The sequence below is a fragment of the Artibeus jamaicensis genome, unplaced genomic scaffold, assembly GCF_021234435.1.
Source record: "Artibeus jamaicensis isolate MK-2021 breed Jamaican fruit bat unplaced genomic scaffold, CSHL_Jam_final contig_490, whole genome shotgun sequence".
In the NCBI taxonomy this organism is placed as follows: domain Eukaryota; kingdom Metazoa; phylum Chordata; class Mammalia; order Chiroptera; family Phyllostomidae; genus Artibeus; species Artibeus jamaicensis.
The window spans coordinates 17,761,889-17,903,458 of record NW_026521861.1 but is presented as its reverse complement, the minus strand read 5'-3'; the positions used below and the strand labels follow the sequence as shown (position 1 = coordinate 17,903,458).

Here is a 141,570-nt window from a genome sequence, read left to right as displayed (position 1 = left end):
CTCGCATAGGTAAACGAGAGCACCCTGTGCAGGCGTCCTCGGCCAGTGTCTGTGGGCCAGCCTCGTCCCTGGTCAGCTGTGGGAGAGGATGCTGGGCCGGTAGCTGAGACAGGGCTCTGCATTTCACTTCGGGGGCATTGACCTGCACGGCCAGGCCCCTGAAGGTGCCTCCCCTGTTCCCCGTAGCTGTGGACTTCTACAGACCACGGAGGAACGTCAGTGCTGGTCTGACCCAGCTCCTGGGAGGCAGGGGGACACTTGGGTTACAGGCCCTGAGGTCATTTCAAATGCACCTGAAATAGCTCCCCAGAGGGACTCTCTGCAGGATGGGGTGGCGGCATCGAAGGCCTCTCTTCGTGGGTTCAGGTTGTCACACAGGTGGCGCACTGTTGACCTGGCCTGGGTGTCAGCTCCGCCAGCCTGAAGGCCTACTCTTAGCAGAGAACATGACCTCCCCTTGCATTCTTGGAATAGATGTCAAGGGGGAATGTGTCCCCCAAACATGTGGCTTTTGGAGGAGAGGGGAAGAAGTCTCCCTCCTGGGTCTTTCTCGGAGTGGACGGGGCTCCTGGGAGTGCTGGGTGAGGCACTCCGGGAGGTGCAGCCTGGAGGGTCACTGAAGGACACATTTGTCCCCCACCCTCTGGTCCCTTTGATTCCCAGAACTGTTTTTCACTCAACACTATAATGGTTTGGCAGAAACCAGGAGGCTCAGACACGGAGAGTTTTCCAGGCCAGATAATCCCATCGCCTTGCACAATGGACTGTCTGCCCGTGTGGACCTGCATCTGGCCGGCTGCTCAGGACAGCTGGGGCCCTGCACCTGCTCGTGGAGCCCACACTCTGGCCTCAGAGGCCTGAGGACACTGAGCATCGCAGTGAGGGACGGAAGGGAGGGAGGCAGGAAGCTGCAGGTGTGCCAAAGATGCTACCTATTTGCTGGAGAGCAGCGGGGATAGAAACTACCACGGGGAAGGAGGAGGAGCCGAACTCAGGTTTGCTCCTCCCTGCACAGGAAGTCTTGTCCGGCTGAGAAGCCTCCACCCGGGGAGGGCCCTGAGGGGTGGAGAGTAGGAGCAGCGTTTGGGGAAAATGTTGCTGCCATTTCTCAGGGAAGCGACTCAGTTTCCCAGGTCCTAAAAATGGCCATGGCGATGGCTTGACTTCCATACCTGGTGCAGGTCCCCTTATTTTAAAGACCCAGAGAGTGGAAATGAATGCGTCTGTCTCAGAGCCAGAATCAAATCATGTAGAATTGTGTCTGGTTCTTTGAGAGCCGGCAGAAGACCTTCTGTGTCCACTGTCCAAGGGGCAGGTGGGGAGCCTGTGTGTGGGCGGAGTCTGCAGGTTCTGTTTTCAGCACGTTTCATGCGTCCTCAGTGATCCTACAACCCGCCAGCTGCGCACTGTCGTGGTGCTCCTTGGATGGTCCGAGGAAACTGGGCTGGGCCCCTCCGTCAAGGTCACGCAGCAGGCAGGCACGGAAGAGAGTTGGAAGTCAGCCCTGGGTCAGCCTCACTTCACAGGGACACAGGCAAGACATGCCCCAAGCCCCAGCCTGGGTTCTCTGTGCAGCCTTGGGACAAAGGGTCCCTGACACCAACCTTGCAGGTGGGCACAGCCTGTCCCAAGCTGCAGGACGGCCCCAAGTGGAAGCAGCAGCAGCTGGTGACCCAGACCATGGGCTTCTTTAACTGGGTTTCCACAGAGGACCTGTGCAGCCCCAGCTCTGGAGACGGCGGTGCCTTGCTGAGCCACCGTTCGCACAGGCTGTCCTCAGGGGCTCTGCCCCCTGTATCTGGGAAGAGGATCCAGGACGCGGGACGTCTCCAGGCCTGAGGCGAACTCTGTCTGTCTGCAGAGGTGGAATCACGTGCTGGACAGCCCAGCAGAGTCCCAGCCCTGTGCTCCACCCTCCGGGGACCGTTAGCCGCGTCTTGGCAACCAGACTCAGGCCTGCTGGCACACACGTGGCCCAGCCATCCCGCCAGTGGTGACGCTTTTATGGTCCTGTTTGTTCTTTTTCAGACCTAACCTCATCACTTCGTACTTTGTAGAGCTGAAATGCAGCCCTGTGTCTGGCCTCCTGCAGCCTGCTCCCCACCCCCAGCCCCCGAGGATTCGGCTCTCATGGGTCGTGTCCTGGACAGCGAGCAAACCCCTTCTGAGACTGCGTTTTGTGATCGAGATCCCTGGAGGTGGCACATCCTGGTATTGATTTCATCATCATCACTGCTGCTGCCATTTGCGACCATAAATTTCCCAACTTTCCAGGAATTGGTACCTTCAAATGCTTCCTCCTTTTGCCCCTGGTAGAAAGATAATTTTATAAAGGTTACAGTCGTGACTCTCGGGTGATATGAGATGAACATATGTCAGTTTATTTAACTCATTATTTAGTGAGGAAACCAATGGCATGTGACAGCCCATTCAGAGGAAATTCAAAGAGCACGCGCTCAGAGGCAGTCGGGAATGGCGAAAAGAATTTACAAACAGGCCAAAGGGGTCGAGAGCCACAGGGCAGCCGCCAGGAACGGTCCACTGGACAAAAGTCACCTGTGCTTCCATGGGCAAGCTTCACTGGCATTGCCCCGGGCTGTGCTGTGACTTAGAACTGAAATAGCTCAAAGGCAGCGAGGGGTGCAGGACCCTGGGAAATCCGACCCCCTGGAGGGTGTGACAGACGGGACACCAGGGATCCTGTTGGCCAGTGTCAAGTTCTCTCACATCGCCCGCCCCCTCACGCCCACAAGGGTCTGAGCACACCGGAGCTTGCGAGCCAGCCGGCCCGCAGACTCCGGGTTTCCCTGTTTGTGCTGCTTCTGCCCTCGTCTCAGATGAGGTTCATGGAGGGGGGTGGCCTGCTGATGAGAACGGGTGAAATGAGGTCTGCGGGCCCCAGACTCCGGCTCTGAGCTCCTTCCCCAGCCCCCCTCTGCATCCAGCCTGCTGCAGGTGGGGTAGGGGGAGACTCTTCTTTTCAGCCCAAGGGAATTTTAGGTATAGTCCCTCACTGACCCATGTTGGTTTAAACACACAAACACGGTTTTAAAATGACTGTTATGGGTTGAATTGTGTCCTCCAGAAAGATATGTTGAGTGTTTAACCGCTCCCCCACCCAGCACCTTAGACTGTGGCCTCAGATGTAAATTCTCACGAGGTCGTACACGCGTAGGAAGGGCCCTTCATCCAATAGGACTGGTGTCCTCTTTAGAAGAGGGGAGGAGACACAGAGACATGCACACGTGGGGAAGGGGGCCACGTGCAGATGGACGCAGGCATGGGAGCGCTACAGCGGTGGCCGAGGACACCAAGGTGTCCCCCGCTGTCGGGTGCTGCAGGGGGCGAGGAAGGGCCCTCCCTTCCGGGGGAGCGCATCCTGCCAACCCCCGATTCCGGACTTCCACCCTCCAGAGCCGGAGACCGTGCATTTCTGCTGTTTTAGTCCACCCAGTTTGCAGCACTTTATTCTGGCAGCACCAGGGCATGGAGCCTGGGTTCTCAGCATGGAGCAATGGGCCCTCCAGGAAGAAGCCCCAGCTGGTCCTGCAGCTTTGAGGACCCCACCCCACCCGCACTGCACCCACCAGGGAGGGGGTTCCGTCTAATCCATGCCCCGCACCGCTGCATCCCCTCGGCTCCTCCGAGAATTCAGGGTGGGCTTTAAATGCTGAAGCAGGGAGAGAGAAGCTGCTGGTACACAAATGCTTGTGAAGGGGACGTTGAGGTTTCCCCCAGAACTTGGAAATGAGGGCACAAGCGTGTTCACTGGGCCCTGCTGTTAAAACGAACACCCCCACCTTTAGACCAGAGGTGAGCAAACCTGCAGAGAAGTGACTCCCCGGCTCAGGCGCCCCCTTGGCAGGCTGGCTTGCAAAGCGGAACCCCTCCACTTCTCCTCCCCAAGAGCCTCCATGGGCCCCGAAGTTCCCAACCCAGCAGGACACCAAGAGCAGGGACTTCCTGAACCTGCCTGCTCTCTCCTTATGCCCCCCCCCCCCCGCTTGCCTGGCTGGGCTGAAATACCTGGGTCCTGTTTCCAACCTCCCCCGAGGCAGGCCCAGGTAGAAAACATCACCATGGTAACCCTTGTTCCCAAGGGGCAGCCAGTTGCTTCTGGAAACAATGACACCATGGCTCCCAGCACTCAGAGCTCTCCAGGGCCATGGGGCCAGTTTCACCCGCACTGCTCCCAGCTGGCTGGGCGGATACACCTCTTGGCTTTACGTCCCTGGTGTGGTCTCCAGGACACAGGAGACAGGGTGTGTTTGCTCCTGCAGAAGAGGGAGAAGGGGAGCCCCGGTGTGTCACTGGCATTGACTCCAGGTGGATGACAGGGGCTGGCAGGCTGGTGCTATGGCTGGGATATGGGGCCACCTGCACTGTGACCCACCTGAGCCCCCAGATGAGTGTCACCTGAACTGTGTACCCCCCCAGTTGGGGCCACCCGAGGCATGTCTTACCTGTGTCCCTCAGTTTGGGTCACCTGGATGGTGTCCCTCTTGGAAAACCTGGTGTGACCCTTGTCTGTTTCCATGGTCCCCGGGAGACAGAGCGGAGGGGCGGCCTTAGGCACAGGTGAGGCAGCTGCAGCAGACACCGCCCGCCGGCCGGCCAGTCGGCAGCCGCTCCCTTTTCCCATTTGCTGGGAGTGTCGGCCATGGTCGCCCCATTCCTGCTGACCATCTGCTCACTCTCCCAGGCTCCCTTGCAGACCAGGTGGCCCCAAGACAGAGGGCTGGCCAGTGAGATATTAGGGCACCTCTCTTAGGTGGCTTCTGGGGAAAGTGTCCCATCCTAGGAGAAGGAAGAGGCGTAAGAGAGAGCCCCCTCTGCCTCCTGTCCCCTCACGGGAGAACCTGCTACCTGCAGCCATCCTTCCTCCTTCCGAGGCTTCTTTCTCCCCCGTTGGCTCCTCCCCCATGCGTCTGAGTTATTGGGGTAGGAAGGTGGGGGGCACCTGGGCTCCCCCTCATTTTTATTTCCACCAAATTCAGGAAAATCGCAGACACTGAGTATGCATGCTGACAGGACTGAGCTGCGGACCACCCACCCGGTGCCTGTCCCCTCCCGCCCACCTGCTTTGCGATGTGAGGACGTGACGAAATGCAAATGCCTTCTACTGCCTGAGTCCTTGCTACTCAAAGTTGACCCCAGCTTTCAGGGTCACCTAGGAGTGTGTTAGAAAAGCACACTTGTGGGCCTCTCAGACCTCCTGCCTGGGATACACCTTGAAGGATCTCCAGGTGCTTCGTGGGCGCATAAAGAATGAGAACCAGAGAGAGAAAATTATAAACCCCTGCGGGAAATGGAGACATTCGCGAGGTTCATTTCCTGGTGGCATTTGTGTGTCTGTGCCTCTTTGATCTGGGAACAATCAAATCTTACTTCTGTGTAGAAGGAAGGTAAAGCTCCACCCCTTACCCCCCACCCCACAGCCCCCTCTTCCCCATCCAGCTACAGAACAATGGGGTGCATGTCGGGGGGCAGCTCTAGTGGGTCCACCGCACCTATCACGGCAGGACGTGGGGACCGTGGCACTTGGCTCGCTGCTCTTAGGGCTGGACCCCCCTCATCTTCTCCGAATTCCGGGCTTTAGGTTAAGAAAGATTAAAACCTGCTGCTCAAAACAGAGCCCTGAAAAATAAAATACGTTGCCCGAGGCTTTCTCTTTCAAAAAGCTTGTTTCCTTCTTTGACAAGCAGGGAGGAGAAAATTCTAAGTGAATTTCAGCTTCCAGGAACTGTCAGGAGACTTAGCGGGACCAAGTTCTTTCTGGAGGAAGGGCGTTAGGTCTCTGGAAGTTCACAGGGGCTCACAGGCCAGAACCTTTTCTCTCCACCATGCGGGGATTTTCGTGTTTTGCTTTTTTCCTTCTCTCAGGGTGGAGAAGCACGTTAGATAACAGGGTGGAGGGGCCTCAGAGCCATGGGACCAGAAAGGTTTCTCGGCATTAGATCAGGAAGGCACCCCAGCACCCAGTTCAAATCTTCTGCCCAAGTATCCCCAGCAGGGAAGGGAAGTCCGAGCTTCCGAGGGGCACCCTGGTTCTCCTGAAATGCCCAGCTGGTAAATGGTAGAGTCAGAACCCAACTTTAGGTTTCTTTCTCCACAGGTTAGCACCCCCCACCCCCGCATTTCTGAGTTATCAGGGGAGGAATATTGGGGTCACCTGAGCTCCCCCTCATTTTTTCAGGGAGGCTGAGGTCCACAGAGGGGAATTGCTGGGTGCTCAGAATCTGGAAAAGTTCCCCGCACTGCCTCCTCCTAGCTGATGTTAACCCTCCTTCTAGCTGACGTTGACCTCTCTGAGCCTCAGTTTCCCACCCAACTGAGATGGAGGTAACACAGGATTATTTGGTCTTGTCCGTGATGAGTGAGATGAAGTGTCCAGAAGCCGAAGGGACAAAGCCAAGGACAGGGAGTTGATTGCCACACGGAGGGAGAGAGAAGATCAGGTGGGCAGGAAGCCATGGACCTGGGCACAGGGTAGGGGGAGAGAAGGACTGGAGGGGAGGGTGGAGTAGAAATGCCACTGGTGGTGACAGAGGGAGAATAGAGAAAGTTTTAGAGAAACCTTCAGTGTTCTCTCACTGTAAGTCCCTCTTCACTCGAGACCTTCATTCTTCTGAAGGCTTATTGGAGGTGTGTCTCCATTTCGTTTGGCTCCTCTCGGCACTGTGATGGGGCTCGAAGCACCTTCATTTAACATGGGAAGCATGTAACACGTGGGTGAATCTCTTCTGCATGGCTGCTGCCCAGAGAGAGAAACCCTGCACCAGCCCGACCCACCTACACTGCAGGAAGTTGGCATGCAGCCAAGAAGAGACTTCCAGAACTTTCTGAGTGATCACTCCGCTTCTGACTCATCTGCTTCCATAGTTACTGATGGGTCTTGAGGTGTCAGTGGGGCGTAATGGTCCCAACCATGTGCTCTAGCGTCAGGCAGTTCTGGGTTTGAGTCCTGTCTGATTTACACTCCTTGAGCCCTGGCTGCTTCACCTGTAAAATGGGGACAGTAATGCTGACCTCAAGGGGTAGTTTTGAGATTAAATTAAACAATGACTATAAAGCACAGTGCCTCATCCCTGGTAAAAACTAAAAATTCAATGCTCATATATGATGATGATGATGATGATGGTGGTGATGATGGTGGTGGTGAGGATGACTGTGGTGATGCTAATGCTGCTTGTTTCTCTGCTGGATCTTGGCTGCCCTGACTCCCTCCCTCACCTTGGCTCTTTTTTCCCCAACTGCTTTGGGTGGTTCAAGGTAAGGGCTCTGACCCCCGACACCAGCATATAAGTCTCTGGCCCCAAACTCACCAGCCGCAGTGGGAAGAGCGGTTAGGCCACGGGGTGGGGAGAGGAGGCCCGATAGCTCCCGGCCGGGGCTGCGGAGCACCCCCTGTGGACTTTCTCCCCAGTTTCTGGGCCTTGCTGGTGAGGCCAGAATTTGTATCCGAGGCCACACACCATCAGAAGAGGGTCTTTAAGGGACAGATGCGGTCACGCCCTGCGCTCTGAGTGCGGAGCAACCGCACAGGCCCCGCCCGGTCCCCGAGGCCCAGCCTGCCGGTCTCTTCCCAGGACGGCTTTGCTGGGATATGGCCCCGAGTCCCCTGTTCCCAACCACGCAGCTGCTGCCTCTGCTCAAGCCCCCCTGGGAATATCACCAGTTTAAGACTTTATTCATTTAAAATGCAACCCTCCCTGAGGTGGGTCACGTTTTAAACCAGCCATCGACACCCCATTGTGAGTTACAGATACATTCTGTGCTCTGTCTCCGGGGGACCCAGAACAGGTCACAGTTCAGAGGACTGAGTATGTGCTAGGCTCTGTGGCTGGACCTTCCCCCCGCCGTCTCCCACTGTGCACACCTGTCCCCTCTGCAGAGGGGGAGGCAGAGAGTGTGAAGGTAGATACCTTGCTGCTGACTTGCCGGGTTGGGGGGGACGGCCTGTGCAGACAAAGAGACCGGGAACTTCCCGCTGGCCGGCGCCCGCTCACACTTCTGCTTCTTCTCCTCGGTGGTGAGGCGCTCACATCGCGGCCGCCTGATCTCGTGAAGGCTGAGCACTGGACTGGAGGGGAACTTGAGACAGAGCCTGAGGGACATGTAGCCGCCAGGATGCCCAGTCAGGGTTTAAGCAGTGGGCCGTGCATGGCGAAACCAGAAATGGGGGGAGGGGGGAAAGGATCCGACAGCCCTCTCCCTCCACACGGTGGGGGCAGGCATGGAGTGGGGCCCGCCCGGTCTGCTCCTCGGAGGGGCCTCCACCGGAGAGCACAGGGCTATGCCTGCCTTTTGTTTCCCTGAGACGGGCGGACTAGAAACCAGCCTGCTCTCCGAGTGCGGTTCCCAGGGTCCGTTCTTTTACTTGGGGTTTGTAGTGGATTGAAGGAATAGTGAACCCCGCCCACTGCCCGGACCAAACTCATGTTCACCTAGAACCTGTGGTTGTGACCTTGTTTCAAAACAGGGTCTTTGCAGGTGTGATCAAGTCGAGATGAAGTTACACTGATGAGCCTGGGCCCTGAGTCCAGTGTGACCAATGTGCTTCTAAGAGGAGGGAAGTTTGGGCAGAGTCACCCAGACACACAGGGCAGGGTGCCGGGGGAAGGTGGAGGCAGAGACCGGAGCGATACAGCTGCAAGCCCTGGACTGCCACCCCCCCAGAAGCTGAAAGAGGCACGAAAGGATTCTCCCCAGGGCTGCCTGAGGGACCATGGCCCTGCTGACCCTGAGTATGGACTCCTGGCCTCCAGGACTGTGAGAGAATACAGCTCTGTTGCTTCAAGACACCAGTGTGGGGTCCCTGGTTACGGCGCCCTAGGAAACCAGCTCCTCTCCCGTGTCTTGCCAAGTCCAGTGGACGCTGCTGTGAACCTGCCGGCATATCCCCCCTTCTCTCCTAACTGAGCCTGACATCTGCTCAGGTGTTACCCCCACCCCCCGCCCCAACACGACTAAGGAGGAAGAGACTTGCCCTGACCCCAGGAACAGCCGTAACCATCATTCTCCAGGTCCAGGGCAGCTGTCCTCTGCCCCTGCTTGGGACTGGTTACGGGGCAGGCGTGACCCCATCTGGCCGACAAGAGATGAGGGAGCTGGGGCGGGGGGTTCCTGGTTAGAACGGTTTCCTCTCTCTCAACAAGGAGGCTCCAGAGGAGAGATGGCCCCCTTCTCCCACGCGCACAGTGCCTGTGAAGCGTGCAAGGCCCTCCCTCGGCCTGGCTGGGCTTCCAATCTGCGGAGACGATGAAGCGCCATCATGTAAGCCGGTCTGAGTTTCTGGTTTTGAAACCGGCAGCATCCTTCCCGATAGGCGAGGCCTGGGTGTAGAGGCAGGCAGGTGGGGGCAGCCCCACCCGACGGCCTAACAGGGGAGAGCGTAAGTGGCCGTCGGCCCACTCGCCCGAACAGCTGGGTCCCAGATCCTGGTGTGCTTCCTTCTTTGAGTTTTGGCATCCCAATATGGTGACGTCAGTGCTGCTTTTCTGCTGGATCCCTGTGATAGCTCATCTATCTTGAGGCGACCCCTCCCTGCACAGGATCCAAACACCTGGGACTTATTCAATCCAATGGCAGCTGGCCCTGGGCCAAAACGCTAGACCAGGAGACCTGGACATCACGTGGTCAGTGTGGGACTGGGCTGTCTCTGGCTGTCATGTGGTGTTGCTGCGGGACACTGTCTGTCTTGTCCATACCTGTAATGTCTTCATTGTTTATTCCCTGTCCCGGTCACAGAGCCACCCAGTGCTTGGTCCCAAGGTCACATCCAAGGGGTTACCTGTGGCCAGGTTGTCCCCCTGGATATGGCTGGATTCTCAGAAGCCTGGGCCGTTGCTGGGGCTATGAAGGCAAACCCAGCGTGAATGAGTGCCTCATCTGCTCTCTGACCTGCCACCGATCTGGGGATGAGATTCACGAGCTCAGCACCAAGTTCTGAGGACTTCACGGGCCCCCCACTTTCTATAACTGTAAGAGGGCTGGGCTGTGATAATCGAACATTAAGCTGCCCAATTAAATTAACGCCAGGAAAATGCCACTGTGAACTGTTTGGGGAGCATTCTTGGAGTGACTCATTGAATCCATGCTGCGGATGGCCTTTTCCCCTGCTTTTACCGTAACAGGGAAATTGAAAGCACATGACCGCTCTCGGGCATGGTTTGAAATTTCAAATCCCGGCTCCCCCACCCGAGGTCCGAGTGGCTCGTCAACCTGTTTCTGGGCTCCTTACCTTTCACTTGAGTGCACTTTGAGGCCCCAGTGGCAGTGCAGGGCCAGGCCTGCTGGGGAGAAAGGAGCTTTCCCAGCCAGAGTGGCTCCAGGAATCCTGTATGGGTCCCAGCAGGAAGCGCATCTCGGCGGCGCTCCTCCAGGCAGATCCCTGGCAAAGGGGACTGCGTTCCTTTGCCATCGTTCGGGCCCAAGATAAACTGAGCCTGAGCCACAGGGCTGCTGGAAGCAGCAGGCCCCAGTTGGGTTTTATTTTGCTGACAGCACCTCTGTCTCAAGTTCAGATGTGCTGGGGAGAGCAAATTGCCTGTGGGATGATTGAAAGGCTTAGGGGAAGAGTCTGGGGTTGCCTTATGGCGTGTACATTTGGGCACGGGGTTTTCCCAGGAATCGTAATAAAGCCATCAAGGTGTTGAGTTGTGAGCTGGCCTTTTGGGCAGGTGTGTTTTATTTATCTGGGCGAGAAGGGGCAGAGGGCAGCTGGGCTGGAAGAAGCAGGTCCTGCCAAGGAGCTGGGCTTCCCAAGAGAGACAGCCTCTGGCAGTGCGTGTGCCGGGTGCAAGGTGGGTGTTGAGTCGGCGTTGGCAGGGGCCCCAGGGGCTCCAGGCAAACAGGGAAGCCCTGGCCACAGGAAGCAGGACCAGGTGGCCAGGAATGCATGCCCCTGCTGACTTGCCCCTTTCTGGCGATTACAGATGGGGTCTTCGGACGTGAGTGAGATCTGGTTAGGGGCAGGTAGTGTGTGCATGTGTGTGTGGGGTGCACACTCGCCCCAGGAACATCTGCTTGTCTCTCTGGGTTGTCACCAAAGCAGGATTGCTGGGCAGCGGATCGCCTGGAGGCAGCTGATTTGAGACAGGGCTTGTGGGAAAAACATTTCTGAGCAGGCACAGAGGTGAGAGGAGGAGGAGTGATAGCCAGAAAGATCCTGCAACAGAAGATCCACAGGAAAGTGAAGCAGCTGGTCCAGGAGCAATACAGGCTCCTCTGGGGTGGCCTCGAAGCTCTCTTCCTCTTAAATCTCTTGTCTGCTAGATCCTCTATTTACCTGGTCTCTGCTCAGATGCCGTTGCTCTTGTGAAATTTCCCTGTTGGCAGGAACCCAGGGATGCCAACCCATAAAGCTACCAATGGGTCAACCAGGAAGCCTGGAACATGAATGGGATGTCTGGAGGTGCAGCAACCATAATGCAACCATGAGCACCAATGCCTCATGGACTAAAACCATGAGGCATAGCAGAGAGAGAGGAACAGGATGGCGTTCCCGGTGGCTTCCACGCTGCTGCATCGGCACTGCACTACCCGGCTCTAGATTTATGACACGAGGGAAATCCCTTACTTCCTTAACTCATTGCTGTTCAGGTTTCCTGAGTCCCAGCCCAATGCATGCCAACTGCTAGAGTCTCTCATGGAAGGAACAGAGTTGTCACTCACTGCTATAGTCTCAGACACAGTCCAGGCCCTAGAACACTCGAGGAACCCCATAAATGCTCGTTTGGGGCTGGGCTGACCGTGCTCTGCCAACTCCCTCACCAGGCTCCCCACGACCCCCTTGTGGTTTCTGGGCTCAGCCCCACTCTGCAGGTGGTGCCTTCCGTGCGCCCCGCTCTGGCTCACCTTCGGGCCTTTGCGAAGGTCACCCCCTCTACAGGAGGGACTGCTCTGCTCTTTCCTCTCTCCCTCGGCCCTCCTTGAGGGACCTTCTCTGGAAGCCCCATTGATTCCAGAGCAGCAGAAGGCCCCCGAGACTCAGCGGCCTTACCCACAAAGCAAGGCAGTGCCTGCCTCGGGGGGCTGTTGTGATGGCTGGATTAGCTAAGTCTGACCACCGTCAGGAGAGCAAAGGTTGTGCCGGCCAGGCGTAATTCTAAACCCCCGCACACACCGTGCGTTCATTTCCTCTTCCCCGTGACCCTGTGAGGGCTTACGTCGCCCTCACTTTATAGGTGAGGAAGTGGAGGTGCGGAGGGGTGCAGTGCCGCTCCCCAGGCAACCCAGCCCCTGAGCCTTCCCAGGCACAGGAAGCTCAGGGAGGAGCCACCCCACCGACCCCTCCTTGGCTTGCTGGCCCCCAGAATCTGCGTGCATAAAACGGTAGTTGTCTTACATCATTCAGTCTGGGGTAGTTTGACCTGGTGTTACAGTAGTCACTGGGATGTGGGCTTGTCACGGGGGTGCCTGGGAAGCCACCTATGGTCCCAAGAGGAGCGGGAGCATCCCACAGGCAGCCTGCAGCTGGTCCCCCTGCTGGGCAGGAGGCTGGGTCTCCCCCTCGAGGCACGAGCAGGCTTGGAGCCAGAAGACATATGGAGGTGCTTGTCAGGGGACCTGAGAAAGGGGGCCGGCACAGGTGATGGGCAGGCAGTGCCAGGCAGTGATGGCTCAGAACTCCAGCTGGGCTGGCTGTGGGATGGCCTCAGAGAAGGGTCTGAGTGACCAGCAGGCTGGGGCACCGGCAGGGAGATGCACACGGGAATGTGGTTGGTGCCACAGCCGAGCCGAGGAGAGGATTCTGGGGTGGGAGTGGGCAGTGAGCAGTCAGGGAGGTGCTCCTGACCACTGAGGGCTCCTCTGGGAAGGCAGTGTCCGGGGTGCATCTCAGGGAGAGTAGGAGTGAGCAGAGGAAGAAGAGTAGAGGCGGAGGGAGCGCTACCCCCACAACAAGGCTGGTCGTGGGGGGTGGGACTTGCGTCTCCAGTTCCTCACTGCCCCTCTGTTTGGGGGGTGGCTGGCAACTTGCTCTGGCCAGTGGAACTTCAGAAACTCGGCACTGCGACCTTGCCCTCTGGCCCCATTATGATCTACTGTGAGAAGGATATGTCGTGGATTGCTTCTCGAAAAGGGGGGGCCTGGGACAGATGAGCTCCAGGGCCCCTCTGGCCCTGAAAGCCTGCTACGCTCTCCAAGCGTTGCCTGCTGCCACAGGCTACAGGGAGTTCATGGGAATCAGTGCAGATAAGGCGCCTCTGCAGAGATCTCAGAGCCTATTCTGACTGTGTTGTTGTCGCTGTTCGTTAGGGTTACATCTCTAAGGCCATGAACTTGTTCGCGGCTCTCTCTCTAGTTTCTAGATCAGAGACTTCACACTTGCAGACTGTCAATACGTACAGGGTGGACAAAGGGGGTTTGCAGTCATCTGTGTAAGTAACACAATGCAAATAAGTGATACAGTAAATAATCAATAATAACACAAGAATAAACTCTGTCTCATCCTCCCAACAGTAAACCTACTTTTGACCACTGTTGTGTTTGATGAGTGACTGAGTGAGTGACTCTGAGTCCAGAGGAGGGGCAGATGGGTAACCCGATGGTGAAAACCCGGTGTGGTGGGTGTCGTGGGTGGGGAAGGGCTCGGGGTCATGGTAGGAGCTGCACGTTCCACCTCAAAACACATGTGAGGACTTGGGGGTGCCAGTTTCGTTGGATATGTACAACTTACAAATATTTTGGCACACATGTAAGTTTTCCAAGAGGATGTTTGCAAATTAGAGTGTTTTTAAAAATTTATGCATTGCGATTACGTTTACTCTATCATGTGGAATTGTTGTTGAAGCCGCTGTCTTTCTCTGTACACTAATTAGAGATCAAAATGCTGATGTGTTTTGCAGATTTAGCAAAGGCTGGCAAAGATGGTCTTTGATTCACTGGAAAACAAAATTAATCAGTGTGCGAGAGTCTTTCTAATAATTTCCACTGCCTAATGAGCTCTGGAAACTTGCCCAAGAACTAGGCAAGCATTCAAGCCTGACATCTCTGAGTTTCTTAAGCAGTGCAGTTTTACACTGAATTGAGAAAAATGGCCAACAGAGTACACCCCAAGCATCCCCCTGCTAAAGCCAGATACATGAAGCGGAGGCAAAGCCCTGGATTTGCGGGTTTAATTGGCTCCAGGGGCGTGCTATCCCTTACCTCTCTCTGGATGGCTGGCTTCTCAAGGTCAGGGCTGTGCCCAGCTGGGCTTGGGGTCACCAGCTCAAGCACAGTGTTCAGCTGCCTACAGCAAGGGTTCATGTGTTGAATGGATACATTAATGAGTTGCTATGGGAACTGGAACCACTAACCTTTCCTAAAATTTGTCAGACTTACAGAAAAGCTGAACACTTGTATCCTTGACCACGATTCAGTTTAACATTTGGCCTATTTGAATTCTCCCTCTGTGTGATTGTGTCTATATGTATCTATCTATTATATACACACACAGACATGTATCATGTGAAAACCAGTTCTGGCCGATATGACATTTCTTGTAGCAATGCAATGGTTTTGTTGCATTTTCAAAATAACAATGATTTTAACGATATAATATCCGGTCATTACTCATGGTCCCTCAGCTGTGCTAATGATGCGCGTCACAGCTATTTTGTTAAAACCAGACCCACTTCAGGCATGAGCACTGCATTTGGTTGTTTATGTCTCCAGTTTGTTTGAATCTAGAACAGTCTGTCTGCTTTTGTTTTCTTTTCCATGATGCTTTGACACCTGCAGGTCACTGTCTTGTAGAATGCCCCCATTCTGGACTTGTCTTACTGGGTCCTTGCAGGTTTTATCTATTCTTCTAACCCCTGCATTTTCTTTAAACTGGGCTTCATTCAATATCTCTGGCAAAATGCTACTTTATAGGTGAGGTTGATGGCTTTGCGTCTATGGAGTGATAATGTTGACATCATGTGACTCTCCTGCTCCCCAACAACTTGTCACTTGCTGGATCTGGCCTGAGTCTGTGACCATATTGAAGATGCAAAATGAGCTCTTCCATGCGGATTCCACAAGGCGGAGCTTCCCCACGGCCAATGCCGCCCACTTGGGAATGTCCCCTCACCCCTCAGAGCCTCCTTTTCTTCAGGGAGATTAATCTCAGCCTTCAAAAATGTTGTGAGGCCAAGTAGAGTTTATAAACTCTAAAGAATTGCATTTGTTTCTCCAAACTGGAGAGACTTGTTCCAGATGCCAGCTGATCCGGCTGGTTACTGCCAAGGGAGGAGCATCAGAAACCCAGCATGCAATGGGGCATCGTTTGAATAAATGAATGAATGAGTACCTGAGACCCAGGTATCTGAGAAGAATAGCAATAAACCGACACAAGGAAAACCGCCTTCTCTCCAGGCAAAGTGTAGCCTTGTCAGCCAAAAAGAAAAAGGATTCCTCTTGGAACTTCACCCGTCTGTAGTGGCTGTGACCTTACAGGATTCGGTGCCCTGACATCTAAGCTGGAGAATTTGGGGGGACTTCATACCCTCACTGCTGTATCTGCATGTCTTCAAGTTCGTGTTCTCTCTCCACTCTGCTTGTTAGCACTTATGTTGAGGACTCTGATCGTTATTCCATAGAGTCTACCCAGGTTTTTATTTGTAGTCATTTGGAAGGATGGGGTCGGATGCACCTGTCAGGCAGAATCAAAACCTTTAAAATTACTTTTCATGACTGTGCAATAGTTCACCAAGCGCATACGTTATGATTCTTTGAACTTTCCTCCTATTGGATTTCGATCATTTCTGTTACTTCTCATTATTATACTAGTCTGCAGTGAACATCTTTTTCTACATTAAAAATGGCTTAATACAACTACTCAGGAGTGGAACTACTGAGCTAAACAATGGACCGTTTTAGATGCGTGAGCTTCCCTCTGTCTGGAGTGCTCTGCCCTGTATTGTTCTGAAAATAAGTCCCGCTTGTCATCCCGTGTGACATTTAAATGCCACCACTCCCTCCTCCACCACCTGCCATACACCCTTGTTCACATCGCCCTGTTTTAATTTCTTTCCCACTTGTATCTCTGGGTGTGAAGTAGTCATGTTCTTCCGCTGTTAGCTGTGAGCGCCTGTTCCAATGTCATCCCTTTCGCACGGGGGCCTGCCTCCCTCGTTCACCGCTGTATCCGCGGCACCTGGCTGGGTGTCTGGCACACAGTAGATGCTCGACAAACCTCTGTGAACAAAGGAGGTAGCATCGTAGTTAAGCACCTTTGTTCTTAGTCACAGGCCCGGGTGCGAGTCCTGGCTCAGACCTCCAGCGATAGTTGAGGGGGGTGAAGGCTAATGCCTGGGGTGGTCCGTGTCTGGGGGAGGGGACACTCAGTGACCATAAGCACTTACTCTGCCATCATCAAATTGCTGCCTCTGTGACGCGGAGCCAGGAACCCTCGTCCCCTCCCGTGTACGACAAGGGAATGTGCTAGGGAGCGCACAAGGGGTTGTTGGGTGGGAAGAGCCACTGACCTCTGGGGCCATGTCTGGCAGGTGCAGAGACAGCAAGGCCCGTGACAACCCTCTGGTGGAAGTGAAGGTCTGTCGCCGGCTCTCCCCGGCTCCCCGACGCCTTTGCAATGTTCCATTTGGAAGGAAAGGGTTGGGGAAAAAGTCCCGGCTGGGTGTGAGAAACGACTGTGTAAATCAATTATTTTAATGACATTAAAATGTTAGTCACTGTGACTCTAACAGTGACTCAGCACATCAAAGAGGACCCTGAATTAGAAATGGAGTGAAGTCCCTTTCTGCCGGCTTCTCTGGGGACAGGTTCCAGGGAGGCTCAGGGAGGTCTGAATATTTTGGAACCTGGTGATTGAATCACGGGTTCCATCTCCCGCTCTCCTCTGTGCCTCAAGTCCCCCCCAACCTCTGCGCCTCCGCCCACCGCACCCAGTTTCCGGAGAGCCAGGCCCAGCCTCCCTCCCTCCTCTGCCTTCCGTCTGCCCTTCTCCCCTCGCCCCCTCCCCTCCCCTGCTGCCCACACCCCCTAGCAAAGCACGGGCAGAAGGCAGCTTCAGCCAGAGCTGGAAGGAGCCCCTGAGATCATTCACCCAGATCAAACCAACAAACATTACATTGATGCCTGCTGTATGCCAGGCTCTGAGCTGAGGGAGGAGGGGGACCCAAGCTCCTTGTCTCTGAGAAGAGTCTGAATTAATGAGATCACACACACACACACACACACACACAGGCATGCCTGCCACACTGAGTGGGGGCGTGTGTGCACACTGAACTGGGTAACTCGGTGGCTGGATGTCTCAGTCTTACAGACCAGGACATAGACACCAAGAGGAGTCCAGAGTCTGATCCAGTTTATGGCTTGTGCTGCTTCTCTACCTGGGGGGCCTGTCCCTGGTCCCTGGGTCACACCGCCTCCCCCCCCTTCACTCAGCCACCCAAGGCACAAATACTGACACTTTGCCCCTACCTGTGCTGCCAGGGCTGGAAAGGCGGTGACTGAGACAGCTCCCGTCCTACAGCCATTTGGATTGGCTCAGCATTTACTCCTCCAAAAGCATAAAGTGTGGCCTTGACCTCCATGCCGGGCATCAGAGGGAGCCTTATGCCAAGAGCTGTGGACTCCACGAGCTTCCAGGGCTGGCACCAGTTCCCCAGAGGGCAGGGAGCGATAGGACCCTGCTTCCAGGAGCAGAAGCCTGCTGAAGGCTGGGGATGGGGGGCTTTGCTGGAAGACTCTGCAAGTCTTCGGTGAAATCGAAGCCCGGGTGCCCACCAGCTTCCAGAGAGACCAGGACCGGGACATCTGGAGGCCACGTTCCCCGTCTCCTGCTGTCTTGTCTCTGCTTAGCTTTCAGGACAATACTCACTGGATGTCCACTATGGACAGGCTCTGAGACACAGTGACAGTAAACTAGATACAGTCTGTCCTCAAGGAGCTGCACACCCGTGGGGAAAGTTGACAGGACTCGAGGGGGGAAGCTGACTAAACGTTACCAGGTGTGTGACGTTTCAGGGAGGAAGCAGGGACGCGGCTGAGATGGAGAGCAGTAGGTGGGGCTTATTTTGGACAGAGAGGTGGGAGGGGGTCTCCCTGGGGGAGGGTGGTGTGCAGAGAGATGGATGAGGGAGAAGCAGGTGTGCGAAGAGGAGGGCAAGGGAGATTTGGGCAGAGGACAGGTGGGAACAGAGGCCCTGAGGCAGGGAAGACGCCAGCTCTCTGAGAGGCTGAAGGAAGCTGGTTGGGGGCGGGGTGAGGAGGGGGCCGGAGAGGCTGTCTGAAGAGGCAGGACCAGAGCAGGTCCAGTCTCAAGTGCCTGAGACAGGAGTTTGCACACCAGCCTCAGCGTGATTTGAGTCACCGAAAGAGGAAAGGAGGAGAGTGCCATGACCCTGTTTTTGTTATAAACCAACCCCCCTGGCTGTCACATGGAGAGCAGAGTGTGGGGAGCGAGAGTGGACTGGTTAGGAGGCTGCTGAGCGAGCTCAGGCTGGGGATGGTGGGGGCCTGGCTGGGAATGGCGGGGTTCGAGAGTGAGAGGACTCGCGGTTCACAACGAGAGCAGAATCAACCAGGCGTGCGATGGAGGCTATGCTGTGGGTGCAGGCATAAGGCGAGGACCAGGTTTCTGGCTTAAGTCACCCTCCAGGATAAGACAGTGTCTTTTACTGAGGAGGGGACAGGTTTGGGGGAGCCGGCCAAGTATTTACTTTGCACGTAAGTTGGGGTGTAGAGGCGGCATCTCAGTGGAGAGGTCCAGGAATCTGTGGGTGCACAGATCTGGGGCTCATGGAGCTGCCCAGGCCTGGCGCCTGCCTGGGACCCGTCAGCAGGTGTGGCATTTAACCCCCCGGGGAAGGAAGTGATCCCCTAGAGAGAGGCCAGGTGAAGGCTGGAAGACGGGGTGAAGGGGGTTGATCGTTCAGGGTCTAGGTTCTTTGTTTAGGGATGAGGAGCAGGGACAGCCGGGTCAGGGTGCGGGAGAAAAGCCAAGGAAGGGTGGCACTCTGGAGTCTGCGATGGTAGAGTGTTCGGGAAGCCAGCTTCCGTCCTCAGTGGCCGGTGTTGCCGAGAGAATGACCAGGAAGAGACAGGCAGGCAAGGGCACGTGGAATCCACCGCTGACCTTGGCAAAAGCTGCTTTGACCTTCAATTTGACCTCACTTACTCTCCCTGTTCCTCAGCCCACAGGGCAGTGGATAGCCCCTCCCAGCTTGCAGGCTCCACGCACAGGACCAGCTGCCCACAGACACTGACTGCATGTCCCTCAGCTGACCTCCAACCCCCCCAGGGAGGGGACGTGTGGTGGCCACCCCAGGTGTGTCAGGTGTGGCCTGGGGTGGGGAGCTCGTGTGGGAAGTGCATGTGCTGAGGCTGCCCCCAGCTGCCCCCTGGGCTGGCCGGTCACTCGTCACTCGGAAGGATGCCCGCTGCCTCCCATTGAATGATTGGCTCACAGCACCTTCCGGAGCTTTATCTCTGTGGACCGGGAGCAGCTGATCACCATGGAAACAGAAGCTTTGCCCACCACGTCCCTTCTCCTTTCCTCGCTCCTTCCCCTCCCACCCTCCTTTCTTTCTGGTCCTCACACCCACTCTCTGCTCCCTCCCTCTGCTTCCCTGCCTCTGTTTTTAGTCTTCATTCGCTACACTGCTTGCCCCGATTTCCTCATCTGTTTGACTTTTATCCTATAATGCGTAGCTTTGTTACTCACTTTTAATTCTCACTGTGGGAATAAGGTGGTGCAAACGCACCTCTCTTCACTTAGACAGGCACACACCCGCCTACACACGTAAACACATTCCTAATGCTGTAACCCTGGTGCTCTGTTCCACACCACTGTGGCCCACACGGCGATTAGGAAGCGAGCAGAGGAGAAATGCTGCTGCCTCGCAGCTCCCCAGACACTGCCTGGACCCCAGGATTGTCCCTTAGCCCGCCCGGAGACCCCGCATTTCCACCAGGCAGAACTTCTTTGGCCTGTTGGCATGTAACGTGAGCAGCCAGGGGTTGACGGCTCCTATCTCAACACACAGAGCTGTCCATCATGCATGGCTAAGAAATCCCACAGTGCCTCTTTTATTTTATGTAGACACCCGATCAATCGGGGTTCTTCCCAGATCGCCTCTGCCAAGCTCTCTGCTCGTTAATTGAATCAAGGCACAGAGCCCACAGCCAGCTGGGGTGAGAGCGGATTTGTAGCTGGTCTTCCTTCAGAGCTGGGCCTGGGGAGCCCCTCCCTCACGAGGCCATCTTCCAGCACCCTGGGCTCTGGCGGAACTCACCCTGCAGACCAGCCTGCCGGTGCAGTTCCTGGTGATCCTGCAGAGAGAGCTGATAAATGAAAATAGCAGCAACAAAAGGACAGACACTTTGTGGGACTCCAGAGAGACAAAAATAACTGGATGGTTGACCGGATCGAGGATATTTTTAAAAATAAATTACTAAGTCATGAAAGTCAAAAGGGTGAGAGCAGGGTGTTTACGAGGGCGCAGTGTGAAACAATGTAACTGTCTTTACGGCTTCTCCAGGTGGGGTGGGGGCATAGATGTGTGTGAGGTCGTGCTCCCTAAAGTGGCGAGCCCTGAGGTGAGTCCCCCAAGCAAGCCCTGGCCCCCACCCCCTCCCAGCCACCAGCCCCACCCCTCCCACATCCTTGGGGACTCTCTTAGGACGGCCTGCCTGCGGATGCAGGACTCTGTCCTGGGCTTGGGAGCAGAGTCCCGGAGTCCAGCCACTGATGCTCCTTAGCTGGCCTCGGCAGATGGGCCTCGGTTTCCTTGGTGGTGCCACAGACATGAGGGTCCCCCCCCACCGCCAGGGTTACTGTGAGGCTACAGGAGAGGTGTGGTGGGGGGGGCAATTTGCGCACAGTGGGTGTGCAGTAATGGCACCTGCTATCCGAGGCCCCTGGCTGTTGTGGGGGTGACTCTGCCTTCATAGCGACCTGAGGGCCTTCGGGGGACCTCTGGACATGCTCCTCTGCTCCTCCAGCCTCCCCCCTCTCCACTGCTCTGTGTCAGTTCTCTGCCAACAGCACAGGAACCCCGCTCCTTGCTTCTCCTTGCCCTGGCCTGTGTGGGCTTGGGACCTGCCCGGGGCTGCACTCACAGGGAGCAGGCGGGTGGCTGCAACCCCAGCAGGACTGACATGTGGGAGTAGGGACACCTCTCCTGGAAGCACCTTCATTTTCACCTGAAGTGCTCAATCAAGGTCATCGCTGTAGAGGGGCTGCATGTCAGTGGGTGACAGTGGTGGGGGTACCATCCATGGACATCGGGGGATCCCCAGATCTTCCCCTCCATTGTCTAGGATGAGACAGAGAGGGCAGCAGAGTTGGGCAGTTCACTCACCCCTCGTCTTCTTTGGCTGATTTTAAATGGAGTCGGAAGGACTCATGGAAAGCTCGTCTGCAGGGAGCTTTCACCGGCTTCCCATTTGAGACCTACTTTAGACACAGAAGACGGACCATCAGCCTCTGGGACTGGGGGACGTGTCTACAGAGAGCTGGTCACGGGTGATGGAAAGCAAACTCTTCTGGAGGCTTGAATAACCCCAGCAATTAGGCATCATTGGATTGGAGCAGCCCTGGGCAAAGGCATTTAGGAGGGGATGAGTGGATGTGGAGAGGTAACGCATGTCACTTGCTGTGGCCTTTGCATTGTCTCCAGAAGCTTGCTCCTCAGTCAAGTGCACGGTTGGCTTCACGTCATCCTAGGAGGTCTCAGCTGGGGCTTCATCAGGGGGGGCCTCCCTGCCCCACCTCATCCCGACTTGGACCCTCCCTCTCTCACAGGGCAGCCGCTCCTTCCCTTCCTCCATCCTCACCCCTCCCGACCTTCTTCTCTCATGGTCCCACCCCTTTTTTTCTTCTTAAGTATGTATCAAAGCTCTACGTGCTTTGCGGATGTTCTGGTGTATTTATTTAACCTCCACCCCACGTCCCCAGAATATAAGCTCTATAAGTGCGACTCCATCTGGACAAACCCATGTGCCCCAGGCCTCTCGGGGGCCCATTCCTCTTGGGGCACCAGCCATGCTCTTGGCTGTCTCCAAGTTCATGGATGACCCTGTGAAAGAAAGCCCGTCTGTGATGGGAACAATGAAAGAAACTTTTAAAAAAACCATTCTCCAGGGATGTCCACACTCCTGGGCATGCGTAGCGAGTTCCTAAGAGGAAAGTGCCCAGGGCTCTGTGTCACCCAGTGGCCCGCAGCAGGGTCAGGGTGGGCTGGGGGGTCCCTCTACACCAACCCTGCAGTGCTGCTGGTTCTTTGTATTTTCCGTCCCAAGGAAACTCATTTTCATGCTAACATTGTATAAAGCACGGGCATTTGAGAAAAAAAAAAAAGATCTGACTTGAATAATGATCTCTCTTCTAATTACAGAAAGGGTGTCATTTGGAAGGAGAAGCATTTTCCACAAGGAAGCCTCTAAAATCAGTCCTTGGGATTTGAGCCACCTTTTGCGCGGAGTGTCAACTACGCTGGCAAATCATTATGGCTGTGGCAAGGCGTCCCCACACCCCTGGGGCCCAGCCTGCCTCGTAAAGGCCCCCTGTTGACTGGCAGAAGCCCTCCTGGCAATGCAGGGATTTAGAAAACACAGGCGCACTCACCTTTCTGGTGCTTGACAGGGGCCTCGCAGCACGAAGTTCACTGCACCCAACCTGTCGGGGCAGAAACCCACGAATCCCTTCCCAGGTGAACTGCAGGTGGCAGGCGGGCGGCTGGCACCCAGCGGGCGACTGCGGGGCAGCTGGAAATCAGCCCTCAGAAGACAGAGGGGGGGTGATGGGGACGGCAGCGCTGCCGTTCCCCCCCCCCCCGTTGTCTCCCTTGCACCAGGTGGGGGCTGCTTTGCCTCACCCTGGCCTTGGGTGGTCTGAGACCCTGCGTCTCTTTCCTCTGGAAAACGCATGGGAGTGGCCTGAGTACTGAAGCAATGTGAGGGGTTTCCAGCCCAGATTCTTTAACGTTGGAGGGTCCCCAAATTTTGTGGAGCCAACTTGGGGGGAATTTAGGGCCCATGGGGCAAAACCTAGAATTTACTTACTATTTTTTCAGTTTGGCATTCCAGGACAGAGGATTTACAGTGTGATTTGTATGAAGCATTGAAGGATTCAATTTGAACTTTATTCTGATATTGTGTGCACCTGCCCGGGGGCTTGGAGGCAGCTGAGGGAGGCTGGCGTGATTGACAGCAGGGCTGTTGGGGAGCAGCCGTCTGGCAGACCCCTCCAGGTCCTGGAGCTGCGGGCAGGCGAGGTGCCCCATGGCTGGGCGTGGGAGCCCTGGCTCAGCGTGGGCTTGACATTCGGGGGGGCATCTGCAGTTTGCGAAGCATCTCTTCCACCTCCCCTCTGAGCTGGGGAGGTGTTACTATTGCATTTTATAGATGAGGAAACTGAGGCTCCGTAGGGTTCAGGGATGAGGTTGGCACATGTTCGGCCCACAGGCCCCTTTCTCTCATGTTTCTGGTATGAAATGCGGAGCTCTGGGAAGGGGAGTTGAAGCAGATGGAGGTAGCTGGGGTGGGGGTGGGGCCCTTCGGGCGGGGCCCTCCCTGGAGTAGGTGAGGCCGTTCCTGGCAGTGGCATGTGGATGAGTGAGAGAGTTTGGGGCTTTGTGGATGGTGTGACCTCACTGCCATACCTGGGCTCCCCTGGTGGAGTGAAGTGGGGAGCAGAGTGTCGGAGGTGAGGGCGGGAGATCACATGGACCCCGGGGTTTGGTCGTCCTCTGGGTAGGGAGGAAGCACGGATGGAGGGTGGGGGCGGAGGCGGGGAGGCGCTGGGATGAGAGAAACTGCTGGCTGGAGGGGCTGTGGCTGTGCTGGGATCTGATACCGGGGTTCGCAGAGGTGGGGAACAAGGGGTCCAGGGGAAGGACAAGGCACCCGAATGTGAAGGGCATCCTCTGCCCTGGACTGAAAGCGTCAGGGGTCACAGCATCGGAAGATCTGGGACTGGAGAAGGGGGAGGGGCCTCCAGGGTCACCGCTCAACTGCTTAGTTTGCAGATGAGCAACCCAGGCTCTGAAAGGCTAAGGCACGGAATGACGTCCCTGGAACCAAAGTGATTTGGGTCCATGGCTCCCTGCTCACCCTGGAATCACAGCTTCATCATCAAGGTCACCCTGTCCTTAAGCTGCGAACAGCTTGGCTGCAGAAGGTCCAGTGGCACGCCTGTGCCCCCAGTCCCTCCTCTCGCCCCTCTTTGCTGCACCCTGGAAGTGGCCCCGGCGGGGGAGCCCAGTGCATTTGGAAGGGGGCATCTAACAGGAGCCGAAAGCCTTTTCTGTCCTTGTCTCAGGTTGAGTGGCCGCACCCCTGCCACCTGCCTGGCTCAGAGGGCGGTCACTGGCGTCACTCTCAGGAACTGGCTCAGAGTGCGGTCACTGGCGTCACTCTCAGGGACTCCAGCCTCCCGGTGCAGGGGGGACCATGTGCCCACTAGGAAAGATGCTTCGGTGGGTGGGTGACACACCGGAAGGAAGGGGTGGGTGGGTGGTGGCAGAGGGGACCACGCCCTGGTGAGTGAATGCAGAAGAGGAAGACACTCGGTCTGGCCAGAGAAGGGTCCATCGTTGGGGGCGTTGTGGGTGGGCCAGGCAGAGCCTGGGCCAGCCTTTCCCGCACACTTGCCCCTGCCCCGCCCACCAGGAGTGGGGCTGGGTGTGGTCACTCCTCCGTGAATAAGACATGTGACACCCATCCCATGGTGAGGCCCTGTCTGAGCACGTTACGTGTATTAACACATTTACCCTCACAAGCCTGGGACATAGAAATGACTGCCCCCAATTTTCATATGAGGACACTGAGGCACAGAGAAGTGAGGGGACCTGTCCAAGGATGGAGCCGAGAAGTGACAGAGCCTGAATCTGGACCCAGTCTCGTTGCTCGGGACCCCTCACAGCCACCACACAGGCACAGTTGGGAGAGGGACAGAGTGCAGTGGGTGGCAGGGAGGAGAAGGGCAGGGGGCAGAGCCAGGAGAGGGGGGCAGAGCGTGAGTCTTGCTTAAAATAGAGTCTTCCGGAGAAAGCTCTCTGAGGAAGTGACATTTAAACTGAGATCTGGAGGCCGAACAGAATGGTACTGATGTGCCGAGTACCTGGGAAGCTTTCACTTAAAAAAGAAAACATTGCATATTGTTTCTGATTATTGTGATGCTATTTTTATTCCAGGTCCTAAGTCTCACTTGTTCTTTCTCCAAAGACGGAGCGAAGTGCTGAGGGTAGGATCTAACGGGAGAGGCTCGGGCCCTGGCCAGCTGACCCCCCATGGAGGCTGAGCTGACCCCCCAGAAAGTCTCCCTTTGTGTCAGGATACAGCTATGCCTGGCAAACCTTGTTTAACTTGGATCTCCGGGGCTTTAAACATTAATTGGTCTGGCTTCAGCTTTTCCTTCTTTGAAATGAAATCCACTGTAAGACCTCAAGTGTCTGTGACAACAGGGGACCACTCTGTGCACGTGGCAGAGACCCCTCCCCCAGCGGGGGGCTCCCTCCCAGGGAGCCAGGGAGGAGAATGCACCTGGGCTTGTGGGAGTGGCAAGTTCTCTTGACATTGTGCACTTGGAGAGGGGCTCCTCGACGTCAGGGAGGGACCTGGGGACCAGGTGGTGGTCAAGGCAGCAGGACAGGGCAGGGGGATGCCCCAGATCACAGGCTTTGCTGGGAGGCCAGGAGGGACCAAATGCAGTCCAGGCAGCGTGGACTTTGAAAGCCCATTTCAGTGCATGGCTGTTTATTAAGCACCTACTATGTGCCAGGCACTGGGATAGGCCCTGCAATAGGTGCCAAGAGAAATCAGACTTTAGACTCTGCTCTCAAGGTCCTTTCATGCAGCCATTCAGCATTTATTGAGTACCTTCTGCATATAGGAAAGATGCCAGCTGCTCTTCAGTGTTCTCTCTCTGGGAGGAGTCTGCTGTGCAGTCAGTAAATCACTGCTGCGCCTACTCAGGATGTCCCGAGGGCCCAGGAGACATGTGCAGGATGCTGCAGGAGTCCGGGGGCGAGGAGAGAGGACCTCGCCCAGCTGAAGAGGCATTAGAGTTGGACCTCAAAGAGCAAGCAGGGGGTTGCCAGGACAGGCAGGGCTGGAGAGCATCTAGGATCGGCAGCAATGTTTACAGGGCAGAGGTGGGGATGGCCTCTGTGGAGGCTGCCTCTCTCCGTTAGGAAGTGCCTGCAGTGAGCGCGTACCCCTCTCGGAGACACAACACTAATAGCAGCAGCTGCCTTTTCCCGGGTGCGCCCCGTGAACCTAGCTTCCTGCTAGGCAGTTGGTTATGTGCACAGTTTTATTCTGTCCTTGCCACAATCCTCTCTCAGGTCAGAGTGGGATTCCCCTGCTTTACAGATAGGTAAACTGAGGCTGGGATGGTGCAGGCAGTCCCTGCTCCAGGCTGACAGCTAGTGAGCGGCAGGGTCGGGATGAGAGGCCCTCAGGCCCACGCTGGTCTGACTTCAGCGGGTAACCTGCCGCTTTGTCAGGTGGGCCGCTCCTGGTCGGGTGACTATGCTTGGTGGCTGTTTATATGCAGGAGGGGGTGAAAGTGTCCAGTTGTTCATAGGGAAAATAATACAATAGTTAATAAATAATAATACGAGTGTAAACTCTGTGAACTCAGAACAGCAAACCTACTTTGCCCCTCCCTGTATATTAAAATATATAATTTAAATATTTAACACCCCTCCACCCCACTTCCAGGATAGAGAATGGAAACAATATGAATAAATACACTTTTTGTTTTATCCACTGGAGTTGGGAAGCTTAGGTCTAGAAGAGACCGATGCATTTTATCCAGGTAGTTACAGCGCTTGCCAATTTTGGTTGGCTAGACAACGCATCGGCTCTCCGGGCCTGAATGTTAGCCTGCTTAGGAATGGAAATAGGTTCTTAGCTCCAGCGTCCACAATCAGATAAGCTTGCCCTCCTTTGCACATGGAGGGCAAGGCGTGCTTGGCGGGTGGGAAATGCTGTTCCCCAGGGGCTCCCACCTTTTATTCCCAAGCCCCTTGAAGCACTTTGCATTTCGGCTCCTGATTTAACAACTCGGAGGTCACCTTTGGTGGCACCCCGGTGGGAGGGAAGGGTCCCAAAACTTTAAAAAAGTGCATTCCCTAACTGTGCCCCTAGATGTGTCATGAAATTCAGTTTTAAAGACCTCCCTGCCTCAGCTTCAAACCCATGCTCAGAGTACATGACCTTGATCAGGTAACCGTATCTGGAGGACAGGGGCCTAGTTTTCCTCCTGTCCAGGGAGTTTGTGTCACAGCGCCCCTAGAGGGCATAAGGGCATGCTGCAGATGCTTTTCGTGCACTGCCGCTGCTCACCTGTTCCTACGGTGGCCACTCCCTAAGTAATCTGCATGTCACAGAAGACCAAAAAAGGTTACTCTGAGTCACTCAGTAGTTGGGCTGAACTTAGAAGGTGGTCCCTTAACATTCACTGTCTTCTTCAGTCCAGTGGAAACAAAAAGGATTAGTTACTCTGGTTGACCAGAGCCTTCTGCTTTCCAATGGCAACTTGCAGAACTTGCTTCAGTGATCTGTGGCCGAGTCCAGGTGACGTTCTCTGTCGGCACAAGCATTTCAGCAGGAAAAGAGGCTTCCCAGCTAGAGTTTTCTTTTTCACGGGGTTCATGATCTTTCACGTTTTCTCTGAAACAAATGTCGAGTGTCGAGGTGGGCCCGACATGTGGCTCCTTGGGAATGTGTCAGGAAACACAAGTCTGCTGTCCACACCGGTGTCCCCGGGCCCGTGTCCCCAGTCGTGTTGAGGGCTCCTGTCACCCCACATCGTCATCAACACTTGGCCCCCTTCAGCCTTCTCCTCTATGCCCAATTAACAGGACCTCATCATTTAACTCTTCATCTCTGATTACTATGTGATTATATGCTTGTACTTTCTCTCTGTAAGTAGCGCATTCCTGGCCTTTGCCCAGTTTTCTGTTGTTTTTTTTCTTTCTTATGTCTCGTGGGTGTTACATTTTTTGGCCGATGCACTGTTTTCCAGTGTGTTACCTGCCTGTTCGTTTTGTCCAGGCTGTGTTTGTGGAGCATCATTCTTTATCTCGATGTAGGAGATGTCACCGACCTTGATTCTTATTTTTGCTTTATGGTTTGTACTTTTGAGCACAAAGCTTTTCCCCATCTGTGGGTCACAGAGACAGTTTCCTACATTTTCTTCCATTACCTTCAGGGTTTCACTTTTCACATTTGGTTCTTTAATCCACTTGGAGTCCACCTTTGTGAGCGGGGCTAGGTAAGGATGCAGTCACAGCTTTGCCCAAAAGACAGCCAGGGTTCCCAGAGTCATATATCAGCCCTTGAAGATTGAAGAATGAGGATTCTCAGTTCATAACATTTCATGCTGTGTATTGTTCTCAATACAATAAGCTCCCTCTTTTGTTACATTAGTCTCTGGTCTATTTTTGTGTCAATAATATGATTTTTGTTTCCTCTTTCTTATTTTCCAACTGTGAGTTCACCATATGTCTTAATACCTGGTTGGTTAAGTCAAGGCGATTTTAGCCATTAGGGTGTTTTTCCTGTCATGCGGATTTTAGAATAAGTTTATTGAATGTGTCAAAATCCAAATAAAGTTTAATGGTATATAATTCACTTATATGTATAATTAATCCATTTATAGATAAATTTGTGGGGGGAGAATTGAATCTTCCTGACTCTGTGGTGTCCATGAAAGAGCAGGAAATACCTTGCCGTTTGTCTGGGACATCTTCCACGTCTTCTATTTTGGAATGTTCTTGGTGAGATGAAGTCCAGACTAATTCCAGCCATAGTTCCTATTATCGTGAAGTCACCTTATCCTGTATTATATTCTCATGTTTGTTATTAGGGCTGTAGAGAAATGTTATGGACTTCTAAAAAGTTCCTCTTTCATTATGCAACCTTGTAAAACAATGTTTTCTTTTGTTTGAGGATTCTGCTGCTCTTTGCTGGGTAAATGGTCAGATTATTAATCTCTAATCATAATGATCAAAATTTTTTTCCTTTGAAATGTATGCCTTTCCTGCCCTTTTATTCCCCTAGAGCATTGGCCACAGCTTCCAGGACCATGCGAAACAATTACAGTGATAGCAGATGTCTGGCCGGGAATGCAGTCTTACAGAGGATGCCTCTAAATCGACTCCATTAATTATAGTGTTTGCTGTGGATTTCGGTGTATAACCTTTGTTAAGATCAGAAAATTCCCTTTTATTTGTAGTTTTCTAAGAGTTTTTATTCTAAATAGGTGTTGAATATTAAGAAATGCTTCTCTGCCCTGGTTGGTGTGGCTCAGTGGATTGAGTACCAGCCTGCTAACCAAAGCATTGCTGGTTCAATTCCCAGTCAGGACATGTGCCTGGGTTGCGGGCCAGGTCCCCAGTAGAGGGCGCATGAGAGGCAACCTCACCCTCTCTATCTCCCTTCCTTCTCCTCCCTAAAAATAAATACAATCTTTAAAAAAAGAAAAAAGAAATGCTTCTCTGATTCGGATAATTTATTAACAGTTCATTGATTCACATAGTTACATGATGTTTGTATTTTGGTCTATTGCTGTAATGAGCTACGTAGGGAGATTTTCTGCTGTTGAACCATCCTTTGGGTTCCTAAAACAAGGCTGCCTTTGTCATACTGTATTAAAAAATAAGCTGTCAGATTCAGTTAGCTACTATTTGACCAAATTTTTTTTTGCATCTATGTTCCTAATGAAATGAGCTCATTATGTCCTTTAAAATAATATATTGTCATTCTCTGGTTTTAGGACCAACATTACACTAACTGCATAAAATGATCTAAAAAGGTTTTACTCTTTTTAAAAAAAAAATTTCCTGGAATAAAACTTTGATAAGATGGGAATGTTGGCATTTTTTATAAGTAAATTCACCTGTAAAACCATTGGGAACTTGTCACAAAGACTGGCTGGCTCCCACTTTAGCTTCTTCAGCACCAGTGGTCCGTTCCTGCTTTCTGCTGTGTCCACTGTGCCCGAAGGTTCGATGCGATCCTGCCTGGAAACCGTTCTGCACATGGGGGACCTGGAATGCCGGGTCTCCAGGGGTGCAGCGCAGTCTCTGGCCACTGGGTGCGCTGTCTCCCCAGGAGGGCATTGGTGGGGTTTCATTATTTATTTATTTATATTGATTATGACTTTACAGTTGTTCTATTTCCCCCCTTCACTCCCCTCCACCCTGCACACCCCCTTTAGTTTATGACCATGTGTCTCAAGTTCTTTAGATTCTATATTTCCCATACTATTCTTGCCCTCCCCCCTATCTATTTTCTACCTACTGTCTATGCTACTTATTCTCTGTACCTTCTCCCCCCTTCTCCTCCTCCCACTCCCCTGTTGCTAACCCTCCATGAGATCTTCATTTCTATGGTTCTGCTTCTGATCTAGCTGCCCTCTTAGTTTGCTTTTGTTTTAGGAGTGATTGTTAGTTTGCTGTCCTTTCACTGTTCATCTTTTTTATCTTCTTTTTCTTAGATAAGTCCCTTTAACATTTCATATAATAAGGGCTTAGTAATAATGAACTGCTTTAACTTGACCTTATCTGAGAAGCACTTTATCTGCCCTTCCATTCTCAGTGAAAGCTTTGCTGGATAGAGCAATCTTGGTTGTAGGTGTTTGGATTTCATGACTTGGAATACCTCTTTCCAGCCCCTTCTTGCCTGTAAGGTCTCTTTTGAGAAATCCGCTGACAGTCTGGTGGGGTTTCTTCACAGCTTCACAATGGCGCCTTCTTATTCACAAATGCAGTACCTCGAGCCAAAGCCAGTTTCTCCGGGTCAATCTGAAAATGAAATCACAGCAATGAGGCAACAGTGAGGGGAAGAGCTGAGTTTGGGGGTGGGGGTGGGGCACAAACTAAGAATGAGGCTCATCAAAGCGGTGCTGGATCTACAGAGCATCAGAGGAAGAACAAACATGTTGAAAATTAAATGCGAAATGGTAATTATGCAGTAATGAGATTGAGGACATTACAAAGGACGTTGCCATTTAAACCGCCACATCTCAACAGAGCCATGACGGGAAAAACCCTCCAGCTTTGCAGTTATAATCAGAGTTGCCATAACAACTTAGCATCTCTTTCCAGGGGCGTCTATCTCGAGACTGTATTTTTAGCAATGACTGTGTCAGGGCAGGTTTTTATATATAGTAGCTAATCTTTCAAATGACTGATCTTAAAAAACAAAACAATTCCATTTTCATTCTCTCTGGGTGTAAAAGCCTCCGGGGTAATTAGGGAAATGAGCAGGTGTGAGAGGTGGTTATGAAAAACGCGGTGAAAGTATTGATGTCGTGACATTTGTTTCAACAGAACGCTCTCTGGACCCGTAACACTGTAGCACTCCTCGACAAGCAACTTCACATAAATCTCCTCCGTGGGGCTCATAAATATTTAAAAAGGTGTTAGCTATGTACGGTGTTTGAGGATTATTTGACAAGTACAGATTTAAGTCATGTAATAGAAATTAGCCGAACAGAATCCTGAGTGTCAGAAATGGGTGAGTGAATAAACACCAGCCTACCTTGCTTAACCGAAATGCATGCAACCTTCCCGAGAGAGGCCAGCAGTGGGTAGACGGGGAAGAGCACCACTGGTGGGACTCAGAACCCAGGAGGGGCTCTGAGCCGCCGTTTTGGTTCCCAGATTTGCACCGGCTACTTTACTCAGCTGGAGGCTGGGCTCTGTGGTATGATGCCCTACCCGGACGAGTCAGCACCTTACCAAGCTCCATGCGCACTGCCAGAAAAGGCTCCTTGTCCTTGCAGGGTCCCCAATTTCAGCTCAACGCATTATTAAGTTGAGAAGGAAGAGGTCCCAGGACAAAGCACTCTTTGCCCACACTATGAAAGACCCCTAGCCAGGGCCAGTTGTGCCACAGGATTGATTGGGCATTGTTTTGTCTTTCTTGTATTCTATCGCTTCCATGGGGGATGTGAAATGATCAGATCACAATAATCACTAGTTAATGAAGAGCCCATGGACACCAGACAAGGGGCAGAGTGTCGTCCCCACACGGTCAGGGGTTGGATCCCCAGTCTGGGCACATGCAAGGCTCAACCAGTGGATACAGCAATAAGTGGTAAGCCAATCGATGTCTTCTCTCTCTCTTTCAAAAAAATCAATAATAAGGAAAAGTGTGCTTTATCATACTTGCCTGTTGGTAAGCTGGGAGAAACAAGTTTGGGTGTGTACCTGAGCCCCCAAGTCCTACACAGGGGGGCTGGATTTATGTGGGATCAATAGGCACTTGGGGTTTGTCAGCAAGAAAGCTGCACTACACACGGGTGTGGTCAGGGAGAGAGCTGGTAGCTTCCTGTGCAGGGTGGACGGCAAGCCCTCGAGGGAGGCCTGCTGGGTAAGTGCTCCGATCATCGGGCATGAGACTCTGAACAGTGGAGTAGGGTACCGGACATGGAAACGGAGGAAGAGGTGAATTAAAGGATGCAGGGCACAAGAAGCCATGTTATAGACACATGTTAATAAGTCCTACATACATAGGGATGGCCAAAGGCGATTTATAGTTGGGAGTACACAAGACACAGAGTTTATCCTTTTATTGTTATTTATTAATCATGTCTTTCCATACAAACAACTGTAAACCTACTCTGGCCCGCCCCTCTAAGGATTAGATGTTAAGGAGAGAGGGGACCATCTTCACCTGGGAAGCTGAAGAATGAGGAAACCTGCCCGAGCAGACAGGCAGGGTTGAGGAGCAGGATGAGGCACGGGGACAGGAAGACGAGGCCAGCTTCGCCACCCCACCCTCCTACCCTCCCCAAACTGTGCCCTGCAGGGTTCCAGGCGAGCAGCCCCAGGGAGAGGGACCGCGGTGGGCAAGGCAGCCCAGGGACGTGCCGTGGGCGGCTGCGTGCTGGGGGACTTGGCTTCTGTGCAGTCAATTCTTGTTCTGTTTGTTCCACTTGCTTTAATTACATGTCTCTGCATGGAAAACAAACAAGCAACGATGCAGGGAGCAGGGAGCAGCGGGACACGGTTCCTGACTCCAGGGAGGAGCTGAACATCCCCTGGCAGGGGGGCAGTCTCTGAACGCGGACTCGATGCTGCGGAGCAGATGCACGTTGACTGCTTTGCTAAGAGGTGCCAGAAAAGTAACGTGTTTTCAGAACTTACGGGTTCGGGGCCACACAGATTCACACTGTCTGACATGAAGGCACAAATGCAGGGTGTCGTCCTGGCTGTTGCTAGTTTGCTCTGTGTCTGTGGGTGAGCCTGGGCCTCAGTCTCCCCCTCTAAGAAATGGGAGAGGAGGCTGGTCTCAAGTTCTCACTGCATCAGAATGACTTGAGGAGCTCCGTGGACATTCCAGAGGCCTGTCCTACCTTGCAGGAGGTTCCTGCAGGTCCGGGCCTGGTGCCTGCATGTTTTGCAAACTCTGACATCTTTGATGGGTGTGGTGCAGGCTGTGACTCTGGCCTGGGTGGTCTCTGAAGCCCCTTCTGGGTGCCAGGACACCAGGGGACCACCTTCTTGTGCTTTACACAGCTACCTGCGATGTCTCGGCAGATTGCTTGCTGCTGGAGTCATGTTCTGTTTTGCCCCTGAAGTCCCACGCTGGCCTGTTTTGTTGTCTGGAGTGCCCTGCTTAAGATAAAAGCTACATGTGAGTAGCCTCTGGGAGTATGCATCCAGGGGGGTCACGGAGCAGCCCAGCTGGGCCTGCTGGGAGGGTGGTTGAGGGGGACAAGGGGACCCGCCTCCTCTCTCACTCTGGAGACCTCCGCTAGCTCTGGTCCTGGTATGTCCTGGGGACCCGGTCCAAGGCCTCTTGGTGGGGAGGCAAGGTAGGGCCCTGCCTGGGCCCAAGCTGCCTCTTCTCATCATGGCCATGCTGCTTTGTCTGTGGCTGGGGAGACTGGAAGACCTGCCCAAAGGATGGCCCAGCTCCGTGGCTGTTGGGGTGGGGGCAGCAAAGGGAAAAAACAAGGTGGCCAGTGGGGGAACCTAGAGGCAGATGACAGCAGCTGTCCTGGTCTGCACCCTGCCCGCCCACTGTGTGGGCTCAGAAACATGACAGCAGGTAAACTGGGGACTTTCTGGGAGGCCCAGATTCAGCTCCCTGGCATCCTGGAATGGCAGGGTCCATAGGGACTGGGAAGGTGACAGTCCATTCAGAAAGGAGGGTCAGCGGTCCCTTGGGACGCAGAATGGCCCTCCAAAGACATCCCTACCCGAATCCCGGGGCCCTGCGAATATGTCAGTTTCACAGCAAGCTGGATTTTGGACAGTAGGTGTGGTTGGGTCACCACCCTAAGAGAGGAACTGTCCTGGATTGTCCGGGCCCATCGAAGTGCAGGAGCCCATCAGAGTAGAGACCTCACCCCCAGGGCCAGGAGGAAACCTGCCCCAGAGGCGGAAGTCAGAGAGAGCAGACGCCATGGAGGGAGTCGGTGGACCAGCGCTGGCTCTGGGGTGGGAGCCCACAGCCAGGACCGGAGAGAACACTAGGCACTCCTCATGGAAATCCAGGGAAGGAGCACAGGCAGCCAGCAGGAGAAAACCAACAGGGCCGGGCTGACAGTCAGCTTGTCCTCGGGGCCTCAGGGACACCACCTGGGGAACTGGGTTCAACCACCACCCGCTGTGAGCCTGGAAGGGACTCCCCCAGGGGCTCCTGCCGATGCCGATTTTGCCTGATGGCACCTGCTCAGACCCCTAACCTGCGGGGCCATAAGGCAATAAATACCTGTTGTTTTAAAGCATGAGGTTTATGGTCCTCTGTTATAGCAGCAACAGAGAACCAATGCAGAAAACAAAGAAAAAAAACTCCACGAAAAACAGTGGAGGCCAGCACCCCCAACATCCAGCCTGAAGGACCAGCGCGAAGGTATCCAAGGGCAGCAGGTACCCTCTCAAAAGGTGGTGAGCTCCCTCCCTGCCTCACTTGGGCTGCTCTGGGCAGGGGAGGTTCTGTGGATGAACCAGTCACCTGCCCAGGCCAGCCGAGGATAACTCTACTTTTTCACTTTTCAGTCGCACAGAGTCACCGTCTGGGATGGGAGCAGGGACCTTGCAGAGTCACTAGGCCTTGGCCTGGGGATGCTTTGCTCCTCTGAACCCTGGTGACCACGTGTCTGAGGACTTCCTTCCATCCCAGTGCCTGCAATAGGATCAGGGTCAAGTTGAGTGGAAGAGTGTAGACCAGTGGAAAATGCATGTCTGGTCTAGGTTTCCAGCTTCAATTTGCTTAAGGACCTGGGTGAATCCTTTCTCATCTCTGGTCACAGTTCTGCAGCCCCTAAAACAAAAGGGTGGAACACATTTACTTCCAGAGGGGAATTCCTTTGCCTCTCTGGGAAGCTGTGCCCAGCAGGGCAGCTAATGACGTGTGCGGGTGCCAGTCAGGAGAAGTTTGGAGAGAGTTATTGGGATGGACGTGGCTCCGATACCTGCCTCCCAGGGCCAGCCACTGCAGAGTTGGCGCAGTTGGCCGGGATAGGGAGGGAAGAAGGAAGGGCGGGGCCGGCCCCCCTGCACCCGCCCTTGGCCCAGCCCAGCCCAGCGGGCCGGTCACACGCACGAGGCCAGCCTGCTGCCTCCTGCGCTTAGTGCGTTGCTCTGCAGGGTCTAAGCCACAGCCCGCCCGCTGCTCCCAGCCACAGCGACCCTGCCCAGGGCGCAGGGCGGATTGGGCATGGCCCGCCGGGGGGCCGCCGCACTGGCGCTGGCCCTCCTGCTCCTGGAGGTGGCGCTGGCCGGAGTGGGGGCTCAGGGAGCAGCCCTAGAGAACCCTGACTACTACGTGCAGGAGATCTGGAGCCAGGAGCACTACTACGCGCGCCCGGAGCCGGAGCCCGAGTCTGAGTCCTTCTCGCCGCTGCTGCCGGCGGGGGCGGAGGAGGGGGCGCGGGAGCGGCGCCTGCCGGAGCCCAGGCCGCCCAAGAAGGCGACCAAGCCCAAGAAAGCTTCTAAGAGGGAGAAGTTGGTTCCGGAGACGCCTCCAGCAGGTAAGTAACTTTCCGCGCTAGGGCGGTCGGAGGGGACGCCCGTGGCTCTCCCGGCGCGGCCAGCTGAGTCTGGGGGATCAGCTGGCTTCCTTGTCCGTGAGTCTAAGACAAGAGACCCCCATCACCCTCCTCATGGCTTCCCCCGCCCCCGCCTTTCTAGAGAGTGTCCTGTGCACCCCGCCGGCCCCTTGGAGCTCCCCGGAACCTCAACCCGGGGGCACCCCATCAGGCAGAAACAGAGCTGTGCAGGGGGAAGCTGCCTGGGCACCACTTGTGCCAAGTTTGAACTGCGCTGAGCAAAGGATCCCTCTGCCAGACACTCCTCCTCCTCTGCCTAGTTCTCAGTCTTCCTGCGGGTGTTTTCTGGAGAGTGAGTTTTGGGTTTGGGGATGTGAAGGGTTGGTGTGCTTTGGCACAGTGGCCTTCCGGAGGTGGCTCAACAGTGGGCCTTGACCCAGCCAGGGTCCCCTCAGCCTCCTCCCCATCTCCTGCTTTCTCTGGGCCCCTTAAATCTTCTGCCCACTTCCGGCAGCCTCAGGCTGCAGCCGGACCCTGATGCCCCCCCAACCCTGGGTGTAGAGGGCAAGTTGAGGACGCAGGGAAAGGCCTGCTGCCCTGGCAGCCTGGGTTGCTGTGTGTTCCATCCTTCTCTCCACCCTCCTGGAACCCACCCCCAGTTTCTGCCTGCCTTGTCTCAGGGAAGTGACTTCCCCTATGTTTCTCACACTCCCTGGGAAGGGGACTTTCTCTTAGTCGGTCCAAATGTTCTTTGCTCAGATCGCAAAGGGCTTCTGTCCTAGTATTTCAGGATTGTGGAGCCGCGTGGTGACAGCCTTCCCTGAAAGGAGACCCCTGCCCGTGGCACCTTACACGGCTCCTGGCATGGGAGGAATCGCGGTCATTTGGTTAAATTGTTCGTGAAAGTCTGCAGTGAAGCAGGGGGAAGGGGTGGAGCTGGGGGGTGGGCAGCCCCTTGGCGGGTGCTCTAGGCTGGGGGGGCGCTGCCTGCCATATCTCAGTTTTAGGCAGCTCTGTGAATCAGCAGGCAGTTCGGTGAGCTGTGCAACCCTGGACAGAACCATCGGGAACTCCCAACGTTTTCTGCAGAATTATAAAAATTAAGGATTAGAAACGCCACAGTGGACTAGAACTGGGAAGAGACGCTCGTGTCCACAGAACACCTGCCAGGACTCTGTCAGGAGCTGCATGTATCACTGTCTCATTTGATTCTTCAGTGGCCCATCGGGGCGGACACTCTCGCTGTTGTTACAGAGCAGGATGCTAAGGCTCCGACTGTGTGGAAAGTTGCTCAGCGTCACTCGCTTGCTTGGGAAATTCGAAAGCCCTTCTCTTGCGGTTTTCAACTCAAGGCCTTTGTTGTTGTTGTTGTTGTTTGGTGGTCTAAACCAAATTTGAACGTGTTTTTATTTATTTATATTTAGAGAGAGGGGAATGGACGGAGAAAGAGAGGGAGAGGAACATCGATGTATGAGAGGTACATTAATTGGTTGCCTCTTTCATGCCCCCAACTGGTGTCCTGGCCCACAACCCAGGCATGTGCCCTGACTGGGAATTGAATTGGTGACTTTTTGGTTCACAGGCCAGTGTTTCAATCCACTGAAGCCACACCAGCCAGGCCGTGTGTCTTTTTTTTGAGTATTTATTTTAGTGGAAGACACATGTATTAGGTGCTGGTATTTACTGGGGATGGCGGGGGTGAGGGGGTGGGAAGAAGCCCCAGACTGAGGGTCTGAGGACGGTACTTAACACCCGGGCCTGGGGCTGGGCCTCGGCTGAGGCCTCTCAGCCTCTTCGTCTGCAAGTGGGAAGACTAGGCCTGCTACCTCACTACTTTGCTAATCGTTCTAGCAGCTTTTCAACAAAACCTCCCAGTGGGCCAAGGCATGACTGTGCTAGTCTTCTGTGAGCCGTCTGTTTATTCCAAGGTCTTTACCCAGAACCTGCTCTACACGGGGCACCGGGTGAGGCCCCAGGGGTAGGAAGCAAGCCGGCCCTGCCCCCGCCCTCCTGGAACACAAGTTGGGGGACTGAGACAGGTATTGGCGGGTGCGCTGAGAGCCGGGTCGCTGATCCCCAAACTGTCAGCAGGCCCTTGAGAATTCCAGGCTCGGCTCAGAGACTGAGCTTGGGCCTCCCGGGAGGGCTGCCTCCAGGCCTGGCACATTCCCAGTGGGCTGCGTGGGGCTGGTTAAAGCCCCCCCAACTCTGCCAAGCAAAGTGTGACATGGATCACAGACTGTCAACTTCTGTCCTTTGTTGGGGGGTGGTGTGCTTGGCCAGCACAGTCCTTCACCCTGGACCCCAAGTGGGAGAGACCGGTTTGAGAATGACCTTGACTGAGGGGGTCAGTGACAGTTCTGTGCCATGCGACTGTGGTGAGAGAAATCATTTTCTTCCCACTCTACGTGGTGGCTCGATGCACGTCCTGTTCACGATGTAAGAGCCGCAGTCACCTCGGCATCGGACCATTTCAGAAGCAGCTGTCACAGTGTCTTGGGGAGGCACTTATTCATGGAGGAAGAAGACACAGCGGGGTGCTCAGTGTGAAGGAGCCTCAGGCCCCGCCCCGCTGGGCGGGCGGCGCACGCCAGTGTCAGGAGCCATCGAGGCACCGAGGCAGACGCGGGAGGTCAGACTCGGAGGTGAATGAGTGGAACACGCATCACTAATTCAAAAGCCTATCGTGTGCTTTGTCTTTGCAGATGATATTTTCCAGATACTCCTTGTCTTTTTTTTCTTTAAGATTTTATTCACTTATTTTTAGAGAGAGGGGAAGGGAGGGAAAAGATAGGGAGAGAAACATCGATTGGCTGCCTCTTGCGTGCCCCCAACTAGAGACCTGGCCTGCCACCCAGGCAGGTCCCCTGACCTAGAACCGAACCTGGGACCTTTCAGTTTTTGGGACGATGCTCAACCTGCCGAACCACACCAGTTGGGGCCGGGTAGTCCTTGTCTTGCGTGAAGGTGGGGCTCAAGGGAAGGTGGAAGGCAAGTGTTCTGCGTGTCAGGGGTTTTCCTTCGTTTCGCAGGAAGTTTGACCTAAGGAGCCAGGGCCTGCGGATCTGACTGCGGGGTGAGCTTTGGCTGCTCTCTCGCGCCCCAGCGGAGATTTGCTGTGGGTGTCGGCACCGGCCTGGAACAGCTGAATCTCTGGTTAGTGGAGAGCGGTGCCTTTTCCAGGAGCGGCTGGTGGACCACCAGAGAAGTAGCGCTGTGATATCCTGAGAAGTCTTGAATCTTTAAAAACTTCTCTCTTTATTTTGAAATAATTATAGACTCACAGGAAACTGTGGAAACAGTGCTGTGAGTCCTGTGTACCTGTCACCCAGCTGCCCCCAGTGACAATGCTTGAGCACAGGGTCCCTCCGCCTGGGCAGCGATAACGTTTTGGGCTGTGGGTGCTGAGGGGCTGTCCCACGCATTGTAGGATGTTTAGCAGCATGCCTGTCCTTGACTTGCTAGACGCCAGCAGTACACACCCCCCGATGTGACACTGTCTCTAGACAGAAGTCCCCAGCGGGTTGAGAATCACTGCTGCATACAGTATCAGAACCAGGATGTTCACATGGCTTCAATATCATTAACCGGATCACGTGCCCCATATTCCACCAGTCTTTACGCATGCTTGTGTGTGTGCACGTGTGTGTGCGAGTGTTCGTGTGGTTCTCTGCAGTCTTACTGCACAGACAGATGTGTGGAACCCCCTGCCTCTGTCAGGACCCAGAGCCATGAGGTCCTTTTCTGGGACCGAGTGGGACTCAGTGTCACATGGTGTCTCAGGTCCTCATTGTGAACACCACTTCCATCCCAGAATTTTAGAGGTTGTAGGGAACCCAGAGGTCAGCGAATCTTGTTGTCTGCGAGATTCGAGCAGCGGTTTACTCGGTTTCCGATGACACCCTTCTCCCCACGGGCTCTGCTCACGCCCGGGGAATGGCACCGATGGCCAGAACTCACAGGGGCCCGACTTCCTGCTTCTCTCTGATCCCAGGTGGCCAGCTGTTCCTCAAAGAATCCAGTACTTTCTGGACACCCAGGGCTGGAATACTCTGGGACCCAGCGAGTGAGGCTTAGGTCCCCACTTTTCATCAGCCAGGGGTGAAGAGTAGGTAAGGGACCACATTTCGGGCATGCCCGTGGGCTTGGGTGTACTTACTTTGCATGTCATCTCCAAGTTGGTGACCTTGGTTTGCGGCCATACTATTTTTAGAGAATAAAATGGAATGGCGAAGCACATCGTGGCTACATATCTCACCATTTCTTTCTCAAGCGGCCGTAGAAACAGGTTAATAAGTCCCTGAAGAGGCGATTTGAAGATCGTCTTTTTTGTCCCTCCTCCTTGAGCCTTGAGTTGGAAGTAGACTAAGTTACAGAGCCTTTACCTTTTGGGTTTTTACCTGTCAGTTGCTCTCCTTGAGGATGGGGCAGTGGCTAATGCACTCCTTTGAGTGCATGCATTTCCGCAGCTCATCTGTGGTCCTGGTCTTGAGTTCCCAGGGGTGGGATCTGCGGACGTGGGCAGCCGGCCACATCTGTTTGTATGTCTGTGCCCAGGATTTGCCAGTTTGCATTTTGTGCTGTGCTGTGCCCCAGCCCTCGGGGCAATCACTGAAGACTTGCTGTCTGAGCATGCTCGGTTGTAAACAAAGCCCTTTCTGTGTGTGTGTGCCCCGAGCCAGTTTCTGGAAAGAACTTTCCTCCTCAGCCTTTCTCTGCGCTCTCAGGGTGTCTCGCTTCCCCAGGCCTTTGATGGACACCTCTCTCTATGGGCCAAGGGCTAGGAGAGTGTGCTGGTGAGCATCCCTGTGTGTATTCTAACAGCAATCTCAGTGCGCTCAGCGCACGCAAACAAGGAGCAAGAAATCTCTGTATCACGATACTGCATGCTCGCTTGAAGAAAGTCTAAAGTGTTTTGTTCAGATAAACTCCCTACAACATTTCCAGGGAAAGGATGTTTTATAAACAAGGTTATTTCATGTCCATCAGCAAATAGCTTTCAAGAGAACACCTCTCCTTCTAAAATGTTCTCCAAAGTCAGCTGTTCATGCTGGCAGACCCCCCTGCCTGTGCCTGAGGGTCCGGAATCCGGGCTTGCTGGCTAATGGAGGGGGGACCCTCGGTGTTTGGGAAAGCTGGGTTGGAGGCTGAAGTTCTTAGAAGTAGTTTCCCATGCGCCTCGAGCATCCGTGGCTGTCAGGTCTCACTGTGAGCGATGCCTTCAGTGCCTGGACAAGGGCAGCCTGGGCCCTTGTACTTTTGAGGTGAGGTCTCTGCTACATGTCCGCAGGGGCCAGGGAACCTCGCTGTCAGGCTTGGAGTTTCCAGCCCTGGCTCTGCCCTCGGTGACCTTCCCAGATCCTTGCCACCAGAGCTTCCCCTCTGGGATTGTGAAACCCATGAAACCGGTGTGTCTTTGGATGACCTCCGGAAGGGCTGGTGTCTGTAACTGGATGGCATCCAGTCCGCTGCGCATCCAGGCACCTGTCTCGGCCCCGGGCACTAGGATGGCTGCAGTGTTACCAAACACCTTCGAATGTTAATTGAGACTTGAATGCCACAGGTGTTTGTGGGCTAGTCAGTCTGTGCATGGCAGGTGCAGGTGTTTGGCAGAGTTTGTTCGGGATTCAGAGAGAGCGGGGGTCAGATTTGGCTCTGCCGCCTACGGGCACATGTGACTTCTCCAAGTGTCAGGCTCCTCACCGGGACACGGGAATGGTAATAAGCCAGGCTTCCCGGTGCGAGCTTAGCTGGGGCACCAAGCAGACTCCCAGCCTTTGGAGGGACAGTTCACGGGCACTTTCTGTTCAGTTTCCAAGAGTCCCAGAGGGTCCTGCTCGACACGCGGCCTGGGTCATTGGCGTTTCCTCCTGTGCACCCCTGTCCCTTCCCTTCTTCTTGAAGGTCACATCCCACAGATCCTCCTGGACCAAGGCCTTGTCTCGGGCTCTTTCCCAGCTGAACCCAAACTGAGACAGGCAAAATACCAACCGTGCCCTACACCGTCCCCAGCACACCCCATCTGCTGCTGTTACGGTCGTGAGTATTTCTTTAAAGAGTTCCTTACTTGGCTGCAAGTTAGGAAGATGGCTATGGCTGCATAGAGGCTGGGAGTGACTATCCCTCACGTCCTGGGACCCTGATGGAGACCAAGCCTTCTGCACAAAAGCTGGCCCAGAGGAGGGCAGAGGCTGATGGGGAAGACACAGGTGAAGAGGCAGGAAGGGCTTTTGATTGACTGGTGGTTGGTTGGCTGGTTGGTTGATTGGTTGGTTGGTTGAGTTTGTCTAGCCCTAGGGAAAGACTTAGAAAATTGCACTGGTCCCCCCATCTCCACCCCAGACTATCCACGGCACTGAGTAGCAGAAGTGAGTGCCTCCTTTAGACACTTAGACTCCCTTCGGAATGCACCTAGTCCCCGGGGAGCCTGTTTCTGAGGGAGCTGGACAGTCTGAGAAGGGACAAGGACACAGGCCGTTCCCTCCCCACACCCTGGCCCCTCGCCTGACACCCAGCGGAGCTCGCGTGTGTAGCCACCACTGTGTGGGGTTTTCACATCCATCTGCAGCGACCTGCAGGGTCTCCTGGGCAAGGCTCTCTGCAGGTGTGCGTGGGTGGCGGCACTTTAGAAAGCTGTCATCATTGTCTGTTTCGATGCCCTGAGGCTGCATTTCTGGGGTGCTCCCGAGAACCCCTTTGCGTGGGGCAAGGCCTCCCTCCTATGTGGGAGCTCAGGGCTCTGGACTGGGCCCTTCAGAAGAGGGAATGCAGAAGCCGTCGGGCTGGAATTTCCTGGGGAAAATGAAAATATGCAGGAAAGAATTTTTCAATTTCTGGGGTTTGCTACTGTAAGCTCCTTGTATAGAGAGGGAAAAAATTATTTCCTATCAATCAAGAAGCATTCTGTTTATCACCGCAGACCAAAATAGAACCTGGGGCCCACATGGGCAATTCCGTTTTGCTGCTTTTAAGGAATTCAGTTCTGTCATGCAGCCCAGATGGAGACGTCGATTTAATTCTGGCTCCTTCTCTGTGTGCTATTTCCACTTTACTCTCGTCTTTCATCTGGACAGACCATCTGTAGCTTTTCTTGCGGTGAGAGAGGAAGGGGCCTGGACGCGGAGTCAGGCTCCAGCTGTGCCTGGCTCTGTCAGCGACCTGGGGTGGGTCTCTTCCCCCTCCGAGCCTCAGCGTCCCTGCCTGTAAAATAACATTCAGAGTAAGCTTCCCACCCTCAGTGGGCGCTTGCCAAGATCGAATGTTATAATTGATGGGAACGTGCCCGGCGAATTGGGAAGCACCCTGCACGTGTCGGCTGATGTTTCTCAGCAGCTGCACGGTGCTCTGGGCTGTGAGAGGCCCCACAGTAGCGTCGCCGATGAAAGGACGGAAGCCGTCTTCTGTTCACGGCACTCGGGCCCTGCCCGAAGCGTTGGCACGTGCTGTGTGTTGTTTGTTTCCTCCCTGTCACTGTCGCCGAGGCAGGTGTTTCATGTCCTCGTTTCCTGATGTGGGGACGGGGCATGGAGAGGTGGAGGGTCCCTGAGGACACATTGTGGTCCGTGCAGTGGCAGACCCTCGTGTAGACCCTGAGGCCTGTGCGGCACCTGGAGCTTGGGAAGGTGGCTAGGCCCTGCCTGGTGTCGCTGCCCCTTGGCCACAACCTTCAGTGCTCCTGTCCCCCTGGCCCCACATGGTGTCCCCTGGAGAATCCACCTGTCAGGGTTGTAGCACATGTGTGCGCATCTGGACCTTTCTTGGATCCCTGAGCGGAGCAGAGACGTTTTGGTCATGGGCGTGGATTGGGGTGGGGGAGGGGCGGCTGCAGGTGGCGAAGGGGCTGGCTTCTCCACCATCACTCCCCCCCGGCTGTGGAGGCTGCAGAGAGGTGGCCTTGGCAGAGAGGTCACTCGACGAATGGCCAACTTCTGGGGAGGGTTGGGGTGATGGAGCATTCTTTCCCACAGCACCAGCCTTTCCTCACATGTTTGGTAAAACTGTTCCCCCCTTGAAGTTTTATCTTTCTGCCAAGTCAGAATCCACGTTCGCTGGAGTTATGGCCGTGGTTTTGGCAAACAGCCGAGGGCTCACAGATCCTTTCAGAAGAAGCCACCTTCCGAGGTCACTGCCTGTGACGCTTCTACCCACAGAAGGGACACAAGTGCCCGGTGGCATCGGGCCGATGTCACACACATCCAGCGGGGCAGCCTCTCCCCTCTGGCCTTTCTGGGTGTTTGCTTTATTGATGGCCTTGACCTGAGGGGAATGCTTCATTTTGCGACTTCTTAGCCCCCATGAAAAATGAGAGACCCTTCCAGCAGGCGCCACCCACGAATACGGTGGAGGGGAGAGGGCCCCAAGCTGAGCCCAGCGTGCCCTTCGATGTTTCTGAAGATTTAAGTTTTTCTCAATAATTTTTTTTGTTTTCATGATTGTGGAACAATCAGAAATGATTTCATTAGTTGGCACAATCCAGTTTTGGTATTTCAACTTGCTTTATAAAGTCCAGACTAAATGTTTTTCTCCACAGATCTACCCTCCTCCTGTTTTTAACTGTTTGGTTATTGAGTGACTCCCTCCCTCCCTCCCTCCCTCCTTCCTTCCTTCCTCAAGCCAGTTCTCTCCTAGGTTCTGGAGACAGAGCAGTGAGCACAGTCAGACGTAGTTTCCCCCACGAACAGGCTGCCATGTGTTGCGCATGTGCGGTGGTGCCACACAGCACAGGTGCGAAGAGCCCCATGGTGGGCCTGCTGGCACCCCTCCCGGGCCCTCTCTCTTGCAGGTGCCCCCCTCTGGGCGGGCCTGGGCCTGGCCTGGGGTCTTGGCTGTGACGACTCACAGCTGCCTCCATCTCTGGAGCATTGTCCCCAGAAGATGACAGGTCCCACTCCTCAATGGGTTGGTCTGTGGCCAGAGCTACCCAGCAGTAGAAAAACAGCCCCTTGTCCCCAGTGAGGATGGGGGGCCCTGCAGTGGGCTGGTCCTGCTCCCGAGGGAGCAGGTTGAGTCGGAGGTCAGCTGAGAATACAGCCTTTTGAGCCCTTTCCTCCACGGCCCCCACTCCCTCCTCCCCTTGCCCCTGGGAGCCCTCCCTCAGTGGCCACCTGCACCTGATCCCCTGCGTCAGCCTCTGCTTAGGGGGCCTCATGACCTAAGGCAGGTGCTGTGGGGGTGTCAGAGGAGGCCTGGACTCAGGAGAGGAGTGCAGGAAAGCCTTCTCCAGCTGGGAGTTCCAGCTGATTAGCGGCTCAGCAGGAGGTAATTAGGTGGAGGTGAGGGAAGGCCACTGGGAGGAGGAAGAGCACACAGCAAGGTCTGGGGGGAAGGAAACACCCACCTAAGGCTGAGAGGAGGCCAGTGGTCCCGGAGCAGAGGGAGAAGGAGCAGGTGCGGGAAGAAGCTGCAGCAGGCGGGCTTCCTAGGGGCCCACGAGGAGTCCCACCCCGAGTCCCCAGGTACCCAGCAGGCCAGGGCCAGGGAGGGGGTGGGTGGGAGAAGCCCTGCCCAAGGGAAATGCTAGGTCGGGGGTCCGAATTCCAAGTTCCAGCTCCATGTTATCATCACTCCCTGGGTCCCAGGGAGGGTCCCAGGCACAATAACCACAGCGCCATCTGCAGTCTCAGAATAGGAACGGCCCACACGTGTACATGGTTTATAAGGGTGGGCTTATTTTCCTGGGTCCGCACGAGACCGTGCCGCCTCTCCTTTAACCGGGAGCGCCTCAGCATCCCAGGCACCTCACTGGGGACGGGGGACCCAGAGGCGGGGACGGCTGCTCTGTGGAAGACGGCTGAGTCCTCACCGTCCTGGGGCAACTGTGACATGTGTGGAGCAAAGGCATTCCTCTCTTTCTTTTTTAGGTAAAAATAGCAACAGAAAAGGCGTGAGAGGCAAGAGCTCTGAGCGGGCTGCCAATGATGATCACAGCGTCCCCGTGGCCCAGGGTGAAGTCAGAGAGGGTAAGTGAGGCCCCGTGGAGAGCCGCGCCCCGTCCCGAGCCGCCACCCACTGACCGGCACGCTGCACATTCCCACGTGGGGCTGCCTGGAGTGGGGGTGAGAGTCCTCCCAGACGCTCTATCTTCTGCAGCTGCCCAGTAAACTATCAGCCAGATTTCCCCATCATCTCTGAATGCGGCAGAGCTCCTGGGTACCTTCCCCGCCGCCCCCAGCCTGTCTCCCCGAAGACACAATCGTTTACTTGTTCCAGGGGCCTCACGGCTGCCCCGGCCTTGGCTGTGCGCACTTACCTCCCAGCCAGGCCCAGCGGCCTCTGGGCTCGGAGAGCAAGTCTACCTCCGTGGCACGAGATGCCTGTCTTGGCATCTCACTGCCATGTGAAAATGCCGGTCCTTCAATTACTTACCTATCTTAGGACGGTTGAAGCCATTAGTTCTAGACTCACGGGCGAACTCTGGCCCGCGAGTGATAGCCATTGCTATTGTTAACTCTCACCGTCACTAATATTTATCTCTATTACTCAGAGGTTTTCAAAGGGTGAGCCACAAGAATTTTTAAAGCATGCCATGGCTGACTCAGGGGCACTGACCTCTTTTCCCTTAGATGGTCAAATTAATAAAAAAGACAACAGCCAGCGGGGCAGTAGCCATCCTGGTGTGAATGTCCTGTCCTGATCCATAAATGCACAGGTCGTATAACAGAGTTGCGTCTTATTGGTCATTCCGCATAATCAGGTGGTGTCTGATTGGTTAACTCTTGTATATACAAGTACAGGCACCTGATGTTTAAAAAAGTCACTTTGGAGCAAAAAGAGTAGGTAATTATTAGCATTGTTTTGTAAAGCAATCAAAATTATAACTATTTTTTGGGTCAAATCGGCAAAAACAGAATCTATTTTCTGGTGCGCGGCAGGATTTTAGGAATTGGGTTCTGTGTGCCACGGTGTGAAGACGGTTGGAAAGCGACGCTCCGCACCGTGGGATCTAGGACCCACTTCCGCTCACGCCAGGAGCGGTGACCGTGTATTTCTCACGTACGCTCTCGGTAGCTGCCTGGCACCAGGCCTCCTATTTGGACACCTCCCGCTGCTCCTCTGAGTGTTGCGGGTATTGTTACCACCATTGCTGTTACATCATCATCCGTATTTTACAGATGGGGAGGGTTCACCTTGGCGCTATGAGTCCCTCGCCTTGGCCATGCAGTGTGTAAGTGGCAAACCGGGGATATGATCCCAAGATTTTCTGACTCTAGACTTTCTCCTTAGCAGTACCACTGCTTAAAACAAAAAGAGCAGTTTGCAAGTTTGCATTTACAGAAGCAGGACCCTTCAGGCTGCCACTCGAGCCCATAAGCTGTGTCACAGTTGATAGTTACTAGGGGGACTGCACGTGCCCTGAGGTACAAGGTAACGATTCGGGGCTGCGTCTCTAACCAAGAACTCGCCGTCCAAGCAGTCCTGCGTAGGACTATGAGTGTCTCGTGAAACAGAAGAGGGGGTTCAGCAAAAGTGAACCTCTGCGGTCAGTTGACAAACGGGAAAGCTCCTCTGTCTCCACGTGGGCAGATGTGTCCTGTGCCGGGGCCCCCGAGAGGACGCACGCATCAGGAGGGAGTGCCGTGGGCCCCTGAGATGCTGGGGCTGTGTTGCTATGTCTCATCATGGGTGCTCATGGGACCCCTCAGCACGGGTGGGCCCTGGCATGGATTTCTGTCCCCTTGTCCCAGCAGACCGATGAAACGCCAGCTGTTCTTCCGGATCACAAATGCTAAAGCCGCGTTCAGAGATCTCTCTGGGTTCCTGCTGCCATCAGATACGGGCCTGAGGGTTCTTCTCTGTCTTGTTAATTCTTAAGTGCGTTTCAACGTATTTAAAAATATTTTGTCCAAATTCTTTTAAGTGACTTTGGCAGGAGGATTGGATTGAATTATCTTATAGTTCATCGTCACCAGAATTAGAAGTTGTTGGAGCTTCAGGAGGCATTTTCAGAAAGATGTTTCCAGGCCCATTTCTCTACACGTAGAAACACACGCACACACACAGGCACAGGAAGGTCTGAACTGGCCTCCTGTTCTGCCACGAGTGCTCTTTCCCACCCCCACACTGGCCCACTCAAGATTGTTTCCCTGACCTTGACCTCCAAGCTCTGGCTGAATGGGCTGGGATCACTGGTCTCAAAGGTGGCCGTTATGGCTCGGATTCACTGAGTGCCCTAGAAGGGACTTTGGCCTGGGAAACCTCTTTCCATTGCTCTTCTACGAAACCAGAATTGGGGACAGCCCCGGAGGGAAGGGAAGCTGTGGAGGTCCCCGACATGCACATGTGCAGGGAGGAGAGATCCTGGCTGTGGAGGTGCTCATCACGGGGGCAGGGGGCAAAGCGGTGAGGACTTGGGCCTGGGGCCAGGCGGGGTGCCTGTGGGGTGGTGCTGGGCAGCCCAGGTCCCAGGCTGGGTGGCACGGGGCCCAGGTTGTGCAGTAGGGTCCTCTCGGGAGCCTGTGTTTCTCCTCCTCTGTGTCTCCTAGGCTGCACTGGAGGGCCTTGCTGGAGATGCAGCAGAATGAAGGGGTTGGGGTGGTGGGTGGAACTGATGTCACCTACATTGTGTGCAAGGTGGCATTTTATTCAGAGAGACAGGTGGAAGAGATGTGACCAGCATGTGTCCAGTGTGACAGATGGAGCAGGTGTCACCTGCATGTGTCCAAAGTGGCAGGTGGAGCAGATGTTATTTGCTCCCTTTTCCAGGTGGTGGGAGGTACAGATATTAAGCACACTGAGCTCTGTGGGTGGATGGCCACAGAGGGCTATGTCAGAGGTGGACGTCACCCCTGGGGAACTTTCACCTTGAGGGACAGGCTATGTCCCTGGCTGTCTTTATGACCAAGGTGCAGTGTCAACTGTGGCCAGGAACCAGAACAGTAGCACATCTTGGATGTTGTTCTGTAATGGTGCACTTGGCTGAATTGTTGGTCTAGGCCTTCACCTTTCCCTATGTGCACACCCTTTGCTGCACAGCTTCTCGGTTCCCTTCACAAAAGGGGAAAGCCCTTGACTTTGGGCTGGTCCATGTCCCTTGTTGAGGCCATTATATTAAGACAGAGTGACAAGGTGAAGTGACAAGATGCCCTCTGAGCCAAGGGCGTAAGAGGCTTTGCTTGTTTCCATTAATTCCTTGTGCCTCTGCCCTTTCAATGAAAAGAATGTGGGCCACTGGGCCAAGGGGGCTGTGAGACGAGTAGAGCAGATAGTCCCCAACCTGCAGCCAGGGGTTTCCCACTGAGCCCAGCCGGTCTGTAGACCGCTAAGAAGTACTTGCTTCTCGTGTGCCACTGAGAGTTCATGCTTGCTTCTTACACAGCAGTAGCTGACTAATACAATGAGGATAAAGAAGATCCTTAGTTTTTTAAATGGTTACTTGGCATTCAATTAAAGGCATGTTCTAGAATTTATCTAATTGCCTGGCGATGGGCTTTTAGGTCGTTCCCAGTATTTTCCTGCCATACACAGCGTTGCAGTGACATGACCCCATGCCTGTGTTGGTGGCCGGGGGTTGACTGCACAGTGATTCCCCACTCGGCATTCAGAGCCTGCTGTGATTGGACTCCTCTCTGGCCTCTGCCTCCTTTCCCCCCAGCCACACAGAGGCTTGTTTCTCACATGTCCTCTGCTGAAGACATGGCTCACGTGTTTCCTCCACAGCAAACTGAACAGGCGTCTGAGTTGGTGATGCAGAGAATAGCTTTGGGTCACACCCTGCCCTCCAAGGCTGTGAGACTCTGAGCTGCTACCTCTCTATGCCTCAGTTTCCTTCTCTGGAGAGTGGGGATAATAGCCCTTTCCAGGGTTCTTTTGAACACTAAATAATGTCTGCAGAGTGTGGCACACACAGCTTACAGTCAGCCCTCAGCAGGCATTGGACGTGATATTTGCTTGCTATGTGGGGACTTTTTGTGCCTTAGTTATAGGAGTTGACGGACATTTTTCAAGGGTCAGATCATAGATAGTACATGTCTTAATGGCCAAGAAGCAAAAATCAAGGCTATTAAGAAGATATTTAAATAACTATTTAAACTGCAACCACTAAAACATTATAAAAACCATTCTTAAATGGTGAGTCATACAAACACAGATGGTGGCCTGGATTTGGCCCTCACATGGGCTGTGGCTGGTGAGCTCCTGCCTTAGAACTTCAGGCTTCTGCAAATGCTTCCTCCAGGAAGCCTGCCCCGATTGCCTCTCTTTTTCTTTCCTGTATGACTTCCTCATGGTCCCCACCTTATCCTCGCTCACATCACAGTGATTTTTAGGTATGTCTGTTCTGTCCTGGGAGGCTATGAATGCTGAAGAGCAGGGCCCATGTCTGATCCATCTCAGAATATGCCCAGCGTTGGTAGTGGCACTTGATAAGAACAGCAAACTTGTTTCCTGAGCACCTGCCCTGTGCCGGAACTAGTCTTCTGGGGTGCAGACTGGGTGTCCCAAGAGTATTCAGCCTGACTAGATAGCAGGGCTAACCCCCACATGACATGGTCTGTGACCCAGAGGGAGAAAGCCTGATTTCTGGCTATGATGAAAGTCAGTGGTTTTCCCTAAGCCGTACCCAGTGGTGAGGGGAACTTCTCAGTTCTCCTGCTTCATGCCTGGACTGGATGAGGCCTCAGTGGGGTACTCTGCTTGGGGCTTGGCCTGCTCTGTGTGTGTGTGTGTGTGTGTGTGTGTGTGTGTGTGTGTGTGTGACTTGAGGCTTTTCCTCCGAGCCCTTTGGAGTCTCTCCCCATTGCTGCACAGCCAGATGTTCTCAGGGCCCAGCTCGGTCTTCCCTCTGACATCTGGCACAGCTGTTGGGGGTCCTGGTGCAAACTCCAGACTCCTGATTCAGGAGGGGGAGTGGCTGATGGAACCTGGCAGACGCGGTGATAAATGACCACATCTGCTAGTCAGACTTCTTTGGAAGTGAGGGGAGGTGAGGGGCAGGGCCAGGACAGGGCCACACCCTCTTGGACAGAACTTGGGGAGAGAGCCTGAGGAGCGCCTATCCAGGAAAGCCGAGGGCTCCCCCACTTGCTGTTTTCAGTCTCTGAAATGAACCCTCTGCCTTGTAAGCCTTTTCTAGCCTTGCTTTACAATTTGGAGAGGTTTATTTTGGGCCCCGGGCTCACTGCTGCTTGCAGGAGGCTCCACTGAGTGATTATCAAAGCCAGTAGGGCTGCATGGTGTCCTGGCTCCACAGGCCTCGGTCCAAGGCCACGGCCACAGTCTACTTGGTGGCATAGAAATGCCTTCCAGACAAGGGGCTGGGGTGGGGGGACAGACCTCCGATGGGCTCAGCAGTGCCCCTGGGTGCTTCTACAAGGCTCCGTTCATTTCTGTCACTCAGTTGTCCCCAAGTATGGCTCTGGTCGCAAGGTCATAGGCGTGCATTTGCAGAGGAGGAGTTCAGTGCTTCAGCTCCTCTGAGTCATCTCCTGCTCTTGGGTTTTGTCCTGGTGACACCCTGACTGTCTGCTGTCCCTCTGCCCAGTGCTTCTGTCACCAGACCTTTTTTATTCTACGTGGCTGGCCCCGGGATGGGTTTAGCAGAAAGCCCAATTTGCTACATCATACCCTGAAACTTTAAAAAAATATTTTTTCTAACCTGTTGAGGTGGAAGTTGTTCTAAAGTAGATTTTTTTTCCCTTGGCTTTCATGAAACATTTTGACTGTGAAAGAAGTGAATGCACCTTGTAGAATATTCAGAAGATGTAGAAAAACACAAAGGAGAAAATACAACAAATCCACAGTCTCATCTTCCGGAGACAGCCGTGGCCAACACCTTGGAGTCTGCCTCTCCAGCCACCCCCTGCGTGTGTACGTGCGTGTGTACGCGTGTTCATGTTCATTTACAAGAGCTCTTGCTGTGTGAAGGATTAGGGGCCTCTGTGTATTGTGTCGCTGTTGCTGTATCGCGCGGTTACCAGGCCTGGAGTCACACTGAGTTGAGTTCAAAGCCCAGTGTCCCGCTTACTAGCTGTGTGAACTTAGGCATATAATTTAACCTCTTTGTTCCTCAATATTCTCCGATATGAAACAGAGATAATAATAGGAGATACTCCTAGGACTGCGGTAAATATTAGCTAAGGCGCCCTGCACATTGAACAGTGGCTGTTACGTGATAAATGCTCAGGAAAGGTTAGCTCTGGTTTGTTAAGGTCCCACTGACCGAGCTTCCCAGCAGCCCTGCGTGGGAGTTCTTTATTAGGTAATAAACAGTGCAGGTGTTTCGTGGACATGGGAAACTTCATGAAAATGGTGAGCCAGTTAATGAGGTTGGAGAAATGCTCTTTCAAACCAATAATTCCTTCCTGAGGGGCTTCATAAGCAATACAAGGGGGGACCCAAAAACCCCTGAAATTTATTTATAAAAAATTGTGTATTTATTCTACATGCTTAAATTTCAGTCACCTTCAAAGGAGTCTCCATCTGGTGCAATACACCTTTTGAGACTTTTTTCCCGCTGCTCAAAATAGTTTTTGAATTAGTCAATTTTGATGCCTTTTAGTGCTTGTGCTGTTTTTTGTTTCACCTCTTCCTTGTCGGCAAAACTTTTCCCTTTGAGGACTTTTTTTTTTCATCCAGGGAAACAAAAAACATTTGCTCAGGGCAAGATCGGGGTAATAAGGCAGGTGGGGCACGGGAATCATGCTGTTTTTGGTCAAAAACTGCTGAACACTCAGTGTGGTGCGGGCAGGTGCGCTCATAAATCACCCATCATGAAATGGGCAAATGCATCGAAAGAGCCTTCAAAAAAATTCCCTGAAGCCAAACACAGCCTCTCACAACAACGCCAGCTGGCACCCGGATCCAGATGGGTTCCTAGACACTCACCAAGGGGGAGCCTGTACCACAAGGGGTCCACCCTCCAGAAGATAATTCCAGACTTTGGGGGATCCCCCCCATATGTAAGAACAATTAACTTTCCATGGTGATGCAGACATAGTGATTATCAGGTATATTGGCTCGTAATACAAATTCACTCATAAATCAGGAAAAGTCGATCGGACTTTGGACATTCAATGGTGACAACTCTCCACTGCTGCCCTGTGACCTGCGCAGTGTGGCTTGTACGTTTTTCAGGCTGGGGCGGGTGGGGTGAGAGGCGTGTATGTGGGGGGAGGAAGTCTCGTGAGGCTTTTCAAACGAGGCTGCCACCGATCTGCAGGAAGAGACAGATGAGGGGCGCCAGCCCCTTCTGCGGGTCTCAGAAGCCTCACCGGGGAGCTTTACACCAGGGCCAGGGTGCCGCTGCAGCCCTGTCAATCAGAGCCCGCGGGGAGGGGTCTGGCTATCTTTTTTCTAAGTTTCCCAGGGCGTTGTGACGTTGGGCAGGGTGGGAACTGCTGCGTGGCAGAGGCCAATGGTGCTGGTGACGTCAGAAGGGTTTTCTTGGGAGGGGTGTGAAGGCGCTTTCTGGGGGCGATTAGATGAAGGCTGAGATCAGCTCCTTTCCCAAGACCCCGAGTGAGGCCCCGCTCTGGGGAGCCGGTGACCTCTGAGGCCAGCCCAGAACCACTGGACACACAGTCCCCAGTGCGCCAGGAAGCTGCCTCCACACTCTCATTGATCAAAGGGAATGTCAAGTTCAGAAAGGTGAAGGAAGGAATGTCGTGAGTCAGAGCTACTCGACTTGGAGGCGACAACGAAAGCTTAAAGTTGAGGATGGCTGTGAGCCCGTCCCTGGCGGGGCTCTGGAAGCCTTGGAGAATTCTTTCCTCCGTTGCCAGCGGAGATGGTGGCAGGCCCGCCGGCCTGGGCTCTGTGCTGGCCTCTGCCAACTGGAGACGCCTGGGCCGGCTCCCCTTCCTTCCCCTGCTGGGGCCCCCCACACCCCACGCAGCCCGCATTTGTATCACATGCTTGAGTTTTCAAGTCAAACAGAGGCGGCATAAAGCCGGCGCCTGGGATTTTATGCCACGCTCGATTTTCAAATTCTCCCTCGGACACCTAGTAGCGTTGTAACTCTGGGTGAGCCCCGGGGTGAGTCTTCGTTTGCTCTGGGTAGGATGGCCTCTCATGGTCGTGTGAAGATGAAAATGGCCTCAGAGGGCCTGGCTCAGGGTAGGGGCCTGCACGTTCACCCGGTTGCTCCCCAAATCGCTATCCTTTAAAAATCCTTCTAATGACCTGGCTCTCATGACAGCTTCCCGTGACAGCTTCCCGTGACACCTTAGGTGTGTCGGGTGGGGGTTCGGATCGAAGCTCCGGATGTAGAATTACAGTCCGAACACCGTATTCTTGCTTTGCCCTGCGTTGTGAAGATCTCTACGACACAGGCGCCGCGGTGCCACACCCATTTTGCGAGCTGGCTGCCGTGGGAGTATGTTAGCAGGGGACGGGTCAACTGCTGTGTGTGTGCGCTTGTGTGTGGCGGAAGGGGGCACAGGAGGAGGCCCGGGCCTGGGAAACGGTGTCTGCGCAGCACAGGGTGTCCTGACTTTAGGGGGAGAGCAGGGTCATCTTGGACAGCCGTCACTCTCTGGCCTGCATGTTATGGCTCATCTCCAGTCTCTAATCAGATCTTCCTGAAGTGTCCCCTTCATAATTCCTTTTCATGTTCGTACCCACATGCATCTCAGATGAGTCTTTTTCTCTTAGAGACAATAGAACCTTGATTTGCTGGTAAAGAGTGGAAGCGCTTTGGTCCAGCTGTCCTGCGGGGCACCTGGGGGCTGCTGTTTGGACAGGCTGCCCTGGCGCTGAGTCCTCGCTGAGTCCCTGCCATGGTGGCTTCAGCAGAGCAGCCAGGCAGGGGACTCAAAAGATGGAGGAGCGGCCCAGAGCCAGGACGGGTGTCCCATTGCCTTCAAGTGCACTCTAAGCCTAGTAAGTAGTGCCGCCATTGACACTATAACCTTGCTTATCATGCAAACATATTGCAGTTCCAACAAGGGTCCTGCTGGAGTCTGGCCCCGTTACTTTCCAATGGTGGAAATTGACATTAAACTTGAAAACATGCATTTCTCCTCCATTTACTTGAGCCTCAAGGCAGTGCCCCATCTTCCTCAGTCAAGTTTTTAAAGGGCAGGGGAAGTGTCCCCCTCGGTGGAAGGTGACAGCCCCTTGGATGGAGGCAAGATGTTTCTGTGAGAATTTAAAACCAAAGCAGTTCCAATGTTGTGCTCCAGCCTTGCGTTGCACCTGCGGTCCCTTGGCTGGCAGGGCTGGCTGGGCTGGGGGAGTGCGTTACTGAGCAGAGCGCTCACCGTTCCTGTGCCGGGTGTGTGTCTGTGGCTCTGGCACTTTCTTCCAGGAGTTCCTTCTGCAGAGTCCGTGGTTCTGGTGGGAGGGGCACATTTCCTAAGTGCTCGTCTGTCTGAAGATGCCCTGACTGGTGGCTGACTGTGGATTCTGGGTCCAGATTTCCTCTCCCTCGGCCCTGGGTACCCGGGGTTGCCGACGAGAAGTCTCGCGTTAGTCTGGTGGTGGCTGCTTTGGGAATCTGCTGACTGTCGTGGACGAGCAGGGCCTGCAGCTGGGACGGTGCCTTGCGTCTCCTCCCTGTCCTCTGCCCGTCTGAAGTTATGGTGTGAAGAGGTGGGGGTTCCCTGGAAGGCGGCTGGTGCGCTCTGAGGCTTTTGTTTGTCTGCTCCCTGCCTTCGGGCTGTCATGGTGGCCACCATCTCTGTTGTGTCCGAAGTGCAGGGTGCAGCAGAATGACTGAGTTGTGCAGATGTCACCTCAAGGACCAGGAGGTGGCCTTGAGCGTTGGCCTGAGGGACTGGGAGCTGGCGGCTTTCCAGTATTTTCTCAATCATCCTCCGAAACTTGGTTTCCAATGCAGAGGTGCTCCGTTTTGCTGGTGAGGCCGGTGGGGAGGGCAGCTCGATTTGGACATTGAGTAGACGTGGCAGAAACCTTGAAGAGGATGGTCCCAGGGTAAGAAAAAGGAGGGAAGTGAATCTGGGTGAAATAGATTGAAATTCCTCAGAGCCAAGTATTGAACCTGGAGAACACTTCAGGACTCTGTTTTGGGTTAATTTTGAATCTTTAAATCCAAAGATTCTTGCCCTGCCCATCATTTTCCTGTCCTCCCATGTGGGAAAATCCTTTGTTTTTCTGACTGTGGAGGTTTCTGTGCCAAACCCTGAGTCTCCGTCATTCTGGGGCCCTGGCAGCTAGCTCATCAGGATCGGTGCAATTCAGAGCTGGGATTTCCACCTCGGGTATCTCTGCACGAAGACATGCGGCATCCGGAGTTTGTGCTTAAACCCTTTATTCTCATCCTGTCTGCTGATTACAGGACGTTTTCAGATGTGAGTCGGGAAAGGCAGGAAACTCACAGCTGGTGTAGCCTGCAGTTTTTGCAGAGCTGGGGGGTCCGCATTGTGAGTGGACTGGAAGTCAGCGGGAATCAGCCCTGGGCAGAAGGAAAGGCACGGGAGCTCTCCAGGGAACAAGGACAGGGGAGAGATTTGGTGGAAGACAGATCAGCCCACTACATGTGGCCGGCTAGTGCTGAGTCTCTGACCCCTGCTGGGGCTTTAGCCATCGGCCTGTGGGGGACCCGGTGGCACCGAGGGAGCGGAAGCAGCCTTGCAGAGCTTCTTCAGCACTGGCCTGGGGAAGATGAGACGGACACCTGCTTCAGCCTCGGGAGCCACCAGGGCTCCTGCTGATGGGCAGGTTCCACGTGTGGCAGGTCATGGGGTCGTGGGTGTCCAAATACGCTCGCAGGTGGGGTTCTGGGTTAGACTGTGAGTGCATGTGATTTGATTCTGCTAGTTCAGGGGCCAGTGTGCTGTCTTGTCAAAGAGGCCAGGGGTGCCACCCACCCCGGCTTGTTAAAGGGGAAGGGGGGGTGGCGTCTGAGGGAGGGCTCAAAGGAGGAAGGAGAAAGAGAAGAGACTTTTGTGTAACAGAACTGTGGGGGTCGGGAGAGAGGAGGGAGCAGACCGCAGGGACAGGAAGAAAAGGCCAGGGGGGCCCCCAAGCGAGGAGAGCCACCCTGCTTCCAGACAGAAGCCAGAGCGCAGACTGCAGAGTTTGGGAGTGGTCTGGGTGGAGAGGAAGAGGAGACGGTGGTGTGGAGTGAGGGAAAGAGGCCGGAAGAATCCTGACCTGCACCGCAGCTGCACCAAGGCTGGCATCTCCCGGCAACGCTGGGCAGGCGGCCTGCCCCACACCGGTTTCCACTGTGTCCCTGCGCTAATGTCCCCACTAACAACGACAGGCATGTGACAAGGCCAGTCAGGCCCCTCTGGGAGGGGCGACGTGAAGTCGAAGGGAGACCCCCGAGAGGTGTGACGTTGTGGGACCCTGTCCCTCTGGGAGCACGTGGTTGGTGGTGCCTGCCACCTGGACGACCAGGGCGCTGTGACTCCATCCTCCAGCTGTTCTGTGTCCCTGCTTTGGTCCCTTCTGTGAGATTCCTGCCATTGCCGGATGATGACGACTCCTCTTCAGGGGAACTGTGGCCGGTTCTCACACCTGAAGGAGCTCCCACCCCGGGGCATCGTGACTTTGCCTCTGCCCATCAAGGGTGTTCATTTTCTCAGAGTGAAGCCACCTCTGGCTTCTTTACGAATAGCCTGGATGGTGGTGGAGGCTTTCAAACTGCTCTAAAGATAGTGCCTTCTGATAGGGAGAAATTTCCTTATTAGGACTGCACTTGCCAGCTGCGGAGTGTGTGTGTGTGTGCATGTGTGTGTGTTTATCTGAGCTTCCCTCCAAAGGCGCCCATCGTTGGCCAGACTGTAGACCCAGGGAGTGGCTTTTCTGGCTGTGACATCGCCTCAAGAGTGAACAAGAGTGGACGTTTTTCTGACGTGGCAGCTGATAAAGCATCCCGGCTGCATGATAGCAGTGCCCTTTCTGACCTTATGGACTTTCTAATAATTCTCGTAGAAACAGACTTTGTTCACTTCTACTGCGGGGTTTTTGTTGTCTTCCTCCAGGGTTGAATTAGAAGGACATGGCATTGCTTGGAGATTTCTAGTTTGATGTAAGGTCGGTGGTGAGAACAGCCGCCCAGGAGTCAGGAGGCCTGGGTTCTGGCCCTGGGGCTGCTGGTCAGTCTCTCACTGTAGGGACCATGGGTTGGCCTGGGACGATGGCTGAGGGCCTGCCCCTGTGCCGACATCTCATTCCAGTGAAGCTGGGACTGAACTGTGTTTAACAGCCCTTCTCAAAGTTACCCGTTTTGCCGAGAACAAAAGATGCTATGTATTGTTTCTATTTCTGTTGCTTTGCACATCTGCATGCACAGTGCAAAGGCCAAAGCTGCTGAAGCAACATCAGTTAAGTTCCGATTCACTTGCAGAGCTGAGCCACAGGGTTGCTCTGAAATTCCTAACCAGCACTGCTCCTGGCAGAGTCCCGCTGTGGAAGGGCCCTTAATTGGAAACAGCCTCAGACAGTAGCATTAACAACAGGGAGAGGGGATATCCGGGCAGAAACACCCAGAGCGGAAAGTTGGCTCAATGTTGACGGATGAATCGACAGTATTTGTCTGGAGACACACTGAGCATGCCCGGGTGTGGGGCTCCGATGAGGAGCCAGAGTTCAGGGGAAGATGGGAAAGCAGGCGGCCAGATTCAGAAAACCAGGAACTCGTTTCTTTCAGCCTCTGTCCTTGTTGCTAACAAGTGCTGTCCTTTCCAGGTTGCCCACCTCTTGGTCTGGAAACCTTAAAAATCACGGACTTCCAGCTCCACGCGTCCACGGTGAAGCGCTATGGCCTGGGGGCACACCGGGGGCGACTCAACATCCAGGTACCGGCACCGGGGAAGGGCTCTGATGGCGTGGCTAGCTGCTCTGGTCACAGACGCGCGGTGGCTCGCTGAGCTGGGGTCAGGCATCTAACCACCCATGGACGGCGTCTCACCCAAACCCCACCCCCCAACAGGAAAGGCCTCGCTGCAGAACCCCCGTCTCTCAGAGACAGAGGGCCAGGGTAGGTGTCTTTTCTGAGGACACCTACACAAAAAGGGTGCTGCTCACACCTGGACCCCAGGCAGTCCACTTGCACGGGATGTGTCTGCCAAGGGCAGGAGGAGACCACTGAGCCCCACGGGGATGGGCAAGCGGTGGCCTTTGTCCCCTCTCTCCTGCCTGCTGGTGCTCCTTGACATCCCCCCACACCTCTTCCAGGCTGTTCCGTGGCTCTCCCAGGTCAAATTCTCAGTGGCTCTTCCGGGTCCGGCACTTGGTGTCCGGCCTGCCTCCCAAAGCCCAGGGGCCACCGCAGCCCTGGCCCTTGTGACCCTCAGGGTCCTGCTCCCAGAAGGTGAGCTCCTTGCACACCCCACGCACTGTGCACTTTGGGGCTCCGGGCCTCTTCTCAAGCAGGTGCCCTGCCCACAACCCCCTCCCCTCCACTGGGCACGAGTGGCAGAAATCTATTTCATCCATGGCATTTGTGACCTTGCGCTGCTCTGACAACTCATAAACGCAGCCACTTACACACAAACGTTCATTCTCTTACCATCCTGGAGGACAGGAGTCCCGCCAGGCTAAAATCCAGGAGGGGCAGGGCCGTGTGCCCTCCGGAGGCTCTAGCGGAGATTCCGTGTCCTTGCCTCTTGCAGCTCCTTGAAGGGCCTGCATTCCCTCCTTCTGCAAAGCCATCAGTGGCGGGTGGCGTCCCTCTTCCCCCTCTTCCACCCATAAGGACCTGTGATGGCATCGGCCCACCTGGGCGATCCAGCATCACCTCCTCCTCTCATGCAACCTTAACTGCATCTGCAACCTTCATCCCCGCTGCATGTAACTGCATGTTTACATGTTCTAGGATTAGCGTGTGGACTTGTTTATCAGGGAGGGGCCTTGATCCAACCCCTCTACAATGCCTTTTGCCTCCAGCTCCAGCCTCTGCTGACTCATCTTTGCTCAGCTGAGCATTTGACCTTGCACTCACTGTCCTGGGTGGTCCTCTAACAGCACGGTTCTCTCGGAGTTCCTTTTTGTTTCCCTACCTGCTTATGACTGGCCATGGTTTCCACACCCTTTTGACAAAGGCAGAGTCACATGGTTAAACTCTCCTGGGAGAGGCAGGGTGTGAACTCCTGCTGCCTGAGGCCTGGAGTGGTTGCTCCTGACGCCTTCAGGAACCCAGCCCCTGGGCCCCTCTCAGCCAACAGACAGAAGCTCTGGGCACGAATTAAACCATGTCCAGCCCTCTTTCCTGACAATTATCTCACACTGATTTTCTCATCTGTCACCCTCACCGAATGCTGATCTTGCAGAGAGTGTGAATCTTGTTCTCCTGAGTGTCCTGCACCGAGCACGGTGTCTGCCCATCTGTCTGTGCTCACCACACGTTCCTGGGCAGTTGTTGCTGAGCTTAGGGGCACGGTGGCTGCTGGGAGGGTATCTTCCTGAAGGCGGTGCTGCGGGCTGCTCTGCTATCGTGCGTGTTTTAGTTTCACGCATTTGATTGTAGGTGATTGGCAAATATGGAATGATGTCACTATGACATAGAAGTGGTATTGGTTCATGTGTCATTTTTGCCAAGACATTAATGTTTTGGGGGGCCAGACACCAGCATCTGACCCCGGAGTGCACCAGGACGGCTGAGAGCAGAACCTCAGAAGAATTCCATCCTGTGCTCCCTCTCTGCGCCCCTTTGGCTCCGGGGCCGGGGTGGGTGGGTAGGACATGTTTTAGGAGGCTTGTTGCTCACGGGTTTTTTTTGCCCATTTTGCTCTTGACCCACAAGTCAGCAGCTGCCATTCTTCCTTATCTCCCCCTTTAATTGTACTGCCTTTACCATGGATTTTTTTAAATGTCCAATTCTAGCATTATAGCTATATTACACTTTAAAAAAGTCAATTTTGCATGTTTCCTTAACTGCTGATATTTTTTAGGACTGATTTCTTTTTTAAGTCGTCTGGTTACAGAGCTGCATGGATTTTGAAGCCTATTTTCCCCACGCACTTGTTTTCATAGCACAAGATTTTGCAGACAATGAGCTTTTACTGCGTTGTATTTGCCACGTTATAGCAGAAACACCCGTCTCTTTGTCTCAGTCCGTTTGGGCTGCTCTGACGGGACACCGTGGACCGGGTGACCTGTAAACAACACATCTGTTCATCGCAGTTCTGAAGCCTGGGAAGTCCAAGATCAAGGCACCAGCAAATTGGGAGCGTGGTGAAGGTCTGCTTCCCGGTTCTCACATGGTGTCTTCTCCTCACGGTGGTGGGTGTCTTTTATCAGGACACTAATTCCACTCCTGATGGCTCCACCCTCATGATCTAATGACCCCCAAAGACCCCTCCTCCTAATGCCGTCACCTTAGGTTTCAACATATGAAATCTAAGGGGACATATGCATTCAGCCTATGGCATTCTCTTGTCCTCATCTTTAGCATCCTGTGGCTTTAAAAGAGTAAAAGCACCTTGTAACTCAAATTATAACTTCTCCTTTTTGCAAGAGGAATTTTATTTATATCAGTTGAACATAGACTCAGGGAAGAAACCCAGAGTCCATTCCATCAGTACAGTGGGGCAAGGTAGATCTTCCAAGAATTCAGGGGAGAGCCCCCGTTCAGCAGGCCACAGGGGTGTGCCCTCTGACCGGGGATTAGCTGTGCGCTCAGGACCCCTGCATTCTCCCACCTGTGGGGCTGTGACCGCACACAGAATTCTCTGAGGACCCCAAGAGATTGTCCATGGCTCATTCACTAACCAAGGGGGGTGGGCAGGTCAGAGGCTGTGCCCCTCCTGGGTGATGTACCCCCTACCATCACATGGAGGCTTTCTTAGCTGTAAAGCCTTCAGCAAATTGTAATCAGACGTACCCCTTCCGAGAACTGGTTTCAAGTTCATTCCTAAGGCTCTCAGATATGATGAGTGTGCGCCTGACATGTGACCAAAGAAAGGACACCCGAGACCATGGCTGCAACTTAAGGTTCTGCCTGTAAATGGGGATCTCGGACAGCTGATGCTCAGGTCTGAGTTTTGGATGAGCTGACGTTTTGAGATCATAAGAAAACACATGGGATCCTGCATGAACTCCTCTGCGTCTGTGCGGTACCTGGTCACGGTCACTTGACACTGCAGCCCCGTCTTGTCCCACCTGGGTTAGAATGACTTGGAGTTTGACCCTTAGAGAAGTTCACCTCTGGTACCGCACTCATGGGCAGATGCCTGGCTCTGACGCCAGCGGATCGGAGCCTTTCCTCGGGAACGAGCCACGGCCCCCTCGGCAGTGGTTCACTGCCGGGATCCGACAGAGCACCTGGGTGCCGGCATTAGGAACCACTTTCCATCTTCCGATCGTCGTTTTACCTGAAACGAGGCATAAAGCCAAGAAGATGGTCAGTGCCTATGGCTTCCATTGTACCCCGCAGGAAGACAGGAAATCGGTTATAGGATGTTGAACCGAGCTTTATCCTGGTGTCAAAGTTCAGGTGCATGGGGACTCCCTACGTGTCGGTCTGCCTGTCCCCCTTGGCCCTGGGGTACCCGGAGCCCCACCTTGCCCAATTGTGGAGACCACGTTTATCCTGCGGGAAGTACATGGGCAGCATCTCAGGCATCACGCGTGCTTGCCCCCCGCCCACCTCTCTCTCTGCAGCCATTTGTTCCCCGTGTTCTGGCCCCAAGGCCAAGTTCCTGTGGGCCGTGCCGGTTCTCTGGGTGGTCAGCCTCCAGCCTGCTTCTGGCTACACAAAGCCTTGCTATAACTCAGCAGGACCCAGTTGGGGGGCTCTCTGTGTGTGGGGTGCTGCAGAGGCAAAATTAATCACAGTGAGGGTAGTTTCCAAGCCGAGGAATGTCTTGCTTGTTCTGATAAAGAGATTTCGTTCTGCATCTGGCTTCAAGGAACCGTCTGGGAGACAGCGTTTGCCTGCCAAAATGCTGGAATTTTGGATGTTTGGGTTTTTATGGGAATCACAGGACCAAATATTTTAAATTACGACTCTTTTGGAAAATTCAACATGAGCATTACCGTAATGATGGTAACATGCTATTCTCGAGAAGCTTGCCTGGTCACACATGAGCTGTTAGGAGAACTCAGAAGAACAGGGAGGGGAATAAGGAAAAGGGGAGCCCAGGGAAGCAAGACCCCGGCCTGCAGGTCACAGATGATTAAGGACTCGCCCCCCCCCCCCAGCTTCAGAAGTGGATTCTGTTCCGCTTTGCTTTCTGAGTTTTTCTCACCTATGTTAGTGCATTTCCTTACATTAATATTTTATTTCATCTCCAGCATACTTGGAGAGAAATTCTGTTTCAGAGATAAGGAAATTGAAGTCTCAGAGGCTAAATGACCTGTCCTAACCCCACAGCTAGTCAGCGCAGAGCTGAGATTCAAATTCAAGTTCTGGCCACTGGCCGGACCATGGCTCCTTTCTCTGAGGCATCAGTGCCCGGGAGAAGGTGAGTGTGTCTGCCAGCTTGCAGTCTGTCCTGGTGTCCCATCTTGTGACTCGTCTCCCTGACCAGCTCCTGGTACCTTTGGGACCACCTCCTGGCCGGGCCCAGAGAAGTCTGAGGGGTGTAGCTGTCCAGCCCCTGGGGCCTTGTGTCCACGCAGTTAGCACAACTGAACTTGATTTCTTAAAGGGTGCCACGTGGGATGGGGAGGGGCCCACCCGGCTGTGTGCCTAGCCACGTGGAGGCCCTGCAGACTGCCTCCGGGCAGGTGGGCTGGGGAGTCGGGGTCCAGGCCGTTCTGTGCTGGGCTTTCCATGGACACAACACACTGCGCAAGTGACGGATCCAGAGCGGGGGCAGGACAAAGGAGAGGAAAGGGAGAGGCAGAGGGAAAGAAAGATCAGAGCAAATTCTTTCTTTCATTTCTTCATTTCACCAGTACAAAAGCAAAACTACCTCCTGAGGGCCTTTATGTGCCAGGCACCTGAATAAGTCCTAGGGAACAATGATGAGTAACTATAGAAATAGTCCATGGCCCATTAGCAAATATTTATGGAGGACCTACTATGTGCTGGGCCTTGTCTAGGTGCTTGGGCCACTTCAGCAACCAAAACAGGCAACGATCCTTGTCATGTGAGAGTCTATATTCTCTAGTCGGCCACATAACTGTCAGAAATGGAATCAAATAGAACTTTCACAGCAACTAGGAGGTGAGGGGTGCTACAGAGAGAAATAAAACAAACCTACAGCAGCAGTGGGGGTCAGGTCATCGTTAAATGTGATCCAGGTGGGCTTCCTGGAGGAGGTGGGCTAAGTTGGGTTGAGGGTCCACAGGGAGTCAAGTAGCTGTGATAGGGGTATGCTGGGCCATGGGAAAGGCTGCACTTAAAGCAGGTCTGCATCACAGGGGGCAGCGGAAAGCTGGTGTGGCCGCAGCAGACGAGGACCTGGAGGTCACGCTGGGAGGACTTGGAGCCCGTCGGGGGAGCCACGGAAGGTTTTGGGCACAGGAGCGACATGCTCTGACTTACGTGTGCAGAAGACCAACCTCGTCACTGTGTTGACGTAGGGGAACAAGCATCGGAGCAGGCAGCCTCTTAGGAGACCACCTCAGGGTCTCGGACAAGAGGTAGTTCTGGCCCCCGCTGCACGGGAGGGGTGGCGGTGGTCAGAGTGGTTGGATTTTGCATATTTGAAAGTAGCATTTCCCGATGAGGCTGTAGATGAGGTTTGGATGAGGAGTGTGAGAGATACGAAAAGTCAAGGAAGCCTCCAGTAATTGAATTGGGAAATGGAATTATAAAACAAACACCCCGAAAACACCTTGCCAGGGACTGCACTGTTGCAACCTCAGTTAATGCTCAGAATTCGAGGACCACGCCTACCCATTGCCCAAGGCTTCCATAACCAAGAACCGAAAATGGAGCGGCTTGTTTCTTTGGGAATTTAAGGCTTTATTTCTAAATGATATTGATGTGTTTATTTATAAATTTTTGACTTTATCGTTTGAATTCTTGTGGGAGATGAGCATTGCAGGTCCTTTTAGTACCTGTCTACTCCTCTTTAGTGCTTCCAATAAAATTGTATCTCACATTTGGGGCAAATTTATGTTTAAGATAGTTATGGCTGTGTAAATATTGCTCACTATTGAGCTAAGACACATGGTAAGTTTTGAGCCAAGGAATAATTAATTCATCGGATATCATTTTTTAACCACTTTTTAAAAAAAAGATTATTTATTTATTTATTTATTTTTAGAGAGAGGGGAAGGGAGGGGGAAAGAGAGGGAGAGAAAGATCAATGTGTGGTTGCCTCTTGAGCACCCCCTACTGGGGACCTGGCCTGCAACCCAGGCATGTGCCCTGGCTGGAAATCAAACCAGCAACCCTTTGGTTCATAGGCTGACACTCAATCCACTGAGCCACACCAGCCAGGGCTTGACAATGTTTTGTTTTCCTGGATCTGCTGATCTTTTTAAGAACATCTCCCCACACCCTGGAATAGGTCTGGGTCTGTAAAAACACCCTTTGATGTAATCGTCTGTAATATAATATACCTGTCCAGTGATTTTTGGCCTTGCTTTTGTTTTTACGTTTCTGCAGAGGTCTGTCGGGAGTCCTTCAACACTCTATAGTCTGAATGGGCTGCTTTCTGGGTCTTCTGGCCAGATGCTGTCCTGGGCCTCCCGTCCCCATCCTTCTGGGAATTCCCCCCTAGGTTGGGGCCCTTGATTTATGGATCCCGTATCTTCCTCTTTTTGGTGTTCTGCCTCTTTTTTGGTGGGGCACATCCTGTAGTAGCTTCCTGGAAAGTGTGCGTGAGAGAGAAATTTCTTGAGGCTCTTTGACTATGGGGATATCTTTATTTTACTGATGCAGTTGCTGGGTAGTTTGGCTGAGTATAAAATTCCAGGATGAAAATTTTTTCCTTCTGAATGAAGTCCTTACCCCTCCATTCTTCTAGCTTTGGATGTTGCTCTTGAGAATTCTGGTACCCTTCTTATTCCTTTGCTTTGTTTTATATATTTGTTTTCTCTTCAGTTTTCTTTCTGGAAGCTTCTAGAATCTTCTCTTGGTTACCCGTGTTTTGGGGTTTCACAGCGGTATGCCTTGGTGTGGGGCTTATTTTACTGTACTAGGTTCTTGGTGTTTCGGAGTCTCGGGACCCATGGATCTGGGCCGTTATCTAATAGCATTTTATTTTTGGTAATTTCTTTCCCTAAATATCCACTGAATTTCTTCCTCTACTCTTCTCATTTTTCTCTTTTTGTCTATTATTGTTGGAATTTTCACATTTTAAGAGTTCTTTCTTATGCAATACTTTATTCTTCCTGAGAATATTCTATTGTTTCATGCCAGTGAAATCTCTTCCTTCAAAGGATAGCACTGCATTTTCTCCTGAGGTTTTCTCCTGTTCTCCATTATATTTTTAGTTCGTTTTTTGCTTGTTTGCTCTAGGCCTGGCAGCACCGTGTCCTGGAGTCGGAGGGAGAAAGGGGGCCGGGGCATCTTGTTCTCCAGGATGTGGATGTCCACTGAGTTCCCTCTTTTGATCTTTCACGCCGCACCAGCCCTGCTCTGTGTCTGGGCTGCAGAGCCTCTGTGGTTTGTTTTTTTAGAGAAAAATTTAGGTCTGCCGTGGAGTGAGGGTGGGGACCTGGGAGTCTAATTTTTGAAATGTGTGCATTTTTGACTCAGTTCCCTGTGTTCAGTCCCGCCTCATTGTCCCCTTCCAAGACACCTGAGAATCTACATCCAGGGCTTTTTCAGGTTCTGCGTGGTGCCGCTTCTCGGGGGTGTACCTCTTGCAGGGAGCATCTCCTTTCCTTGCTGCGTCATCCATCTGACTTCTGTACCTCATGTACTTGAACTTGGGGGTTATAAGTGGCTTCTGGTTTTGTCAGAGATCTGGGTCATTATTTCTTTATCTTGTTTTCTTTGGGGGGCATTTTTGAGAGAACACAGAAGAACCAGCGTATGTATTTACTGCATCATCTTGACACAGAAAAATCTATTTGGTCTCAGGTGGGTAGTATCAAGTTTCCTCTTTGTTATGGATATATAATCCCCACAGTTAGCTTAAGGAAAGTTTAGTCTGTTAGAGGCATTGGGTTTTTTTTAAGGTAAAGTAATTATATATATGATGTAATCGCCTTGAGAAAATTACATTAATTTTTGATATATTTGGTATCACATTACAAATATAATCATTCCATGTAGTATTTTCAAGACTAGCTTATATTTTAAGGAGTTAAACCTTTTGTTTAACCAGTTGCTAAAGCAACTGCTGATTGAAGGTTCTCCAAAGTGCGCAAAGCATGCCTCCGAGTTACTGAACAGAATGGGAGGGACGGACCCTCCCTCAGCTCCTCAGAGATGTACAAATGTCATTTGTTTCCGTGTGGTGTCATTTGGTGACATCTCTGGCCACCCAATTCCCCTAGGATCTTGCTTTATACACTATGATTGATTTCGCGGAGGTGGCTGTCATTTCCCAGAGGTGGCCGTCGTCGCCCTGTGAGTCAGTTTTGAGCAGAGTCCTTCAGCTCCTGACAGCCCGCTACGTTTAATGGGCTGTCTAGCAAACTCAGGAAGAGCTGAGATTGGCAGCGGGGGCAAAACAGGTTGGTGAAACCAGGAACCTCGCCTTTAATGCCAGATCACAGGCAGTGGGCCGGTTGAATGCCAGGGGCACAGCCCCTCCGAGCCGCCAGGGGCCTCAAGGGGTGAGGCTCCCAGGCTGGGTGGCATCTCTGCTCTCGTCTGCTTGGTCCGTGGCCGGGCACTGCCAGCCTTGATTTGCCAGGACCCTCTGAGTTGCAGACACACGGCTCGCTGACCTGCATGGAGCACTTTTTCTTCCCGGGCTCATGCCACGTGCAGGGCCCCATTGTAAGCACAGTCAACCCCCAAGGGAGAAATCAGCGTCACTCCCACTTTAACGGGGGGGATACTGAGGCACAGCATGTAAGCAAGTCGTCTGCATTTATGTGGCACGTTGGTGGCAGAGTGGGACTCACGCCCACACAGGGGACTTCAGAGTACAAGCTCTTAACCAGCACCCTGGGCAGGGGTCAGTTTTAAGGTGCCAGGACCAAGACCCAAGCTGCCCGTGGGGGCTGCCACCCATCTGCCTGGTCTATGCTGCAGGAGGGCAGGGCTGCCCACGCGTCTACCTTTCCCTCCCTCCCTGTTGCCTGGGCCACCACTTGTCTGTCACACAGCAGAGTGGATGGAACAGCTCTGAACATCAGTCTCTCGGGCTGTTCACAGGAAAAGAGGAACAACAATGAGGACGACTTTGCATTCTGGTTCCTTGAAAGATGAGCCGTGACAGTGTCGGTCACCAGTGTGTGGCAGATAACTGCCTTCAGTAGGATGCAGCCGCATCCTATGCCCTTCAGGCTGGGGCAGTGCTCTCCTGGACCAACCTCATTGGGGAATGAGAAGTCTCGCTTAACAGAGCCCCTATCACCTTAAGGACGTGCACTGAAGCGTCGTTAGGAACCGCCAGTAACGCACACTTGCAGAAATTGGCCGTCCTTTGATGATTCTAGAAGGCAGAGCCTTGCAGCACCTGCAGGTCCTCATCACAGACACCCCATGGGCCATCAGACCCCAAGGGGCTGGTGCATTGGGTTTCTGGAGCACGCTGACTACCAGCTTTTGTATTGACCGTTGTTGGAGAGGTAGTGATTCTAGAAGACGGTGACATGCTAGCATTCTGACATGCGCCTTCAGGGCTCTTCCAAGGTTGTTCCAGGAGAGGACTGGGGATGCACGCACTACAGTTTGGTCCTGATACAAGGTGTGCGTCAGCTGGGGCCGTGATGCAGAGAGTTTGCCAATGGAACCCTCGGTCAAGTTGTTTCTCCACCGTAGCCCGGCTCTCACTCCATGGTTGCCCATTAAAAGTCAGGCTTCCCCGGACTTGGGCTGAACAGTGCTCAGAGGTGGGAAAGGTGGGTGGGCCTATCATTTTTATCTTTCCAATATCATTCAGACTTTTTTCCACCTGATTATGCACTTGTGAAACAGCCATGGGAACTGGGATTCATGCAGAAAGGGTCTTCGTAAATGGGGAAGTTGCATTTGGTTCAAATGTTCTTTTTCTTTTTTTCTATTCCTTCCTTCCTTCCTTCCCTCCCTCCTTCCTTCCTTCCTTCCTTCCTTCCTTCCTTCCCTCCTTCCATCCATCCATCCTTCCAATTCTCTCTTCAAGTAGTGCTAATACAAGGAAAATTCCAGGGCAGAAATGTCACCTATCTTGTAAATTCAGATCAGAGGGACCTTTGGTGGCAATAGTAGTTATAGTCAACACGTCAGTTGACTGAAGTACTAACACCTAAGCACTCACTACATAAGCTTAGCCCTGGCCACCTAGCTCACACATGACCCTGGGGCTTTCTTTCCTGGTCTGCCCCAGACCCTGAGCCAGCAGGGTAGCACTGTCCTTGAATGTCCTTGTAACAGTTGGCTCCCACTCCTGAAATAACGCACGCCCCATGGTGTTCCAACTCATGCCTTTCTTTCTGCCCGGAAACTGAGCTTCTGGGACGGACGAGTCACCTCTTGTCCCAGTGCTTGGCGTGGGCAGGCTGGTGTGCAGGGGACGGTTTGTATCTGTTAGATGAATGAGTAATAGCAGAGCTCGTTAAATTTCATCTCTCATACTGAGCGAGAAGAGGGCACGTCATATTCAAAAACTTCTAACTTCTAATAATAAACAACTCAGTGACTTAGAGTGAGGAGTTCAGGGCACCGTGTTTCTTTTCAATCCCCTTTCTCGTTCTCTCCCCTGCCCCCTCTGAAAAGATGTGCCTCAATTTTCATCAATTTCTGAAGAACGCCCGTGTTTCTTTCCAGGCAGGCATTAATGAAAACGACTTCTATGACGGGGCGTGGTGTGCGGGAAGGAACGACCTGCACCAGTGGATTGAAGTGGACGCCCGGCGGCTGACCCAGTTCACCGGTGTCATCACTCAGGGGAGGAACTCGCTCTGGCTGTGAGTGTGGCCGCACCGGGCTTCACAGACCCTGCGCTGTCTGCAGACTCATGTTCTAGGGTTTGGGCAGAGACTGGGCATGTGCAGGGAGGGAGCAGGTGACAGGCAGTAGAAGGGAAGGAAGTTGGAATGTGGACAGGGGCTGGTTATGTTGTAGACTCGAGACCCCTGGGAAGGTGCATCTCTCAGAATGGCCCCCCCACCCCTCACAGGAACAGGGAAAGGACCCACCTGGCAGGTTAGGCTGAGGCAAAGAGGCAGGTGCATTATTGGTGCCCTGGGTGGTAGCCTGAACACAGCTGGAGGTGGGACCTCTGGACAGGCTTTGAGCAACAGGTGACAGGTCTCAGCCACTGTCCTGGGGGAGAAGGTCTGAATTTTCCCGACTCTAGGAAGAAGGGCTAGAGGCCTAGGCAGGCGTCCAGCTAAAGGGTGACTAGAGAGGTTGTAGGGATGGGCCAGAGAACAAGATGGCAGCCCATTTCTCAGTCCACCTTACGGCCGGGGCAGAGTCCCTGACAGGTGACTGACGGCAGGCCCAACAGAGGCAGCTGCAGCCCCTTTGCACTCTGCATGGCCTGGTGCCATCACACAGGGAACGGTGCTCAGATCTGAAAGGGAAGGGCCCGTGGACACACACTCCAACGCCGGTGACCCTTGAGGACGTTCTGCTGAGTGCAGTAAGCCAGTCCCAAGAGGACGGGTACTGGATGGTTCCACTTACACGGGGCTCCTGGAGGAGGCAGATTCATAGGGACCGAAGGTAGAATGGCAGCTGCCAGGGGCTGGAGAGGGAGCGGGGTGTTAGTGTTTCATGGGTACGGAGCTTCGCTTTGGGGTGACGAAAAGTGGGGAGAAGGGATGCTTGTGCAGCAGTGTGAGTGTGCTTAACACCACTGAACCGTGCGTTTAAAAATGGTTAAAGTCGTACATTTTATGTTTCGTTTACTATAATAAATGAAAAAATAGAAGGGCAAGTACCACTGCCCCCCCCCCAAAAAAAAAACCCAAAACCCTCTTCCCCTGCGCCCAGGGCTGGAGACGGACTCCAGGTTTGCAGCCAGGTCGCATGTGGGATTCTGTTGTTTTTTGACGCGGCGCACGCCCGCAGCGGCTCCCTGCTGTTACTCAGACTTCATAATGATTATTTCTAATAGCCCCTCATTTGCTCAGCCAGGCCTCCAGCCCCATCTCAATTTTCTGCTATTACAGATCATTTCGCAAGGAGGCATTTTTATACTTTTTTTTTCTTTCTTTGAATGACTTCCTTTACCCAATTTCCAGCGCTGGGATAATTTGTGCTTTTCGACAACACTTGCTTATACAGTCGTGCACCGCATTTTATCTGCTTCACACTCACTGCGTGTATTTACATGTGCCGTGTTTTTTCTGTGGTATGTGTTTCTCTCTAATCAGGGGCTCATTACCATGACAATTGCTCTCACTGTTTAGATTTAGAAAGGCAAGAGTTTTGAAAAAAAAAGTTGAATTACTCAAGGAAAATGGAAACTTGGAAAGAAAGACGGCTTTGCGATTATTCACGGGAACAAGAGCAGGGACTCTGCCTCAACGCTGGGCCATTAACCTGTCTGACCACAATCATTAACGGCCCACTGGTCGGGTTATTATTGGATTAGAAAGAAAGCAGCGGAAGAATAATGCTCACTTTCCATTTCAACTAGAAACTAAAGAGGGTGTGGGTGAACAAGAAATTGCGGTAGAACAATGTCTTTCTTTGACTCAGCTGAGGACAGGAACATCCAAGAGGGAAGAAAAGGGGTAGAATTGCTTTCAAGGGCGGTTTATTTTTGTTATTGTCTAAATGTATTTCAAGCCAAACTATTGTCCAAGGCCGATGAAAAGAAAGCGGATGCGTTTCAGTTTGTGTTACTGCCTGGAAAAGAACTGTCTGCACTGAGGGCTGAGTAAGAGACAGGATGAGGACACATTTGTGTGTCTGAGCCCCTTTCCTCAGAGGCATGAATAATGCCGGAGGCGTTAGGATCTACTGCACTAGGACCGGAAAACATGTCAACAGGAGAGACCATCAAATTCTAATAGTATAGATCATCGTTGTCCCTCTCACCCTCTGCCAATGACATCCGTGCTCATGCTGTGCCCAGGACGGGCCTCTGTGATACCATTTCCAGGATTGCTGTGTGCTGGTTTTTATGTTCCTCCCCAAGTCTGAGCACCTTGACAATGGAGACGGGGCCTTGATCACATGTCCTTGCAACCTTGCCAAGTACCAGGCATCTGTTGCACGCTTGATCATTGGTTCTTTAATGAATGCGTATTGTTCAGAAGTAGCAAATTGACAAAGGTTCATTCATATACAATGGTAAGGAATTAACTAGTGCGTTAGTGGGAGGGACGGAGAGCTCACTTAAAAACAAAGTGGGGAGAGAGGAGGGCCTGGAAAGAAGCCTGAGGGGGGACAGAGATGCTGGAGTTGGGTGGCATGCCACCTGTGGCTGTCGGGTCCTGTCGTGGCTCTTGGCTTGTGTTGGTGATGACATTTCCCCTCCCTGGACCTCAGTTTGCTCTTCTCTAGAATATGATGACTATTCTCTATCTCATAAAGATGAGGTGAAAGTTGAATGAAATTGTTCTACTGTTTTAAAATTGCCCAGCACCTAGCAAGTGCTCAGTAAAAGGTAGTTCCTTCCCTTGGCACTATTCAGAACAGTGGTGTCCAACCTTTCTCTTTAGCCACAGAGTCTTCCTTTAGGTAAAATCTGTCTTGGAGACACTTAAAGGAGACAGACCAGTGAGGTTGCTCTGTGTGAATCTCGGGGCGGGGAGTGTTGGCTGTCCTGCCACCCCCTCCTCCTCGCAGAGCCTCACTGGAGGATGCACTCCAAGTAGCTCCATGTAGCAAGCCTCCGAAAATCCTCAAGGGCGCCTCTGTGCGAGTACAACCCTGCCAACTCCTTCAAACACTGGTTGCTATTTCCTGAATCCTACGGCGTACCAGGCAGGCGTGGAATTCAGACCGGCACAAGCCATGGCAGACTCAAAGTTAGAGTCTGATTTTCCTAGTTCAATATGCAGACTATACCCCAGTCTCTGAGAGTTGCATGTTGGTTGGTAATGTTTTAGGAATGGAAGGGGTTGCCAGCCCCTTGGAATTGGCCACATGGATGTTGCAGTTTATAAATGGCTTCTCTCTGGTGGGGGGGACACAGAAGCACTTTGGAATTAAGTACAGACACCCCTTGATTTATTGGGCTTCCTTTTACTGCTCTGCACAGATGTTGCATCTTTTAGGAGTTGAAGGCAAGACCCACCACCAGCAAAAAGATTACAACTCTCTTTATTGAGATACTCACCTTATCGAGGGGGGCTGGAAACCAATCTGCAGTGTGTATTTCAGAGTACTGCTCATACTTTTCACTTACAGAACTTTTGTAGTTGTTATTTTTAAGTGAACAACTGAAACCTTATTTGTTCCCGATGCTCTCTTTATGTTTTTATGGATTGGATCATCTACTGTTGAACCCTCTGCAGAAGCCCTAGGGATACAAAGGTGAGCAAGAGGTGGCCGCCAGCAGGCAGCTTCCAGGCTGCGGGGAGAATCCAGTTTGTTAACAGGTCTGCTAGAATCAGCAAGGTAGGCGCTAGCGTGGGCTGGGACCCGAGAGCTGTCCCTAGACCCCGGGCACAGAGGGAGCGCAGGTCATGAGGCTTAACCATGGTCCACAACTAGTTCCTAACCAAGTGGGTGAAAAAGCCTATGATTCTAGTTTTGGTATTTTCAAATAATTCATGCTATCTGAAAGTAACAAAATATCATTTCCATGATATTGAATTTCACGGATATAAATTATCCTTCCCTACTGATTTCAATTTAGGGAAATATTAGTATACTAATAAAACCCAATCTTTCATTTCCCTAATTTCTAAAAGCATGTGAGATGTAGGAATGTTATAATTATAAGCAATGTGATGATGGAAAAGTTAATTACGCAGCCTGAGGTGAGTAGAAGATGCTCCTAATGATTTGGGCAAAATACAGGCAATTTAAAATAACCAAATGTTTTCCATTTTATAATTGTTTAATAAGAAAAACGATTGTCATTATCTCCTGAGAGCCTGTAAATGGTGCTTAAAGGGAGGCGGCAATGAGACTGGTGAGTCTGCAGGGTGAGGGCTGCGGAAGGTTCCACTCCCTGGCTGAGTGTGTAAAACCCAGTTGGCTGATCAGACAGAGGGAGGGGGATGCAGGTTCTGCTGGTGCCGGGAGCTGGCAGGGGCTGAGCCCCAGCAGGAAGGAGGCAGCTTTGCTTTGCCCGGGGAAATCTCCGTCGGGATTCCAAGCGTGGGCTTCCCCTTCTAGAACTCCATGGTGGAGGAAGGGAGGAAGGGGGTGGATGAGGTACGGACCCAGAAGGCAGAATAAAGGTCTTTTCCCTGTGTCTTTCTGGAAGACAGCTGTGTTCCCAGGGGGGAACCGGGCCACTGGGGCAGGTTGCTCAGGGGCTCAAGTAGTGGTGGGACGAGGGGCCGGCATGGTTGAGGGGTTCGCTGTGGAAGGAGGAGGGCGTCCTGGTCCCCTGAGGAGCTAATGGTGCGGACTAATTCTGAGCAGGATGGAGCCTTCCCCCTGGGGGGAGTATATTCTTGGTGAAGTCGGCACTTCACCAAGGGAAGTTTGGCACTGTTGGCGCCTGGTCCACTAGGGGGCAGTAGAGCTGTGGGCAGTGCAGCTGTGGGCCGTGCAGCTGTAGGCGGTCCAGGGACCAGGACATGGTGGGATCCAGGTGGGATGCAGGTGGGATCCAGAGCCAGAGGGCTGATTCTCTGGGAGCGAGAGTCAGGTTCGAGGAGCCCCTGGGGAAGGTGAGGCGTCAGAAGTGATGGAGGTGTGGTGAGAAGGACGTGGCCACCTGAGGACTCCATGGGGTGGGAGAGCTGATGCCTGGGGTCGTGAGGTGGTGGTGGGGGGTAGAGAGGAGCAGCTGTTCGGGAAGTATGAGGCTGCAGGGCTGGCCACTGAGCGCTGTCCCTGTTGGAAGCATCTCCAGGACACTCTGGACCCTGGCCCAGGAGGAGAGGAGGAAGCAGCTGAAGAGATGATGGCATCTGAGTGAGAAGGGGATGCGGGTGAGAAGAGGCAGAGGCTAGTAAAGAAGCAGCTGGAGGATGTCGGTCCAGAGACTGGGAATGGAGAGGGAGCCTTCCCAGTGCCTTCTGGCCCGGGGCTCCGCCCGCTGGTTGGACCTCTGGGTCCACAGTGACAAGTGTTCACCTGCTTCCTCTCTCTCTTCAACCGCCTCTGGTTTTTCGCTCCCAGAGGATGAATCCAGGCCTTTCTCACTCCTCCGGTGGGTCTGGGCCCCAACACAGCAGGGCCTGGCAGGGGCGGAGGAAGGGGCGCAGGGCAGGGGCCAGGAGCCTGGATGGTGCCGGGCAGCACCTGGAAGCAGAGCTCCTGAGTGAGAGGCAGCTGGCGCTTCAGAAAGCATCTACTGGTCCTTTTGGGAGAGAGTGTGTGTGATGCCCACTGTGTCTTGCTGTGTCTCCTCTGTCATTGACCAAATGGAATGTTGGCTTCCGTGGGCGCTGGAGAGACAGAAGTTTCCAAACTCTCTTCTAACCTCTTTGAAAACTGTCAGTTTTGAACTGTGAGTTTTGGCATGAAAGGGAGAGCTTTCAAATGAAAACATCCCCAGGTTCAAGTAGAAGGGCAGCGCGCAATCATTTCTTCATTTCATGTTACTTTCCAATAAGGCAGAGAATGTCATTTGAAATTAAATACAGCTCTCACTTACAGCCACGTGGCTCACCTTGGCTTTCCGGGTGCCGATGACTCAGGGAGCAGTTCTTGGATGGTAAAAATCTCTAAGAGGAAATAACGCTAGAATTCCTTCTTGACAATTCTGTTGTCCTCACCCCCTGGGTCTGACTCCCCAGGACACTAGCTGGACATACCTGCCTTCTTGCATCTGCTTCTTGGTGGAGGCGGCCCCATTGTATGGATGAGGGAACTGAGGTTTGGTGAGTCTCAGGAACTTGGCTCATCGCTCTCTGCCTCTTGAATGAATATGCCTGTCCTTCTGACCCTTCGTCCCTCCGCTGTCACTGCTGTTTTTCTCCTGTACTGTGAGGCCCTGAGCCCCTCAAATGGACTCATGTGTTCCCCGCCTGAGCACTTCCTGAGGCTGGGGCTGGGGAACATGGCAGGGCTGTCCCCAGGGCCAACTTACCCATCAGACACAGCAGGCATGGTACCTGGGACCTCACGATGCTTACGGGCCCAAGAAAGTGTTCAACTTCTTTTACAGTCTGGAGGAAATAAATGAACGTTTAGGGCTGAAGAAAACGTTTAAACACACAGTGCTAATATAGTTATCTTTATATTAACACAGTCATAAACTATGATTTTTAAATATTTGTATTACGGAAGAAAGGGCATATTGTCGGCAGAATAGCGGCCCCCAAAGATGTCAGCATCCTCATCCCAAGAACCATGAATATGTTGTGTCATGTGACAAGGGGGACTCAGAGTTGCAGATGCAATCAAAGTTGCGGATCAGCTGATCTGAAAATGAAGAGATGACCCTGGATCTCTGGGTGGGCTCTGTGGCATCACACGGGTCCTTCAAAGTGGAAGAGGGAGGCAGAGGGGACAGAGAGGTGGCCGCGTGAGCATGTGTCCACTGCTGCTGGCTGTGAAGACGCAGGCTGGGGCCCTGGCCTCTAGAAGTTGGAAAATGCAAGGGAACAGATTGTTCTCGAGACTTCCAGAAGGCGCACAGCCACGCTGGCACCCTGACTCTAGGGCTCCTGACCTCCAGACCTGAAAGGTCATAGGTGTGTGCTGTTTAAACCACTAAATTTGCAGTAATCTTACAGCAGCCATGGAAAACTAAAGTCCCCATTATGGAGTTGCCCAGGGCCAACCCAAGTCCTCCCATGGCCTAGCGACCCCACCCCTTTGCTCTCTGATGCGGGTTAGAGACTTCCACGCTCACCACGTTCTAACCGAGCAGAATCGGGACCAGTCCTCTCTCCCGTGTTTAGGATTCCTGTGAGCCATTTCTTTCTTTTCTTCCTTTTTTCCTAATCCCGGATTTGGAGGACTACAAATACCTTCTTTTTTCTTTCTGCTCTTTGCAAAAAGAGCTTCCCAACTAGGAGCCACCTCGCCCTACCCAAATTTATTGGACGTGGCCCCCAAAGTGGCATTTCCCCCTTCTTTCCCTGGTAGACATTTTTACTGGAGGCAGTGGAAAAGAAATCTATTTCTAAGTTTCCAGCATTCCCTCCTAGGGTCTGCATTCTCAGAAAGCCATGGTAACCAGTCCACGTGAAAAATGCAATAAATCCACAGGCTGGTTTTCCAGCGTCCAACCTCTGGCTGTGCTGAGAATGTGGCAGAGACGCATTTCACTCTGGGGCTGTGGTTCCAGCAGGGGCTGGGGTGCAAGAATGGGAGCGGGCGTGCACTTCTGTTCTTGAGTGTTGTGTGCACCCGTGCTTGTTTCCGACAAAACACAAAACTTAGTTTTCTTATGGCTTCTAGAAGCTACTAAAGGCAAGACTAGACCTCTAGGGGAGCAGCGCTGTTTGCTGCTCAGAGTTTGGAATTGGCCACAGCTGGGCTTTGAGCGCGTTAAGCTCAGTCGAGCACGTGACAGTAAGGTGCAGGGAATGCCTGTCCCTCACAGCTCCAACAGAAAATTGTCCTAAAAATAGGAGAGATTTGGGAACCCCCCCTTCTCTGGGTGCAAAGGGGTTTAACAGTGCTTTCCCGACTTCTGTGAGAAAGGAGGCAACCTCCAGGGCTCTTCCCAGCGGAGGCTGTGGGGTTTTATTGGTCCTTTAGGTGACCGACTTTGCTCATTGGCCATGTCAGATGGTACTTTCTGAGGCTGATCATGGCTGTCTGGGATGATTTGGGGGGGCACTCTCCTGTGAGGTGGAGGGAGGGGAGAATCTGACGGGCAAGAGCGATGGCTGTGACACTCCAGTGTGGGGGACACCCCCAGCCCAATGAGCACCCCAAGGTCTTACCCTGGGTCCACCAGTGTTAGTTCTTTGACTGTGATTAGACTTACTCATGTTTTTTCCCCAATTATTCCCTTTCTTGTCACTTTTTGCTATATAAAAATTCCAAATTTATCCATGGTTAACAATTAGTCTTGTAAGGTTTATGTCAGACTTAGAAAGACCATGCCCCTTCTTAAGATAGATGTGATTTTTCCCCATATTTTCTTCTAGTACTTTTATGAATTAAGTTTTTTCCACTGAAATCCTTGAAGCACATGGGATGCATTTCGGTGCACAGTGTATGGAATAGAACTAATGGCCACTGGGGTGTCCCAGCCTTATTTATTACATGGTCCATATTTCACCCAATGGCTGTGGTAACTCCTCACGCCTGATGTGATGGTATTTGGGGTGGGGGGAGCGTTTGGGAGCCTTGATGAGGTCAAGAGGGTGGAGCCCCCACAGTGGGTTAGTGCCTTACAGAGGGGCCCCACAGAGCTCTGTAGCCATTCTGTAGTCAGTGGAGTTCTTTATATTTATTGATTGATTGATTTTTAGAGAGATAGGTAGAGAGAGAAACATCAATTTGTTGTTCCACTTACGGATGCATTCATTGGTTGAGTTTTGTATGTGTCCTGACCGGGGATTGAACTGACAGTCCTGGTGTATCAGGATGAAGTTCCAACCCACTGAGCTACTCAGCCAGGGCCGGGTTCTTCATATTACGAAATGCATTCTGGATTGTGTTCAAAGCACAGTTTAGGTCCAAAAAATAAATGTTTTCCCCTCATCGTCCTCTACCCAGAAGCTTCTGGTCTTTTTAGAATCTCTGGTTAGTGTCCAACCATCTCAGCAGAAATGTCCAAATCATGTTTGGGGATTTTGATTTGGGAGAAAAGGAGGTTTTCAAATGGGAGAAGGCATGACTCCTCGGGGTACACTGCTCTGGCCCCTCCTGACACGACAGCAGACCCCTGAGTCGCCGAGTCCGTGATGTGCTGGAAGATGCCGTGTTCCATCACCAAACAGTCATGGTGGAAATAACTGCCCCAGGGTGTGTTTGGGAGCAGTACGTGCACCGTACGTGCTGACTCTGTTCCTCACCACACCCCTGGAAGTCAGGGTCCGGCCACTTACTCTTGGCTGCCAGTGCCGGAGGTGGCAGAGTTCCGACATGGCAGAGTGCGTCCTTGTCCCTCCAGGATGCCACGCAGCTCCGGAACCTGTCTGCGGCAGCCCTATCTGTGCCTGGAGGAGATAGCCTCTCCCGTGCCTGGTAGGAAGCCCCCTCTTCTCTCTCTTTTTGGGGAGACTTCTTGCTATGCTGCCTTCAGTCCAGACCGACGGAGCAGCTGGGCCCACAGCTTTCGTAAGCATTTTTAAAAGTTAAAATCTTTGCAAAGTTTCACAGAATTCATTATTTTTCTTCTTTTTCAAACCACCTTCTGATCTCCAGTTTTCCTTTAAAGTCTATCTGAAAAATAACATTAGCGTGGCCAACAGAGTAGTCAGCTGGCAGGTACGTGGCAAGCACAAGGCGGGCAATGCGAAGCGAAACGCAAAGTGCTTTCCAATTTTACTCCCATGAAACTCCCCTGATTTTCTCTCCAGAGCAGCATCGTGAAATGTGAACTCAAAAGCAAAAGAAACAAGAATCACTGCTTCTTAATCCTGCTTTATAACAGAAATATAAACTGGCCTCAATTCTTGTATGTGTTGGAAGAAAATGACCCTGAATTGGGTTGAAAAATTCAGAGTGCCAGAGCAGAGAGGCAGAGATGGGAAAGAGAGGAACACGGGGGCTTATTTTTGTAAATGAACAAATCACACGTGTAGTTTTAAAAGTCAAATAGCACATTAGAAATAGTCATCTCCGCCCTGTACCCCTAGGTCTCAATTCGTGGTGTCCCAAGGCAACTACCACAAACCCTTTAGCTGTTCTTCTGTTTTATTTTTCTTCATCCCTGCATTGCTGAGAAAATACTTTTAGTACTGTTTTTTGATTCTTTTACATTAGTTGTTATCTGTTGACTTTCTACTGTGAAAGGTGAGAATTTATTTTTATTTTTTTTAATTTTTTTATTGATTATGCTGTTACAGTTGTTCTATTCCCCCTTTCATTCCCCTCCACCCTACCCCCCCATCCCCACCATTACCCCCCCTTTAGTTTATGTTCATGTGTCTCAAGTTCTTTAGATTCTATATTTCCCATGCTATTCTTGCCCCCCCTTCTATTTTCTATCTACTGTCTATGCTGCTTATTTTCTGTACCTTCTCCCCCTTTCTCCTCCTCCCACTCCCCTGTTGCTAACCCTCCTTGAGATCTTCATTTCTATGTTTCCACTCCTGATCTAGCTGTCCTTTTAGTTTGCTTTTGTTTTAGGTGTGGTTGTTAATAACTGTGAGTTTGCTGTCCTTTCACTGTTCATGTTTCTTTAACTTCTTTTTCTTGGATAAGTCCCTTTAACATTTCATATAATAAGGGCTTGGTGATGATGAACTCCTTGAATTTGATCTTATCTGAGAAGCACGTTATCTGTCCTTCCATTCTAAATGAAAGTTTTGCTGGATAGAGCAATCTTGGATGTAGGTCTTTGGTTTTCATGACTTGGAATACCTCTTTCCAGCCCCTTCTTGCCTGGAAGGTCTCTTTTGAGAAATCTGCTGACAGTCTGATGGGGACTCCTTTGTAGGTGACTGTCCCCTTAGCTCTTGCTGCTTCTAGGATTCTCTCCTTCATTTTAATTTTGGCTAATGTAATTATGATGTGCCTTGGTGTGTTCCTTCTTGGGTCCAACTTCTTTGGGACTCTCTGAGCTTCCTGGATTTCCTGGAAGTCTATTTCCTTTGCCAGATTGGGGAAGTTCTCCTTTATTATTTGTTCAAATAAGTTTTCCACTGGTGGCTGTGCCTTTCCCCCTTCTGGTACTCCTATAATTCGGATGTTGGAGTGTTTAAAGATGTCTTGGAGGTTCCTAAGACTCTCCTCGTTTCTTTGAATTCTTGCTTCTTGACTCTTTTCTGTTTGGCCATTATTTGCTTTCTTCTGGTCCACTCCATTGATTTGAGTCCCAGTTTCCTTTTCATTGCTGTTGGTGTCCTGTGCAATTCCATTCATTTCAATTAGTTTCGCCTTCATATATTTGTCTAATTTGTGGCTATAATCAACCAGTTCTGTGAGGATCCTGATCACCAGTGTTTTAAACTGTGCGTCTGAGAGTTTTGCTATTTCTTCATTGCTTAGATCTATGGGCTCTGGGGCTTTGAGATCTTCTTGCGACATTTTTGGTCTGTTCGCGCCCTTTAAGAGTAAGAAGCGGTGCTTGGACTCCCAGGTCGCTGGGTTGTGACGCTGTATGTGGGGGCGTGGTCAGAGCGGGGAAATGGCGGCCCCCTCTGCTGTTTCTCACAGCTGGGTAAGGAGCAGCGCCTTAGGTGGTTCACCTGGGCCCGGCCACTCAGAGTTGCTGGGTTATGACGCTGTATGTGGAGGTGGGGTCAGAGCAGGGAAATGGCAGCGCCCTCCCTGCCGCTTGCCGCGGGGACCCGCCCGGCCCCGGACCAACCGCCCACTCCCTCGCCTGTCCCCCCGCCCCGCCCCCCCCCCTCGCGCACAAATGCGCGACCACAGTCAACACGCAGCACCCCCCCCCCCCCCCCGGTTGTCTCCCCCGCGGTTGCTCACTCGGTCGCTCACTAGGTCCAACCCTGCGCCTGGATTCCGCGTGCCTGAGTCTGTCTGACCGAGTTCTCCTGTGCAACCCCGCTTCACCAGCCGCTGGTTTCACCCCTTACTGGTCAGGCTGAAGAATTTGTTGTTAACGGACTTCCGAAAAGTTCAATTTTCTGTGTTCTGGCTGTGTTTTCTGTTGCTAATTAGTTGTCTCTGAACTTGGTTGTATGAGAAGGCACGGCACATCCACCTATGCCTCCATCTTGGCGGAAGTCCCCGAAAGGTGAGAATTTAAATCTTGTATTGACTTACCTGTGAGTCTCTCTCTCGCCCCGCCCCTGATGTGTGTGTCTTCTTATTCTCCCAAAGGGGTTATGTTACCAGTTTTAGGTAAATCCATCTTTAGATTTTGCATCATGGTCTTTGCTGAGCCATTGTTTATGGCTGCATCTCATGGGGTACTATAATTTATTTCCTTTCCTGTGCAACTTTCTTGCTCTTGCTGGAAGGAATACCACTTTTGAGTGGTTTGCTGGGTTTTCTAGGGGCCTCCCTTCCCTGATTCCATTCATTCACTGAGTCGGAAGCTTGGGGCTTCGGCAGGAACCACAACCACAGAAGCCTCTGCCTGCCCCCACGTGCCCGTCGCTCTCCTGAAATGGACCTTCGAGTTCAAATAAACACCGAGGGCAGTCCGTCCCCTCTGACCAGTCACCGTTGGGCTTCATGGCCCACTCACTACAGGTGGAGTTTCCTGCGGTTCCTTAAAACAGTTGGCTCCTCCCACACTGTGTTAGGAGCCTTGTTCCAGGAAGAGGTTCATTTCGGCCTTGCCCATCGTGAACCCATTAGCAAGGAGAAGTAGGTCATCGTCCTGGCTGCTGGAGACTTCTGGAAGCTCTTCCACTTCCAGCCCAAGGCTCAGTGTGCTCTTCCTGGCATCCCTGCCGCCTCCCAGTGCGGGAGTGTCTCCGCTGCACAGCAGGGTGCCGAGTGGCCCTGGGCTGTATGTCCCACTGGATTTCAGGGACGAGAGACCCCATCTAAGGCAATGGTTCTCAACTGGGGTGGTGTTGCTTCCCCAGGGGACATTTGTTAATGTCCACAGGCATTTCTGATTGTTATGACCTGGGGGGAGGGTGCTGTGGCGGGGGGCGTCTAGTGGGCAGAGGCCGGGGCCCAGAGCAGGCTCCCCAGCAAAAAGCTATTCAGCCTCCAATGCCAACAGGGCTGAGTCCGAGAAACCCCGCTTGAAATTCAAAACGGCGTGGTAATTCTCTATTTGTTTTGTTCCAAACTATTTTGAGGACTGGCTTCAGCTCAGTGGGCGCTTTGATTCAAACTTCGCTAAGTAACTGTTCTTGCTCGAGAGGGTGGTTTGAGACCCATGGGTACTCACCAGAGCTTTAAAAAAAAAAAAAAAGGAAACAAATTATTTTGAGGATGAGATCGATGTCACTGCAATTTATTAGTGAGAAAAGGGAGACAGTTTTCAGGGGCTTGTGACATTGAAGTGCCCCAGAAGGGTGGTGACCAATCTGGGGGTGCTGAAATTCTGAGCCTGGAGGCCAGGGGAAAGAGGAGTGTCCAAGGAGGACTGAAGGATGGGAGAGCCGAACTTCCAGGTGTGGAGAAGTAAACGGGAACCCACTCTGTGCAGCTCGTTCGATCCGACTCCTGCAAGGGGAGGCTTGGTTTGGGTTTGTTTTTCGTCTGTGTGTGAAGCGAGGGAGCCGGCTGGAGCGTCCCTGCCATTCTGCAGTCAGACAGTCTGTGACAGGCGCTTCTCCACCTGGGCTGCATGGCTTTCAGTTGAAGTGTCCCATCCCAGGGAATGAACTGTCAAGGTGGTTTTGTGATGCGGTGGAAAAGTCTCTCGGAGGGAAGTGGGGAAAAGCCGCAAAGGGCTGTGAATTCCAAACCTTCCCCAAGGTTTACGGGTCCAGGAGACACGGGTGTCGTAGCTCTGATCTGTGAAGCTGGCTCTCTCACAACAATGGGGGTGCCGGTCACAAAAACATCACAGGCGCAGCTGTGATGCTGTCGATAGGGAGCAGGCGCCAGCCTCCCTGAGGCCTCTGGGCCGCCCAGTCTCTCTGTCCTTCCTCACCGAACTTCCTGCGCCTGCCTGCACCCCTTCTCTTGGCATTTTCCGTTGACTTCCCTTTCTCATTAACCTGTAAAAACCCCGAGTAAAGGGATCATATAGAATTTACCTTCGCTTCTCAGAGGCTGGCATGGTATTTGTGACACAGTAACGACAGGGTTAGCAGCAGCACTTAACCCGTTCCACGTGGCTTTAATTTTTTCATATGGAGATGACTTTCAGACGCAGTTCAGCCCTCCCTCAGCGTTACTGACTGGCAAATAGCTCTTCTATCACCCCGGACTATCCACCTTCTTCATTTTAACTGAGTTATTTCTTGATGGCTGCGACAGATGGTTACCGCTACTAAGGCACGAGAGGGTTAAGCTGGAAGATCAGTTAGTTGCCTCCTGGAAGTGTCTGGAGGGAGCATCTGAATGATGTTTATGGTTCAACTAGGAATTTTCTATGTTGTGATAGTGCAATTCATATTAAGAGCTCCAATTCATGGGGCAATTACTGTGATCCAGGCACTAGGCTCAGACTCCACGTACTGGACATCATGTGATCCTCCCTGGCTGTGGCGTTGTTACCTTGTCTTACAGCCGAAGCTTGGTGGCCATAGGACTCTCATGAAGGTCACCGCTTAGTAAATGCAAGAACTGGGGTTTCAGTTGGGGCTTCTTGACCTCAAAGCCTGAGGTCTTAACCAGCGCACTGTGACACCTCTCCACATATCAATGAATGTATAACCTCCTAGCAGGTGTCCTGATTATTCTAAGAAAGGTTAGGCAGCTCGCCAGGTTTGTGTAGGACGCAAACAAGAACCTTGGATTTGAGTGAAAACGGCCTTTATTTCTTTACTCATTTTCTTATTGCACATTCACTAAAGACACAACAGCACTTTCAAAATGTGTGCGTGTGACTAAGACAGTGCCTGAAAAGCATCGAGTCACATTTTAAAAGTACTGCAAGAAAATAAATGTCAACGTAGGATTCACAGCAAAAATATCATTCAGAAATGAAAATGGAAGGAAGTTGTGTTCAGACAATGGAAACTGGAAAAATTATTGCCAGCATATGTGGTTTAAAAGAAATGTCAGAGAGAGTTCTGTCAAGCAGAAAGAAAACGATCTTCGATGAAAATACGGAAATGCAAAACTTAATGAAGAGTACCAGAAAGAATAAATAAGTTGTTTTATCCACATTAACTGCAAAATTAATTGGTAATGTTTTATGAAATTTGAGACACATAAAGAACTAAAAATGAATTCCCAAATAATGCAAAACACGGAGGGAGGAGGAATGGACCCAAGGTGTGGATGATTCCAGCATCGTCATGGACGTGGTAGACATTCTGGTTTGAATGAGGGTAGTAACTCTTTAGTGTTACCTTTAGGATATCAGTGAAAAGAAGAATGTGAGTGTATAATTAGTAAGTTAATAAGAAGAAATAGATTAATAATAATGAAATAATAAAATGCAAAATGAGAAAAAGGAAGAGTGGATAGATCAAGTAGAAAACAGTAAGATGGTGGATATAAGTCCAAATATAATAGAAGTCATGTTACATTTAAATGAACTGTATTCTCCCATAGAAGAATAATATTATCAGACTGTGCTCAAGAAAAAACCCCAGAAAAACTGAACTGTATTCTATGTAGAAGAGACACTTTAAATTTAGGGAGACGAGGTTAGAGGTGAAAGGGTGACCAGGGACATGGCATAGGAATCCCGACCAGAGCCAAGGGGGTGGGTAGCTGTCCTGATAGCAGAGGAAGTTAGCTTTAAAGGCAAGAAGCACTCGTAGAAATAAAAAGGGATGCTTCATAATTATAAAAGTCAGTGACCAATAATATGACACAGTCTCACATCTGTACGCACTCAGTAACACCACTTGACTGTGTCTGAAAAGCAAAGATTGAGAGAATTGGACGGCAGAACAGACGGACTCACAGTCTGACTGGTATTCTTGCACATACCTCCTCCACAATCGTGCCTATGGGCGTTGTGGATGGCCAACGTCCACAGGTGTCCATGTTTCAGACTAGTAATCTCAGGGTGGATAGAATAAGCACACAGAAGATCATTAAAAATGCGGAAGATCTGAACACAATTAATACATTTGGTCAAAATAATATGTGTGGGGCATCGCACACAGCAAGCACAGGACTGACATTGCTTTCAGGGGCATGTGGGGACACGAGCCAAAATGGACCCAAGGCTGAGCCACAAAGGAAGTCCCAGCAAATGTCCGGGGATTGACGTGATTCAAAGTATGTCCTCCATCCACAGTGGTATTAAAATAAAAATCAGAAATAAAAAGGTAACCAGAGAAAATTTAGTACCCAGGGATTTAAAAGTAGACTCCTAATGAGTCTATGATCAAAGAAGAAATTGTGGCAGGAATTTATATTTTGAACTGAATAATAAAGAAGATAAGATTAAAATTATGGCATGTAGCTAAAGCAGTGTTCAAAGGGAACTTTATAACTTTAAAAATATACATTAGAAAATAAGACTGAAAACCAGTGATCTCAAGAAACTATACAAAAAACCTGGAGAGGGTACTAAGAAAAACATACTAAAGAGTAGAAATTTATAAAATATTAACTTGAGCCTTAGGAAATTGCAGATATTTGACCATTTTGATCCATAAAATGCCAGTTTTATATGGTTCAATCTAATAGGAAACTAATAGTAGTAAACAAAGTCAAAAGTTGATGTTTTAGAAGAGTAATAAAATTAACATTTCACAAATGATCACAAAAAGGGGGGAAAATGATGACCAATATTGACATTGGAAAACACAGGAGGATATCTTCATGATCTTAGATGTCAAAAATTTATTGAAAAGGGCTCAAATGCTGGAAACTAAAAAGCATGTTTAATTGGACTATGTAATGATTAAGAAATTCTCTTCATCAAAGACCATTACAAGGAAGACCAACTGGAGAAGAGATTAGAATGCAAGTATGAATTTGCTGAAGAAGTCTCCCGAGTGTAGACAGAGACTGTTGTTTTGGAAAACTCTCCAGCCGAACCCACGGACCTGCCACGGTCCCCTCTGCCAGCTCCCTCGCTTCACCGTTCCCCTGTGGGCCTGCGGCCACCTGGAGTCAATTATTGGGTGGAGTCAAGATACCTTGTTTACTCTGTGGGCTTCCAACGAAACCAGAACCATTTTTTAAAAATCACTTTTCTATTGCATATCAGTGACATGTTTGCCATAAATTGAGTCTTTTTTCCTGTTTGTTTTCATTTTAACCAAGTTCGAATTCATTCTCTCTCCCGTAAGAAGGGACTGCGGACACGTGTACAGCAGCTGGCCGGCTGGGGCCAGAGCCATCGTCCACAGGCGTCCATGTTACAGACCCAGAGTCTCGGGGGCAAAGGGGACGCAGGAGGAGGACTCGGGGTACGTTCATTCTGCATACCTGCCATCTCAGGTCTCAGAGGTCACCCCTCCATGTTCCTCTTAGTGCTCGTTGTCCCGGCATTCTCAGAAGATATCCTTATTTACGTTTTTATTTTTCAGACTTGTCTCAGAGTTCCAAGAAAGGGTCAAGATCTGTTCATTTTCCGTGCTGCTGGGTTGCAGGGGGGTTGCCACAGCTCCTATCGTGTCTCTAAGAAAGTCCTTTAGCTTCTACCGAACCATGTTCCGGTGTTAAAACTGGATGTGCGGCTCCCACTGTGTGGCGTTTTTTTCACGTCACGAAGACACATCTGCCCTGAACGGAGCCAGTGCTGCGCCCTGGGGCCCTCACTGTGTGGGGCTGCCTGCACTCTCCAGTCAGCATTTTTGTAGATATTTTTTTCCAGATTAAGGAAGTTTCTCTCTATTCCTAGTTTAAGAGGGTTGTTTCCTCTTCTTTTAAATTCAAATGGCTATCCAATTTTCTCAAGCGTACTTTCTGCATCTGTCAAAAGAATCATGGTTCTCCTGCTTAGTTCTGTTTCTGTGGTGAGTTATACTGACTGGTTACAAGTGTGGCCAACCCACCCGTGGGTTTCTGGAATAAATCCTGCTTGGTGGGGATGTATTATCCTTTTTATATGCCCCTGGGTTCCATTTGGCGATACACTGCTTAGGAGTTTCTGTATCTATGCTTATGAAAGAAATGTTTCTACAATTTTGCTTTTTTATAAGGTCCTCATCAGATTTTGAGATCAAGGTTACGCCAAATTCATAATAGGGAAATGCTTCCAATTTTTCTGAAAACAAATTTTTTAAAGTGCTGTTCATTTTGTAAATGTTGGAAGGATGCCACCAGCCGTCCTGCTGTCTCGTCCCTCTCTTTGGCCTCCAGAAAGGTTGGCTTCCTCTGAGTCCCAAAGGACCATGGTCCGTCCTGCCTCTGGCTGTGAAGCGGTCCTACTCCAGAGTGGGTACAGACCCTATCGGATGGTTTAGAAAGAAGTACACAATTTCAAACAGAGTTACACTATGAAAGAAGGAAAGAGGTAAGAAATCGGCTAGACTGGAGGATTAGGACAGGCTAATCTGATGAGGTTTGAGGTCTGACTAATTTAGAGGCAGACGTTGGGGTGGCAGGAGAGGAAGAGGAGTCCAGATGGACCAGTGGAAGGGGTGTGCAAAGGCCCTGAGGCAGGAGGGAGAATAATCAGGGTCAGGAATGGAAAGGAAGAACATAGGAAACAAGAGGGCAGCAAGGGGCTGGTAGAACACAGGAAGATTTCGGTCTTCATACTGAAATGAGAGGGATGGTTTAGCAGGATGACCTATCATTGCACTAGAAAATTGAGCCTCTGGCCACAGGATGGATTTGAACTTCAGGAGACCCGTCCTCGGCAGCAACTGTAAGAAAAAATGGGCTGGGTCAGGGGTGGGGCAGTGAAGGCGAAGAGAGTTGGATACATTCTAGGACAATGTGGGAGGTAAAACTGACAGAACTTGGTGATGAATTCAACACTGGGGAGGGAGGGAAAGTGGGGTGCCAAGGATGACTCTGGGATGTTGGTCCTCATGGGTGGATGGATGGCGGTTCCTTACCCCAAGGCAGGGACCGGCTGGTTTGAAATGAATTAGTTGGTTTGGGGCGGGTTACCTTTGCAAGGTCACCAAGATGCTGAGTGGTGAGGTTTAAGTGGCCCGAGGCTGTGCCACCCATCTACAGTCCAGAGTGAGTTCCAAGCCAGTAAGCAGGGAACCACCCCCAAACTCAGTTGAGGATTTGTCCGTCTGTCCTCTTTAAGTCTGTGTAGCTGTGGCTTGGCTTTTGTTTCCTTTCCTCTATCTTTTGCTTTTCTTTGGATAACTTACCTCATTTTCCTTTCTGCCCCCCTCGCTCGCTGTCTGTGAGCTCAGCTTGCAGTGTTTCTGGGGGCCCAAGCAGCAGGTGAGCAGTGGACGGAGCGGCAGGTGCGAGTCATTTGGAAACCACTTGAACGTGGGGACCAGGTTGCTATTTTGGGTGAAGACAATTTGCGGTACAAAGGACACGGGCTGTCGCTGAGGCGCCCTTTCTAAAGCCATGCTTACTGCGTCCGAGTGTGCAGATGTGAGCCCCTCCAAGGAGGAGCGTGCTGGTGGGTAGATTCCAGCTTCCAGTGGGTACCAGCCAGAGCTGGTGGGCGGGAGAGAGGAGGGGAGGAGAGGGTTTGAGGTGAGGGTGCGTTTCCAAACGCGAAAAAGTGCGGAAGAATAATTTTTTTGTTGCAAGTCAGCCAGATGGACCAGAATGAGTAAAACCCACCACTCTTCCTAAATAAATTTTACCAGGCAGGTGGTTCAGACCAGAAACTCAGAACGTCATTGGGGTTGAGCCGGATCCCGAGTCCACATTTCACAGCACAGAAAGGATTCCACCTGTGCCCGCTGTGGAATGTCCTGGGAGATGAGTAAATTGCGCTGTGGTGTAATATTTTAAAAATTAAAAAGGAAGGTGCTCAGCGAGACTTTTCTATACTGTGTAAGAATTAATGTTATAAGGAACCGGGGCAGAGGGGATAAAGTGTTTTTCACAGGAAATTGTTTAAATAAACAAGCCCATCAAATGGAGCTCCTCGCTGGGAAGTCAAATCTGGGCGCCACACTCTGTCACTTCTGTGCAGGGGTCTGGCTTCAGATCCAGTTGTCACCGGATTGTTGCTGGGGCAGGGGGGCTGGACTGTGTGGCTGTGATGGCCAAGGAGAAACCCAGTGTCCCTTAGAGACTCAGGCTGTCATTTCTGCAGTTGCAGGCTCCCATCTGTTGGGAATCAGTTTCCCAAATGAAGCTCGTAGGCCAGCTCGCAACTTTTACTGAGGTTGGTTTTCCCCGTGCTACTGCAGTGAACTGCCACTGCGTGTGACACTGATGTCCACCATGAACAGATACCTCCCCGCTGTTCCATCCTCTGGTGTGGCCGACGTTTTGTGCTTGCGAGGGCCCACGCGTTGTCCTAAGTGTGTAAAGGACAGCACTCATGTTCATTCTTGAAGCTCAATACTTTATTCTTTATTTTACTCCATGGAAAACCTGCTTTGCATTTTTATTTAATAGCCTTCTTCAGAAAGCTCCATGCTGTTATGGTTTCCATGTTATATGAATGTACTGTGGCCGAGGCCAAGGTCCTGGCCAAGGGGCAGCCTACTCTGTGCACTGCTGCCCTTCTACATGGAAGAGATCAACCTTTTAGAGTGTGTGGTCCCAATGATGTTTTATTTGCTCTTAGGAGTGACTGGGTGACGTCCTACAAGGTGATGGTAAGCAATGACAGCCACACGTGGGTCACTGTTAAGAACGGATCTGGAGACATGGTGAGTCTCTTCTTCCCTTCGCCTGGGTTCCTGGCAGTGTGGGCTCTGCAGGGACAGGCTGTGGGCACCCAGTGAGTTCTGGCCCCCGGGCGTTTGCCGACGTCACGTCGACTCAGACCTCGGGGTCTCACGGAGAACGACTGCTCCCTTCTGACCTGGCAGTGCAGCACCAACGTGCATTCAGGGCTCACGTACAATTCAGAGCTGCTGGGGTACAGTCTGTTTCACAGGTCACAGGTCAGCCCTGGGGGTCGTGTGGCCCTCAAAGAATGGGCGACCCCTCACAGCTGTTCGATGATGGCAGTTCCCTGCCTCACTGTCATGGCCCCAATTGCTCAGCTCCAAGATTTCCTCCAGGGTGGGCGGTTCTCACCACGTCTCCTCCTCCTCAGGTTCTCAAGTGCTCGCTCCTGATGTTGTCTCCTGCACAGTCTGACCGTAGCCTCTGTTTTCAACCATCTTTCCCGTTCTTACCCCACCCCCCTGCCCACACACCCATGTTCCAGAACGCAGTGGGTCTGCCGCCCTGGCACCCCATCTTGGGCCTCTCCAGGCACTTCTGCTTTTCTTTAGCATCTTTCCCATCCCTATAGATCTAAGCAGCTGGCCTCCAAGGCCAAGTCACACTGCCCCTCATCCCTGAAGCTTTGCCGGGTCCTTCCCTCCTGGAAACCCAGAGCTCTGTGGCTGACCCTTTGCCATGGCACCCATCGGGTTCACCTGTGATGTCTAAGGATAACCCCTCACCCCCGGGTAGGAGGCTTCCTGTGAGCAGGAGCCAGGCCTGAGTTGGTTCCTCTTCCTCCTCAGTGCCCAGCGCACAAGCAGCACCCCTGCCGAGTGAACTGCTGACTCTCTCATGCCTTGCCACTAGAGCTCTGAATGATCTTCCCTTTCCCCTGTGTGGCCACAGATATTTGAAGGAAACAGTGAAAAGGAGATCCCCGTTCTCAACGAGCTGCCCGTCCCCATGGTGGCCCGCTACATCCGCGTAAACCCACAGTCCTGGTTCGACAATGGGAGCATCTGCCTGAGGCTGGAGGTCCTTGGCTGCCCGCTGCCAGGTGGGTTCATCCCCCATGTTCCTGCTGGGGCCTTGCCAAAACCAGTGAAGATAAACCAAGCGAGCTTGTCCTCCTGTAAAAAGAAATTCACATTCATTGCAAAATATTTAGAAAACATGGGTGAGCCAAAAGAAAATAAATAAAAATCTCCCATCCTCCCACTCAGAAAACACTGTGAGCGTTTGGGGCCTCACAGTAACTTGCCGGCTATGGTTTGCCCACTGGGATTTTAAGATGATGCATATTTCAAGGTTGAAAATTCACTCCACTCTACCACCCACACTCAAGCAATGACACATTTAAATGCCCTTGAGTGTGCCTGCCACATTGGGTAGAGGAAGTGGTAGGAGTTAATTTTAAACTTGACCATGTACACAGTGTCTTTCCATTTGAGGAGCTGCATGGAGGGCTGTGTCCCTGGGTGAATGTTTATTCCCTCGGGATGAGTGAGTTACTGACTCTTTGATCCCTTGGTGATCAAGTTCTCAACGATTCTCCCTTCCCCATTGTCTGTCAGTAGATATTGGAAGGAAACAGTGAAAAGGAGACCCCCGTTCTCAACAAGCTGCCCTGTGTTCACACAGAGGGGTCTGGCTGTGACCTCAGGGCGGCAGAGAGGAAGGGGCTGGAGTTCTCACGTGGCGCCTGGATCCTTGCTGGGTCTGCTCTGGACAGGCTGATCTGGTCCGGCCCCTGGCTGGCCCTGCCTGGCCTTTCATTGCTTATGAGTCTGCGCACATATGGAGTCTATAGGCGGCGGTCTCTTCATCCTGACCAGGCGTCTCCAGGCAACTGGCCCCTAGAACATCCTGAAGGCCCTTCATTAGGACCCGTCAGGTCACAGGGAAGAAGGGGAGCTGACTGGGGTTGTGTCTCCTCTCTTTTCTGCTCAGGGGGGCTTTCCCATTCTGGCGCGGTGGGAGACCAGGCCTTGCTCCCTGGCGTTTCCCAGTCCTTCCAGCAATGCCGGGGGGTGGGGGGGAAGGGTGCCACCCACTCTGGCGTCTGCACATCCATCATGATGTTCCCACAGGTGTCCTATTCCCCACCACTTACTCTAATGCATTTTTAAAGCATATTTAATGTCACTTATGTCTTGTCTCTCAATCTTGTAAAGTTCCCAATCTGGCTCTGCCAACTCTGAAGTTTTGGAACAGAGTCTCCGTACTGGTGGGCAAGTTGGGTCTCTCTGCCGGCCTGCCCACCCGAGCACCAGATGGGTACTTCGTGGTATATCTGTACGTCCTGATTGCAAAACTTCTCTCATGTCATTGACGCTGTCGGGGACCATCTGTGTGGTGGATGCCTTTGTCCTGGTTCATGGGCAGACTTGCGTGTTTTTCATCTGCCTTTGAGAATTGGAAGTTCAGTAGTCCCCAGTATTTTGATTTTATAAAGCTTCCCACTGCGAACATCTTCATTTCTGTGTCTTTGTGTCCAAGATTATTGTATAAATTATAGGACTATTCAATTATAGGGTTATAGTTCAATTCCATTACAGAAAGTGGGGTCGCTGGTGTGCAGGGCATGTGTGCCCTCAAGGCCGATGCAGGAGAATGCTGGAGGCCTCTCTGGTCTCCCATCGGGGCCTGCTTTGGGGGCTGGTTCCTCCTGGAATTGCAATCCCGGTTCCCCCTGCTGCCGTCCGGGGCCTGCGGGCTGTCTTGAGCACATGGCATGTGTAGGCCCAGGTGTGGGCGGGCGTCTGTGGGGCCCTCTCTGTGCCGGGCCAGGGGGCTTGCCCTCCGTGCCTCTCGGCACAGCCTCGGTCTGCTTGCTTCAAAGAGCGGGTCCTAGTTTCTCACTGTGTGCAGGAGTTCATCTGTTGTTGAGAGGGGAAGGGGTAGCCTCAAGAGTCTCCTGAAATCAATATAATAACCATTTTCCTGTGACGTTATTCTTGGGGTGTGTGTGCATGCAATGAAATCAGGTCCTGGAGGACCTGGCCAGCCACTCACACCTGACATTGCCTTGTGGTCTAAATGCGGCCCCGGAGTCTCTTCTTCTCGGAACTCTGGTGTATGAGAAATTCACTTACCTTTGTTTCTGCTTCCCTTGGTTCTGTCCTTCCATCCCTTGCCTCACATCTCAGGTGTGGGTGGAGGAGGTCCCGATTCTTTTTAAGACTTCCTGAATAGTGTTTCTAGAGATTTCTGCACTGGAAGCTGAAGTGCCCTATACCACGGTCTATCAATAGGATTCTTACAGCTCAGAGGTAAAGAGAATGAGGCGTGTTGTGTGACGGGCACAGAGCTTCTGGTTTGCAAGATAAAAGCACGCTAGAAATTTGAGGCCTCAGGTGGACCTGGCTCAGTCCTCACTCATCTGCCTCCCTGCAGAGCTGGACTCCCACTGGGTTCCCAGTACCGCAGTCAGAATGCCCAGACGAGCAGAGAAGGATTTGTTCAAAACGTAGGGGGCAGAAAGTTGTGAAAAATACTCACTGTGGTTTTTGAGGCAGTTCTGAAATTTGTACCTACATGTTTAGGCAAATGGATTTGTGTTAAGGCTGGAAGAATGGGGCCGAGCATGGGGTTCTTTTGTAGAGTTCTGGGATTTTCTTCGGTCCCTCCAAAGAACCTCGGAGGCGTAACCTGTGTTCAGAGACAAAGGGGGCTTTACAGAGTTTTGGAAAGGGGCCCCTGGGACACCAGGGTTGAATAGCTCTTAGAACACAGCACGTCTGTAAGTTAAGTGTAAATGAACATGAAAAATATGCTGTACTTTCACTTTGAAACCCAGAGGTTTGGAAATCAAAGAAGAGGCAGCTTGCCTGAGGGTGGGGTCAGCCTGAGGTCCCCAAAGGAAAGCCTTGAAAAGTAATGGGGGCGAGGGGGGTGCTTTTGGCTAAAACTGAATTGCTTTGCTTTCTTTTCTGGACAAAGTGCCAGCTGGCCCTCCCACATGATTTCTCTTTAATGACAGCCATTCGTTTCTAATAGCGTTATTGGCGAACCTTCTTCGAGCATGAAAAACTGTCTTTTTATTGTTGGGGCCTGTATGTGATTTTCAGCTCAATGCGTGAGGCCTCGATCTCAGGAGTGAAGTCAGTCCTGACCCGCAGCTGTGGGGACACAGACGCGTGGCTGGCTCAGGTGACCACAGATGTGTGCATGGCACACTGCGCCCATCGTCCTCCCCGGCAGAGCGCTCAGTACGTCCACACGGCACTTCTCAAACCTCTGAGTCTGCGAAGTCACAGGGGATTTTTAAAAATGCAGACCGTGATTCAGTAGGTCTGGGTTGGGTCCAAGAAGCAGCCACACCGCCGGTCTGCGGACCACGCTTGGTGGCAGGAATCAGGACTCACGCTCCTGATGCCACCGGGGGCATCGCCTGCCACAGCCTCTGCCTCCAGACTCACCCTTCCAGCCACTGGGGTCCAACCCACACCTGCTGCGGTTCCAACCTTTGCTTGTGTGGTTCCCGGGCTAGTACGTTTGACCTGTCTTAATCACTGTCTTCTGGCCCTGGCTGGGTAGCTCAGTTGGTTAGAGCATCATCCCAGTGTGCCAAGATTGCAGGTTTGATCCCCAGTCAGGGAACATGCAAGAATCAACCAATGAATGCATGAATAAGTGGAACGACACACAGATGTTTCTGTCTCTCCCTGTCTCTCAAATCAATCAATAAAGCATCGTGTTCTCTCTGGTTGGAGGGAGGTCAGAGCTGGCCAGGATTTCTGGCGGAGTCCCTCTGGTGGAGATGACACCAGGCCGAGGGTCTTTTCACCTTGCTACTTTTTGTCAGGTCAGGAGAAAGACCTGAGTAGTCCCTTCTCCTTCTCCTCTTCCTCATCCCTCCCTGTCTCTCCTTTCTTCTAAGTGTTCTTTGTTCTGTAATTATATGAACAATACATGCTTATGTAATTATAAGCATGAAAGGAAAAAGAATCAATTTACATGGAAGGGAATTAAGTCAGGAGCAGACATGGCCTCCACAGACCCCGAATCCCAGGCCCCAGTGGCGACCCCTGTCAATGCACCCCGATTACACCTGCTGAGTGTTTCCTCCCGGGCACAGAACCCCAGCTGCCCTGGCCTGACGGGTGAGGGAGTTCTTTGTCTCACATGAGTGGAAGTCCCACGGACGACTCGGCTCCAGGGCTGGGTCACTCATCAGCTCCTGATGTTATTGGGGTTCTCTCGGCCCTGTCCCTGGGAGGATTCTCACTCACTCCCCCTCTGTGATAGTAAAGTCCTTTCCTTCCATCTGGACCAGTAAGAGTGGCCAGGGGATGAATAAATGGAGTGGTCTGATTGGCTTAGACCAGTCACATTGGACCCCTGCCACTGGGGCTGAGGTATGTCCCCGAGAAGTGGGGAAGGGGGTTCCCAAATGCCACAGGCTTCTGTGAGGAAGGGAGGCAGTGAGTGGGCTGACGGCTGGGCAAGCGACTAGTGGTGTGCAGTGCACTTCCAATCATTTCCATCCAGGCATGCGGTGTGGCATTCATTCATTCACTCATTGAGTTAATCATTCATTCATTCAGTGCTGACAGTTTGCCACACACACAGATTATTCCAACTAATACCAGCAATAAATCGATGAGAGAGGTGCCAGTGTGTTTCTGTTTATGGGGGAAGAAACTAAGGCCAAGAGTCTCTCCAGTGATGTGCCCAGGGCCGCGCAGCACGTAACTGGAAAAGCAGAGATTGGAGCCCAGGCATCCTGGTCCGGGCCCACACTCTCCATCACTGGGTAGTTCTGACTCGCAAGAAGCTTCTAGAAAGTTGTCTCTCTTGCCTCCATGGGGATGTTAGAAGCTGGAGATTGGGCTGTGTCCCCACATGAGCCAGACGCTCAGTAGAGCCACCACAAGGGAACGAATGATGGCAATGAATTCAAAACCACATCTCTCTCCCTAGACCCGAACAACTACTATCACCGGCGGAACGAGATGACCACCACCGACGACCTGGACTTCAGACACCACAGCTACAGGGAAATGCGCCAGGTGAGCCCCGTGTTTGTCAAAAGCCCCAGGCTGTGTGCCCAGTGGGAGGCACACAGGTGTTTACTGTCAGAAATGAGGGCGATGTGTTAGGGACAGGGTCTGAATGATCCCTTTGGTTTGCTGAAGCCTCATGAAGTGCTTGTGGTTTCGAGGTTGAGAATGCGAGAAGGCACATGACCAGGGTAAGGCTCCCCCACCAGCAGACGGTCGAAATAGAATCCAACCCCAGATGTTTCTGACTTAGTACTCGAGTTCTCAAGAATCTCTGTGTGTTTGAGTGCTTCACGGGTTTCAGGATGTTGGTCGTACGCAGAGTCCAGGAGAAAGAGGCTCTAGAATAATAGCAATGGTGGCAACCGCAGGAAGCCCTCGCGTAGGGCCCGCACTGATTGACCTTCACCACCTGTACCGCCGTGGTCGGTCCTCCCAACCAGCCTGGGCAGGTGGGGGCTCGTTATCCTCGCCTTCCTGATGGGGAACCTGGGTCGCTGGGCATTCATCACCCCACCCTTTGTTGTTCAGATGGTCTGATTCTCGATCTTGGCTGCACATTGAAACCACTCGGGGAAACTGGAAAAACGCCTGTACTTGAACCCTTCCTCGGGGCCAATTAAAGCAGAATCTTCAGCAGAAGGGCCCAGGGATCTAAATATTTCAAAGCTCTCCTTATGATTCTAGTGTGCAGCTCGGCTTCAGTCCCCCTGACTGACACCCTTCCAGCCCTGAGCCCTTACACACTGTGAGGAGGGACTGGCAATCCAGATGAGCGCCCGCAGCCTAACTACGGAAGTCAGGGGACTCTGAGCTCTAGTTGGTGCGTGCACGCTGGGGGCAGGAGGGAGAAGGGACCAGGTGTTCACTGGAACAGGCTGAAAGAGCAGTCCCTGTCCTCAGTGCTGTGCCTCTGAAATCCTGTTCAGAGTCTGCCCCCAGCATGTCTCTGAAAAGTGTGGGGGAGGGGGAGGGTGGGTGCCAGCAAATGAGACGTCCTTAGATATCAAAGAATCTGTTTGAAGAAAGGGAACAAAGAGGCATGCCTTCATGAATACATTTATAGGACAAGGGTTCACCGAGGCCAAACTCACATGGCTCCAAGCATGGTCTCCTGGGTGCTGAGAAAAGGACCCAGCTGCCCAGTACAAGTTCAGGAGCAATTAGGCTGAGCCCAGAGGGCTCTCTGGCTCATCCGGGGGAGTCAGCGAACCGGTTTGTCTCCATGTCATTTAACTGGAGACATTCACACAGCTTCCAGACACCTGTCAGCTCGGACTTAGAGGTGGGATGTGCCAAAGAAATTGTCTTGCTGTCTTGCTCTTCAGAAATCACGGTAATGTGTTTGGACTTGAGGCTGGTGAGTCATCCTGCTGCTCTCCACTCGGGTGTTGATGCGGTTCTGCTCACCGCTCCACTGTATGGAGCACTTGGGTGTTAACTCAGCTTTGCTCACTGCACATCTCAGGACATCCTTCGAGCCCAGGAATTAGACAAACATCAACTCGGTGCAATTAATGTCAAAAGCAATAACTCCAAATGCATTTCAGAATGAGCTAACTGCACAGAGTCCATCCGGGTGGCAGGTGTCTTTAAATAGTCGTCCCACATGCAGAACTGGGGTTCTGCTCCTGGAAGAAGAGATGGGGGCTGTGCGTCATGCCCTGGGCAGCTCTGAGCACCATTTCTGGTAGATGTTAGAGCTGAGAGAAACCTTGGTGTGGCCAATGTGGCCCCGCTGGTGACGCTGGATGACTCTCCAAGGTCCCAGGACCCAGCAGCCCTCCACCGTGGAGCATCTGTCCATCCCGCAGGGTGTTCCGTGGGGGGTGATTTGCCACTTGGGTCTGGCTCCCGGGGGTGGGAGAGCAGCCAGCATGCTTAGCGACTTCCCATGTGGAGTCTGCTAGGTTACTGTAGAAGGCTTTCTACTTCGAGGAAAAAACAAGATAGTTTATCCTAAAATTGAAAGAGACGTTCATAACAAACAAAAAATGAGAAACAGCAGCGGGAGCAGGAAGACGAAGAGAAAAATAGAACAATGTACCGCCTTGGGAGGGGAACATCCTGAGACCCGTGTGCCTCCTGTGGGCAGGAGATGCTCCCAGAGCAGTGACCTGGAAGGCCCTGACCTCCCCAGGGAAGGGGAGGGGAGGGGAGGGGAGACAAGGACGCTGCTCAGACACTGGTACCCAAGGGAGAGGGAGTTAATTATTCACGGAGAGCTGAAGGCCTTCACTGCATGGGTCCCTGTTTATAGGTGCTTAGATGCGTTTGTCTGCTGGTACCTTACATCTCCTGCATTTGGGGCTGCGAGGCCAGAGACTCGTTTTATCATAAACTCATAATGTGTACTCGGTAGATGTCTATTTGAGGTCATCTCAGGGCAGGTACTTGGGGAGCAGGAGGGAGAAAAGGCTGCCCTGGTTGGCTATCGTTGCGGGGGCTTTGATGGAGATGGGGCACACCAGGCCTGGGCAGGCAGAGACTGATGGGGGGGCTCTGAGCAGTGAGGACAGCAAGAGCCAAGCAAGAGCCATCATCCTAGCGACAGATGGCATGTATCCAGAATAGTGGGCCGTCTGCTGGGAGCGAGGTCCACCTGCGTGCTGGGGGAGGCCGCTGTGCTGAGTCTGAGCACCAGAGATGGATTCTTCTGGAGCAGAGCTTTGGGAGATCAGTCTGGAAGTTGTATGGAGGGCAGACTGGTGGGCACTGGTCAGTCCCCAGGACGGGGACATGCCCAGGAGGAGGAGGTGGGGGGAAAGGCATTTCTGAGGTGTACTGGCTAGTCTTAGATCAGCCGTGGGAGTGAGTTGGGGAGACGGTGGGGACTGGCATGCTTCCTAGGGGGTGGGGTACCACCCGCAAAGGGAGGAAGAGAGGCGGTTTTGAGGAAAAGGTTGATTTGACTTTGGTGTGGAGCGTGGGGTTGCCAGGTTCCAAATGCTTGGCAAGTTCTGGCCTGTGAGTAGAGTGCATTGCACTGAAAAAAGTCAGTGGAAACGCGGGCTGGCACGCAGCCAGCCAGCGGTGTTGATTTCCAGGGCAGCAGAGGATGGCTGGGGCCTCGGGCTGGGGGCTGGGGTGGGGGGCCTGCCCCTGGGGTGGCGGTGGTGACATCAGGTATCCAGGTCACTGCGGCAGCCCCGCAGACCCAGACCAATGCGCTCCCGGTCCCCACCCGTGGGTGCCTCTCTTACTGTGTTTCCCTTCCTCGCTCTGGGTTCCTCTTCCACTCAGTCAAATGTAGTGTTTGTTTCTCAAAGGAGCAAAGATGGTGGAAGAGGACTTTCTCTTTTTTCCCTCTTAACATTTTAACTCATTGGGTAAACAATAGTCTATCAACATCGAGTGCAAACCAAAGGTCTAAAACTTAGTCGTCCGCAAACTCACTGACCTCAAGACCCGGCGGTTTTCACGTCCCCCAGTTTTCTGCTCACTGGGTGCGTCTCTGTGTTCACAGAATCCGCATGGTTTTGTTTAGAGGGTGGTTGTGACTTTGCCCTGCTTTTCTCAGTTAACCCAGGATCCTTAGCCCTGTGTCATGCTGTGTCCCCAATTGTAATTGTAAGGACATTCCAGTGAGCGCGCGCCTCACTGTCCCCTCAGCTGTCTTCCTGCTCTGGAGCACGTGCGCAGCTCCCGGATTGAATGGAACACCCCGCGGCACCTGTCACCACGCACGTTGTTTTACTAATCTACGCGAAGTCTCCTTCTGATGTATTGCTAGAAACCAGATTACCAGCAAAGGGAACTACTTCTCCATCCTTCAGGGGAGGAGGGAAGCAACAGAGCCCAGAACTCAGGAGGCACATGGATGGCAGAGGGTGTTCCCATCGCGGAGATGAGGACGTGGATTCTTGATAAGTCAGAGTCTCGCGCACCCAGGTTCTCTCCTCCACTGGGTTTCCTTAGTGCCCTCCTCAGCAGGCTGTTTACATACTTTAATTAACTATCCTCTCTCCCCCATTACTGTGTTGAGGAGGGCTGAGCTTTGGAGGGCCACCAAACGTTACCATACCTAAGACTTGTAGTCCTCAAGAGCCAATTTCCACCTGCTTGGAGGTGACATCATCCCCAGGAGAAGGCTCACCCTGAGGCAGCTACTTTCAGTGGGGGTACCTCGCGGATTTAAAACAGCCAGTACCTGACTGTTTACTCAGGCGCCCTCACCTCCTTTCCCTAAGATTGTCCAATTAAAAAATGGCAACAGCCAACGCAGCAATAGCTGTCCGGTGTGAATGAATCAAGATTATACCTATATTTTTTGTCAGATCGACAAAAAATATATTTTTGGTGTGCCGCAGAATTTTAGTATTTTATGTGTCTTGAGATGAAAGGTTGAAAACCGCTCTTCCGAGGCCGTGAAGAAACTCCAGTCCTTCCTTTCAAGATGCATCAACACCCAAACTCCAAAAAATGGTCTTTGGCTGTTTTGGGGAACAAGCACCGTGGATCATCACCCAGGGCTCCGCGGGCACACCTGGCTGCTGGGGAAGCCTCAGCAGGCCACTGTGCAGATAGGATTGTCAGGAACCTTGTAAAAAAGATTCTCCAACTGCCAGTGTTCTCATCCTTGTGTGCAGAGAGGATGCTCATGAGAACACAACAATGCACTCTATTGCCACAACCAAAGAGGGGACGTGTGGCTGGTTTGGTGACACGGGCCCACGGGTGGACTCACGGCTAAGAGCATGTCCAAGGGAAGACGGTATTCGCCCTTCTCCTGTGTCAAGGTCATGACCTCTAACACAGGCAGCACATTGCAGCAGCATCACCAGAGGGGACGGGGGAGGCATCCTGTGCCAGCCTGGCTCCGTGCTGAGTGTGCGCATTCATTGCCCAGTGGCGGGTGAGCCAAGTGGCTGTGTGTCCGCAGCACTGGTTATGGGCTGGAAGGCCCCACAGCACCTCTTGCTGATCGGGGGTAGCTGAGGGTGATGCTGGAAGCAGAGAGTGCCACCGGTAGCAGCTAGCACGCGGGGCCCCAGATCAGATGGCAACTGTGCTGTGGCCATCTTACAGAAGGGTCGCAGTGTGCCGCAGAAAATCCGGCATCAGGGACGTGCAGCTTTTCCCTGCTTTGCTGCATCTTCACAGACAGGTGAGGGCCCCAAGACACCAAAGCCCTGGTGTCCCTGGGTACCAGCAGGGGCACCTTGGGCAAATCCCTCAGTGTGTCTCTCAGCCTCAGTCTCCTTATCTGTACAATGGGGACAGTTACCTTGTGGTCACATGTGAGATTCAGTGGAGAAATACAAAGCATTACGACTGCGATCGACAGAAATAGAACACCTCCTTACTGCAGTTGTCGACATTCTTGCTGACATTCTTACGTGTCGCTTGTTAAAACGTGCTGCATCTCACCTGTGGCTCCATTCCCACCTGCACCCAGTATCTCTCGTGCTGATGGATGTAGAAGCTGCCTTCCCCTTCGGGACCTTCCTCCACAGGCCGAGGCGTTTCTGCCCTTGCCCCCTTATGGACATGAGTTCTTTACAGTCAGCTCTCTCCTTCTCTCACCAGACGTTGTAACACAAAAGGAGTTGTCAGGGAGGCAGCTTTGCCCCAGGAAGGAATTAGACCCTGCGCTCCTCATCACGGCTGCACCTGGGGTACCTCGTAGTCAGGTGCTGGAGTGGAGCCCTACCGCTGGGCGTCCCTCCACTCCTGGAGGAGGGCTTGCCAGCGCTCCTCGAACGCAGGATGCTGGGTTACGAAAGGCAGATGAAGCACTCAGCACTATAACTCCACCGTGTCCCAAATTCTGCATACTACCGATGCTCCAGTCTTCGTAGATTTTAACCCACCATAAATTTGCAACAGATGTGTTTATGTGCGATTTACAAAGACATTTTATGGATAATTGGACTGATGGAGAATTTTTTGAAAGATGGTTTGAGCACATCCAGGTCCATATTGTCCCTGTGGGCCATGCCGTCCTCTGGCCATCAGCAGCCCAGCTTCTGTCCTCTTTCTAGGGGATGAAGTCCTCTCTGATGGGCACCGGCATGGTCTCTTCCCTGGCGGGGCTGTTCCTCCTCGCTGCTTCTGCTCCATCTGAGCTCCACCCCCCCAAGCCCCCTTATTAACACAAGGCCTCAGAATCAGCCCATTGCTCCTGCCCCCACCAGGGGCGGGGCTGGTCTTTCACCCAGCACCTCCAGACCATGTAACAGGCTACTCACAGGTCCTTGTTCAGAGATGGGAGGCAAGGCAACCTCAGGAGAGGGTGTCTCTGTCCTCCTTGTCCCCCCCCGGGGGGCAGCTGGTGCCCTGCAACTGGCAGAGCCCACCTCACCCCCTTGGCAGCCTGTCCGTTCCTGCAGCGGCAGCTGTCAGTACGATGAGTTGACTCTAAAATTCAGAAAACAACACTCTTGTGTTTCTCTTCCTCGTGGAAGCCTGCTTCCCCCACCCCCTAACCACACCCGTGAGGTGGGTCCTCGTGTGACTCCCTGCTGTGGCTGCTGCACTGTGAGCTCCCACCAGGAGTTGGGGGGCGGCATCTGTCCCACACACGCTCATTGTGTTGGGGAGGAAAACTGGTATTTGCTAATAAATATGCATCCAGGCAGGGATACAGAGATAAAAGGCTCAGCCCATCCCATAAAGGGTCTGCAGTCCAGTGAGGGGACAAAAGGAAGGAGAAAAAAGTGAAAAGGTGAGAACTACAGCGGAGGGAGGTAATGCCGCCCCCCCGGGGAGGTGAGAACAGTGATAACCACAGCCAAGGGGTGTTGGGATGGAGGGAAGGGCAGAGGGGGCCCAAGGAGGCCATTCCAGGCAGGTGGAGAGGGGCAGTGCGTGGTGGGGGCAGGGCGTGTGAGGCTGTTGAGGGGAGCAGTGGCTGCCTTGGGGGAAGCCCTGCCCCCTGTGGTGTGTAGCCCTCATTGCTTAGGGCCCTGGTCCGTTTTGTTTTTCAGCTGATGAAGGTTGTGAATGAAATGTGCCCCAATGTCACGAGGATTTACAACATTGGCAAGAGCCACCAGGGCCTGAAGCTGTACGCGGTGGAGATCTCGGACCACCCAGGGGAGCACGAAGTCGGTGAGGCAGCCCCTCTGGGACGCCCGCGTCCCTTCATGCCTGGTGCCTTCCTCGAGTGAAGGAGACGGATGGCCCCTCCGGAGCCTTTGTGACCCAGGGCAGGAGCTGCCCGCACACTGTGCTCACTGAGATTCTGCAGTTCGTCCTCTAAGTCTCTTGCCTTGCAATGCGGGCTGTGGGCTTTCTTAAGCTACAGATGCCCTCCTTTTCTCCGGATGGACTGTTCTTAGTCCTGTTCTCCTGTTTTCAGTACTGTTCTGAGACCAAGCGCGGTAACCAAAGAAAAAGGTGGCCAGACATGGGTCGGACAGGGTCCTTTTCTGGAAGAAAATTCTGGACTCCCTGGTCATTAGAGGCTCAAATCAGAGGAGGTCCCTAGTTATTTTTAAATATTTCAATCTGTTTTAAGCATTTCCTATTTTCAGCCATTTCCCATGAGTCACTCAGAGCCCATGTCCACCTCCAAGTCAGAGGGGCTTCCCTGGTTTTCTTCCTGGTAAATCTGTGAGTCCTTGAGGGACCCCCTTCTATTTAAATTCAGAGGTTTGTCTGACTCGTCCAACTTGAACATTCGCCAGTGTTTCTGGACTTCCTCTCAGGACTTTCCTGTAAAGGGCTCATCTGCACATAACAGCCCATTGCCCTAAAGGCAGCAGCTTCCCAGTGAGCAGGGAAGACGCGCTGTCTGTCTGCGCCCAGCCCTGAAAACACTGGGCTTTGACGAGAAAAAGCTCCAACTCGGCCCTTTCCAAAATTTCCAAAAGCGTGCATCGCTGATTCGCCCTGCCGGACTGTTGTCTGCCGGTGTTCATTCACCTTTGTGTCCTTCTGCAATTCAAAAGAAGTTCTTCTTAAAAAAATAATTGCCTCCTCAAACAGAAAACTAATTTCTGTGGCTTGTGTTCCAGTGTGAATTGAAAGCCTCAGCCCAGTGCCCTTGCGAATAGCAGTGAACATTATTGCCCAGGGGTTGGTGTCCTCGGAGAGTTTTCTGTGCGTTTTCTTAGTTACTTACCTCCTGGGAATGGAAACTATGCTGATACAGTTTTGGAGGATCGTTGGGAAGAACCGGTGGGGCTAAGCCTGTAAGTTCACGCTGTTCAGGATGCCTCCTGTGTCCCGGCACCAAGTGACAACAGCTGCTTTGCCGCCAGCGTGACCGGAGCCCGTCTTTTTCCCGTCTCTGAGTCCAGGGGAGCCCGAGTTCCACTACATCGCGGGGGCGCATGGCAACGAGGTGCTGGGCCGCGAGCTGCTGCTGCTGCTGGTGCAGTTCCTCTGCCAGGAGTACCTGGCTGGCAACGCACGCATCGTCCGCCTGGTGGAGGAGACCCGCATCCACATCCTGCCCTCCCTGAACCCCGACGGCTACGAGAAGGCCTACGAAGGGGTAATGGCCCCGCGCCCCCACTCGGTGCGACAGCCGGGCCCCCCCCCCCGCCGGATGCATGGCACGCTTGTCCAGGAGATGAAGTCCACACTTGGGCTGAGGCCGGGTAGCTCAGTTGGTCAGAGGGTTGTCCAGACACGTCAGGGTTGTGGGTTCAGTCCTGATCAGGGTGCATGCAAGAACCGGCCAATCAGTGCACCAGTAAGTGGAACAAATCGATGTTTCCTGCCCTCTCTAATCATAATAATCATAATAATAAGCAACCCGTACTTGAAGCTTCCTTGTTGAGTGTCGCTTCTGAGGCAGGGACCCCACGAGGTTATGAAAGATACAAACTGTCACTGAGGATGACAGGGACCCCAAGAGGCACACATCAGCAGACTGGAGACGGCGAGCGTGAGCAACACGGCTGCTAATACAGTGGTCGTGATGGGGGCGGGGGGGGGGGCATGATGGCGTAAGCGCTTCGCCTGGCGGGCCCTGACCTTGAGCGTTACTCACAGACCTCAGTCCTCTGAGGAGAGTTGTTCTGGTGTTCTGATACGTCGTTTATACTTCATGTTCTGAGCATGATGTAGAATTTGTATAGGTTACAGTTATGTATAGAATCTTGTATAGAGTAGGGTTAGGATTATCTGGGAATAAAATGGAAAACTGCTTAAAACAATGCTACCTACCAAATGCACGCTTTACGATCCAGAATTTTGGGTGTGTTCTTTGATACAAATAGGGATTTGCAGGCCAGTTGGTTGGGGGTTTGTGAGCCAGGATTAGGGGCAGGACAGGGAGGCTGTTAATTCTGCAGTGATGGGCTTTCAGAGTCATTACCGCCCAGTGTTTCATCTGACCAGTGTAGATGCTCCCAGGGGCAAGGAGAGGGGAAGGGGGGACCCCCCACTTTCTGAGCCCTGCCTTGCAGCAGGAGTCCCTCTCTGTGGAGTGATTTGGCTCTATCATCCATCACCCACCAAGTGTGGATCCGCCTTTGGGTGGGAGGGTGTGCAGAGTCCCAGCTCCGGGATGGCGACGGGGGCGTCCTGTGTGTGGCGGAGTCGGTACCGGCCAGCAGTCTGCGGGCTCCTCTCACTCCGAGTTGTCTCCCAGGGCTCGGAGCTGGGAGGCTGGTCCCTGGGGCGCTGGACCCACGACGGCATCGACATCAACAACAACTTTCCTGACTTAAACACGCTACTCTGGGAGACAGAGGGCCGCCAGAACAGCCCACGGAACGTCCCCAACCACCACATCGCCATCCCCGAGTGGTTTCGGTCTGAGAACGCCACGGTGAGCGCGGCACCCACAGTCTGCAGGGCCCGGAAGGCCGGGGTGAAAGCCCCCCGGTATCTGCAGGGGACCAGGGCAAAACCGGTGCTTCTTTTATGAGTTTTCTCCAAAAGTAGGGATGTGTGCCAGATGGCTACATATTAAATACCTTCCAAGTTGATATTTTAGGAGATTCTTTATAAAAAATCATGCAGTTACATTCCTCTGTAAGAACACAATGCTTTAAAAAAGTCCCCGATCTGCATAATTGCAACTCTCAGTGTACCCCAGCCTCTGGCAGTTCTGCTATGAGATCGTCCTTAGCCCTCACTGTTACCTTGTTTTTGTTTTAATAACTCCCCATGGGTTCATTACATGGGATGCTTCTTTGGAAGAAAAAATGTAATTGGGTGAGAAGTGTTTCCCCCAAATTCCTTAGGGCTAGTTTCACAAAGAGTATATTGTAGGAGAAATAATTTTCACAGAATTTCACGCCCTTTTACTGCCTTCTTTCTCCATGGTCTTTGCCCCTGGTCTTTGAAAGTCTCTATGAGTGTCAGGGTGAGGTTGAGTGGCAACAACAGAGAAAAACAAGTAACAGTGGCTGAACGAGGGAGAGGTTTATTTCTTTTATCATGCGAAAGGACTCTGGTGGTGGATGGTACCCCACGGTCATCAGGAACCAGGGACTCACCCATCTTTCTGCTGCTACCTCATTAGCCGGTGACTTTCATCCCCAAAGTCATAATCCAAGGCAGCAGCTGTCCTGTCTGTGAAGGGAGGGAAGAGATGGGGTTAGAACGCAGCCCTCCCCTCAGATAATGCAGTAATGTGCAGAGGCCTTCCCAGACTTCCAACATAATATTTCTGCGTAACTCTCATTGGTCAGAATTTAGTCACAAGATGGTATCGGCCCACTGCAGGGAAGGGTGGGAAATGGTACCTTTTAGGCAAGCACATTGCAAGCTCACTTCAATTATTTCCCGTGTTTGTTTTTCATTGTGGATTTTATTCTACTGGAATGACCTTCACAGGGACCAGTAACTGATGACAAGTATCTCAATCAGCGGTCAGTGTGTGACCATATCAAACTTCCCAATTTTAGTGTCTAACATGGTCAGTGGCCTTTTTTCCCTTCCCCCGCTTTCTCCTCCCCCTACAAGGTTATTGAAGCCAATGCCAGGTGCAGTGTCATTTTGTTGGTAAATATTTACTATCTCTAAAAGACAGGACTCTCTTTTAAAACTGGAAATTGTTACCACTGTCATCTACAAATAAATGATGTCTTAATATTATAAAGTATCTAGCCAGTCTTTACATTTAGTTATTATCATTCTGCCTCTGTTAGCTCATTTAAAGCAGGATCCAAAGAAAGCCCATTCATTTTGATTGGTTTATAATCTCTTAAGTCTCATTTAAACAACAGATTTCTCCTCTATTGCTTTCTTTTTCCCTTGCAGTTTTATTGCTGTCGACCTTGTAACCGCTACGTTATAAACAGCTAGACTGTCTTGTAGCATTGCCCCTTGTCTGGGCTCAGCTAATTATATTCTTGTGAGGCCATGTAACATAGTCTTGTGTTCCTTGTACATGGGCAGTGAATTCAGACCAGACTGGACTAATTAGAACAGAGGTAGGCAAGTGCCAGCCCGCAGGCCCCGCCCCCCAGTTCTGCTTCTGTAAATGGTGTGTTATTGGAACCCCACCTCCTTCTTTCATCTGCGCATTGTCTATGGTGTCTTCCCTGCAGTGCTGAGTCCCCGTGACAGAGGCTGTATGGCCTGCAAAGTCTAGAATGCATGTGGACTGCCTGGGCCTTCACAGAGGCAGTCTGGACGAAGGGTGCGGCCTGACTCAGGGTTAATACGTTTGAAGCTGTGTTCTTCCATCAGGAGACACAGGGTGTGTGGCTGTGTTTGCGTCTGGGCGCTCGGTGGCCCCTGATGGAGGCTCCCCACCCTGTGTTCCCAGAGCTGCAGCATGTCAATGTTCTTATTCCACCCTTCCCTCTGTGTCCGTAACCGCAGTGTTCCTACGAAAGCAAACTTCTCTGGATTTCTCTTTTGTAAGTCCATTATTTCTACCAAGTCCGGTTCATTCAGGACAGATTTTGAAATTCGAAATTTTGCTCCTATTCTTCCATGAAATGATTGCCTTTTCAACCTGGTCCCTGTTTGGAAAGCTAGGGAGAGGAATCAGTTTTCTTCTCATTGGATTGCTCAAGACGTGTTTCATCTGGGATGTTTGCAGGTGGCGGTGGAGACCAGGGCCGTCATAGCCTGGATGGAAAAAATCCCCTTCGTGCTGGGCGGCAACCTGCAGGGGGGCGAGCTGGTGGTGGCGTACCCCTACGACATGGTGCGGTCCCTGTGGAGGACGCAGGAGCCCACGCCCACCCCGGACGACCACGTGTTCCGCTGGCTGGCCTACTCCTACGCCTCCACGCACCGCCTCATGACCGACGCCAGGAGGAGGGTGTGCCACACGGAAGACTTCCAGAAGGAGGATGGGACCGTCAACGGGGCTTCCTGGCACACTGTGGCTGGAAGTAAGTCTCCGATCCTCTGGCCTCCGTGGGGTGGACCCGTGGGCCGCCTCCTCCTAACACTCTAACACCTCCTAACGTCAGCGTCATTGGAACACTAGCTCCGCATAGTTAACCCCTGGAAGGTCCCAGCCCTCTGCGGAACCTCCCCTTCCTCCCTTACCCGTCTTGGAGGGGCGCACGGCAGGCTCCTGTTTTAGAAATAATGAGGGCTTGGACGCTGGAAGGGGGGATCTGCGGCAGGGAGAAAGGGGCAGAGCTGGGGCCTGTTTGACCCTGGGACCTGCTCTTCACCACTGAGCGTTTCGGACTTTATAGGGTCAGAGGTGGGTGAATGTGGACTCGGGGGAATGTCTGACCGAAAAGCAAACCCAGCAAAGGGGCAGAGAGCGTGCTGGAGCTGATCCCGTTTCGGAGGATGTCCTGTGCTGAGACCTGCGGAGGGGCCCAGAAAGGACCCCACACTCAGGTGTGAGCCCAACAGGTGGGGAAGACTGCTTCACAATGTCCCATCCACAGAGGTCGGCGAGAAGGCCCCCTGCCGTCCCACGGCGTCTGGTGGAAGCCCTGCTGAGCGCTGTGAGGGGCGCACTCGGCGTTGCTGCGGGTGCCCACATAGGGCCCCAGGCTTCCCACAGAGATGCCCGGTCCTGGTTTCGGGATAAGTGCTTGCCCCTGGCCCAGGGCTCCCCACTGAGGAGGGACAACGAGGTCACATTCCCCGCAGTCCCTCTCTATAGGGGTGGCAGGACCCGAGGCACATTCATCGCTCATTTCCTTGACTTTGTGCACGTTGGTCAAGCCATTGATGCGTTTGAAAAATATCTTGTGTCAGGTAGGTCTGGATTGGAATTCTGGTTCATCAGGTGGATGCTGTGTGGCCCCGGGCAAGTTTCTTCACCTCTCTGGGCCCCCATGTCTTTCATTTGTAATATGGGCACAATGACAATGGCAACGGTGCTCCCTCTAGGACTGTTGTGAGGACAGCGTAGGTGAGAGACGTGCGTTTTTCCCGTGCCTGGTTTATTGAAGACGTTCGGCTGTGGTGCGTTCCACCCCATGGAACACGCGGACCCTCTTTGGGGAGCGAGCCCAGGTTCTCTAGTTCACTGGGCCAGCGAACGTTAGCGTTATTTTGCTGGAGACTCGGCCTCCACATACCCTTCAGGAGTGCTTCCACCTGCAGGAGAAGGGGAATGAAAAGTAGCAGAAGTACTTGTGTCCGTGACCACTTTAAAACACGGACGCTCATCATTTCTAGTGGCTACCTACCAAGCAGAGGCATTTAATGGATCTCTGGCGTGGTTTTGCTCTGTGCAAAATTTTAAAAAAAATGCAAATCCCTATCTATCAAGGACATTTCCTGATGGTCAAAGAGCCTTTTGCCTTTCCATTCCAGCCCCCAAAGCCTGAAATAATCTTTATGTGAAACGTGTGTTTATTTTTCTGGCTGCTGTGACGAATTTGGTGCGGGCGCAGCCGCATTCCTCCGTGTCTGGTCACCGGTGACGTTTTGAACAGTTCCCTGCCACGCAGTCACAGCGGCGGCATTTAACTTTTTCCCTATCAATTATATTTTCCATTATGTCAGGGACTTTTGTGGCAGAGCCATGTGGCAACTCCAGCCTCTTTAATCATTCTCCTGGCGGCACAATGAAGCCCTCGGATTCATTTCTTTGTGGATTAATGAAATGCGATTTCTCATTTCCCCGCCTCCCCCTCCGCCTCCGCCACCTCTCCGCCTGGGTCTCGCTCACTCATTAGCACCGAGCCGACGAGCGTCAGTCCACGGAGAGTAGAGCTCCAGGCATCCCCAAATGCACATCGTGCCGTGTGCTTTTTGACTCCCAGGCGACGTGAGACCCTGTTTTCCTGCACCCTCCCCCACAGCGAAGGCAGGTGTCTTCATAGCGTTGGGCACCACATGTGAGCGCTGGGCTCCATGTGGGACCTCGTGACCAGAGCAGGGCTCTGGGCCAGGAGAGAACACACGGAGGGTCTCGCTGTCCCTAGGCAGGACAGATGGCTCGGGCAGAACTGTCTGAGTCACACCCCAGTATCTTGCCCACCCATGCTGCTGGCTGGCCTCCTGGTGTCTGTAACTCCAGAGTCCGGGTGCAGCTGAGTGAGTGGGCTTGGCCTTTGGACCAACCTTCTTCAACCAGACCAGGCCCCTGTGGGGGATTTTCTGTGAACTTGACACCGTCCCGCTTCTATTCCATGGCTCTCGTGTCCTTGTTTGTCACACATGTTGTGACTGATGACACATGAATGGTTTGAATCCGAAATCAATAGAGAGAGGGACCATATGTTTTGTAATATTTTGCCTGTGACTTTAGAGATTAGGCAGAAGATTGGTACAGAATTGCTCTTGACGTCCAAAGTCATGCTTCTTAATCACACGTGCACGCTGAGCGATGCATCGCTTAGCAGTATGGTGAGCCGAGAGCGGAGGGAGTGAAGACAGCGGGGGAAGACTGAGACCGGTTAAGTCTCGGGAGGACCTGCTCCTGTTCTCCGTCAACACAGAGAAACACAGCCCAACCCCTCTGCTGCCCGCACCCGTGACCCGCAGGGCTGCCCAGAGGCTGGGTGAGCTGCTAGGTGACCACACAGAATGTCACTGCTCCCAGTCCTTGTCATCACCCCACTCTCCCAAAACAAAAATGTTAGGAGAGCCACTGGCACTGTGGCATCCGACATTATCCTTTCCCCAAGTGTCAGGTATGGTAGTGGGTTGACTGGTAGCCCCCCAAAATATATGTTTACCTCCTGATCTCCAGAACAGGTGAATGTGACCTTATTTGGAAAACTGGCCTTTTGCAGGTGCAACTCATTTAATGATGTCATGATGAGGTCATTCTGGGTCTCCTGGATGAGCCCTAAAGTCACTGACAAATGTCCTGATAAACAGCAGAAGAGGAGAAAACAGGCACACAGAGGGGAGAGGAGAGGGCCGTGTGAGGACGGAGGCAGAGACAGGAGCCACGCAGTCGGAAGCCGAGGCACGCCGGGGGCCACCAGACGCTGGGATTGGCAGGAAGGGTCTCCCCTAGAGCCTTCGGAGGGGCCACTGCCCTGAAAACACCTTGACCTCAGGCTTGTGGCCTCCGGAACTGCGGGAAGGTCAAATCCTATTGTTTTAAGTCCCCCAGTTTGTGGTCACTGGTAACAGCGGCCCCAGGAGATGAACACGGGGACCAGTTCGGTGCCAGGCTGGGTCCTGCACACCCGGCGCTGGTCGTGTGAGGATGCGCGGGGCTGGTCTGCGCAGGGGCGCGGTGGCGGGTGCCTGTGCCCTGCGGTCTGTCCCTGCCCCCGCCGCAGCCCACCCGGCTTCCACCCCTGGCTCTGGCCCTTTCCAGACACACAATCCGGACATATTTCTTACTTGTTCTCTGCCTCAGTGTCCCTATTTGTAAAATCGTGCCATGCTGCCTGCCTCTCTGCTGGTTTGTGGAGAAGACTCAGTGACTAAAGATTTAGTAGAGAAGGTGTGGAGGGCCAGGTCCTGGCTTCCGTGCGGCACTCAGGTAGTGCTGGGCTGCACAGCTGCCTTTATGGGTTACGTTAGGAAATGGTGGCCGAGCAATGGCCGAGAGCAGCGTCGTTACAGAGATAAATTAACTGAATACTAAAAATCCTTGCTGTTAGTTAATGACACCCTTGTTCTAAAAGTACTGTTAAACCGAGTTTGATGAAATAAGAGGATTTTATCCGAAAGGCAGTAACTGCTGTTCTCTTTTGGTCCCAGATGCCTCCCCATAAACCCTTCCAGCTGCATCCTGTCCCCCTCCCGACACCCCAGCCCTGTCCCCGACACTCGCTGTGATGAACTTTTTGTCTGTCGTGGACACTCGACCCGACACCTCCTTGTTCAAATGACATCTTCCAATTCATGGTCTTGCAAGTCCGTGCTGTCCCTCCAGTGCCACTTGGAGCTTTGTTCAGTTGTCTGGTTGGCTTGCAGGTCTCAACGATTTCAGCTACCTTCACACGAACTGCTTCGAGCTGTCCATTTACGTGGGCTGTGACAAATTCCCTCACGAGAGCCAGCTGCCTGAGGAGTGGGAGAATAATCGGGAATCCTTAATTGTGTTCATGGAGCAGGTATGGTGTGGGCCTACGCTGCGATGGGGAGTTAGCTAAGGAATGAGGCCCTTGAGGTGGCGGAAAGTGAGAGATCAAATTGGTGTGGCCGTGGTCCTAGGCTCCATGGTCCTGGGCCACTCATCATCCTGGGCCAGTCACTCCAGTGTGGGAAGGGACCATCTCTGCACTTGCTTGGACTCGGGCAAGTGAGCTCTAAGTCAGAGTTGATCACTCCCACTGGTTCATGGCAGGTGAGACGGGTCCAGGGGTTTTCAGATGCTGCTCTGTGGGCAGTCATGTGACTTGGCGGGATTCCTCGTATCTGTCAGCTAGGGCTGTGTGACAAGTGTACTGGCTGGGGGCCTGAACAACAGAAATTACAATTCTGGAGGCTACAAGTCCACACTTAAAGGGGCCTGCCGGTTGGTTTCCCAACATTTCACCACAGAGGGGAAACTGAGGCACAAGGTCCAGAGTCGCTGTGCTATGCCACATAGCCAACCGGGAAGGGCTCTGTAGACGGAGCTGTTGTTTGCAGGAAAGTCCGGCTCTTCTCTCCTCTCTGACGCTTGTCTGTTTATAACATTAAGTCCATGTAGCACAGGAAAATGAAAATAAATTGTGAGTGCCAAAATTCCATTTTTAGTGGATTTTTTAACTGAATTATCTCAGATCCTAATATGTTTTAAACCTCCGAGATGTTTTCCCTCCTGTGGGAGACTTCTGGTGCAGGGACCCAGAAGGGACCCCCGAGTGTCCACACCAAACCCACGCAGTGCCAGGGAGCTCTCAAGCTCGGCGAGGCCCTGTGGGCACTCCTGGTGGCACTGGGCTGGCGTTCGTTGTTCTCACTGTGCGGGTCGGGTGGGGCGTGTTGGTGAGCTCACCCGGTGTCTCCTGTGTGCCGAGCAGGTTCATCGTGGCATCAAAGGCGTGGTGAGGGATTCACACGGCAGAGGGATCCCAGACGCTGTCATCTCCGTAGAAGGCATCAGCCACGACATCCGAACAGGTAAGCTGCACACGTGTGCCAACTTTCTCAGCAGGAAACGCCCGTTTTCCGGGAGTGTCTAAATGAATGAACAGACATTACAGGCTGCTTCCAAGAGTGCACATTGAACGGGCAAGCCAGTGCAGGCCCCCTTCCCGACCCCGTGCTGCTCTTCCTGGAGGGGAGGAGGGGCCTCTCCCCCCAAACTGTTCACCTGTGTTAACTGACCCTGTCCTCCCCATCAGTAGTCACATGTGACCCACCAGGAAGCAGTGATTCTGGGGCATCAGGATGGGCTGAGGCTGGAATTCGGACCTGGCGTGTGCCCCTCAGTGCCAGGCTGCCTGCCCACGTGCCTGGTATAGAAGGCCAACTGTTACGACAACAGGTGGAACGTACCTGAAATGCCGCAAAGCGGTCAACTGCTGGGCGACGCCCTGCATCACAGTTTTTCCTTGTAGTTGCCTCTTTCTTGGCTGGACAATGTTTTCGTGCAGTGTAGCATGGCATTAGGTACATAGTAACCCCTGCTGGTCATTCATTCATTCATTCATTCAGCCAGCGAATGGGATTTCGAACTCTTAATGGACCAGCTACCTGCGAGGTGATGACAGACCTCATGAGTGAAAGGGGCTATATGATCTGTGCTGCATAGGACTGTATTTTAAACACTGCTAATGAGCCCTCTAAAAGAGTGATTCATAAAAGAGCCTGGAACATTCCTTGGGCTATTAGTGCCTTGTATGCACTGTGAGAAAACATGAGGGTTTTAAATCGAGTGAGAGATAAAAAGGCCCCGGGGCCTACAGAAAGTACTTTGCCTAATGAGCTCTGAATTTCAAGCCCCTGTAATCGAGGAGACAGTTTTGATGAGCTAATGGGAATTGCATCTCCCTCTGCCTGTATTTCCCCCAAAACTAACTTCCCAGTGTGTTCTCACGTCACTGAATTCCATGCTTTACACGCGATGCTTTCCTGTATTCATTTCGGCATCTTTCGGGGCTCAATGTCAGCTCTGAATTTGCCTTGATTTCTGTCTGATGCTTATGTGATCCGACAAGTTATATTTCAGGAGGGATTTTGTGCAAAATAAATAGGAGTATTAAGTGGAATTCTACAGAGAAAGAAGCCAGTAAGAACGTTTTCCAAATGCATGTAAATAGGTCGGCCAAGTACCGGGCTCAGAATGCCATGTGACTCTCTTTTGCTTGGTGGACACTAACCTGACCTGCTATCAAATGGAAGGGCCTGGACTGGCCCTTCTACCCACTAGTGTCGATGGTGCCAGCTGTGTGCTGGCTGCCCCTGCAGCTCCACGGCCCACGCACCCCCGAGCAGACCTGATTGCTCAGTGCGCCAGTTACCCAACAGTAGTTGAGACTGAAGATGTCCAGCTTCTCGTGTTCATAAGTCATTTCGGTTTGTGTTCCCGTATTTGTCTTCCTCCCACTAAGTGGAACGGGCGTTAATGGAGGAAGCACCATGGGGAAAACACACCGTTAAGAGCAGAAGAATGAGAGGGTGGTGCCCATGCCCTGACCCAGGATGAGGAAGAGGAGGACCCCTGGTCCGGCAGGAGGACACATGCCATGAGAAGGCCCTTCAGTGTCCCCGGGAGCCATAGGGGTCCAGAGAGATGTCTCCAAGGGGGGATTGTATCAGGAAGCACAGGCCGTCTGGCACAAGACAAAGGCTGCTTGATGGGCTCTCGCCTTCCGAAAAGCCATGAAATGAGGTTAGATTTCATGGAAAACCATGCATTTTCACTACAGGAAGGCACAGGGCACAGAAGGACCAGGGAGCCCCTACCCAGGTGGTGCTCCTGGGCTCTCCCACTGAGCCCAGTTTACTGGAGAGCAGGCCGTGTGAACCCGAGACCAACTGCCGACGGTCGTCATTCATCTTCCTTAACCTCCCGAGGTCTTGTGAGCTCACACTGCGTGGGTGCTCTCCGATGAATCACGGTTGTAACATGAACTCAAGCACGATGCTTCCGAGTGTTATCTGTGTCTGTGGGGGGCATGTATTCACACACACGTACGCAATTTCCTTCCACACCTTAGAAGACTTTAGGGCTGACTTAACACTTCCTCAGATCCTGCCCTTTCTCTTCTCACCCGGCACTGAAGCTAACACTGGGCAGGATATTCAGATTGTCATGAGAGAGACACCCAAGCCTGCTGCTGGAAGACCCGCTAGTTACCAGCAGTGTGACCTCGTGCAGGAGAGCATACCTCTCTGGGCGTCAAATTACTCATGCAGGAAAGGACCCCTCATACCACCTACACCAGAGTTCCCCTCGGAGGGCCAGTGGGTCAGCGTGGGCCTTTTCCGTGTGTTGCGCTCTCTGTAGGGGTCACTGCGTCTCCTGTTCCATCTCGGGGCCTTTTTAATGTCAGGGGTCTGTGTTCTCAGCAGGTTGGAGGTTCCTGGCGAGGAGTAGCCTTGGCCTAGATCCCCACTTTATGCAGAAAGGATCTAACTTAGAGCTAAGGATGGGTATAGATCCCGTTAAGTGCTTGCTGGGTAGCTGACCAGCAGTGTAACTGAGGGTGGGGAGCAGTGGGCAGGGGGTCAGCCTTGCACCCCAAGTCTCTCTTGGACCCAGGACATGGAAAGAGCCATGGAATGTGGTGCATATACCAGGGCCTCCTGCCAGGTCATTGGCCCTTGTCCCGTGTCATCCTTCCCTTCTCTTTTCTGCAGTGAGGAGCCCCACCCCTAACTGCTATTCTATATTTGTAGCCATGCTAAGGAGAGCCAAAAAGCCATGCACTGGCGACTTTCCAGGATGGCATTTTGCGGTGAGGGCACACCACTTGGAAGTTCAAGTTCACAGTGAATGACATGTATTGTCATGGCGGATGGAGCGTTAGTGGTTATTTCTCCATCTCTGCTCATGTGTGTTCACACCGTGGGGAGTCTACACACCCCAACCCCCTGCCTGTTAAAACCATTAAGGGGGCTTCCAAAGAGGAAAGTATCTTGGCTTCCAAAATGCATTAAAAATCTGTATCTGCGGGGGCTTGGCTCCCACACAGCCCACCTCAGACGGAGTCTGTCTCGGGTCTTGAAATAACAGGGCTGCTAGTGTCTGCATTGGGCCAGAACTGCTCTGAATTCCTCTGCCTTCTCTTCACAGCCAACGATGGGGATTACTGGCGCCTCCTGAACCCCGGGGAGTATGTGGTCACGGCCAAGGCAGAAGGCTTCACCTCATCCACCAAGAACTGCATGGTCGGCTATGACATGGGCGCCACACAATGTAACTTCACGCTCAGCAAAACCAACCTGGCCAGGATCCGCGAGATCATGGAGAAGTTCGGGAAGCAGCCCGTCAGCCTGCCTGCCCGGCAGCTGAAGCTGCGGGGGCGGAAGAGACGGCAGCGCGGGTGACCTCCCAACCCTGGAGCTGCATCCAGACCCCGGCAAATCAAACCACCCCCTGGTCATGGCCCCATAGAGGACACGCTCCCTGTTGTTCGCTCTGTAACCCCAGAAGGCCTGGGAGAATGTGCCCACTGCGAGTCTGGTCCCCAGGGGAGGGCTGAAGGCTTGGGGTCTTTTCTTTTCTTTGTTCCCATGTATCTAAATAACTTGGGCAGAGCGGCAGAGAAAGGCTGGTGGGAGTGAGCGAATTCAGCAAGTCAAGCAGAAGCAGAGAGAGAGCGGGGCTTGCCTGCTCGGGGGCTCCTGGCTGCGCAGGAGGGGATTCCCGTGCTTCCCCTGTTCGCGTGACAGCAGATTCCCTGCGCATCTGCAACCTGCGTGGCTGAGAGTGCTGCATGCCTGGGGCCCTGCTGTCCCCAGTGTCACCCTTCGAGATGCTCACGGGCCTTCTAAGACAATCCACCCTCTCTAGCCCTGGGACATCCCAGGCTGCTGCAAATCAGCTGTGCAGTTGTTAACAAAAGAGGCGTTAGGAAATGAGCATCAAGCAGGCAGCCTTTTGAGTCCATTTATTTCCCTTTCAACAAAGGAGTGACATGCTCACAGCAGGGGAGGGTGGCTGAAATAATTCAAGAGTGATGGCTGGGCAGCAGGCATGGCTGGGGGCTGGTTGCATGCATACTGGGTTTATAGAGAACCCCCAAATTTCCTGCTGGTCCAGTAGTCCTGGGGGCTCCTTGGGTGGTACCAGCAGGAGGTGCCAGCCTCCCAAGAAACCACGTCTGTAGTGTGAGCTGCTAGGCTGTGGAAGGAGACGGCAGGCTGACGGGCGGCCCTCTCTCTGCCCCAGATGCTCCTCCTCCCGAGGAAGCGAGCTCTCCCAAACTGTCTGACGTCCAGACGGCAGGCACTTTCCATGCACGGAGTACCAGGCCTTGCAGATCGCACTGAATGTGATGAAAGGCTCTTAGAACCAGTATCTGTGGAGCATCGCTTCAGGAGCGGTTACCGAATTGCCATGCGAGAAAGTTTGTCTCACTTTTTATTACTGTTGCTGCCTCACTGACCTGGGAAGAATGAGAAAAATAAAGAAAGCAAATGGTGAGATGTTTGTAGTGTGTGGTTCTCCTGGGCAGCCTCGCCACCACACCCCGCAGGACTGGCTGGGGGGCTGAAGAGACAGGTTTCTGATCCTGTGGCTGAGCTGATCCCTGAGGCCGTCTGTCCTCTGCCACTGAAACACAGCCCCAAGTTCGCCACCACGGCCCAAGGAGCCCAGGGAAAATTAGAGGAAAGAAATCAGAGTGGTGGGCGGAGTCATTCAGTGCCTTCTGGGTATGCAGACAAGAACGACAGGTCTTGAGAGCTGAGGGGCGCCTCCCAGGTCAACAAGTCCTAGGACGGCAACCGGGTTTTCTCTTGCAGATCAACTCTGATTTACCGGTCGTAGCTTCTTGGAGTTCTGTGTTAAGAAGGATTCTGAGGCAGGGTCCTGGCTCGGTGGGAAGGAATGCTGCAACCTGTTGGCCATGTGTGCTTTGGGGAGTGGAGGGGTGACAGTGAGGATACTTCAAGTTTCCATACTTGAACCTGTTTGATTCCCCTGGATTTAGACATAGGAACACAGAGGCCCACGGTGGGGGCAAAGTGGCCAAAGTTGTGTTGTGTGCAGCAGCTGGGCAGGACGCTCAGGGTAACACTCCTTTAACTGCCTTCCTGGAAACCCTGATTAGGTCCTGGAGCAGCCCTGGGGTCTGGGCCTCTGGGCCCGACTTTCTGCAGAGCAGACCACGCCCCCAGGCCCGGACAGAAGCCTCAGGAACCGAGGGCACATTTCAGAAATCAGAGGACAGAAGGCAGGAACCCTCATCTGATCAGTGTGTCTGGGGACATGGTGAGCCACGGGCTGATGAAACCTGTGGGAATCCCTGACGAAGCTCGCAGAGCCTGGTGCTTTTTCTGCCATCATAACTATCTGTCCACTGGAGACGACCGAACAGCGGGGTGCTGCCCCAGCTCTCGGCCCTGTTTTGATTTCCGGTTGGCGCCGCTCATCCGAAGGGCAGCTTCCGGGCCCCCTGCAGCCTGGTCAGCTGTCCGAGTGTCGGGAGGTCAGCACCGTGCTGGCGTTTCTCCTCATCTGACCTGTGGTGGGAGGAAGGGGACAGGGCTGCACTCGTGCTCATACGGGCTTGGTTAATAGACTCTGTCCTTGCCTCATTCATTTGTCAGCTTTCTGGGGCCTCCTCTAAGCCTCTCCTTGGAGCAAGGCTGAGCAGTGAGGAGGAGCTGAAATGTCCGTCTGTCCCTGGGAGCAAGCAGTTTGCTCCAGTCCCTCACCTCCGGGCCAGTTACAGCAAGGAGTTTAGGAGCCTCCTCCTTGGAGCCCGGAGGTCTGGGCTGTAGTCCCCATCCTGCCGCTGACCCCTGGCACAGCCTTGGGCAGATTGTGTTGTCTCTGTGAGCCTCAGGCTCCTCCTCTGTGGAATGGGAATAGTAACAGGGCCCACCCGATGTGTCTGTCTCGTCTGTCTCAAGGATCCAGGCCCTGAGCTTCTAAGCTGATGCCTGGCATGTTGCAAACACTAAGAAGCGGAGAAGGAGCTAATTGTTTTTCTTCAGATACATTTCCAGTGCTGTACAATATCTTTAAAAAATTTTAAAAATATATTTTATGGATTATGCCATTACAGTTCTATTTCCCCCCTTCATTTCCCTCCACCCTGCACACCCCTCCCTCACCATTCCCCCCTTTAGTTTATGACCACGTGTCTCAAGTTCTTTAGATTCTATATCTCCCATACTATTCTTGCCCTCCCCTTATCTATTTTCTACCTACCGTCTATGCTACTTATTTTCTGTACCTTCTCCCCCCTTCTCCTTCTCCCACTCCCCTGTTGCTAACCCTCCATGTGATCTTCATTTCTATGGTTCTGCTCCTGATCTAGCTGTCTTCTTAGTTTGCTTTTGTTTTAGGTGTGGTTCTTAATAACTGTGAGTTTGCTGTCCTTTCACTGTTCATCTTTTTTATCTTCTTTTTCTTAGATAAGTCCCTTTAACATTTCATATAATAAGGGCTTGGTGATGATGAACTCCTTGAACTTGACCTTATCTGAGAAGCACTTTGCCCTTCCATTCTAAGTGAAAGCTTTGCTGGATAGAGCAATCTTGGATGTAGGTCTTTGGATTTCATGACTTGAAATACTTCTTTCCAGCCCCTTCTTGCCTGTTAGGTCTCTTTTGAGAAATCAGCTGACAGTCTGATGGGAACTCCTTTGTAGGTGACTATCCCCTTATCTCTTGCTGCTTCTAGAATTCTCTCCTTCATTTTGATCTTGGCTAATGTAATTATGATGTGCTTTGGTGTGTTCCTTCTTGGGTCCAACTTCTTTGGGACTCTCTGAGCTTCCTGGATTTCCTGGAAGTCTATTTCCAGATTGGGGAAATTCTCCTTTATTATTTGTTCAAATAAGGTTTCCACTCGTGGCTGTTTCTCTTCCCCTTTCGGTACCCCTATAATTCGGATGGTGGAACGTTTCAAGATGTCCTGGAGGTTCCTAAGCCTCTCCTCATTTTTTTGAATTCTTGTTTCTTCATCCTTTTTTGTTTGGTCATTTTTTTCCCTCTTTCTGGTCCACTTCTTTGATTTGAGTCCCAGTTTCCTTTCCATTATTATTGGTTTCCTGTGCATTTCCATTCATTTCAACTAGTTTAGCCTTCATATGTTCCTCTAATTTGTGACTAAAATCAACCAGTTCTGTGAGCATCCTGATCACCAGTGTTTTGAACTGTGCATCTGAAAGTCTGGCTATTTCTTCATTGCTTAGATTTATTGGCTCTGGGGCTCTGAGTTGTTTTTGAGCCATGTTTTGATATGTTATGTATGAGGAGCGGAGTCTTAGTTGTTCACCAGGGTGGGGCCACCCAGGTCGCTGGTTTGTGACGCTGCATGTGGGGGTGGGGTCAGAGAGGGACAATGGTGGCCACTTCCCGCCACTGGGGCCTGCCCGGTCTGTCTCACCACTCGCTCCTTCACCGGTTTACCTGCTCGAGAATGTGTGACTGTGGTCAGCCCTCAGTGGGTCCACCCGCTACTCCACACCTGCAGGCGTGCCTGGGTTGTGCCCGGGTCCGGTGGATCTTTCCTGCCCTACCTGGCTCTGCTGCTGGCTCTGGCCCTCTTACTGGTTTGGCTGAAGGGTTCGTTGTTGTCCGACTTCCGTATAGTTCAATTCTCTGTGGTTTGGTTGTGTTTTTCTTGCCAAAACTTTGTTGTTTTTTAAACTTGGTTGTGCGAGGAGGTACAGTGCTTCCACCTATGCCTCCATCTTGGCGGAAGTCTAAAAATTTTTTTTTCAATTAACAGTTTACTTTCAATATTGTACTGGTTTCATATGTACGGCATAGTGGTTAGACAGCCATTTACTTTACAAAGTGTTCCCCCTGATAATTCCAGTGCCCACCTGGCACCACCGTTTTTAGCCTCCCAGCTGTGCTTGGGAAAGGCTAGTACTCCCACTTTTCAGATGAGAAAACTGAGGCTTAGGACATGCATCCAGATATGCAGCTAGATCATCTGTCTTGACTTTTTAAAAGTGAATCACTATGATCTCTCTACTCCTTAATTTGCTCTCTAAACCTGCATTAGCTGAGCTCCAAGGGAGGCTGGACCCGAACTGAGGAAAGAGATCCCCCCAGAGCTACAGGGGCAGGTTTCCTGGCCACAGAGAAGATGTGATACACAGTGTCCACTTCTATTTTGTAACAAATTTTAATCGAAAGTCGCAGCTTCCTGTCTGACTCCACCTTGCTCCTTGTTTTCCTCTGGCGTGTGCTCTTACTGGGTCAAGGGATGCAGGGAGGCCAGTGTCCTTCGGGCGCAGTCCCTGTCCAGCTCTGGGAAGTCCAGAGACCCTCGGACGTCAGGATCCGGTTCTGTGACTTCTGCTGATTCATACACAATGCATTGCGCAAGCCAGGGGTCCCTGGGAACAAGAAGAAGCAGGAGATGTTCCAACCCCCCAGAGAAAGCTTCCATGGCACCCCCAGGCATGCAGGAGAAGGGACGTGCCCACCAGTCACTGAGCCCCCAGAGGGCGCAATGGGACGAAGACATGGAGCTCTGTGAATGTAGGTGGCTTGCATCTGATGCTGGGACCCCTCTTACCGCCTAAGTAATGTGGGATGAGTTGCCACATCTTTCTGAGAGCCACCTCCCCATCTCTAAAATGGGTGTAAGTAATCCCTGCCTCAGGTTTGTTGTGGGGATGTGATCCATGTCAATGCATCTATAAGTCAGACTTGAAGGCAGTCTGGATGCTTTCTTACAGTATTGATTCTGGAAGCTGAAAAATCCCTGTAACAATCAACTCCAAATGGCCAGGACTTGGTCAGTAACTGACACCTTCCCCACTTCTGTCCCTGCTTCCAACATGGGGCCATCCAGAGAAAGTCCAGAGTAGTCCCCTGCTCGATCACAGGGGCCACCTGCTTCTAGCCCCCCGCCGCCCTCCAGCTTCCCCAGCCAACAGCCTCTCACAGGGCACGCTGGACACCCTCTCTGTAAAGCTTTCTCCTCTGCCTTCAAGCCTCTGCCAAATTGCACGAGACAGCACTGGCTTCCTGCTGGAGCAAATTCTGAGCGAATAGCCCCTGCCCTTCCCGTCCGGTGGTCTTCTGGGTTTCCCAGCAGAGAGAGCAGGTATCTGGGGAAAGAAATGGACTTGACTCTGGACTCTGCCACTCACTACCTGGGTGACTCCAAGCAAGTCACTTGATCCTGCTTGGACTCAGTGTCCTCACCTGCAAAATGGGCCTACTGGTGACCCTAAAGGCGGAGGTAAACCAAAGTATCCTGCCTGGGCTGACAAGTGCACAGGAAATGAGGAACTCTCTGCGTTACTGAAAGTCACATCGAGAAATCAATTCTATTCCCTTTAGTTTTCTTCCTTTTACTTAGGAATGCTAGATAAGGTTTTTAAAAAATTATTTACTTGGCACTTGGCAATTTACAGCAGATAGATTCCTACATCTATTATTTTATTTGTACCTCCCAGCAACACCCTGGGGTAGCCGGGAAGTTCTTACCAGTCCCATTATGCAAATGAGGACATGAGGGAGCAGGGAATGCTTACCTGGATGGGCTGCCCCACTCGCAAGGGCTGCGCAAGGCTCTTACCCACCCTGACCCCTTCTGGTCTGAAGAGGTGCCCCAGACATGTTTGCTTAGCTCACGGGAGTGTGTGTTCGGGGTGAACGGCCTGTAGATAGTGATGCGTGGGCTCTGACTCAGATCCACCTCCCTCCACTGTGCTGCCAGCTACGGGCTTGGTTCATAGCATCACGTTCTAGTTCATGTCCTGGGTCCGTGGTGCTGACACTCAGTGTTATTAATGCAGCAGGGCTAATTCGGGACCAAGGTGGGACCTGGGTGTTTTGGAGGGTTGCAAGGCCAGAGGTGCAGGGATAGCCAGGTCCTCCCTGTCCATTACCTGTCCTCCCCCCGGAGGCCTCAGGGGGGCTCCACACCAGGGGGAATGACAGTGGATTGGGAGTCAAGGCCACTTTATAAAGAGCCGAGCCAACGAAGCCTCCTGTGGCCACAGAGATGGGAAAGCCTTTCCCACGACCGACAGCTGTGTTGGGCCCAGTAACTTCACCTGGGCTCACTGCCATGAAGGGGGAACTCGAGTGAGGCTCTGGCCAGCTGAAGCGCTGAGCCTATTTACATCTGAGTAGGCCCTCAAGACAGAGGGAGGAAAGGGTTCCTGACCTGAAGTTCCTAAGCCCACCCACGGAAAACATGGAACAATGATTGTCATGGATTCTGGCCAATCAAATGCCAGCTCAACCCTCAGGTGTGTTGGGAGCCTGAGCAAAGGGGAAGTTTGGGAGAGGCCTGGAGCTGGATGAGACCAGAGTGTCCAGTGTATATCCTGGGACCCTTTGTAGTTGAGATGGAGAGACACCCAACCATCCCAATGACCATGTGGAGTTAATTCCTGCCTTCTTCCATGATGGAAATCTTGTGCCCTACCGTAAGCAATGCATTGTGAATTCCCTTGAAATAAGATGAGCTTTGTTGTCAAAGGCCTTTATTGAGTGTCTGCTGCGGTCCCCTCCTGACAGGCTCTGGGACTTAGGATGGAAAAGACCCCAGTCATCAGCTGGAACGCAGGTGAGAACAGACATGCCAGGGTGCGCTGCCGGCCACTTCAGAGACGGGTCGTTTCTCTTCGATGACTTGGGGTGGCATAGGGCAGGAAAGGTGTCCGTCCATCAGTGGATTGGGAAGGCAAAGCAGTGTGCACCAGGCAGGCCAGGAGAGGCAGAGCAAGGGCAGAACTCTCTTGGGACTGGGGTTGGTCCACGCAATGGCACAGAGACACAAGGGTGTGCTGTGTTTGACGGGTTATAGGAGGATGCCACATCAGGGGAAAAATCAGGTGAGCAAAGGTAGGTGATGGCAAAGAGGAAAGCAGGGTCGGATTGTTTGTTTATTTGTTTTCTATTGATGAAAGAGAAATAGCAATTTGTTCTTCCACTTATTGATGCATTCATTGGTTGATTCTTGTATGTGCCCTGACTGGGGATTGAACCCACAACCTAGGTGGTATCAGGACGATGCTCTAACCAACTGAGCTATTCGTCCATGGCTGGATTAGGGTTTGAGCAGTACCCTCTGAGCACTACAGGTCCTTGGAAAACAGCAGAGGCAACATACAAAATTCCAAGAAATGCAAGAGAGCAGGAACATGATTCCTTGCTGGGAAGTAATGAGGCCATTTCAGTGAATCTAAAAATATGTATGCTAAAAACCTTTCTTTTAATAAACGGAGTGGAAAAAATGTTTAGTTCTATAAAAAGGAGGATAAATAGGCTTTTTAAAAAAAGTCAAGAAACCGCAGGATGGGCTGTAGGAGCTCATTGCAAACCTGCATTTGGCCAATCTGGTACCTTTGCAAGCACTTTAGATGCATTAGCTTGTCAGGTGCTGTCCCCCAGGACCGCCATGGAATTGGGGGGACAGGTGCAATTGTTTCCACGTTCCTGATGGGGAAATGAGGCCTGGGGGTGGTCACTAACTCGCCTAAGTTCTTTTCAGTTTATGGAGAAGCAGAAATTTTGAGGGAATAGCATTTACTGTAAAAGGATAGATCCTTAAAAGATTTGCAAGATGAGAATTTGGAGCAGAAAAATGTCCATGATGGGTTATTTTGTCTAGCTGTATGCCTTGGTTTGGTGTTCCCTGAGAGTCAATCTGAGGTAAGAACGTGGGGGCAGGAAGCTTATTTGGGGGGGGACCCAAGGAAGCAGGGGGAAGGGAGCTGGGTAAGGAGAAGGCTAGGTACGGTCGCTGCTGTGGGCAGTGGCGGTCCCTGCCCCGGATCTGAGAGGAGTGTGGATCCTCTTGCTATTGTCCCGGGAGGGACAGGAGGCTGGAGCTGGTATGAGGCCCGGTGGGCTCCTTCCTGGGTGGCAGCATACGGCCTGAGTGTGAGAAGCCACAGAGCCTTGAGGGGACACCATCAGCAGGAAGTGAGTATGAAGTTCAGGTGACAGGTGGGCCAGGGGCACTGTTGCTGGTCACCAAAATGCACCTGTGACCCCAAGAAAGGTGTGTCTGAGAGGTGGCTCCAGGAACTGGCTCATGCATGTGAAGGCTGAGGGGAAGAGGCTCTGAATTCACCCCCTCAGTGTCCCACTCCAGTGACACTTCAAAGGCCTCTGTCCCCTCCTCTTCTAGATATACTGATGGCCACAATGAATCCTAAATCGTGTGTAACTGGAGGACAGCAAGTGACCTGGAAGTTGGGATGGAGACTTCTGGTCATGGAGTCCTTCACTTAGCAAAGACTCACTGAAGCCCACTGCTTACCAGGCCCTGTGTGGAGCCTCAGGGGCGCAGCTGGGAGTGGGAAGGCATTGCCCAGGCGTTCTCTGCAGCACCTGGTGCTTCAGCCCAGTGGGCTCACTGTGGCTTTGTGGAAGGTAGGACCAGGAGTGCGCAGGTGGAGGGAATCACCGGGGGCGATTGCTTGTCAAAGGGACTGATGGGCTCAGCTGCCGTGCAGGTCAAAGCCACGCAGGCAGACACGTGCGGAAAGGTCGGCAAGGTGTAAACATCTCCATCCAAGAGGGTGGGTTTCTGGAGAGTAAATCTCTAGCCTTCCTGCCAGGGCCACAGGGTGATGGGGTTAGGAGATGCAGGTCCTCTGACTGTTGGGGAATGAGATATTTGGGAAGAAAATTCACCCGCCTCCGTGAGGTCCAGCTAAGACGGAAGGGTCGGTGGTTCACGTCCTCACACGTGAGTGGTGGAACAGCACTGAGGATGCTGTCCAGCCGAGGATGCATGGTCTTTCTCAGTGCATCTGTTTTAGATTTTAGAAAAAACAGTTTCGACAGCAGCAAGAAGGATGGAGTTGGCCGGGGCAGGACTGGGCACAGGAGAAGGCTGTTGGACGCTGCCACGCCAGCCCAGGTGAGAGAGGACAGATGTTGGAACAGGGCAGTGGCCGCAGGGGAGGTGACGTCACACAGCAGACATTCTAGGGCTGGCTCAAAGGATTTTGAGTGTCAGGTTTCAGTGGAAACGTCAAGCCTCACGTCCAAAGCTCTGACTCCTCCAGTTAGTCCCTAAAACGTGCAGCAGCCAGCAGTGGCCCCTGGTGCTCCCGAGCCGTCCTTCTGCCCTCGTCAGATTCGACCGAAGCCAACACCTTGGGACCAGCCAGGTGCCACCGACCTTCCCCGTCCTTCCCCCCATTTCCAGGCCCTATGTCTTTGAGCTGAGCAGATCAAATCCATCCACTTTAGCCAATCCCCCCACCCCAAAACAACAACAAAATTCAGGCACTGTGACCACATTTAGAAAAAATTCTGTCTTCAGGCAGGATTCTCTTCTTCAAACGTTCGTGAGAGAACCATGTACTTTCTGTTTGCACAACTGGCAGAAAATGTAAGTCAGCATCCGCTCAGAGGAGGAGCAGACGCTCCCACTTTATTAAGTGGCTCTACTTTCTGGGGATCGGTGCCGTCTTTTTCCAGACTTGTAAACTCATTCAAGGGCATGTCGATTTCCCCAAATGATGCCCGTGGGAAGTAGCGTGGATTTGTCATGTGTGGTGAAACCAACCGGAAGATGTCATTAGTGGAGACTGGTAGTCCTTGCCTGTTCCAGTGTCTTTACACCCCGTGCGTCACGCCACGTTGTCCACACAGTATCCTTCTGTGGGAAGGGAAACGGCGTTGCCAGAATCTCTGTCCCAGGAAGAACTCATGTGTCCTCCTCATTGGCTTGAGCTTTTAACTGAGCAAGCGTCAGTCTTCCCACTCAGTGTAAATGCCAGAGGCTGACTTACATTCTCGCTCCTGACCTGAGCTCTGGACTTCATATCTGTCAGGCTGCAGAAGCACAATTGCAGGTGAGAGCAATGGGAGGTTCTTTTGGGTTCACCCTGCAGTGGGCACCACTTGCCAAGTCCCAGCCTCCTGAAGCCCAGAGCCACTGGAGAACTAGGTGTGATTAGCATGAAGCCAGGTCAGTCATTCCTACCAATGCCCCAGCAGGTGCCCAGGCCGGGCTGTGGCTGGTGAGAGGAGGTGCCCCCTGGCTGTCCTTGGAGCTGACACCCAGGGCAGGGGTGGCAGCATGCTGGGGGCAGAGGGATGCCCAGCCCAGAATTACTGGGCACCACGCTGAAAGGCAGCCCTGCGTTACCAGATTCTGCTGACTTTTTAAGAAACTAGAAATTGGGAGTTTTGTGGGATCAATATGTTGGCCACAAATTTAAAAATCGCACCCTGTGTATTGGGGCAGCAGATGAAGTCCCCAAGTTAACTATGCTCTTGGACTTGGAGCAGCACCTGTGGGCAGGTGGCCCCCCACTTCTCTCTCTGCCAGCCCCACCTGTGATCTGGGGGAGCCTCTTTCCCCTCTGACATTTAATGGCCCTGATGGACATGCTGTGTTGGGAGGAGGGGCAGCAGGGACTTAGGGACTACTAGGTGCAAGCAAAGAAGCTCAGATGACACATCTCTGGTTTGGATCACACCTGTAACTTTGATTTGCAGGGGGTGCCTTGTTTGGGCACATCTTCCAAATCCCATCCGTCTATTTATGAGCCTTGGCCTTGCAGGGTGAGTGTCCTCCTTGAGTCTGTCTGAGAAAATGCGAGGAAGCTCTGGAACATGTCATAGTACATTTCTGCCATCAAAATTCTTTTTGTGATTAAGGATGTGTGTCCAAAAGTGTACTTTGCAATGTCAGGATGCTGCTGCTCTGGGTTGGGGTGCTGGGGGGCCAGAACAAGACCTTATCTGAGGGTGCAGTGAGGGAAAAAAGCAGTCATGAGTGGGAGGATAGGTCATTCTGTTCACCTGCTGGTTTTTCTTCTCATCTCCTGACCCTGAACCTGTGCAAGGGTAGACTCAAGTTGGGGAGCTGGGGACACAACATCACACAGTCCCCAGGGAAACGTCTTGGCTGAGAGATGCCTGGAGCCAGATGTGCTGGGGCGGGGAGACCTGGTCTACCTCTGCTTTGAGCCAACCGATCCCCGGGTGAGCCTGGGGCTCATGAGGGTTTTTGGTGGCTGAAGACGGTCTGGGGCACCATGCTTGTTTTCAACAAAAAACCACTCGCGGTCCAGGAAGACTGAGAGAGGATGCCTGCACGTCAGCATGGGGGGCAGAGTTCTGGGGAGCAAAGGGACCAAACTTGGCGGTCCCCAAGCAGGAGGGTATGACTGTTGCAGAGAACCCAGAGGTGGTCCTCACCCCCGCCATGTCCTTGGCAGGTTTGAAGTGACTGCAGGGGAGGACCAGCCCGATGCTGAAGCGCCACCATCATCTACCCCTTGCACCCCAGCGGGTCAGGGGCCAGCAGCGTGACAGAGTCCTAGGATCCCTCTGCTCCATCCCCAAGTTCCTGCCTCCCTCCTCTGCAGGAGCCCCCCCATCAACTTTCAGGCACCGCTCCCCGGACATTCCCCTGCCTTTCTACCTACTGTGGTCTCCGACACGAAGCTCCCCCCTTTTCAGTGTTTATTAGGGTTGTGTCTGCATGAATCCCAGTGAGTCTTCGGGATATGCCAAGGACTTTTGTCTCACTTTATGACACACACCTCCCTGCGGTGCTGAGAGAATGACTCAGATTTTTAAAAGCAGCCACACAGTGCCGGAAGGATGTGGGGGACCTAGAATTCTCAAATACCGCAAGCGGGAATGTAGGATGGTGCAGTACTTTGGAAAATAGTTGGGTAGTTTCTTAAGGTAAACACAGACCTAAATAATCCAGCAATTCCATGCATAGGTATTTACCCAAGAGAAATGGAAGCCTGTATTCACACAAAGACGGATATGAAAGTTCATAGCAGCTTTGCTCGAATAGCCAAAAGCTGGAAATAACCTATATATTCCTCAGCAAGTAAATGCATTAAGAAAAAACTGTGGTCCATCCACACCATGGACTGCTAGTCAGTAATTAAAAAACAAAGAGCTATTGTTAACACAGAGCAAGCTGGCTGAACCTCAAGGTCATTGCATGAGTGAAAAAAAGCCCAGCTCAAAAAGTTACACACTGTAGGATTTCGTTTCTATGCCAGTTGAGAAGTGAGAAGACTTGAGTGCTTGCATGCAGGGCTTATCCTTTTGAGATTCTTGCTCTTGGAGCTCATTCGCCATCCTGTGAAGTGAGAACCACGGGCAGATGCTGCGTCCAGAGCAGAGACCTTCTGTCCACAGCCCCAGCGGAATTCTTAGCCCGCAGCCAGCATCAGGTGACAGCCACCTCGAGGGCTCCAGCCCAGTAGAGCCCCCAGGTAGCTGCAGCGCAGCCATCATCACAGGAGAACCTCCCAGCCGATCCTAATTAAACCACAAAACCGTGAGTGACAATAATATAGTTGTTGCTTTAAGCCCCTAAATGTTGGGGTGACTTCTTCTACAGCATTAAATAAGTTCCTGGCAGTTCCTACTAGCTTAGTGACTCTGGTGTAAAAACAAGGTCTGTTAATAGTGTTTCCTGCAAATGTCCTGGAGGTGCCCCATCCAGGACCACAGCCAAGGAAGGCGCAAGTCAGGCGGCCCTGGGCCAGCTCTGAAACTGGAGTGGAGTCCGCTCTCAAACAGTGCCACGCAGACAGAGAGTGGGCGAGTCCTTACCCATAGAAGGATCCAAGGGCAGTGACCAGATGAGGGGTGATGGGTGCAGGGCTGAGCTGACCCCAGCAGCAGTCTGCCCCCTGGACTGCAGGGGGCCCTGGCACAGGGAGAAAGCCAGTGGGCTGGCGGATCCGAGGGTGTTTCTGCAATTACAGCAAAGTTCATTTTTGTGCCGACTACCAGAGGTGATCTTCAGGAAACCCTAGTAAGTGCTCAACTCTTGATAGCTGTTGTTATTTTGTTTTTATTAGTAGTAATAAACAGAGGTCTAGAATATTAGCAGCAGCTCTCCCTCTTTCTGCACATGGGAGACCACGTTGGGTCCCTGCACGGGCTCCATTGACACAGAAGTACATTCGGTTCTATTTAAAGGACTGTCCCCAGGCTGCCCGGCCCAGGACTCAGTGTTGTGCTTGTCTCCATTGAAAGGTGTTGTCCTGTTAACTCCCGGCTGAGGGAACTGGACTCTGTCCGAGCCCCTCATTTAGAGAAAGAATGCTCAGCCCGGCCTCGTCCTCTCTGGTGTCTAGGTTTCCATGGAGACTGGGATGGAGGCAGAGTTAGCTTCGGGAGCTTTGACACCTTCGCAGGTGGGCAGTCCTGGGTGCTGTTCTGTGAGGTCAGGGGTGGGTGGTGAGGGGGGTGTGTGTGTAAATGCTCATATGTTAGAAATTTGATATTATATACCCATGGGTGCACAGGCGGTCGGTCCTCTCTTATGAGAGACCATGTACTCCTGAAAATCACAATGAAAAGCCACCACCTGTGCTTGGATGACGTAGGAGAAATCACCAGGACCAATCATCAGGGCCATTGACCACAAACCCTACCAATGGGCCCTCAGGGTGGAAGGCCAGCTGGGCTCACAGCTGGGCTGTCTATTAACCTTCACGGTCAGGGTTTAGACGGCATCAGAGTTTCAGTTACTGGAATGTGAGTGGCTTGGGTGCAAAGCAGCCAGTCTACTACACAGGTGAGGGTGGGTGCGGCGACCGTGGTACCTGGGGACCAGGGACTGTGTGCTGTGGGAGAGATGAGAATGAGGGCGTGTCTGCGTGTCTCCACCATGCCCCCCGCATTGGGTGCTGTCTGGGACTCCTTGTCTGTTGCTCCACCTCGGAACTCGGACTGAGCACCTGGTGCCTGCCGGGCACTGTTCTCCATGCTGCTGAGTAAGATGCAGGCCTTTTCCTTGAGAAGTTCCCAGTCTACCTGGGGAGGCAGACAGGCCAGCCAGGAACAGCACAGGCAGTACAGCCCCCGGGGGTGGGTCAGGAGAGCCCCGTGCCCTTTGGAGAGACCCGCTTAGCTCCCTTTCTCCCTTCTAAACACACAGGAAATGGGGCACACATCTTCCCACATCCCCACCCGTCAGAGCGGATGGCCACGTGGTCTGCCGCCCTGGTGGGGCACCTGTCTCCCATCTGTGTTTGTGACTTAAGCCAATGTCACCGCCCCCAAATGCGCTCACTCCTGTTCCTAAACTAGACTGGCTCCTTTCTCTGCTCCTTGCATCACCTAAAATTTGATGAATCCAGGAGGTGACTGGTCCCTTTAGGACACTTGTCGGTGGGTGGAGTGGGGAAGAGCTCTTGAAAGAGAGAACAGAGCAGACGGGGAGGAGCCGTGAGTGGGGACAATGGCACAACTAGGAGCAACCAGGAGGTGGGTGGCCAGGGTGGTCCCCGGGGGCTGGGACGTGAGTCGGAACTGGACTGTGCAGAGGGCACCTGCCCAGACAGTAGATGTGAAAGACCGTCGAGTTATTTTAAAAGATCCCACCGACGTCCAGCTGTTACCGTGTCGCACACCCTGACTGATGTGAGCGGGGGCGCTGAGGGACAGGACCCGATCCGAGACCCCCTTCTCCGCTCTCACTGCACTTGACCTCACAACACTGACGGCTCTGAACTTGTACTCATTCTGCTGTGACTGTTCTCCTCTGAAATCCCAGTGCCCGGCGCACAGGAAGTCCTCAAAACACATGTCCTGAGTGGCTTCGTGGCCATTTTTGATGGCGGTATGTGTCGTACGGTCTGTATCCCATGGGTCTTTCTGTTCCCCATTTAACAGACATTTGATGCGCACCTGCTAACTCCCAGCATTGTCCTGAGCACTGGAAAGGGAAGCAGTGGGGAGCAAAGTACAGACAGCGCTGGTCCTCACGAGCCTTGATGTCTAAGGGCCGCGACTTCCGAGGGTTTCAAGCACAGCACAGTGAGGAGTGCGCCGGCCTTTGTGAACCAGCACACACCGCCACACAACAACACAAGTCCAATACGTCTTTAGTACACACGCCACACGCTGACGTTTTGTGTGTTAATTTTAAATGCCAGTTGCAACCCGCTAAATTGATTTCATGACCCGTGACGGCTGGGATCTCACTGGCAGTTGGAAAACATGGCCCAGGTGCAGAGCCTCGGTCTTGTCCTTGGCTACCTGTTCCTTAGGGTCCTGGTTTTCAATGCACGAACCAGTGTGGTTTGGGTTACACCAGAAAGTTACCACACTGGAACGCCACTATGAGCATTTTTAAAACCACTGTGTGCCACAGAGCTGCATGCGCTTTATTATTGACACACGAAGGGCAAGACCCGGCAGCAGGTGCAGGCTGGCGGTGACTCTGAAGCTGTGATGAGCACGAGGCAATTTTGAGAATTTTGCAACCACTGTCATGGGGCAAGGATACCTGTGGTCACCGTAGGTGACAAAGCTGCAGGTGCCAAGACCGCTGTTCTGGAGTGTCACCTATGTTCACGATGGAAGGAATGTTAAATTTTAAAAGTTAGTGACAACAAAGGGACATTTTTTTTCCCATTCAAGTTTGGAGACCCCAAGGGATCCCTGGATCCCGGACACGAACACCTGGTCCCCGGACCTACACTCCATCTCAGCCATTTCAAACGTGTTACTGCAGCGGCACCCAAACACTCATGGGAAGGGGCGGGCAAGTTATGTTTGATCGGCACTGGCCGGAACCGGCCAGAGGGGCCCCTTGTTGACCGTTTTTTCCCCACTGTGACTGGGTCTTGTTGGTTGCCCAGGGAAATGTTGGTTCCCGTCGCAGGTGGACTTACAGCCACACCGTCTGGGGGCTGGCCACTGTGGGTCCCCTGATGTAACCGCTGGGGGAGGAGTCAGAGCTGCGGAGAGCCAATGGCAGCAGGTGTGCCGGCTGGGCAGGGTGCACGTGGTCCTGCGGTCAGACTCATTTACGGTCAGCCGGGTACTGCTGGGGTGAAGAGCATCTTTCAGAGGTGGCGGTGTGCGTGTCCCCGGCCGCCTGTCTTCTATCCTGATCATAAATGTGCGGCCTTGAGGAAGAGCCAGCCGCCGAAGCTGCTGAAAGGTTGACATTCAAAGAAGGGAGGAAAAAAACCAACAAGAAACCTCGCTGGATCAATTTAATCCTTTTAAATACACCCCCAGAGAGGAGTGTGGGAGGGAGCTTTCATCAGCTCCCCGACTGTCTCGGGGAAGGCGTCTGCTTCCCACCACATCGTGGAGAAAGTCACCTGAGGACTCCCCATGGTGGATAAATAACAAGGCGTTTCCTCGTGTCCTTGAGGCCATGTGGGGGTGGGGTGAGGGGGGGTCCTGAAGGAGCCAAAAAGCACCTGAGAGTGGAGTTGCAGCTTCTTCTACTTTTTTGACTTATTGAGGGGCCCTCATAGGACCCCCAAGTCCTTCCATGTTCTAATATTTTATTAAGCAGATATGACGCTGTGTTGGAGGCCCAGCTGGAGCAGGAGATGAGCAGTTTGCAAGGTTTGGGGTGTGTGATGGCTAGTTTAATGCGTCTGCCTGGCTAGATAGGAGCAGCCTACAGTTCAATCAAATGCTAGGTTTTGCCAGGAGGTATTTTGCACATGTGGTTAACCTCTACCACCCACTGATGTTCACTGATGATCATGGTATCACCCCCCGTAATGGGAGGGGTGCCCGCCCCATCAGTTGAAGGCCTTAAGAGCAAACGAGAAGCAATTCTGTCCCAGGACCGCCCGAGATTCTAGCCTGCCAGGCCCATGAACTTCAGAATTGCTGGCCCCCATCACCACACGGGCTCATTGCTTAAAATGAATCTCTTAACATATATTCTATTTCCCTGGAGAACTCTGACTGATATAGGATGCATTGAAAATGTTAAAAGAGTTTTAAAGGCAAGAGTGTGAAAGCCGAGTGAGTAGAACACAGCACGTGTGTGCACAGAGCCCCCACGATCTCGGGGCCATCATCTGGGCTCTGACCTCCACTCCATCCGGGACCCCAGCCGGACGTGCGGGACCCAGGGCCCTGGACTACGCGTTCCTCTGGCCAAGATTAACTAGACGGCCTCCCCGCACTGGTTTTTTCTGCCACATTTTCTCTTTCTTGAAACGTCCTCACTCCTTGATTTGTCACTGTGCCTCTGTGCACCTCCCCTGTCTCCATCCTTTTGTGTCTCCACCTTCCCCACCGATGTTTGGGTTCCCTGAGTCTCTCTCACTGAACACATACTCACGGAGAGATCTCATGGCTCATTTGGTTTCATTCACCTCCTAAATCTTCATGATTCCCAGTTCCTTGTCTCCCTCCCATCCAGAACTCTCCCTCCTTCTTCAAAATCCTTTAACCAACTGTGCACCAACAGATCTCTGCACTGGAGTCTTCCCGCAAACCCCACACCTTGGGCTCAACCCATCCCCAGTAGGACCCATCATCCTACCCAGGTTCCTGATCTCAGTTGGCAGAATTTCCACCCACCAGGCACCTGAGTTAGCATCTCTCCTAAGGACAAGTCCGTCCTTTTTGTACACGCCTGGTTTCCTAAAGAGCAATGGAAATGCTTTTACAGCATCCACATGAATGAAACAGGATTGCTCTGGAGCATAATTATTATTCCAGGTGTGTGATTTCTGTAATGGGATAATGGGCTGCCTCTGCTCCTATGTCACCTTAAATAAGCCGTATGTGCACCTGTGCTTTTAATCCAGGTGGAAAACAGTAATGAGGGACCGCTGAGAGGCACAGGAAATGTGTTTGCAGTGCTTCTGATGAGCCCATGGCTGTGAGCAGTTCAAAGGCATGCTGGGGAGTAGGAGGGACAAAGTGGGTGTGGGGAGCCCGGCAGAAAACAGAACTCAGGGGGACCTCAGGCCTTGATAAGGATGTCACCTTTGCCCTAAGTGCACTGGGAAGCCATCGGAAGATTCTGGAGGGAGCTGTGAGATGTTCTACAATCCTGATCTCCTTGGGGGGCAGGATGAGACAGGAGTGGAGTCTAGAGAAACACCTTCTCCTACTTGATTTTGTCTCTGTGCCATGGGGCCTCCAAGCCTCAGTGGGATTCAAAAGTCCCCTGTTTGATTCCACTGTGGAGCCAAGGTGAGACCTTCTGCATGATACCGAGTATCCAAAGCTGGACACCCCACGAAAAAGGTTCACTCGGCTTCAATGGTGCAGCAGCCACGGGCCACACTCCACCGGGGTGGCCTGGCTCTGCGCCAGGCGGCTCTGACGGTTGGACGATTCTTCCTCATTTCAAGTCCAAATCTTCTCCGTTGGTTCAGCCTCACCCTCTGCAAGGAAGAAACGTCCCAGTTCTCCTCACAGCCCCACACGGAAGCTGGTCTCGGAGATCACTGTTTCCTTCCTTCTCTCTTTTCTGTCTTCCTTTCCTTTAGCGTCTAACGCAGGCACTGGGAAGGAGCACGTGTGAAAGGCAAGGTGAAGAGCAGATTAGACTTCAAATGTCAGTCCTCTGGGCCCGGAGTCCTCCAGCTCTAACCTGTTACTGCTTTCCTTCCTCTCAAATGAATTCTATGCCTTTACAAAGTCTCCGCAACCTGTTAGACAAAAATGCTCCATGTGCTCTTCTGCACCTTGTTTTCTTTAAACCTAATAATAAATCTGGGAGATGAGTCCATCTGAATAGATGAAGCTCCACCTGATTCCTTTGAAAGTTGCACGTGCCGTTTGATAAACCTATGAAAATACTTTCTTATGTGGCCAGTCCCCACTGATGGATATTAGGTAGTTTTCAGTCTTTTGTGACTCTAAGCCAGACAATCATTACCATGGTTGCCTTGTGTCCACCTCTTGTCTAGGTTATCTGTGTGATAAAACGAGAGTGAGGCAACTGCTAGATGAAAAATACATGCACTTAAATTCAGAACATCCATTGCCGCACTGTCATCCAATGACATGGTACAAGGTCCCCACCGGGGAGAGTCACAGCTCTAACATCAGGCTCAGGAGATGGGCAGCTTGTCACACTCTGCTGGAGTGGTTTTGCCCCAGTGGAACCCACTCCGTGTGTGACGCAATGGCCATGGTGAATGCGGGCCATCCCCTCTTTTGTTCCAGCTGCTAAGCTTCTCATAAAAACACTCCACACTGAGTCTGCCCTGTGGCCATGAACACACCGCCGACCTTGAGTCATTCAGTTCTGCTCCGAAGTGTGGCTCCTAAAGCATGTTCCCCATTTGTACCTGGGCTGTTGGAGTTCTGTACACAAATTGCCGTGTTTCCATGTATCTGTGCAATTAGCTTCCTTTTGCTGCTGCAACAAATTCCACAAATGTGGTGGCTTAAAGTAACACTGATTTATTATCTTCTAGTGTCAGCAGGACTGCGTGCCCTCCTCTGGGTGAGAATCCGTGCCCCTGCCTTTCCCAGCTTCAAGGGGTGTCCTGCACCCCTCGGGGCACGGTCCCTGTCCCCAGCTCCAAGCCAGCAGCACAACATCTCCCCATCTCCCCATCTTTCCTTGACTCTGACCCCACTTCCACTGCCCCATCTTCTTGGACTCTCCTGCCTCTGCCTTTTACCTTCTGAGGACCCTGGGACTGCACAGGGCACGCCTAGATACTCCAGGACGGTCTGCCCTCTTCAGATGCTTAACTCAATCATATTCCTTTGGCCACGTAAGGCAGCACAGTCACAGGTCCTGGGGAGTGGATGTGGACATGGACGTGGATGTGCTCGGGGAGCTGTGATGCTGCAGAAGCAGCAACTGAGAGAGGCCGATGGCTCCAAGTGCTGCATGAACTTAATGGGCTTTCAGTGGGCATCTGGCTAGCTTCCAGTCTATGGGGATTTTTTGTTATTTTTCAATCCTCAGGGATATGTTTGTTGATTTTAGAGAGAGAGGAAGAGAGAAAGAAAGAGAAACATTGATTGGTTGCCTCCTGTGCACACCCTGATGGGGGATTGAACCTGCAGCCTTTTGGTGTATGGGATGTTGCTCCAACCAACCGAGCCACCTGGCCAGGGCCGCAGGGATTTGAAATTAAGTACCAACTGGTGCCTGATGTTGAACTGGGCATCTTTGGGTGAGAGAAGAACTGCAGGAACACCGCGCTGGGGACCTGTGCCTGACAACTTATACAAACATGTACATCCATTCTCACAATGTATTTCCCACTGGCAGGTGAGGAACTGCCTGAAGTCACACGGCAGGTACTTGTCGGCAAGATTCCTCTGGCCCCAGCGTTGTCACTCTTTCCCCCACCCCCCACCACGTCCAGCTGCATGACTGTCATGCTACCAGCCCTCACAGAGTCCCCAGTACAAGTTCGTGAGAAACCTTTACTTCTATGGCATTTGCAGCTGCTTCTTCCCAGAAGCCATCCATGCAGGTTGGAATAAGGGGTCCCCTTTACCGGTTTATGAGCTTCTTCTCATGCCTTCATGTCCCGGAACTCACAACGGCCTCATCACTGAGCAGGTCAGGCCTGGGGCAGTGTCTCCCAATCCATGGCAGCCCAGCAGGAGTAGGCCCTGAGGGAACAGGGCCACGACCAGGTCACAGAAGATTTACTGCCCCTCACCGTCTCTTGTAGAGATGCCACCTTGGAAGCTAGAAACCCTGAAAACCCCAAAGAGTCCCCTCTTCAGTCCAGAGAATGTGACACATTCCTTGGAAACTGGAAGTAGGTCGGGAACTCACGTCCATGGAGTACCTACTGTGTGCCGGCACTTTCCAGAGGTACGTCTGTCTCCCTTAGTCCCTCTCACAGTTAGGACCTGCTGCCACCATTTCCCTGATGGTGGCTCTGAGAGGTTAAGGTCACAAGGATGGCCACGAACGGATTCTGTCAGGTCACTTGGATTCCCAAACTCATGACTTTTCCACTTGCCTGTGCTGCAGAGGGAGCAAAGCAGGATTCAGGTTAAAATAAAATCTAGCACCTGCTTTGTGAGGGTATAGTGTTACGGTGAGCGCAGGAGGGGAAGGGCAGGCTGAGCCCCCACCCCTGGTGTCCAGCGACCCGCAGCCCTGGGAGCAGCCAGAATCCTCTCCTGACTCACGTGAGCAAGGAGGCCCCACCCGGGGCTGCCAGACCTTGGGGAGAAACATCAGACCCAGTTATCAAGTCAAGCCACCAGACAAATCACTAACCAGCCAGAGAGCTGGTGGCTTGTGCAGAAACATTTCAGGCTGGCTTCGGTCACTCGGTGTCAGAATCCAGCTTCATTTCTGTTACATCCTCAGTTGACACCCCCCCCCCCCGCCGCTGCCCTGCATGCCCAGTCCAATCTCACCGCCAGAGATACGGGCACGTGATTACTCAGCTCCCACACATCTTGCCCATTCTCTTTCTCTTTGGGTTTAATTTCCATGAGACACTCTGCCTTGTGCTTGTTTAAAAGCCTGCAATTACCAGGAGGCAGCTAATGAGACCAGGAGCAAACATCTGTGCTGCTCAGCTATGCTTTTTTTCTATGAGGTGAATGGGAGAACGTCAAACAAAAGGATCTCTCGGGTTCTTTGGTGACTGAAAGGGTACACGGAGCTGCAAACAAACGTGATACAATTAGCGCGTGTTCGAGGGGTTGTGTTCCCTGGGCCCCGGGGCTCCTGGGCCTGTGCCGCTGGGTCTGGTCCAGCGGATGACCCCTGGCCAGTGCTCCCAGGCCTGGAACTCCTCCTGGTCATGGCCCATAGAGACGTGCCCCTGGAAAGGCTGCCACCTGTGGAGGCAGAGCTCTGACCTCCAGGAGAGGTTTTCCTTCCTGAGCTCATTACAGGGCAGTAATGACCCGGGTTGTGAAACCTGTGGACAGCCTGGATTGTAATGAACATGTCGACTTGGAAACAGCATTCTCAGCGACTCCTGATGGCTGCGGAGACTCAAGAGGTGACAGAAAAATCTATCATGGAAGTGCTACTCACACAGTGTGGCTAATCATGGGAATTCAAATACAGAAGCATTTATTTAACGCCTGCTGTGTACCTGCTCTGTGCAGAGCACTCAGGGCACAGACATGAGTGAGATGGAGCCTCTGTTCTTCCTTGGGTCCCAATGGACCAAAATGGAGAATTAAAACCATCGCCTATTTCGGTCAATTAATATTTGACAAAGGAGGCAAGAACATACAACAGGTAAATGCAGTCTATTCAATAAATGGTGTTGAAAAAATTAGATGCATGCAAAAAATGAAACTAGACCACCTTTTTCTAACATCTACGAGAATAAATGGGTTAAAGACTTAGATGTAAGACCTGGAAACATAAAACTCCTAGAAGAAAACACAGGCAGTAAAATCTTGGGCGTTTCTCTTAACAATATGTTTTTCTGATATATCTCCTTGGGGAAGGGAAACAAAAGAAAAAAATAAGCAAATTGGACTCCATCAAGCTAAAAAGTTTTTGCACAACAAAGGAAACCATCAACAAAACAAAGACAACCTGTGGAATGGGAGGGGATATTTGCCGTGATGCATCCAATATGGAGTTACTATCCAAAATAGTGAATTTATTTAAAAATTCACACAACTCAACACGAAAAAAATCCAAACCATCCAATTGAAAAGTGGGCAGAGGACCTGAATAAATACTTCTCTAAAGATGACACACAGGCCCTGGCTGGTGTAGCTCAGTGGATTGAGCACGGGCCTGCAAACCAAAGGATCACAGTTCGATTCCCAATCAGGTCACATGCCTGAGTTGCAGGCCAGTTCCCAGTAGGAGACGCACCAGAGGCAATCATACATTGATATTTCTCTCCCTCTCTCCTTCCCTTCCCTTCTAAAGATAAATAAATAATAATTTTTAAAAATCTTTAAAAAAGGTGACATATGGATGGCCAATAAACATATGAGAGAATGCTCAACGTCACTAATCATCAGAGAAGTGCAAATTAAAACACAGTGAGATATCGCCTCACACCTGTCAGAATGACCATCATCAATAAGTCAACAAACAATGAATGCTGGCGAGGTGTGCACTGTTGGTGGGAATGCAGACTGGTGCAGCCACTGTGGAAAACAGTATGGAGAAGCCTCAAAAAATTAAAAATGAAACTGCATTATCACCCAGTGATCCCAGTTCTGGGTATTTATTTGAAGAAACCCCAAACATTAAATTCAAAATTTAATTCATTAAATCTGCACCCCTGTGTTCACAGCAGTGTTATTCACAATAGCCAAGCTATGGAAGCAGCCCAAGTGCCCATCGGGAGACAAGTGGATGAAACAGCTGTGGTACATGTACACAGTGGAATATTACTCAGCCACGAAAAATGAAACTTTACCATTTGTGCCAGCATGGGTGGACCTAGAGGGGATTATGCTAAGTGAAATAAGTCAGGCAGAGAAAGACAAATACCGTGTGTTTTCACTTTTGTGTGGTATCTAAGTAAAATAAATGAACAAACAAAACAGAAACAGACTCATAGATACAGAGAACAGACTGGTGGTTGTGGGGTGCTGTTTGGGGAGCAGGGTGCAAAAGGTGAAGGGATTAAGAAGTACTAATTGGTAATTTCAAAATAGTCATGGGGATGTAGAGAACATCATAGGGAATATAGTCAACAATATTGTAATGACTATGTGTGGTGCCAGGTGGGTACTGGAAATGCCAGGGGGAGTCACTTGGTAAAGTATATGATTGTCTGCCCACCATGTTGTACACCTGAAACTAATACAAATAATATCAACTGTAAACTGTCATTGAAAAAAAAATTTTAAAGCAAAGAAAGAAATACTGATGTAAGTTGTGAAGTTCCTCCTACAGCTGTTCCCCATCCCTGGAGTTAGATTTAGCCAACAGAAAGAAAGGAGGGGATTCAGGCTTGAAATTTCTCTTGAACCAGCACCAACTTCAGGCCTACTCTTCCTCCCCAAGGAGTGAACCCTCTCCTTCTGCCCTCTCCCCACCCTTCTGCCCATCGCTGGAGCCCCGCACAGGCTCAGAGGTCCCAGCGACCCCTTCCCAGACTCAGTGCTATGGGCCCCAGCCTAGCCTCACCCTGGGACTCCCTGGGTTGCTTGTCTGACAGCGAAGATGTGGGCCCCTCGGCACAGGTTCTGATCATGCAGGTTTGGGATTGGCCCCAGGAGGCGTGTTGAAACTGATTGGTTCAGGTGATTCAAATTCGTGATCAAGCTCAGGA

At 52.4% G+C, this 141,570-nt stretch overlaps 1 protein-coding gene across 2 annotated transcripts; it reads left to right on the top strand.

Annotated features, from left to right (window-relative positions):
• Nucleotides 1-35,485: 35,485 nt before the first annotated feature.
• Nucleotides 35,486-118,130, top strand: CPXM2 (carboxypeptidase X, M14 family member 2). 2 transcript variants are annotated; one of them, XM_037159205.2, is made up of 14 exons: nt 35,486-35,938; nt 45,817-45,915; nt 58,550-58,659; nt 69,630-69,769; nt 90,205-90,289; nt 91,203-91,353; nt 96,222-96,310; nt 103,231-103,354; nt 104,548-104,744; nt 105,849-106,028; nt 108,258-108,555; nt 112,523-112,662; nt 113,557-113,656; nt 116,778-118,130. In XM_037159205.2, exons 1-14 carry the CDS (start codon nt 35,626-35,628, stop codon nt 117,029-117,031), a joined length of 2,280 nt encoding a protein of 759 aa, XP_037015100.2. In that variant the 5' UTR covers nt 35,486-35,625; the 3' UTR covers nt 117,032-118,130. The 2 variants fall into 2 exon arrangements, with proteins under 2 accessions (XP_037015100.2, XP_037015101.2); XM_037159206.2 differs by lacking the exon at nt 45,817-45,915.
• The last annotated feature ends 23,440 nt before the right edge of the window (nt 118,131-141,570 follow it).

Coding starts and splice junctions, on each gene's coding strand:
- CPXM2 (XM_037159205.2), top strand. CDS start 35,626: ATGGCCCGCCGGGGGGCCGCCGCACTGGCGCTGGCCCTCCTGCTCCTG. Junction 69,770..90,204: donor GGGAGGAACTCGCTCTGGCT/GTGAGTGTGGCC, acceptor ATTTGCTCTTAG/GAGTGACTGGGTGACGTCCT. Junction 108,556..112,522: donor CTGGCACACTGTGGCTGGAA/GTAAGTCTCCGA, acceptor GTTGGCTTGCAG/GTCTCAACGATTTCAGCTAC.